General features: G+C 42.2%; 4 protein-coding genes, 1 non-coding gene and 1 pseudogene across 5 annotated transcripts; 4 read left to right on the forward strand and 2 right to left on the reverse strand.

Moving 5' to 3' along the window:
• Positions 1 to 33,401: 33,401 nt before the first annotated feature.
• On the reverse strand, positions 33,402 to 47,863 carry CHMP1B (charged multivesicular body protein 1B). The gene is made up of 8 exons (XM_087727197.1): positions 47,632 to 47,863; positions 42,354 to 42,451; positions 41,016 to 41,162; positions 39,182 to 39,250; positions 38,992 to 39,099; positions 37,665 to 37,708; positions 36,286 to 36,358; positions 33,402 to 34,036 (listed from the first exon to the last, which is right to left on the reverse strand). The coding sequence occupies exons 1-8, from the start codon at positions 47,645 to 47,647 to the stop codon at positions 33,992 to 33,994; spliced, it is 600 nt and encodes a 199-aa protein (XP_087583323.1). The 5' UTR covers positions 47,648 to 47,863; the 3' UTR covers positions 33,402 to 33,991.
• Positions 39,727 to 39,833, reverse strand: LOC148043155 (U6 spliceosomal RNA). Its single transcript, XR_015698417.1, has one exon. It is a non-coding gene; the product is annotated as a U6 spliceosomal RNA (small nuclear RNA).
• Positions 47,864 to 54,504: 6,641 nt separating the features above from the next.
• On the forward strand, positions 54,505 to 59,066 carry LOC148043156 (uncharacterized). The gene has a single exon (XM_087727255.1). The coding sequence runs from the start codon at positions 54,687 to 54,689 to the stop codon at positions 59,064 to 59,066; it is 4,380 nt and encodes a 1,459-aa protein (XP_087583381.1). The 5' UTR covers positions 54,505 to 54,686.
• A 7,390-nt stretch (positions 59,067 to 66,456) lies between these two features.
• Positions 66,457 to 71,115, forward strand: LOC148043157 (DNA excision repair protein ERCC-6-like pseudogene; annotated as a pseudogene).
• Positions 71,116 to 78,763: 7,648 nt separating this feature from the next.
• On the forward strand, positions 78,764 to 88,847 carry LOC148043158 (uncharacterized). Its single transcript, XM_087727100.1, has 4 exons — positions 78,764 to 78,813; positions 81,801 to 81,924; positions 82,066 to 87,071; positions 88,477 to 88,847. Exons 1-4 carry the CDS (start codon positions 78,764 to 78,766, stop codon positions 88,733 to 88,735), a joined length of 5,439 nt encoding a protein of 1,812 aa, XP_087583226.1. The 3' UTR covers positions 88,736 to 88,847.
• Positions 88,848 to 93,923: 5,076 nt separating this feature from the next.
• On the forward strand, positions 93,924 to 101,516 carry LOC148043159 (DNA excision repair protein ERCC-6-like). The gene is made up of 2 exons (XM_087727101.1): positions 93,924 to 93,973; positions 98,162 to 101,516. The coding sequence occupies exons 1-2, from the start codon at positions 93,924 to 93,926 to the stop codon at positions 101,514 to 101,516; spliced, it is 3,405 nt and encodes a 1,134-aa protein (XP_087583227.1).
• Positions 101,517 to 116,168: the final 14,652 nt, after the last annotated feature.

Consider the following 116,168-nt stretch of genomic DNA (forward strand, 5'->3'; position numbering starts at 1 on the left):
TAAGTAAAATCTGTCACTACCTCCATTCCTTCCCCATCTATTTGCCAGGAATTGAGAGGCCCAGATGCCATGATCTTAGTTAACCTAATGTTGAGTTTCAAGCCAACTTTTACACTCTCACACATGTGCAGCACACATGTACAGAAACACAAAATGATAGTGAGTGGGCTTGCCAGAATTGCAGTATTTACAGAGGTCCAAATGGATTCGTGACACTCCTCTTTTCTTTTACTAAAATATGATAGAAAACTTTTCTATCAGTCCTCTGTAGAGGGACTGAAAACAGCCATTGAGAAAACTGCCATAAATGTCCTTTGTCGTCCATTCGGCAAATCTTCCAAAGGCCTTTGGGTTGAATTGCTTTACCAGTCAGTTTCTGTTGTTCTTCCCCCCGTGTTTTGATTCCAATCTCGTCTTTAAGTGAGCCGTGATCTCCCGCAACAATTTCCTCGTCTGTTGAACCCAACAGCTGTGAGCACTTAGCAACTAATCAGTTCAATTTGATTCACCTGTATGAGTGATCTTTGACAGATCCATCTGCTTTCAGTCAAGTTTGGGCATAAAACAGACCTAAGGTCCAAAGTATTTCTTCATGTTCAGCGCGAGGCATAAATGGAGTTTCTCTCCAGTCTCCCCACTCCTGCAGGATGGAGAACGTTTGCACGACTTCAGGCTAATTCCTGCCATTTTTACTGTAAACATAAAAATTATGAAGTCAAGAATTTTAATCCTTCTTTCCTTTCCCTTCCTTCTTTTCTTCCTTCCTTACCTCCCTCCTTCCTGCCCTCCCTCCTTTCTTTTCCTTCCTTCCTTCCCCCTCCCTTTTTCTCTCCCTTTTCCCTCCCTCCTCCCTACTTTCCTTCCTTCCTTCTTTCCAATCCCCTCCCTTTTCTCTCACCTTTTCTCTCTCTCCCTCTTTCCCTTTCTCCCTTCCTTTCCACTCCCTCTTTCTTATCTCCCTTTCCCTCCCTCCCTTCCTTTCCTTCCTTCCAACCCCCTCCTTTTTCTGTCCATTTTTCCTCCCTTTCCTTCCTTCCCACCTCCTTCTTCTCTCTCTCTCCTTTTCTCCTTCTCTTCCTTTCTTCCCTTCCTTCCCACTTGCTCCTTTTATCTCCTTTCCCTCCCTCCCTCCCTCCCTTCCTTTCCTTCCTTCCTTCCCACCCCCTCATTTTTCTGTCCATTTTTCCTCCCTTTCCTTTCTTCCCACCTCCTTTTTCTCTCTTCCACCTTATCTCCTTCCCTTCCTTTCTTCCCTTCCTTCCCACCTGCTCCTTTTATCTCCTTTCCCTCCCTCCCTCCCTTCCTTTCCTTCCTTCCCACAGCCTGCTTTTTCTCTCCCTTTTTCTCTCCCTCCCTTCCTTTCCTTCCTTCCCACCCCCTCCTTCTTCTGTCTTTTTTTGCCTCCCTTTTCCTTCCTTCCTTCCTTCCTTCCTTCCTTTCTCCCACCTTCCCTCCCTCCCTCCCTTCTTTGGAAGCAGATCTGGGAAGTCCCAGATCTTTATTAACATTCCAAGCAAGAAGCTCTCTATAAATTTCCCCAACGGAGAACCGGTCTGGAGACAACAGAGAGGAAACTCTGGCCTCGCGGACGGTTCTGGGGATTCACCTCCCGAATTAAATTACTTGGAAATATTCCACCCACCTGCCCTCCCTCTCAGACCCCGTGAATAGAAGCCTTTGAACCCTGGCGATTCATTCTCTAATCGCAGGAAACCCTTTTGGGGCACCTGCTACTTTTTAGAAGAGAGTCGGAAAGTGCAGATGGGTTTGGCAGGTGAAGAGACCCCCAAAAAATCAAATAATAATTCTGAGTAATAACCCGCTTGAAATCCGAAAGGACCCTCTTCCACAGGATGAGAGCAAAAACCCCTCCTTCCAGCTTCCCTTCCAGTAATTGTAGCTGGTCAAACAACCTTAATGGCTTCTAATTTGACAGCCATATGCCAGCAATAGACACCTGTCCCCATGGCTGACTTTGCTGGGCCAACCTGAACAACAGGCACCTGAATGCATTTTTCTAAAACACTTTCCTAAGAGACCGAGTCAGTCTGGGCTTCATTAAGCCCCTTTGAATTCTCTTCCATTTTCTGTCTTTCTTTAAACTATCGGCTGCGGCAATTATACAAGGCTTTGTTTTATGGTACTCCATAGGCAAGGTCTATATATCTTGTTTTGATCCCTTTAGAATGAATCAAAAGACATCTTTATCGTACCCCTGTAAAAACAAAAACCCTTCAAGGACTCAATGCTGGTGCGCTATTTTATCCTTATGCTGGGTTGTTGGTTGTTGTTGTTTTTTGGGGGGGGGAGGCTATTTAATTTTTAAAATAACAGAATAAAATCTTCCGCCTACTGCAGATTTCGACTTACCATCCTCCACTTGATCCTGTCTGGCAGAGTTGGACTATAGAACCCCTCCTCCTCAGCCAGCATTGCCCTTAGAATTAATTTCCATAAAAAACTACCCAGTCCCTCCTTGTTGCAGAGGAGATGGGTGGCCTAACAATTGAATACATAAATAAAACATAAATAAGTAACATCATCGCTTTCCATTAATCTCCAGTCGTGTGTTTAACAATTTCCCCTTTTTGCCACATGAAAATTACACCTGACTTTGCTTCTAGCTGGAAACAGCTTCTGAATTTTGTGCTTGAGATGGAAAAAAATGTTTGTCGCTACATTGTGGTAGATGTTCAATGATATACCCAAGATTATTTTCACGTTATCTTTTGGTTATCTTCTGGGTAGAAAGCCACACCATGGTTTTCATGGACAGGTAGTCTCAACTTCCAACAGTTTGTTTAGGGACCATTCAAAGTTACAACAACACTCAAAAAGGTGACTCATGATGGTTTCCCACCTGGGGTGGGTTCCTGATGGCATTACTACAGGTTTAGTGCTCGAAAAAAAATTCAGGAACTGGGTATGTCTAGTTTAATGAAAAGAAGGACTATTGGAGACATGATAGCAGTGTTCCAATATCTCAGGGGCTGCCACAAAGAAGAGGGAGTCAAACTATTCTCCAAAGCACCTGAGGGTAGGACAAGAAGCAATGGGTGGAAACTAATCAAGGAAAGAAACAACTTAGAACTGAGGAGAAATTTCCTGACAGTGAGAACAATTGATCAGTGGAACAGCTTGCCTCCAGAAGTTGTGAATGCTCCAACACTGGAAGTCTTTAAGAAGAAGTTGGATAATCTTTTGTCTGAAAGACTATAGGGTTTGCTGCCTAGGCAGGGGGTTGGACTAGAAGACCTCCAAGGTCCTTTCCAACTCTATTCTATTCTAAACAAGGAGAGAAGCAACTTAGAACTAAGGAGAAATTTCCTGACAGTTAGAACAATTAGTCAGTGGAACAACTTGCCTCCAGAAGTTGTGAATGCTCCAACACTGGAAGTTTTTAAAAAGATGTTGGATAACCATTTGTCTGAAGTGGTGTAGGGTTTCCTCCTGGCAGAGGGTTGGACTAGAAGACCTCCAAGGTCTCTTCCATCTCTGATATTCTATTCTATTTCTTATTCTATTTCTTATTCTATTTTTTATTCTGTTTCTTATTCTATTTCTTATTCTATTTCTTATTCTATTTCTTATTCTATTCTATTCTATTCCAAACAAGGAGAGAAGCAACCTAGAACTAAGGAGAAATTTCCTGACAGTGAGAACAATTAATCAGTGGAACAACTTGCCTCCAGAAGTTGTGAATGATCCAACAATGGACATTCTTAATAAGATATTGGATAACCTTTTGTCTGAAGTGGTGTAGGGCAGTGATGGCTAACCATTTCCAGACCGAGTGCCCAAAACGCACACACAAATGTTTGCATGTGCGAACTCCAAAATGCAATCACCCACCCCCCATGTGGCAGAGACCCAAAGGCCAGCTGGCTGGTGGGAGGTGCATACATGCGATGGCTTGTGTGCCATCAGAGAGGGCACTGTAAGCCACCTCTGGCACGTATGCCATAGGTTCACCATCACAGGTATAGGGTCTCCTGCCTAAGCAAGGGGTTGAACTCCAAGGTCCCTTCCAACTCTGTTATTCTATATTCATAACATACTGTGTCCCTACTCCCAATCAATCAAACTAACTTTAGTGTGATGTTCTGCTTTACGTAAAAATGAGCTGGGGCCATGCTCGCCCAATACAGTTAAGATTGTTGCTGAATGTTCCAGATTTCACATAATATATTGAATCATAAGCTGGCCTGTGTTAGTTTAATACATAATGACATACCTCAAAAGAAAATAAAAATTTGCAATGCAGTGTAAGGTTGAAGTACGAGCAGAGAGACCCATTTAATGGTCTACCATCTACATACATACAGTACATATATGCATGCATACATATATATATATATATATATATATATATATACATACATACATATGTGCCTATGTACCCTGTTTCCCTGAAAATAAGACCTCCCTGGATAATAAGCCCAATTGAGTTAAAATAAGTCCTCCTCCAAAAATAAGCCCTCCCTGAAAATATTGCAGCACAGCAGCAGCCATGAGGTGACCACACTCACTGCCTCCTGTACTTCAAAAATAATAAGACCTCCCCCAAAATAAGACCAAGCACTTATCCTGGGGGTCAAAAGAAAATAAGACCCTGTCTTATTTTCAGGGAAACACGATAGATTCATACATATACAGTGGAATCTTTGTACTCAAGTCATCAAATTTGGTACTCAATGCATTCTGATGTGAAAAATTTTGTCCCGGTACTCATCATTTCTTCGGTACACAACTCACGAGCTGGAACTTGTTGGTGTCAGCTGCCCCTATATTATTTATGCCTTATGGGGAAAAAATTGTTTGGTACTCATAGTTTTTTGTGTAGGCAGACATTTATCTCTCTCAGGGCACAATGAGCATATATCTGTTGAACAAAACTCCGCATTGGTGACAGGAAGGGCATCTGGCCATTAAACACTCTGCTAGCTCCATTCAATTGCCCAGATTCCACCCCCCGCAAGAGATTATGGGGTCGTTAAGTGATGATGATGATTTGATGATGATGAGTCATAGTTTTTGGTACTCATCACACTTCCTAGAACCAATTAACAATGAGTACCGAAGGTGCCCCCGGAGCTTCGTATAATCCCCGACCTCCGGTCCTTCCGACGCGCCCTAAAAAGTTGGCTTTTCCAGAAAGCCAGCCTGGCCTGAAAAGAATAAAATAAATTATTGATCATTGTTAATTTTAATTTGATTTTTTTTTAAAAATGTTATTGTTAATTCTAATCGGGTTTGTTTGGGATATTCTATTTAATTTTTTTTTAACTTTTGTATTATGTGTTTCTTTTAATGTTGTATGCCGCCCTGAGCCCTTGGGAGAAGGGCGGCATATAAATCTAATAAACCAAACCAAACGAAACCACACACACACACACACACACACACACACACACACTTGTGAAGTTGTACAAAGTCAACTGCTAGAGTTTCATGGACCAAGTGAAACAAACAGTACGATGGCAACCAACCAGTATTGATCAAGTAAGACAGTCCTAATGGGTTCCTTTCCAGACTTATCGTTTCCCAAATACATTGGCTGTGGGCCCACAGAATTTCCAAATGCCACCGCTCAAAGTATTTGATCATCCGTAACAGTCACCTTTTATGCACTGTAACTTAGAAGCGTTTCTTTATACTGTAGGTAGAACAGATTTAATTGCATCTAAATCGAACGTTATGTTCCACGTTTTGGCAAGATTAGACTGGAAACCAATATCCCGTCGTGACTCCGGTTGCTTGACAGCCTAATTCTGTAGGTTACATTAGACGTGCAGGGCACAGCTGTGGCCAATAAGGAGCCTGTCTTTGTGATTCCTCTGTGATATGGATTCAAAATGAACTGGAAATGTTGACGCCATAAAAGACGGGCAGCATGCGAAAGAGATAACGCAAGCTGTCTTCTCCAAAGAGGGCGTCTTCTTCTCCAACCAATATGGCCTGCCATAACCCAGTTCAAATTATTTCTCTGTTCCAGGAATTGTTGTTTGTTAGTAAGAACAACCCATGTGTGTGTGTATGTGTGTGTTGTGCAGTGTAGTAGTTAAAATGGTGGATTTATTCTGGTTAAGTATCTCAGGATCTCCCTCCCTCCCTCTCCCTCTATCTTTCCTCTCTCCTTCCTTCCCTTCTTCATGCCCTCTCCCCCTCTCCCCCTCCCTCCCTGTCCTTTCTCTCTCCTTCCCTCCCTCCCCCCTCTCTCCATCCTTCTTTCTCTCCTTCCCTCCCTCCCCCCTCTCTCTCCACCCTTCTCTCTCTCTCCTTCCCTCCCTCCCCCCTCTCTCTCCCCCTTCTCTCTCTCTCCTTCCCTCCCTCCCCCCTCTCTCCATCCTTCTCTCTCTCTCCTTCCCTCCCTCCCCCCTCTCTCCATCCTTCTCTCTTTCTCCTTCCCTCCCTCCCCCACTCTCTCTCCATTCTTCTCTCTCTCTCCTTCCCTCCCTTCCTTCTTCCCACGTAAATAAATGCCTTGGGTGAAACCCCAAAACAACTAGAGCATCATGGGCATTGACAAAGCCACCATCAGTCAATTGCAAAAAGGCAGCTTGACTCCTGTGACGATACCCCTAAAATCATCGAATATCCACATCTGCCTATCCCAGGTCTTTGGGAAGGACTCAATAGATGGATCAAAACTATCAAATCCAATCAAAACATCTGCTGATTTTGTGACAACCATTCATAATAATATGCTGGACTAGTAGATAGCCCATGGTTTATAAATGTAAACAAAGAGGACTTCATTCTGTAATTAAGTTGGACTGGAAGAAGAAAAAGAAGAAGGAGAAGAAGAAGAGGAGGAGGGGGGAGGTGGCAAAGGAGGAGGAAGAGGAGAAGGAGGAGGAGGAAGAGAAGAAGAAGAAGAAGAAGAAGAAGAAGAGAAGAAGAAGAAGAAGAAGAAGAAGAAGAAGAAGAAGAAGAAGAAGAAGAGGAGGAGGAGGAGGAGGAGGAGGAGGTGGAGGAGGTAAAGGAGGAGGAAGAAGAGGTGGTGGAAAAGGAAGAGGTGGAGAAGGAGGAAGAGAAGAAGAGGAAGAGGAAAAAGAGGAAGAAGAATGAAAGAAGTGTTTTTTTTTCCATTTTGATCTTCCCAGCCAGCCTTGAAGAGAAAAGTGGGACCTCTTGGTTCCTCTTTTTCTGTAGTTCCTTCCAATCCTGGTCCGCCTTCCACCCTACCCCAGTTTTACAAGGGAGGAAGGAAATCCCAAGGGTGTGTTGATAAGCAGCATATTAATTCATTGGTCATGCCGTCGAAATTTTTTTACTGCATCAAGAGAAGGAAAAACCGTCTCTGCCTTTGTTAAATCATCTCAACTCAACATTCCATTAGCTTGTTTGCACCAGTCAATCAAGGGAGCTAAATCAAGTTATTTAAGGTTGTTAATTCTTCCAGGGTTGGGGGCCCCCTTCTTTTCCCTCAGCAGGTCCACCTGACATGTATTTTCCTTGAAACAGGATACATCTTCCTCAACAGACAGATGCCAATCAACGGAGCCTTGTGAGGAAAAATCACAATAGCACGCAGAGGACTTGCTGACATGTGTGTGCAGATTGCTCTTCAAGATGTTTGAAAGCCTCCAGGGAGAATGGGGGGGGGGGGAGAAGGAGAGATGGAGAGAGAGAGAGAGAGGGAGGGGAGGGAGAGAGAGAAGAAATGAGGAAGAATGGCAGAAGCTCATGTTTGCTCAGTTGATTTGAAGCACTGCCTGGAGACATGGAGGACGGTGGCGATGTGTTTGTTTTAGGTTTTTTACAGCAGTTTTCCTCCATAATCCAGAGCATTTCTGGTGAAGCTGGGTTGATATTTCTCAGAAGAGATGGAGGCAGAGGGAGAAGGGAATGCGCCATTCTCAAAAAAATGATTTCCCCCCTCCCATGCCTTTTTAGTCCTGTAGTAAAAGAATCAATTTGAAAGAAAGAGCTAAGCATTCACCATTTTTCATTTGTGGAAGCCAAGATTTTCTCCATCTTGTCCTAAATGAGTTGCAGGATAGCAACTGGCCTTAGAGAGAGTAAAGCAGGCAATATACTGCACAATATCCTTTATATCAAATCAAATGCAAATATATATTGGAATATATATGTTGCCACCATTTGTGGTTGTTGTATCTTGTGCTTTGGTGTTCTGATGTTTTCAAGAAAATAACCAGAGGAATAGCTTGACTTCAGAAGTTGTGGAGGTTTTTAAGAAGAGACTGGACAGTTACTTGCCTGAAATGGTACAGGGTCTCCTGCTTGAACAGGGGGCTGGACTAGAAGACCTCCAAGGTCCCTTCCAATTTTGTTATTCTGTTACTTGAGGAGCTGTCATGGAGAAGAGAGGTCAACCTGTACTCCAAAGCATATGAAAAACGGTTGCAGGAACTGGGTACATCTAGTTTAATGAAAAGAAGGACCAGGGGAGACATGATAGCAGTCTTCCGATATTTCAGGGGCTGCCACAAAGAAGAGGGAGTCAAGCTATTCTCCAAAGCACCAGAAGGCAAGGCAAGACAAGAAGCAATTGATGAAAACTATTGGACAATGGATGGACATTGGCAATTATAATCAAGACACAGGAATATTGGTTTTTTGTTTGTGTGTGTGTGTGTGTTACATTTAAAAGCAAATGTACTGTATACTATAAATAATGGAGCTGATATTAGAAACAGTGTCATCATAGAACATCAAATATACTATATTGCAATATCCTAAATAATCAGTGTAAAGTAACCTATTCTTTGACATATCTATTCCTTTTCTGATTTTCCTTTAAGTCATGCATGATTTATTAATTAAGACATTATGGCACAATGGGTTAGTTTTTTCTTAAATTAGTATAATCTACTAAAATCTCTTGTATTTGGCATCCAGGATGAAGGATGCAGCATTTTCATTAAGAGTAATTTTTTATTTTTTTAAAAAAAACTTATGTTTTTATCTACACACATCAACATTTGTATGAGACACTTAAAAATCTGGAAGGCTCAAAATGACCAATCTCATTTTTATTCAATATAAAAGGTGTTGACTAAACAACAACCAGCTCCTAAATGTCCCTGCCATCTGCTTCTATTATTGTACCATCTGACGTTAAAATAAGACCCATCTGCAATAATAGGAATTCCACCTGGACAGTTAAAAGCCACATTGGAGGGCATAAAGAATTGCTGCAGGGCCCAGCACAAAGTGGAGAAAAAAACTTGCAGAAAGAACTTTGAAAACAGCTGCTGGAAAAGGATTTTGGAACTTGTGGACAGAAAAGCTAGGGGAAAATTAGGACGTGTTTTTTTTTCTGGCTGTTCAGTTTTTAATGAAGTGCCATCCATAGTAAAATGCATTTCCTCTTTTTGTTAGAGGAGCTGATTAAGGATTTCCATTCTCTTTTGCAGGGAATAGGTTTTATGTTCCGGGCGGGGGGGGGGGGGCAGGGGGGAATTGGTCATCATTGTGATTGATTTGAGAATAAAATGGATTATTTACAAAGAAATGCCCAGAAATACAAGGTAAGATACAAGTGAAAGAAATCCAAGGAAAAGAGTTGGTCTTTTGTTTTTTGCAAGGTAGAAAAGTAGAAATGGTGAGCAGCCTGCCTGGGTGATGATTGAAGGTATTTACCAACACAGAAAATGTTGGAACTACATTTAACTAACCAAGCTGAATAAATGGGTGGATGCAGCTATAATAACCTGGTGCTTGGAACTAGTTTAATGGTGTAGCTTTCTCTGGTATCCTAGTTCTGACCATCAATGATTCTCCTAGTGAAAACTGTTTGCACAGAGAAGACTGATACACTAGTATACAACAAAGAGATAGATAGATAGATAGATAGATAGATAGATAGATAGATAGATAGATAGATAGATAGATAGACAGACAGACAGACAGATAGATAAATAAGATAGATAGATAGACAGATAGATAAATAAGATAGATAGATAGACAGATAGATAAATAAAGAGATAGATAGATAGATGATAGATAGATAGATAGATAGATAGATAGATAGATAGATAGATAGATAGATAGATAGACAGACAGACAGACAGACAGACAGACAGACAGACAGACATAGATAGATAGAGGAAGAGATAGATAGATGAGATAGCTAGATGATAGATAGATAGATAGATAGATAGATAGATAGATAGATAGATAGATAGATGAGATAGCTAGATGATAGATAGATAGATAGATAGATAGATAGATAGATAGATAGATGGATGGATGGATGGATGGATGGATGGATGGATGGATGGATGGATGGATGGATGGATGGATGGATGGATGGATGGATGGATGGATGGATGGATGGATGGATGGATAAGATAGATGATAGATAGATAGATAGATAGATAGATAGATAGATAGATAGATAGATAGATAGGAGGGAAGAATAGAGACAGAAGAATTAAAAAGAGAGATTACAGAGAGAGAAATTAGAGAGAGTGATTAGAGATGAGAAAGAGAGAGATTAGAGAGAGATTAGAAAGAAAGAAAGAAAGAAAGAAAGAAAGAAAGAAAGAGGCAGATAGATTAGAGATATATTAGAGATGAGAGGGAGGGAGAGAGATGAGACCCAGAGACTAAGAAAGCTGTGTGCATACAAATGCCAGGCCATGGTGGGTTTTATTGGCTGTTCCAGATTTCAAGGTTTATATACTACTCCTAAACACTGTCAACAAGGGGCTAATCCACGATAAAACCCCAGGAGAGAAACAGATAAGCAAGCTAATGCTTGTAGACGCCGCCAAAAACGCTAATACAATCCTGGGTAGTATAATCAAGATCACGTGAAGTATTAGTCCTGCTTTACAAAACCTTAGAAAGACCACACCTGGAATACCGCAACCAATTTTGGTCACCATGCTACAAAAAAGAGGTTGAAACTTTGGAAAAAGTTAGCAATAGCAATAGCAGTTAGACTTATATACCGCTTCATAGGGCTTTCAGCCCTCCCTAAGCGGTTTACAGAGTCAGCATATTGCCCCCAACAACAATTCGGGTCCTCATTTTACCCACCTCGGAAGGATGGAAGGCTGAGTCAACCCTGAGCGGGTGAGATTTGAACAGCCGAACTGCAGAACTGCAGTCAGCTGAAGTAGCCTGCAGTGCTGCATTTAACCACTGCGCCATCTTGGTTCAAAGAAGAACAACTAAGATGATCAAAGAGATGGAGATGAAAACATATGAAGAACGGATGCAGATTTTGGGTCTGGCTAGTCCAAAGAAAAGAAGAATTGGGAGTGATATGATAGCAGTATCCCAGTATTTGAAGGGCTGCCACAAAGAAGAGGGGGTCAAATTGTTCTCCAAAGCACCGGAGGGCAGGACAAGAAAAATGGGTGAAAACTAATCAAAGAGAGAAGCAACTTGGAATAAGGAGAAACTTCCTAACAGTGAGGACAACTAACCAGTGGAACAGCCTGCCTCCAGAAATTGTGGGTGCTCCATCACTGGATGTTTTTAAGAAGAGACTGGCAGTTACTTGTTTGAGATTGTATAGGTTCTCCTGCTTGAGCAGGGGGCTGGACTAGAAGACCTCCAAGGTCCCTTCCAGCTCTATTCTATTCTATCCAGATCTGCATGCTCAATCTCAAATTATGACTGAAATTTAGCAGTGCATCACTGACTTAAGGTAGAACAATTTCCTGCTGGCTTATGGCAGAAAAAGAGAGGAAAAAATGGGATATTATATTTCTGTCAAGCTTAATACACACTTTGTTCTGTACATATAACTTTTTTTAAAAAAAATAAAAACGTCAAGCCTTTTTCAAAGAATTCCATGCTCTCTTTTTTTAAAGTGAATTCTAATATTGTGTCCGCATTGTGTGTCTCACAGCCTTCAGCTAAATCATCATCATCATCATTGTCATCACCATGATCTCCACACCACTACCTTTTTTTAAAGAAAAGGATTGATTCAAATCTACAAAGTGTTGCAGCCTGCCAGCAGAGTCGGACAATGAGGAGGTTGGGGAGGAACATGGGCCAGTCCTGGAGGCTGGGAAAGGCTTGGACAAGGCTTTTGCATTAGAGGCAGAGAGGGGGCCAAGGCCGTCTGGCAGTTCGGAGCTAGACAGCAGTGAGGCAGAGGAACAGCTGGAGCCTCTTCCCAGTGTGCACATGCACAGAGCTGCCAGAAGAAAAGAAGAATTCAGAAATCAGGGTCAACTTGGGAGTAAAGCCACAGGTAGACGGTGAATGGCCCCTCCCATAGGAAATAAAAGAGAAGTGAAAGGGGAGTGGACTTTTGCAGGAAACAGTTTGTTTGTTTGTTTGTTCATTCATTTCCGGAGTGTGAAGATCTGTCCGTGAATCTCAGAGACTCCGTGCCAAGTCTTTCTTTGCACAGCACTGCATTTGGAAAATATTTCCATGGGGGCTTTCCAAGATAGATAAGGTCTGTGGCCATAACTATTCCTTTGAAAGACTGTTTACCAGGCCTTTGCTGAATTTGAATGAGAGGAATTCACCATTTGTTTAACAAAAGGGATTTTGTCGGGACCAGGACTCTGCTTCCTGCTTTTTGGAGAAGCCTAGGTCAGAATACAAAGGCAGCAAGGAAAAAAAATGCCTCCTTGTGCGCTGGTCGTGGAGATGCTGAATAAACCGATGGCGTTTGTTGCTCTTCAAGATGGTATTGACATTTAAAGCAAGAGCTTTGTGGATGGGCTTCCCACCTGCCTACTTCAAATTTAACTAGAGAATGTGTGTGATTGTGTCTCTGCTTTTTCTAGTGCTGCCCATTTGGAGGTCACTGACCCTCAGGAAAGAAAGAAACACAACGAAACACAACCACAAGGGACGAAGCACAATTTGTCTGCCTGTTGCTCCAGAAACTGACATACGCAATACATACATACATACATACATACATACATACATACATACATACATACATACATACATACATACATAGGTGTGTATGTATATGTATATACAGTATACATATACTGTACATATGTGTGTGTGCGTGCATGCACATGCATGCATACATACATATATTCCCAGAAGGACATGCAAAACAAGATGCCTGTTTTCCTAATTATAATAGCACCCGGTATCTTATTATGTTTACTTTTTGGTTTTATAAAAAATGAAAATAACCCCATAGATTATAAGCCAGAAACGTTTTTCTTAGGCATACTACCCAAAAAATATGATAAAGGGAATGTGTGTGTGTGTGTATGTATGTGTATATATATATATATATATATATATATATATATATATATATATATATATATATATATATATATATATATATATATATATATATATATATATATATATATATATATGGGTTTTTTTTTATTTGTGCTGATAAATAAATAAAGGGAGACTAGTATAGATCTATTTCAAGCTATTTAGCTCTCATCATGAAATAGATCTATACTAGTCTCCCTTTATTTATTTATCAGCACAAATTTAAAAAAAACACAAATATAACAAAGGCAACAGTAAAAAGGGTTTCTGTTGTGATGGACTCTTGTGACGAGCCGATTGACAGATGATGGAAGCAGTTAGCTTCCTCCCATAATTGGGGCTTACCAGGGGTTGTAAAATATATATATATATATATATATATATATATATATATATATATATATATATATATATATATATATATATATATATATATATATACATACATACATACATACATACATACATACATACATACATACACACACACACACACACACACACACACACACACACACACGCTGTATTTTTGCTGGTAAATAAATAAAGGGAGACTATATAGATCTATTTCAAGGTATTTAGCTCTCATCAGCTAGCCATACCCTTACTTAATATTACATGTATTGGGTTTGCACAGTACTGGAAAAATGAGGAAACACCTATAGAAGGAGATGTAATTTTTCTTTAAAAAAATAAATTATGCAGAAATTGACAGATTGACACTCAAAGTAAAAGAAAAAGAAGATAGAGAGTATTTTCAAATATGGGACCTGTTCTATAAATGGTTGGATAGTAGAGGTAGAAATTAGGAGTGAGAAAAGTATTATTATATATTAATAAAATGATCCAGACCATATGTGTTCACAAAACACTTATGTATGTATTTATTCAGTGGTGAAATTCAATTTTTTTTTACTACTGGTTCTGTGGGTGTTGCTTGGTGGGCGTGGCAAGGGAAGGATACTGCAAAATCTCCATTCCCACCCCATTCTGGGGCCAGCTAGAGGTTGTATTTGCCGGTTCTCTGAATTACTCAAAGGTTCCGTTATTATTCTCCAGAACTTGTCAGAACCTGCTGAATTTCACCCCTGTATGTAATATGAAAATATATATATAAACTGTTAAAAAAAAACAAATGAAAATAAGAGGCTATTTTACTCTGGTAGAAAGTAAAGCTCTGTGTTGACTTGTTATGACTTTACTGGTGAATAACAGGACGGAAGAGGTTGCTCATAAAAGAGAGCAAGAAGGTGAGCTGGCATATGTACAGGGGGTCCTCGACTTACAACAGTTCATTTAGCAACCGTTTGAAGTGACAATATCACTGAAAAAAGTGGCTTATGTCCAGTGGTGAAATCCTCTGAAGTCTGCTACCAGTTCGGTGAGTCTGCTACTTAGTTCGTGCAGCACTAAAAAAGGAATAGAACAGTGAGAGGGGGGAAATCCACTGCACCATGTGACTTAGATTAGCTAAAAAGCAGGAAATCTGACGATTCTAGTGAATATAAATCACGCGTCACAGCTGATTGGCAGCCAGCTGATCGTCAAAAGTACCAGTTCAGCCGAACCGGTAGCATTTCACCCGTGTTTATGACTCATAATCTTTGCAGCATCCCCATGGTCACATGGTTTACAGTCTGATGCTTGGCAACTGGTTCGTATTTATGAGGTTGCAGTGTCCCGGAGGAGGGGGGGGGTTATCCCCTTTTGCGACCTTCTGACAAGCAAACACAATGTGGGAAACCAGATTCACTTAACAACTGTGTTGCTAATTGAACAACCGCAGTGATTCCCTTAACAACTGTGGCAAAAAAAGCTTTTAAATGGGGCAAAAGTTACCTAACAAATTTCTCATGTAGCAACAAAAATTCCAAGCTCCATTGTGGTTGTACATCAAGGACTATCTGCATTTTGTAAAAAGGGGAAAAAAATCTGTTGTCTGATGCGTTTTTGTAAGTCATCTATCCTCATCTGCAGTTTTGACTCTACCACATGCTACTTTAAAGGTAAAGGTTCCCCTCGCAAATATGTGCTAGTCATTCCCAACTCTAGGGGGCGATGCTCATCTCCGTTTCTAAGCCGAAGAGCCAGTGCTGTCCGAAGATGTTTCCATGGTCATGTGGCCAGTATGACTAAACATAAAAGGCGCATGCTGTTCCGTTCCCACCAAAGGTGGTTCCTATTTTTCTACTTGCATTTTTACGTGCTTTCGAACTGCTAGGTTAGCAGAAGCTGGGACATATAACGGGAGCTCACTCTGTTACCCGGCGCTAGGGATTTGAACCACTGAACTGCAGATCTTTCTGACTGACAAGCTCAGCGCCTTAGCCACTGAGCCACCACGTCCCTGCATGCTACTTTGGAGAACTTCAAACTCCACTCTGAGCCTGCAACCTGACTCTCTTTTTAACAGGCCCTTCCTCTCTGCCTCCTCTCCTCTGCTCCCTAGATTAGATGTCAGGAAGGGAGCCTTCTGGCATGCCCCATCCATTGCTTACACATGTTGGTCAACCCCTTACTTAACCTTTGGGACCACTAATTTGCTAGTCAATTGTCAACAGACCTTACATGGACGTTGTTTGCTGTGATAAGCCTCCGCTTCAATGTGGATCCCATTTAAGACCCCGTGCTTGCTTCCACGGACAGAGAGAGATGCACTTTTCTCCAGCTGCAATTCTGTGCGATGTTGCCCTCTGAGCCAGACAAGGTTTCTGTCCTTCCTAATGGCCCTAGGAGCAAATCTGCAGGGGCAAACTGCTCTTCCCACAATTGTAACCTATCTTAAAGGAATTGGAGTGAAAAGAAACAAGGCTGTTATAGATCTCTCCAAGAATGGGGGAATGGGACAGCTTGCCACAGCCATCTGGCCATGGACAACTCACCATGGACAACTCACTGCAGGTCAACTGACTGTGGCCAACTTGTCATAGGCAACTCACTGTGGCCAACTCACTACAGCCAACTCACCACAGCCAACTCACCCTGGCCAACTTGTCACAGCCAACTTGCCACAGCCAACTCACCACAGCCAACTCACCCTGGCCAACTTGCCACAGCCAACTCACTACAGACAACCACAGCCAACTCACCACAGACAATTCACCCTGGCCAACTTGCCACAGCCAACTCACCACAGCCAACCACAGCCAACTCACCTTGGCCAACTTGCCACAGCCAACTCACTACAGACAACCACAGACAACTCACCACAGACAATTCACCCTGGCCAACTTGTCACAGCCAACTCACCACAGCCAACCACAGCCAACTCACCCTGCCAACTTGCCACAGCCAATTTGTAGCCCTTTGCCCATTGTGGGGATCGAGGTGACCTTCCCTTTCTGTGCGTAGATTAGTCTTGCTGAATCCCTGCAGTTGTTAAGTGAATCCAGATTCCTCCGTTGACTTTGACAGAAGCCAGCTGAGAAAGTTCCAAATGATGATCACATTATCCCCGGGATGCTGTATCCATCATAAATATATGCTGGTTTGTCAGGTGCCTGAATTTTGATCATGTGACAGTGGGGATGTCACAACAGTCATAAATGTGGAAACAGGTCACAAGTCACTTGTTTTAATCATGTTGTAATTTTGAACTGTTGCTAAAACAATGGTTGCAAGTAGATGATTACCTATATATCTAGAACAGAGGTCTTCAAACTTGGCAACTTTAAGACTTGTGGACTTCAACTCCCAGAATTCTCTATGCTGGCTGGAGAATTCTGGGAGTTGAAGTCCACAAGTCTTAAAGTTGCCAAGTTTGGGGACTCCTTATCTAGGAGGACTTCCTTTGATAATTTTGAGACCAATTTTCTCCAATGAAGTGTCTTCCCTCATCCTTCCTCTTTCCACCATTGAATCAATCCCTACAGCCAATCCAAAAGTAAAATTGGGAGTATAAAGAAGCTGAAGTCCCACAAATGCTTGTCCCCTCCACCCCATAAAAAAGGAGCAGTGTAAAAAAGAAATGGTGGATTCCAGATGGACTGAAGAATGTGTCTTGCAATTTTGGGATGAGTCATTTGCAAAGCCAAGTTTAATTAAACCTTCAAAAACAGCAGCATAAATCTCAACTGTGTGCAAAGGAAGTGAACTGTAGAAGAAGCTGTCAGCAACTCCCTACGATTTGACAGCATCCTATAAATGCATTCCACATTCTGACCTCAGCCTGTCAATCAGCTCTTCTGGAGCAGCTGTATATCCCCATGCAGCAATCATCTGTTTTGCAGACCTCGGTGGTTGAAGATCCTGTATATCTTCTCACACCCATGCAGAACCATCTCTCCTTATTCTGGAAATAAGTGAGACAGTTGAGCTTCCTCCAGAGGTTCAGAATCCTTCAGAAGATTCAAATAGCCCTGCCATGTAGATTTTTTGACTTGAAAGAGATTCGTTAGAATGTTGAATAAGTAGGACTGCCCTTTCAGAAAGAAAGGAAGGAAGGAAAGAAGGAAGGAAAGAAGGAAGGGAAAAAAGAAGAAGGTGGTGGTGGTGGTGGAGGAGAATAAGAGGAGAAGGAGAAGAGGAGGAGGAGGAAGAGAAGATGAAGATGAAGTAGTAGTAGTAGTAGTAGTAGTAGTAGTAGTAGTAGTAGTAGTAGTTGTTGTTGTTGTTGTTCAAAGCTTAGATTTTTATGGGATCTTGTTCCTTGCTCCATCACTCAAGAACTTTAAGAAGAGATTGAACAGTCATTTCAACAGATTAACTGAATTGGAAGCTACCTTGTAGATCATCTAGTCCAACCCCCACCCAAGCAAGAGACCCTACACCATTTCTGACAGATGGTAGTCCAGTCTTTTCTTGAAAGCCTCCAGTGATGAAGCTCCCACCTCATTTGTCCGGAATGTTATAAGACACGGCTGGGTGATGAACATGCTGACTTAGGAATTCTGGAAGGTGAAGTTCACATATCATAAAAGGCCCCCAGTTCCCCAACCCTGGTAGAAGGTCTCCTGCTCAAGCCTGGGGTTGGACTAGAAGATCTCCAAGGTCTCTTCCAACTCCAGTATTCCATGTTCTAAGTGCATGTTTAGCTTTCACCCGGGAAGACTGATGCATTTATTCATGGAAGGGAACCAATCCATATATATCAGTTTGCTGACAAAGGAACCTTATAGCTACAATGGCATTCTGGTGGTCAGCCTCATGTCTCATCTTGGCTACCAGGCAGGGGAAGAAGACTGTTACCAACATGGACTTGCCACCAAGAAGATGCAGCAGTAACTGTGGAAGAAAAAGTTAGCACAGGTTGTCCTTGGCTTACAACCATTCATTTAGCAACTGCTCAAAATTATAGGGGCAGTGAAAAAAGTGACTTATGACCAGTGGTAAGACAGCAAGGAGGAAGGAGACCTCTGGGAAATAGATGGCAAGGTTTAGTCCAGGCAGAGGCCAGGAATCAACAACTGACTTTGAAAGCACTAAGACATCAGAAGAAAAGTATGTGTGCACATGGACAAGCGTCCATCAAATCTTTGGATTGAATAAATGATTTGAATCATCCAATCTGCATTTTGCAAATTAAAATTAGACTTTGGCTGATTCACATACTATTAAGAATGATTTGAGCTCAGTTACACTTAGTGAATGATACAAAACCTTGGGAAGGAAGATCCCTTGATGTTCCACCTCTTCAGGCCAATTATCATGCATGCTTCATTCTCAAAAGGATTCAGAGACATGAAAGAAATTCCACATGGATTTATTATGTGGAAACCCCTCCAGTGGACCATTTTTAACAGGGAGGGAGGGAAGAAGGAAGGAAAGAAAGGAAGAAAGAAAGAAAGAAAGAAAGAAAGAGAAAGAGAGAGAGAGAAAGGAAAGAAAGGAAGGAAGAAAGGAAGGAAGGAGCGAAAGGGACAGAAAGAAGGTAAGGAGGGAGAGAGGGAGAAAAGAGGAAGGGAGGAAGGAAGGAAAGGAAGGAGAGAGGGGGGATGGAAAGAAGATAAGGAGTGAGAGATGGAGAAAAGAGGAAGGGAGGAAAGAAGGGATGGAAGGAAGGTAAGGAAGGAGAGATGGAGAAAAGAGGAAGGTAAGGAGGGAGAGATGGAGAAAAGAGAAGGGTGGGAGGGTAGAAGGAAGGAAAGAAAGAAAGGAAGGAAGGAGAGAGGGATGGAGGGATGGAAGGAAGGTAAGAGAGAGAGAGGGAGAAAAGAGGAAGGAAGGGAGAAAAAGGGAGGGAGGGAAGGCTGGAGAGGGGAAGGGAGGGAGAGAAGAGAGATGGAGGGAGGGAGGGAGGAAACACAGTATTCAGAGTCTACTTCTACTTTAATTAATTTATCTCAAAGCAAAGCAACGAAAACACTCCAAAAGCAACTAAGAATGGAATAGAAAAAAAGAGAAGGTTCTTTTTCGAAGAAAGTAACCCTTTGAGACTTAATTTCACCTTAATATTCAGCTTCCCTTGGCCACCACTGGTTTATCATTCAAACACTCCCGCTAACTAGTAGTACCATGAATTACAAACAATTTATTACCCTCGTTACTTGGGGCGCTTAAAACTTTCTCAAGGCATTAGAGCTTCACCTAACCCTCAAGAGGCCCTGCATTACCTGCCTTTGACATAAAAAGGAGCAGATGTTACAGTTTAATACTTGGACACGGAGCTTCTACTTTCCCCGTCTCTTCTTTTAATATACAGCCCCAGCATTAATCAGCCCCTTTGTAAGGGGCTCGCATGAACAGGGGGCCCCGGAATGGATCTCAGGTGACCTGCCATTCTAGCGTTTCAGCTCTTCTAGAGTTCCTGTTTTCCTTTCATGCTCGCAGGGCAGAGGTCAACGGTGGAAGGAGTTGCGTCCTTTTCTCCTCCTTATCTCCCATTTGCTGCTGTCATTCCAGTTCGAGCCCCTACCGAGCCACAGGATGTATCCATGACTCCCCCCACCTCCAGAGCCCTATATGCTAATTGATTTAGGAGAACCCATTCATCAGTTTTAGAGATCACCCACTAGGTTTGCTGTTCACTGTCAAAGGTAATTCAATTAAAACTCCCCAAGTGTGACTAACTGGCCCATGGTTAAATATATTTAGCAGCTGTACCCAAACATCCCATCTCCCTCCCCTGGTCTCCGTGTGTCAGCCTGTCAGCCTTCCCATAATATACGAGCGCACTGGGTAACACACCTGACCGATAGCTGCCACAGCTTTTGCGACATTGAATAGAATAGAATAACAAAGTTGGAAGGGACACTGGAGGCCTTCTAATCCAACCCCCTGCATAGGCAGGAAACCCTACACCACTTCAGACAAGTGGTTATCCAACATCATCTTTAAAATTTCGAGTGTTGGAGAATTCACAACTTCTGGAGGCAAGTTGTTCCACTGATTAATTGTTCTGTCAGGAAATTTCTCCTTAGTTCTAAATTGTTTCTCTCCTTGATTAGTTTCCACCCATTGCTTCTTGTTCTACCCTCAGGTGCCTTGGAGAATAGCTTGACTCCCTGTTCTTTGGGGCAGCCTCTGAGATACTGGGACACTGCTATCATGTCTCCCCTAGTCCTTCTTTTCATTAAACTAGACATTCCCAGTTCCTGCAACCGTTCTTCATATGTTTTAGTCTTCAGTCCCCTAATCTTCTTTGTTGCTCTTCTCTGCACTCTTTCTAGAGTCTCCACATCTTTTCTACATCGTGGCGACCCAAAGTGGATGCAGTATTCCAAGTGTGGCCTTCCCAAGGCATTATAAAGTGGTATTAAAACTTCACGTGATCTTGATTCAGTGGTTCTCAACCTTCCCAATGCTGTGACCCTTTAATACAGTTCCTCATGTTGTGGTGATCTCCAATCATAAAATTGGTGCCTCGGTTCCTAAGACCATCGAAAATATGTGTTTTCTTAGGTGACCCTTGTGAAAGTGTCGTTCAACCTCCAAAGGGGTCCCGACCCACAGGTTGAGAACCGCTGTCTTGATTCTCTCCCTCTGTTTATGCAGCCTAGAACTGTGTTGGCTTTTTGGCAGCTGCTGCATAGGGCTGGCTCATATTTAAATGACTGTCCACTAGGATTCCAAGATCCTGAAATAAAAGGCAAACGCCGAACTCCTAGCTTTAGAACTTCAATCTTTCTCTCTATCAATTTTTTTTACAAAAAATTATCCCAAGGTGGCAGGGGAACAAAGGAAGGCAATGCGAAGACACATTGAAAGGCTCCTTCTTCTCTAGGGTCAAGAAGACAAAGATTGCGGCTAGGGTCCTTTCGGACCATAACCCAGTTTGGATGGAGTTGGGAAGGGTAGTGCAGGCAAGAAGGTCTTGGAGATTGAATGAAAACTTATTTAGATATGAAAAGTATATTAATGATTGTAAAAAATTACTATCTGAATATTTTGTTTCGAATATGAATAAGGGTACATCTATGGAATTTGTATGGGATGCAAGCTAAGTGTATATGAGAGGAGTCTTGATGAATATAAATAAAACACATAGAAATAAGCAAGGGTTAAAATGAACAGAACTGGAAGAGGAAATTAAGAGAAAAGAGCTGGAGTTAACAATGAACCCAGACGATATAAAGGTTAAGGAAGGGAGGTGTGGTTTTCTCGATGCTACATATTATCATATATGGTGGACCTGCCAAAAGGTTAAGCAGAAATGATTTAAACTGTTAAAAGTTAGTTCAGTAAGAAGAAGCTAAGGTCAATGTAGAATGTCATTAATTTCTTTATCTCTTTTTTCTCAATAGATTTTAGACTGTTAGTTAAAAAACCATACCGTGTACGGGTTCTGGGAAGTCGGGGGGGGGAGGAGGAGGGGGGTTGGGGGGGTGGAGGGAGGGAGGGGCACACACAAAAAAAATTGTACTTCAATGTCTTAATGATTGACAAATGACGAAATATTTGTGTTTTTTTTTTAAAGAAATAAAAATAAATATTTGAAAGGCTCCTTCAAGTTCCTGGATATCAACACTGCTTCCCGGGAAATCCTGGCACAAGGCCGATCGACATGGCCCATGCTGATCCACCAAGGCTGCCAGACATCTGAGGACAGAAGGACGACTGTAGCACAAGAGAAGCAAGCACTCCGCAAAGCCAGAGCTGCAAATTCTGCAACAGTGGTGCCCACACACATCTGCACGACATGTGGCAGGACATTTTGTGCCTGTATAGGCCTTACCAGCCACCTACAAACACATTGTGGACAGCCCCACAACCTGTTAGATGTCCAGGTCCTCTTTGAACATGATGGACGAACTGCCACAGCTTTTGCAACACTGAAATAAAAGTCAGGCACCAAACTCCTGGTTCCTTCAATCTTTCTTTCTATCAAGTTTTTTAAAAAAAAATTATGCAGAAGATTAAAATTCAAACAGCAACAAAATATAATGGCGGGCAAACAAACTAGGTAAGAACTTTTTTTTTTTTTTAAAGTGAATTAAAAAGAACCAAAAGAGAAAAAACACATATTATTTCCCCTGGTTGAACATTGACAAACCTATTGCTAACAATAACAACTTCCCTCCTTGCAAAGCAAATCCAAAGGAAGGAAGGAATTTCAAAAATTTATAAGCTTCGACATCTATTTGCAACCCAGTTGACCTGTCACACATTACTTATTATCAGTGATGGTGAAACTTTTCGGCACTGAATGCTCAAATGGGAATGTGCGTGCATGTGCGCCCGAGCACTGGAAAGCGGAAGACCAGCTGGCAGGCGCACACATGCCTGTTTTTTTGGCCATTTTTCGGATCATTTTTCAAGCCATTTTTCAGGCCAAAAATGCCCCCAAATAGCCTGGAAAAACAGCCCAAAAATAGCCCCAAAATGACCTGTTTATTGGCCTTTTTTTGGTCCATTTTCAGGCTATTTTCCGGCACTCCAGCACCCGTGAAGACCAGCTGGCCAGCATGCATGTGCGGCCAGAAACCAGAATAGCAGCTGGTGACAGCATACATGCCCACAGAGCAGCTCTGCATGCCACCTCTGGCACCCGTGCCATAGGTTCACCACCATGGACTTAAATGAAAGAAAAAATAGCTAACAGGTTAAACAAGAGCAAAATTAAAGTTCATGGCACTCTGTTAACTATTATTGTATATAATAGTTATTTGCAGAAAGTCTATGTGGTTTCTTATTTTTCTAAAACATCAGAGGGTCCGAAAGCCTTGGGATGTGCTTCAGTAGAATGGCCGAATGGGATGGTAGTTATAGAACCTTTCATATTATGAGTGTCTTTTCTTTTCTTAATGTTTTGGAAATACGCCTTTGCACCAGTGAAAGTCATAGAAAAAGTGGGGAATGACATGTTTCCCCTCTGACCTTATCTCGTCATCAGTAAATGTGACAATTCAGTGGTTTTAGGTAAAGGTAAAGATTCCCCTTGCACATATGTGCTAATCGTTCCCGACTCTAGGGGGCAGTGCTCATCTCCGTCTCAAAGCTGAAAAGCCAGTGCTGTCCGAAGACGTCTCCGTGGTCATGTGGCCGGCATGACTAAACGCCAAAGGTGCACAGAACGCTGTTACCTTCCCACCAAAGGGGGTTCCTATTTTTCTACTTGCACTTTTACATCCTTTCGAACTGCTAGGTTGGCAGAAGCTGGGACATCATGGGAGCTCACTCCATTACACGGTGCTAGGGATTCGAACCACCGAACTGCCAACCTTTCTGACCAACAGGCTCAGTGTCTTAGCCACTGAGCCACTGCGCCACTGCATCCCTTTCAGTGGTTTTATTCCTGAATAAATTGTGAAGAATATCAGAAGTTCCTTCTTTACATCTTTTCTTCCTTTTGTTTTTCTTTAACTCCTTCCTCTTTTCTTGCACTCTTTGCTTTTTCTTTGATGTCTTTTTTCTTCTTTACTTTATATTAGTTTGTATTATTTTCTACCTTCTTGCTGATAAGTTTTCATAAAAGCGGACATATCATCAAAACAGATTCGTGGTCGAAAATCTTCAGGAAGTCAGTGAGATAAAGAAAGAACTTATCTTGGGAAATTCTGTGCGCTCCTTTTAAGTTGCAGCCTTTAGCCTCTAAATCAGAGGAAATTTGCAATACCTTGATAATCAGAGGCTGATATGGAGGCTTAGCTTAATCGGCCCTTTTGCCTTCCTCCTCTTCTTCCTTGTCGTTGCCTCTTAATCTTATGAGGTAGCATTGATATTCCAGGTGGCTTGATATTGTGTGTCTGTGTGTGTGTCTGTGTGTGTGTATCTATGCATCTACTGCTACACAACTGAACTTTTCAACAATTCTTCCTTCAATCACAATCATCTGGAGAAGAAACAAGAGTTCGTCTCTTTTTATGCCTTTTTTAAAACAGAAAAACAATATCCTACGTGTCAGGTTATTCAAGAAAGAGAGTCACTGAACTGGTTTGGGGTCTCTCCTAGCCCCCCGCCCCCCCGTCCTGTCCAGTCCTGCCTCCCCCCCCCCCCCCGTTTCTGCCAGATCACATTCATTCGTTACAGTATTCCTCTATAGACTGGAACTAATTTACAACGCTCCCTGCAGGAAAACCTGCACTTGCTAAGAGCTTCAAATCACACGGCAAGGATTTTAAAATAATTATTAAGACTGGAAACTGACTGCTATGGGGAAGCAGAGATTCATTGGATCTGCGGTTTCAGGTTTAGAGCTGAGTGGCACTTGGCCAATTGTAGCTTATTGAATAGGTCATGGTTAAAGACAGCAAGGGGGGGGGGGTTAGAACCCCAAATCTGTATCACTCCAAATCATAGCTGGATTAATTTAGAGTTGGTTGGATCAGCAGCAAGTGTCTGACCACACAATAATAATAATAATAATAATAATAATAATAATAATAATAATAATAATAATAATAATAATATACCAGGACTTAAAAATCAAAATTCAACGACTATGGCACAAACCAGCAGTGGTAATTCCAGTGGTAATTGGCACACTGGGTGCTATTCCAAAAGCACTGGAATTACATTTAAAACAGTTAAAAATTGACAAAATCACCATCAGTCAAATGCAAAAAGCCGCACTGCTTGGATCTGCACGCATATTACGAAAATACGTTACGACGTCCTAGGCCCCTGGGTGAGGCCCGACTAGTAACCAATGCCAAATCCGGCGAAACAACTGGCCGCTGTGATACAATTGTATAATAATAATAATAATAAGAACATCTATTAATCGAAGTAAAGAACAAAAATCTACTGAAGGCCCAACAGACAAAACAAGAATACAGAAAAGATGTGATAAAATCAAGAATGGAGAGTTGGCAGAACAAAGCACTGCATGGTCAATTTCTGGAAAAAATAAAAGATAAAGTGGACAGGGAACAAACTTGGTTATGGTTAAAAACAGGTACATTAAAGAAAGAAACAGAGTCACTAATCCTGGCTGCGCAAGAACAAGCTATCCGCACAAATGCCAGTAAGGCCAAAATCGAAAAATCCTCTGATGATGCCAAATGCAGACTTTGCAAAGAAGCTGACGAAACTGTTGATCACATACTCAGCTGCTGTAAAAAAATCGCGCAGACTGATTATAAATTGCGGCACAATTCAGTAGCACAAATGATCCATTGGAATTTGTGCAAAAATTATAATATTAAAACAGCAACAAACTGGTGGGAACATCAGCCTGAAAAAGTCACCAAAAATCAGATGGTCAAGATCTTGTGGGATTTCCGTATACAAACCGACAAAATACTGGCGCATAATACACCAGACATCACACTGGTTGAGAAAAATAAGGTCACAATCATAGACATCGCAATACCAGGTGATAGCAGGGTCGCCAAGAAGGAACATGAAAAAATCGCAAGATACCAGGACTTAAAAATCGAAATTCAACGACTATGGCACAAACCAGCAGTGGTAATTCCAGTGGTAATTGGCACACTGGGTGCTATTCCAAAAGCTCTGGAATTACATTTAAAACAGTTAAAAATTGATAAAATCACCATCAGTCAAATGCAAAAAGCCGCACTGCTTGGATCTGCACGCATATTACGAAAATACGTTACGACGTTCTAGGCCCCTGGGTGGGGCCCGACTAGTAACCAATGCCAAATCCGGCGAAACAACTGGCCGCTGTGATACAATTGTATAATAATTGTTATTTTTATTGTTGTTGTTGTTGTTGAAGATAAACAGCAAGAAAAAATCATAAAATACCAGGACTTACAAATTGAGGTTGAGCGACAGTGGAAAAAGAAATCATGTGTCGTCTCAATTGTAATTGGAGCCCTTGGAGCAATACCTAAAGGGCTACCTCGCTATTTGGAAATTCTAAATTTTTCCTGACTTGAACATTCTGACTCTACAAAAAAACCACCCTACTTGCAACAACTTATATCCTCCTACCAACCAGCCCCAAAGGTTGTGAATCTCACCAAAGATTAACATAATAATAATAATAATAATAATAATAATAATAATAATAATAATAATAATGGTTAATGCAGTGTTTTCAGCAATTGAATCAGCATCCATCTTGGAAACGAACCAGTTAATGTACAGCGCAGCTGTAATAGTCACTAATGAACTAGGCATTAAAATCAAAGTACCTAGTCACACAACAGAAAACGCATCAAAGCCAAAATGGAAAATCCGATTAGAACAAAAAGTCAAAAAATTAAGGGCAGATGCTAGTAACTTAAAGAACATGCATGAGCAACGGCTTAAAAACAACAAAACCATAGATCGGCTAATCAGAAGATATAGATTAGATACAAGAAACATCAATGAAGCTGTAGAGATTGTAAAACAGCAGATAACAGCAACAGCTAGAAAAATTGAAAGATATGAGGCACGAATCATCCAATATAAACAAAATCAGCAATTTCGATAAGACCAACGGCGTTTTTATCAGTCTTAATGTGAATGGTGACACCAAAAGTGAAAAACCAGAAAAGCAGGCCACAGTTGAATTCTGGAAAGAATTGTGGGAAAATGCAAAGGACTACAATAAGGAAGCAAAGTGGATACATGACTTTGAGAAAAGCATTGGCAACAAACAAATGCAAGTATTAGAAATAACAACTGAGATGGTAAAAAATCCAGTAAAAAAGGTAAAGAATTGGACATCACCTGGAAAGGACCAATTACATGGTTTCTGGCTCAAATATCTGACCAGTTTACATGCAATATTGGCCAGGCAACTGAATGAAATTTTACAAAAGGGCCAAATTGATGAATGGTTGACAACTGGAAAAACATACTTGATTCAGAAAGATGCAACTAAAGGAACAACACCTGAAAACTACAGACCAATAACATGCTTGCCAACAACCTTCAAATTACTCACAGGCATTATTGCAGATAACATGATGGATTATTTGGAAACAAACAACATCTTGCCAGTAGAGCAAAAAGGCAACAAAAGAAGGAGCAGGGGCACAAAAGATCAGCTCCTAATTGATAAAATGATATTAGAAAATTGTAAGAACAGAAAAACGAACTTGAATATGGTCTGGATTGATTACAAAAAGGCATTTGACTCACTGCCACATAGTTGGATCATAAAATGCTTAGAAACAACTGGCATTAGCAAAAATATTACATCCTTTACTGAAAAGGCGATGAAACAATGGAGAACTGAGTTGGCAGTAGGGAATGAGATCTACGGAATGGTTAATATCAAGCGAGGAATTTTCCAGGGTGATTCACTTTCACCTCTTCTCTTCATCATCCCAATGATCCCACTATCAGTAATCTTAAAAAAAATGAAATTAGGCTACCAAACAGCCAAAGAAGCTGAAAAAATTTCGCATTTACTATATATGGATGATTTGAAACTCTATGGAAAGTCAGAAATAGAAATCCAATCATTGACAAACACAGTCTGAGTATTCAGCACCGATATTTCAATGCAGTTTGGCATGGAAAAATGCATCACTGTATCCATAAAAAGACGCAAAATTACTGCATGTGAGGGAATTGAAATGCCCAATGGCCAACTAATTAAATGCAATGAAAATGAAGCCTACAAATATTTAGGCATTCTGCAGTTGGATAACATCAAGCATGGAGAAGTAAAAACTATTGTCAGGCGAGAGTACACCAACAGAATTAGGAAAATTTTGAAATCTAAATTGAATGGTGGAAATACAATCAAGGCCATAAATACCTGGGCAATACCAGTTATAAGATACACAGCTGGTATAGTTAACTGGACACAAGCTGATTTGGACATTTTGGACCGAAAAACCAGGAAACTAGTGACAATGCACTACAGTTTACATCCACGTGGTGATACTGATAGACTGTACCTGCCACGAAATTCAGGTGGCAGAGGATTATTACAAGTGAAGCAAACAGTTGAAGAAGAAAAACATGCACTGGCTGATTATTTAAAAGAAAGTCAAGAACATCTATTAATTGAAGTAAAGAACAAAAAACTACTGAAGGCCCAACAGACGAAACAAGAATACAGAAAACATGTACAATCAAGAATGGAGAGTTGGCAGAACAAAGCACTGCATGGCCAATTTCTGGAAAAAATAAAAGATAAAGTGGACAGTGAACAAACTTGGTTATGGTTAACAACAGGTACATTAAAGAAAGAAACAGAGTCACTAATCCTGGCTGCGCAAGAACAAGCTATCCGCACAAATGCCATTAAGGCCAAAATCGAAAAATCCGCTGATGATGCCAAATGCAGACTTTGCAAAGAAGCTGATGAAACTGTTGATCACATACTCAGCTGCTGTAAAAAAATCGCGCAGACTGATTATAAATTGCGGCACAATTCAGTAGCACAAATGATCCATTGGAATTTGTGCAAAAATTATAATATTAAAACAGCAACAAACTGGTGGGAACATCAGCCTGAAAAAGTCACTGAAAATCAGATGGTCAAGATCTTGTGGGATTTCCATATACAAACCGACAAAATACTGGCGCATAATACACCAGACATCACACTGGTTGAGAAAAATAAGGTCACAATCATAGACATCGCAATACCAGGTGATAGCAGGGTCGCCGAGAAGGAACATGAAAAAATCGCAAGATACCAGGACTTAAAAATCGAAATTCAACGACTATGGCACAAACCAGCAGTGGTAATTCCAGTGGTAATTGGCACACTGGGTGCTATTCCAAAAGCACTGGAATTACATTTAAAACAGTTAAAAATTGACAAAATCACCATCAGTCAAATGCAAAAAGCCGCACTGCTTGGATCTGCACGCATATTACGAAAATACGTTACGACGTCCTAGACCCCTGGGTGGGGCCCGACTAGTAACCAATGCCAAATCCGGCGAAACAACTGGCCCCTGTGATACAATTGTATAATAATAATAATAATAATAATAATAATAATAATAATAATAATAATAATAATGTACTTGGTTGATACCTAGGATGCTGGCAGCAAACCGTATCAACCATTAGCACCAGTCAATGGTATTTGTGACGCATTTTTGAATGTTCAGTTGGCTGAGTTTCTTGTTTAATGAATAAAGCATAACAACAACAACTTGCAAATTGAAGTTGAGCGACTGTGGAAAAAGAAACCGTGTGTTGTCTCAATTGTAATTGGAGCCCTTGGCGCTACTTCACTATTTGGAAATTCTAAATCAGACTTGAACATTTTAATTCTACAAAAAAACGCCCTACTTGGAACAGCTTATATCCTCCAATGTTACCTTAACAGTTCTTAGATCCTTGTTTAGGACTCGAGCTGTTGAGCTACCAACCAGCCCCAAAGGTTGTGAATCTCACCAAAGATTAACCAGTAATAATAATCATCATCATCCCGCCATATTGGGACTAAACATGATGTCTTAGCAAGTCTCAACTTTCATAATATGCCTATACAGTATATCCATTAGATTTCTGTATTTTCTTATTTGTCTGTAAAAACAAATTCAGCCACCAGAGGTCAGTGTGTCCTATCAAATCAGTACTTTCCTTTGTGCCTGTAATCCCCAGGTGAGCCACCAGAAGGCAATAATACCAAGGATTCAATATATTGCCTATTTTAAATGTGGAGCTTGCAATACCTAAGGGATCCACCAGTGACAAAATGAGGGAAGTCAGTCATTGTATAGGCCATACTGCCCCCTCATGGCTGAGTTTGATAGCACACCCTCAATGGCTATATATAAAAAATAAACAAATAGTAAAAAACAGTAACACTCCAATGATGTAAGATGTAATTCCATGTCACATCACATCACCTAAAGATTATCAAATACTGTATCATACCAGCTCTCCCCAATTAAAAAGAGTTTTATAAAAGTAACGGGACGTCAGATATTCCAACTACAAGGTTCACAGGTAATCATGGGCTTAAAATGAATACGAATCAAGGGGTATATAACGAATATGAAAATATTCAGATGGATTTCCATGAGATTCCAAGATGGTTTTAGATAGTCTTTAAGATTCTTTCAAGGGATACTGTAGATGAAAACACGCCACAATTAAACCTTAAAATGTGGAAGTTTCTAAATTCTAGATACTGTAGATAAAACCAGAACGCTTAAACCTTCAAATCTAAAGATTTTGTTTCTAAATTCCAGATCTTGGGAATTAAAATTAAAAAAGTACCATCATTTCTGTGCTGCTTACAAGCTTCATGATCAGAATTAAGATCGGGATTCTATAAGGGGTTTAAGTTTGAAACACACATTGCACACATTATTTTAGTGGGTTATTAAAACAATTTTACTTTTAAAATGACAAAGTGGGAGACAAAGCAAGCTGAAAGTAAAATGGGAACATCTAAGAGGCATGGATTTTAATTCGTAGGATGATTTTTATTAAGAAATAGAAACTGCTAAGGGTATTTGGAACATTGAGTGAAATGTACTGGTCCTCAGAATAAGGTGTTATACTCCCCTCTACTGGTTTCACTGAGAAAAAAAAATCAAATTTATCAAGAGGAAAATGATTCTGAATCTCTTTTTAAGATCACACTCAAAGGCAGTAAGAAACAGAACACACAAAGAAAATATGAAAACAGGAATTATCAACAAAAGTTCTGTTCCATAGGAACAGAAAATGATTTACTTCTCTATCCAATGCTAAGCCTCTCTGGATAAATAGAGGCCAGTTGTTATGGAAATATCCTGAGAAAATTGGAAGGATAAAATATAATAAAATACCTACATGTGCTACTAACGTTTTTCTCTTGAAAACTGTCAAACTGTTAGTTGAACTTTTTCCTTAAATCTAATTTGTAGTCATATCTATGTTCATAATCTTATTTAGTAGATTATGTAACTTAACTGCAATCTCATCTATTTTAAAAAAATATATTTAAAAATGTAACGCCTAATAAAGGCACACTAAATAATAAGTACTTTAAACATAAATGCTTCTCCATTCTTTCATATAAACTGGCAACCAAACACTAGTAGTTGTTTCTGACTTTCCTTCACATAAAACAAAACCTCACAAAATAAACAAGTTTCAAAGAGTTTTGCAAGATGTTAGGATCGTTTTCAATTCAAAGAATTTTTTGCTTGGAATTTGGATCATCTTTAATTCTTTTGTAAAAAAAACATTAAAACAGAATCGTGCATCCAGACTTATGAAACTATAACTTCCCGCTACACTGCTAAGAAATCTGAAATCATAAGTCCACTAGGATTTATGCAAACAAAGAACAAATGAAACTATTTCAGAAAATTGGAACTATTTGCCCTTTTAATTCCTGGCAAATAGATGGGGAAGAAATGGAGGTAGTGACAGATTTTATTTTCCTGGGCTCCAAGGTCAGACTGCAGACAAGAAATTAAAAGACGTTTGCTCCTGGGGAGGAAAGCTATGGCAAATCTAGACAGCATACTAAAAAGCAGAGACATCCCCCTGCCAACAAAAGTATGCATAGTCAAGGCTATGGTTTTCCCAGTTGCAATGGGAATTTATCTATCTATCTATCTATCTATCTATCTATCTATCTATCTATCTATCTATCTATCTATCTTCCTATCTATCTTCTACTTAAGATACATTGATAATTTCATTTATTCCGCATGAAATGGAGCTTAGTAATGTAGCATGAGGCTATATATTCTGCACTATTGGGACTGTCGGTGAGTCAACAGGTCAGTAAGAGCCGCTGTAGGACAGAGATGACAGTTGCTCTTTAAAAATTATGATTTAAATCAAGTTAATTTAAATTAAGCCTTTTTACCAGAACAACTAGACACAAGGAGAGTTTTCTCCCGAATGCCATCACTTTGTTTAATAATTAATTCCCACAACACTGTCAATAATTTACCAAGAATGTATTATTGTTATTCTTCTCTTCCTTCCTAGTATCTATCTCTCCCCATTTATGACTATAACCATGTTGCTTGTATCTTTCAATTTATATTGTTTTGTTTACTAGTACGATTTGATAGCTTATTAGTAATCTTGACTATCACTAAGTGTTGTATCTTTTTATTCTTGATGAATGCATTTTTATTCTCTTTATGTACACTGAGAGCTTATGCACCAAAGACAAATTCTTTGTGTGTCCAATCACAATTGGCTAATAAAGAATTCAATTCAATTGTAGTGATTGAAATCATGATTGAAATCAACTTGATTTAAATCCACGCGTTATTTGTGAAAATAATAAAGGTGATATGCAAATAAATAAATAAATACATTTGGAAGATCACCCGGAAAGCCCATGTCTCTAGGCTAGATTGGAAAACTGGAAGAACATCCCTGAAGAAAGTGAGGATAAACTTATCTCCACTGCTTAGAAAAGTTAAGTAAAAGTTTCCCTGAAAATAAGATTTCCCCAAATAATAAGCCCAATTGGGCTTTTGAGTGCATGCACTAAAATAAGCCCTCCCCCCCCCCAAATATTGCAACATAGCAGCAGCCATGAGGTGACCACGCTCGCCTCCTCCTGCACCTCAAAAATAATAAGACCTCCCAAAAAATAAGGCCAAGCGCTTATTTTGGGGGTCAAAAGAAAATAAGACCCTGTCTTATTTTCAGGAAACATTTATTCGGCCAATGAACAGCAACACGAAAATGGCATAGATTAAAAAAAAATCATCAGGAATAGGGTTTGAGTTAAAGACATCTTTATCTTACCATTTGTTTTAAGCATAGACACAAAGACAGAATGTGTGTTCATTTTCCTTTCTGACATAATTCAGTCGATTGCTCCACTCATTCCTTCACAGCAGGAAGCAATCAGATCCAACAATACCACAATCTTAAAATGACGTTTCAGACCTTTGATGTTTTGGATAGCTTTCTTTACAATATCAAGGTATTACTCTCTATGGGAGTGTCATGTATATTTTTAAGGAAATCTAAGCAAACGCGTTGAAAATATATATTTTATTCCTTTGGTACTGAACTGTTGATATCAATATAAGTTTCAGGTTATAAGGACAGCATAAATATTGCTTGATTTTTAGGTGTCATGACAAGTAACTGGCTTTGGAAAGATTCTCCAGTGATGTAATTACTGGGGGACACACACATATATTTTATCCTATTGATAGTTAATGTGACACCATGTCAATCATACACACCATCTTAGGGATTTAATTGCAAAAATCATCCATAATTTAAAAACTTGTTATATAACTTAAAATTATTCCAAGCTGTTCTTTCTGTTTGATTACTTGCAGCGACATCTGATAAAACTGACATTTTAATCAGTGAAGAGATTTGCAAAAATATAACCTTCAGCTTCCAAAATACAGACCTAGAAAATGCACTCATGGCACAACACTACTGAGTTAGATGCATTTTGGAAAGCACAGCAAAAGGGGGGAAAAAGAGAGACAGGTGGTCACTAATGTGTTATTTGAACATCTCGACAGAAATCCAGCTCAGGCCACGAAATATGTACAGAGAATGCAGCTGGAAAGCATATGTACAATGCTGCAGATGTGACTCTCCTTCACACTTGATCGCGGAGACGTGCCAGTCTTTGTGAGAGTTCATCCTTCGGAATAGAGAGAGTTATGAATATATGATCGAGATACAAAACACATTAAAAGAGTAACAACTGAAGGGGTGGAGATCATATACAAGGAAAGTCAAGATAGGTTTGTGCCAGATAAATGGGCTTGTTACTTTTAAAAAAAAAGCTTCTGAAGTTTTCTAAGAATTATAAAAAGTAAAGATTCCCCTGGCACATATGTGCTAGTCGTTTCTGACTCTAGAGGGCGGTGCTCCTCTCCGTTTCAAAGCCGAAGAGCCAGCGCTATCCGAATACATCTCCATGGTCATGTGGCAGCCATGACTAAACACCAAAAGTGCATGGAACACTGTTCCCTTCCCACCAAAGGTGGTTCCTATTTTTCTACTTGCATTCTTTACATGCTTTTGAACTGCTAGGTTAGCAGAAGCTGGGACAAGTAACGGGCACTCACTCCATTACGCGGTGGTGGGGACTCGAACCACCGAACTGCTAACCTTTCTGATCGACAAGCTCAGCGTCTTAGCCACTGAGCCACTTCTGACTACACAGAACTACATATAACTAAGAACTATACAGAAGCTCAAAATGAGCAGCCTCTGGACCTTGTAAATAAATTAAGCAGATAAACAAGGCCATGCATAGGAAGTGATGCAGAAGTAATGAGGCAAGGACAGAAAATTGTTTAAGACATTAAAAGTTGCAGATTATTTTTATTATTATTATATTAAGTAATCTAGCACCAAACGATAAGAGTAAGCCATATTGGACATTAGCAAGCTATATATAAAAGTTTAAATATTAAATCAGTATCCCAGCCAATCTCCTATGGCAGTGTTTCCCAACTTCAGCAACCACCACTTGTGGACCAGAATCCCCCAGTCAGCATGCCCTATAGCAGGGGTGTCAAGCAGGGGCCAAATGCATCACGTGCAGGCCACGCCCACCCCAGCTCCTTGAAGGGGAAAAATGTCACAGAACATCATGTGACGGCAATGTCAGGAGTGGGCTGCTGGGGGTTCGCAGTGATTAAAGAGAACCTCTAGCTAAGATTCTGTGCAGTTTGGAGAACCCCAAAATCCCACTCCTGGCTAGCCCTGCCCACCCTGCCCCACTCCTCCCAGGAGTCCCCCCGTGACCCGTTTTGGATGCAGGTAAGGGCAGGGCGTGCATGGAGGTTCAGGGAGGGCGAAAAACAGGCCTACTGGAAGTTCGGGAAGGCTGGAAACGGGCGCGTTTAGAGCCTTCCCAAACTTCCAGAAGGCCCATTTTTTGCCCTCTCTGAGCCTCTGTGCGCGCCCATTGGAAACAGACCTGTTTCCAGCGGTTCCACCACAAAACCGCGGACGACAAAATCGCGGTCGACGAAAGCGCGTATGTGACGTCATCACAGCGCGACGAAAAGAGCCAAGGTGGCGCAGTGGTTAAATGCAGCACTGCAGGCTACTGCTAGATCAGCAGGTCAGCGGTTCAAATCTCACCGGCTCAGGGTTGACTCAGCCTTCCATCCTTCCGAGGTGGGTAAAATGAGGACCCAGATTGTTGGGGGCAATATGCTGACTCTCTGTAAACCGCTTAGAGAGGCCTGAAAGGCCTATGAAGCGGTATATAAGTCTACTGCTATTGCTATTGCTATTGCTAAAAAAAGATCGAAAAATGTAAAAATAAAGCGAAAACCTTACCCTAACCCCCCCAAACCTAACCCTAAACCTAATCCTAAACCTAACCCTTAACCTAACCCTAAACCTAACCCTTAACCTAAGGAAAAACCTAACGCTAACCCTTAACCTAACGCTAAACGTAACGCTAACGCTCTAAACCTAACCCTTAACCTAACCCTAACCCTTAACCTAACGCTTACCTTTATGTGAATCGGCTTGCTGTAATTTAATTTTTATTTCAATTTTTCGATCTTTTTCGTCGCGTTGTGATGACGTCACATACGCGATTTCGTCGACCGTGCTTTTGTGGAACGCGGTTTTGACGGGTCACGGTTTCCAGCCTCTAGAGGGACTCTGGAGCCTGGGGAGGCAGTTTTTCCCCTCCTGGAGCCTTGAGGAAAGCCTCCAGAGCCTGGGGAGGGCAAAAACGCCCCCCCCCTTTGCAGTGGAGCAGGAGGCCAACTAGGCCACGCCTGCCATAGCTATGCCCACGCCCACCCAGCAACCAGGCAGAGAACACCTTGCTAAAATGTTTGAAGCCAAGGTGAGTTTGACCCCTGGGCACTACAGTATAATGGGAGAAGAGAACAAGCCAGGACAGGCAATATTTACCTGTTCTGTTGAAGCAACACTTGTGCCAACAGAGCCTGTTTGTCCCTGAGGTAGCTCCATATTCAGATCAAGCCTAAAATTCAAAGGGAGAAAAATACAATCAAGAAAATTAAACATTGGCAGGCAGAGATGGCATTCCCTATTCCAGGAACAAACCCCAAGCATCTCACTTAAATTTAAAAATAAGAGTATCCCCGAGTCAAAAGTTAGACATTACACCGCACAAGCCACAGTCAACCCTGTAATGGGTAGGATATACAAACCTCTACACCTGAATTACCACAGGCCAGGGTTTGAGATAAGCATAGTTTGGGAGAGGGGGTAGAATTCCTTCTTGATGTTTATAGAATGTGGGTGTGATTCCAATCTTGTTGTTAACTCATAATCAGAAAAAATGTCAATGTTTGCTCTGAGAACAGTTACAATTCTTCCGCTTCAGGATTAACAGTAGGTTATAACCTAGTTCAGTTTTCCTCAAATTGCTGTTTTCTAGAATGGGTTGAACATCAGCGCCTTTAATTCTCCAGCCAGCAAAAGCTTGGCCCATGGATGGAACCAGATTATAGGCAACAAGTTACCGTATTTTTCAGAGTATAAGAGGCACCTCCTCCCCCCCAAAAGAGCATGGAAATGTTGGTGCATCTTATACACTGAATACAGCCATTTTTGGCCTCCCAAAGCCCTGGCACCTGCATCCCATTTTTGCAAAAAACAGCCCATTGTTCGCAGAAATGGAGGTATTTTTGCCTTCCCCCAGCCCCCAGCAGCACTCTGCAGCCTTCAGCAGGGCTGGGGGAAGACAAAAATGCCTCCGTTTTTGCAAAAAAACAGCCTGCTTTCCACAAAAAGGGGGCATTTTTGCCTTACCCCAGCCCTGCTGAAGCCTGCAGAGTGCTCCTGGGGGCCAGGGGGGAAAAAAATTTTTTTCTTACTAACCTCTTTGAAATCTTGGTGCGTCTTATACACCGATGCGTTTTATAGTCCAAAAAATACGGTAGATCATGCTATGCAGGGGTGGGTTGCTGCTGGCGTTACTGCTGCTTTGCGTACATGCACAATTGCTTGTAAAATTTTCTGTGCATGCGCAGAACATTGAAAGACATAAAACCATGCCAGCAATGCCAGTGGCAATCGGGGAACCAGTTTGGAGGCGTGGACAGCCTGGGTCACTGTCGGTTCTGCGACCCATGCCAACAAACCACTACTGGTTCACCTGAATCAGTGCAAACCAGTAGCAACCCACCTCTGATGCTATGCCTGTCCATTTTCTCAATCCTGTGGGACTCTACTGAGCTGGAGAAAACCAGGAATTCCTTGCTCCCCCAAATGTATTTTTTCATGCACTGCAGTGATTTTGACTTTCGGATATTCACACTTACCCAGCTTCATCAGCCATTTCTTGAAGGAGCATATCTACTTGGTTCTAAAAAAAAAGCAGACGTTATATAAAAGACTGAGTTACACTTAAAAGGGCAGCAACACAACACAGATAATTAGCAGAGATTTTGTACTGAAAGAGTTCTTGGCCATGAGAGGGAACTTGTAATAGTGTGGGATGGACTTTCAGAGCATTGCAGTGGTTATACTCTTTGTTTTTTAATAGACGGTTTTAGGATGACAGTACTTTTTTTGATTTTTGTGTTGCTCCTTCAGTGCCTGGAAGAACATACTCAATCCTTCACAGCGGACAATGAAATGTGAAAACTTGTCCTTTTTTGCTTCCATTTTTCAATCCTAAAGATGGTAAAGATTCCCCTCGCACATGTTTGCTAGTCGTTCCCGACTCTAGGGGGCGGTGCTCATCTCTGTTTCAAAGCCGAAGAGCCAATGCCAAAGGCGCACACAATGCTGTTACCTTCCCACCAAAGGTGGTTCCTATTGCACTTTTTATGTGTTTTCAAACTGCTAGGTTGGCAGAAACTGGGACAAGTAACGGGAGCTCACTCCATTACGCGGCGCTAGGGATTTAAACTGCTGAACTGCCGCCTTTTCTGATCAACAAGCTCAGCATCTTAGCCACTAAGCCACCGTGCCCCTATTTTTCATTCCTAATTAACACTATTAAGATAAAGAAATGGCTTTCAACATTTTTCTGCAGACTTAAAAAAAAAAGTATCACCTACATAGATTTTACAGGGCCCACCAGTACTCGTAAGAAACTGGCTTTACATGTATTTTTTAAAAAAATAAAAAATATGACAGTCTCTCAACTGAAGACATTGTAAAACTTAGTCAGTTGTCAAAGAAAGAGGAGGCCCATCATGAAGAGGCAAACTTTCCTTTGAACATTTATCTCACCAGGGCCAAGATACTGTAGTCAACAGAGGTAGAGCAATGTTTTTCAACCTCAAGAACTTTAAGTTTCTTCTTCTTGTGCCATATCTGTCATCGGATGTGGGCGATCATGTTGGCAAACTTTAAGATGGGTGGACTTCAACTCCCAGCATTCCCCAGACAGCCAGGTAGCCAATGGAACAATAAAAAAGTCAATCAACCCATGGAACAGAAGTTGCCTTCGGGAGTCGCTGGAATCTTTCAAGAAGAGACTGGACTGCCGTCTGTCAGAAATGGTGTAGGATCTTCTGCTTAGATGACCTACAAGGTCCCTTCCAAATATTTTAATTTGTTAAAGTTTTGATGTTGAGAAACATCAATAGAGACTACTGCAAGTTGGAAGCAAACCTCTCTGCTTGAATGGATACCTACTTGTGGAGTTGTCAGTGTGGTAGTACTGCTCATGGTGTCTTCCATCTGTGCTGTCTGGACATCTAAGGTTTCAAACTGCTGTTCAAATTTATCCATCAGGGCAGAAATCTGTAGGTAAACAGACGGTTTAAGTAGAAGAGATCAAAAGAGCAGCAGGAAACATTTAAAAAGCAAAATGTATCCTTTTTACCTTTTCTAAGTTCATACTTTTCAACGTGGCATCCATTGATTTAACTACTCCAGCCATAGATTTAGTTACCTAGAAGAGAAAGTGTTTGATAATTATATCAAGAGAGTTTTCCCATTACCCCCACTCCCCACCCCTTAATTTCCTTAGCTCCTATTTCGTAACACTGCACCTGATAGAAGCAGCTAGAGAATGTATTTTTATAATGCCTATGATTATGATTTACCACTTATTGCTTGAATGTACACTGAGAGCTTCTGCACCGGAGACAAATTCCTTGTGAGTCCAATTGCACTTGGCTAATAAATAATTCTATTCCCATTCCCATCCCGTTCCAAGCTAGAGATCATGTGTCGTGCCGATGAAGACTTTGGAGTGTTATTTTATTATTATATCTGTAGAATTGCTGGTATGGTATTTAAGGTGAAAAATAACCAAATCTCTGCCATTCATGACTACTTTGCAAATTACATTTTTTTTTACGCTTTGATTTGTTTATTTTAACATCTTTCCACACTGCATAACATCTTAAGAAGAATTATAATGTCAAAAATATGGAATGCTTCACGAATTTGCGTGTCATCCTTGCGCAGGGGCCATGCTAATCTTCTCTGTATCGTTCCAATTTTAGTATATGTGCTGCCGAAGCGAGCACTTTGCAAATTACTTTTTAAGGACTACTGGAAAAAGTTATTTTTAGGCTGCATTTTGGTAAGGCGAATAAGTGAAATTTTACTAGTGTTTTTTTTCCTGCCTCCATGCTACTTATATAATGTGGCACAGATAAGGGTTAGTTTAATATCACATTATACTATAGTATCTTTTATTTAGATTAGCATTAGTGTATCACATGAATACAGGCATAGTTGCTGAGACATCATAGTTTATTGTTAACTTAAATAAGTGTATCCAGCCAAAGCACCTTCTTCAATCACAAGCAAGATACTCAATGTTAATATCGTCTCGACAGAAGAGAATATTCGTAGCTCATGGTTGAAATACGAGATTCTTGGTGCTCTCTGAGCTTGGTGGCCTTCTTACAGACATTTCATTATTCCACTGGGTAACATCATCAGTGCATTGATGACGTTACTAGTTTGGTGATGAAACGCTTGCAAGAAATCCATCAAGCTCAGAGAGCACCAAGGACCTCACTAATATTGCCTGTTTGAATAGGATCCAATGTGCTGCACAAATGTAGAGACTGGAGTTCATAGGTCAGACTGCTGTCTGGCTTATTCAATAAACAATAATTAAGCAAAGTGAGTCATCACAACATGTGAGTATAGTCCCAGATTCTTCAGCATTTCATGTGGAGAACTTTCTCACTGCCTTCTGGAATTGTCATGGATTGAATTTACGGCAACGAATCATGGTGCTCCCCAGGAGACTGTGAGTTCTAGTCCCACCTTAGATGTGAATGCCAACTGGGACTTTGGGCCAATCACCAGGAGACTATAAGTTCTAGTCCCACCTTAAGCATGAAAGCCAGCTGGGTGATTTTGGGCCAATTGCCAGGAGACTGTGAGTTCTAGTCCCAATTTAGGCCTGAAAGCCAGCTGGTGACTTTGGTTCAATCACCAGGAGACTGTGAATTCAAGTCCTGACTTAGGCCTGAAAACCAGCTGAGTGGCTTTGGGCCAATTGCCAGGAGACAATGAGTTCTAGTCCCACCTTAGGCATGAATGCCAACTGGGAGACTTTGGGCCAGTTCCTCTCTCTCAGCTTAACTCACCTCACAGGGTTGTTAATATGGGGGAAATAGCAGGAAGGATTTATCATGAGGAGTTGTTGTTATTATAAGGAAGAGTAAAAAATATACAAACTGCTTGCTTACTTTGCCCATTGTGACGGCCGTCTGCACTCTCGCTGCCACCGCATCTACTCGGGCGCTCATGCGCAGGAAGTTGATTGATTGGTTCTTCTGCCGGATGGCATTTTCTGCATGGATTCTTGCCACTTCCATGTTGCCCTTCTGAACTGCCTTCAAAATAGAACAAAGGAACACAATTATTCCTCTCTGTTATGGAAAGAACAAAAGAAACCCTAGTGGTTGATAGTCCCATTCCTAGGTGCATAGAAACATGAAAGTTGATGATGGTATCCCTGGTGTCTGTTTAAGCGCTTTTTTTTCTCTCAAATGCACCCGCAACAGATCAACACTTTGAATAATTGGACCCAAGAAAAGCCGATCTCTAAGAAGCTTTGCAAATGATGGCAGATGCATAGCAGGAAGCCAATTAGGACAACCATTATATACATTAATATACATTTTCGGAGGTGTTCTAAATGAACTGATATTGCCATCTTGTGTTAATGAGTTTATCTGCTGTATTATTTCATAACTGATGATTTGAATGTTTTTATATTGTAAACGGACCTGTGTTGTTGGATATGAGATGGACAGCAAATAAAATCAATAATCTATATATACAAAAATGGCTGTGTGTATGTGTGTGTGTTCCAGCATAATTTTGGGATGAGAAATTTCAACCTACACGGATGACTTACTCTCTGCAAACAAATACTGTGTGGGGTAAGACACCCTTAACATCTCTCGTGGTGTATGTTCTGTTACGATACCGCCTGTTGTGCCTTAAAATGGCTTCTACGGTACTGCTGTAAAATGGCTCCTATTATACAGCGCAGTGGAGTCGCCACAGTAACCGCTTCACAGTACTCCACAAGGGGGCTCCCTCTGGCAAAGTGGGAAATCCAACATTAGAAATTACGTTTGGTCTAGATATTTCCCCCCTATAAATAAATATCCGGGAAACGCCGGGTTATCAGCACTAGTAAATAATAAAATAAATTTTAAGAGGAATGAGCTGGTATTGCCATGGGTATCTGGAACCTGAAAAATGTTAGTAGGCTGCTGACTAGATTATTCTCAAATGAATTGTATTATCCCAGCCAATACCTTAATGAGAACATGAATACTGTCAAGTCCAAGTCAGAACTAATGTTAAAAGAAACAATCTGTACAAGTTTTGGAGGCAGAAATTCTGTACATTAGTCTCTGAAAACAAATTACTTTTACTCTTTGATGTGAGTATAGGTAGACAGAAAAAATAATCACAAATACTTAACAGCAATTTTTATATATAATTTTAATGTCATTGTGATAATTTCTCATTTTCTACATAAAAGTAGCCATATTATTTACTGTACTTACCTTCTTAATTTTGACTTTTTCAATCTTTTCTTCTTTATCACACTTTTTTGAATTTCTGTTAAGCTCCTTGGCAGCAAATTTCAAATTGAAAAGATGCTCTGGATTTCAAGTTAAGAAATGTACTGAAATAAGAACATGTCATGCACCTAGCAACCTGAAAAGGGGCTCCCTGAAATCGAAATATTTTAAATTAAAAAATTTAATATTCAGAGGGAGAGAATATGCAGATATATACTCCCTCTGAATATAGACATCGGCATCAGGATTTAAAATTTAAATGCTCAATTTTTATAAACATCAAGAATCCATGGAGGAAACAATCAATTTTTTTAAAAATCTAGTTATTATAAGGGAAGCTATAAAATGAAAATACTCCCTAATTTTCTTTAAATATAGGTCAATTAAAGCCTTTAATGCATACCTCCATTAGGAGGCTATTTTAATTCCAACTTGTGATTAGATATTACTGGCAAAGAGAAATGTAGTATCTTCTCAATGCATAATAATAATTGAAATTCCCTTTACTGGAATATTATACATACATTACATATAATCAAAAAAGCACATCCTCATCAGATTTTCAGAGCTCAGTTTACCAAGAACATAATTATTTTCAACTATTAGAATCATTAAACTAAAACAATTCTCTACTGATAGGAACTATTGCCGGTATACAGAAAACTTGTGTTTCTTTCAGCCACCAAACCAAACATCCAAATAACCAGTTCAAACTCTTATAAAGACCATAAAACTCAGCATTCATAATGGTACAGATATCAGATATGGGCTGCAAACATTCATTCAACCACTAGGTGATAGAAATTAGGTACAGACTATGTTAAAGGTAAAGATTCCCCTCACACATATGTGCAAGTTGTTCCCAATTTCTAGGGGTTGATGCTCATCTCCGTTTCAAAGCCAAAGAGCCAGCGCTGTCCAAAGATGTCTCCATGGTCATGTAGCCGACATGACTAAACGCCGAAGGCGCATGGAATGCTGTTACCTTCCCACCAAAGGTGGTTCCTATTTTTTGTACTTGCATTTTTTACATGCTTTCAAACTGCTAGGTTGGCAGAAGCTGGGACAAGTAATGGGAGCTCACTCCGTTAAGCTGTGCTAAGGATTCAAACCGCTGAACTGCCAACCTTTCTGATCGACAAGCTCAGCATTTTAGCCACTAAGCCACCGCGTCCCATATACACACTATGTTAACTTGTTGTTTACCAGCTATTAATTGTCTGATTTCCACAGCACATATCTAGTAGCTGTCATTAAAGATGGTTCGGACGACATATCCTTATGTCCTGACCTAAAGGAAATATGATAAAACAAAGACTAAATGACTAGGATTCACATTTCCAACACCTATCATCAAGTGATTTATCTAAGTCAGCTGTCAAGATGTGGCAACCAGGGCTTATAGTCCATGCACTTCATAGCCAACTAGATGAACAGAAGTAGGATTTAGAATGAAGACAGCAGAGAAAACAAAATTTATATTCTTTTCTTGGCTTTCTTTAATATACAACTAAAGTCCACCCTCCCCCACAAAAAAACCCAGAAAAACTATATCAGCCGATAGAAACCAGACGCATCCAAGCATGACACTGTGATGTGTCATATCAGACAAAAACACACACACAAAAAGTCTAACCAGCTGGTCTGGAAGCTCAGCCACAAAAACACATATTTAGCGCTTCATCAGAGAAACCTTAGAACGGGCATATGTTCTCGTCAATCACAGCCATAACAAATCTGTAAATGGCAACTCTGAAAACTGCAAAAGAAAGATGTGGGTGTGCGTGTTTCCATTCGAACAGATTTATTGGAATATTCCATTTCCTGAACTAGTCCATTGTGACAGGCACATGAGAGTGAGCCGATGCCTAGAAGCCAGGAAAGTTATTTACTGTATTTTTCAGAGTATAAGACGCACCTTTTTCCCTGAAAAAGAGGCTGAAAGTCTGGGTGTGTCTTATACACTGAATACAGCATTTTTGGTCTCCTGAAACTCCGCCCCCTTCACCAAAATGGCCGTGCATAGCCTTTTGGAGGCTTATAAAGTGTTCCTGGGGGCTGGGGAGGGAAAAATGAGGGGAAAATAGGCCTTTTTTGCCCCCCACCCCCAGGAGGACTCTATAGCCCTCCTAAAGGCTATGCATGCCTTTTTTTTTATAAAAAACTGGCCGCTTTTTGCTCATTTTTGCCCCCCACCCCCAGCCCCCAAGAGAACTCTACACACCTCCTAAAGGGTATTCATGCCCCCTTTTTGACAAAAAAACAGCCCATTTTTGCAAAAAAGGCCCATTTTTGGGAGGTCTGCAGAGTGCAAAAACTTTTTTTTTTAATTTGCCTCTTCAAAATCTTGGTGCGTCTTATACTCCGAAAAATACAGTAGTTCTTAGTACTTTATACCTGGTTATTTCTGCTATGTATAGTGGAGGACGGGGACTTGGTGTGCTATTGTCCATGGAGTGAAAGACTCAGACATAACGTAGCAATTGAACAACAACCACCTCTTCTTACACTTGCTTCACACACAGAATTCTATACAAAATACCAATTTGGGGCTCTCCTAACTAGGCTGTCTATGTTGATATATTTTAATCACTTTTATTGTTTTTGCATTACATAGGCTCCCGAGTCCCCCACAGAGGGAAGCTCTAAACCAATTGAAATAAATAATGCAATGAATGTCCATTATCCAGATACAGGTAGTCCTTGACTTACCACAGTTCATTTAATGACCACTCAAAGTAACATCAGTGAAAACAGTGATTCGTGACCGTTCCTCACACTTACAACTGTTGTAGCGTCCCCACAGTCACGGGATTTACATTCGGACGCTTGGCAACTGACTCACATTTATGACGGTTGCAGTTGTCCAGGAGTCACGCAATCGTTTTTTGTGACCTTCTGAGAAGCAAAGTCAACGGAGAAACCAGATTCACTTAACAGCCACGGTATTAATTTAATAGCTGCACAGGTTCACTTAACAAATGTGGAAAAAGAAGCCGTAAAATGGGGCAAAACTCACGACCCATTTCTAACTTAGCAACGACATAAATTTTGGGGCTCAATTGTGGTCGTAAATTGAGGACTACCTGTATGCTAATGTCAGAAAAATACCATAGCAACAACCACCTCTGCTTACACTTGTACACTTACATACACAGAATTCTATAGAAAATTCCAGTCTCCAGTTTGGCATTCTCCTATATCTATGTTGACATATGGTTTTATTATATAATCTTTATTGTCACTGTACTTAAATACAATGAAATTGGTTTTAACCTCACTGGTGCAAAATTATAACAGAAACGAAAAAAAGAAAAAGAAAAAAAACTAGCATGTGCATGGAGTGATTGTGGTTGTATTTAAAAGTCTGACAGCCCAAGGATAGAAACTATCTTTAAACCTGTTATTTGCATTAGAAAAGCCCAAGTCGCTGAGAGAGCGAAGCTATAGCCAATTTAAATAAACAATGCAAATAATGGCCATTATCTAGATTCACTACTATTAGAATAACCCCAGAAAAGCTTTGAAGGGCCTCAGTAGAGGGGTTTGGCTCTGTCCAGTCTGAGCCTGGGGAGGGGTGCTTGAGCAGCCTCTGTCCCTCGGGGTCATCCACAGCTGCCCTATATTGCCTGGGCATGATGGTAGTTGTAGTCCATGCATTTCTGAAACTTGGCAGCAGGGGGATCCTGGGAGTTGCACAGGAGCCCCCCAGGGCTGTGCACTCTCCTCTTCTCTTCTATCTATCATCTATCATCTATCATCTATCATCTATCAATCTATCTATCATCTATCTGTCTGTCTGTCTGTCTGTCTATCTATCTATCTACCAATGACTGAATCTCAAACGATCCATCTGTTAAATTACTGAAGTTTACAGATGATACAAAAGTGATTGGTCTCATTCGAGACAACAATGAAATCGCATATAGACGGGAGGTTGAACAACTAGCTTCATGGTGCGACAGGAACAATCTGGAACTGAACACATTTAAAACCGTAGAAATTGTGGTCAACTTTAGGAGAACCCCTCCCATACTACCACCTCTTACAATATTAGAACAACACAGTATCAACAGTAGAGAACTTCAATTTTCTAGGTTCTATCATATCTCAAGAGCTAAAATGGCCACCTAACATCAAAAACACCATAAAAAAGCACAACAAAGAATGTTCTTTCTCCGCCAACTCAGGAAGCTCAAACTGCCCAAGGAGCTGTTGATACAGTTCCACAGCTGAATTATTGAGCCTGTCATCTGCACTTCCATAATTGTCTGCTTTGGCTCTGCAACCCAACAAGACAGACAGAGACTTCAGAGGAGAATCAGAAATGCAGAAAAACAATTACTACCAACCTGCCTTCCATTGAGGATCTGTACACTGCACGAGTCAAAAAGAGAAAATATCTACAGACCCCTCACATCCTGGATATAAATTGTTTCAACTCCCATTCTCAAAACGACACTACCAAAACAGTTTCCTCCCGAAAAACCATCCCTCTGCTAAACAAATAATTCCCATACCACAGTCACTATTCACCAAGTCTGCATTACTATTAGTATTAGTCTTCTCATCGTTCCTATCACCCATCTCCTCCCACTTATGACTGCAGGACTGTAACTTTGTTACTTGTATCCTTACAATTTATATGGATATTGATTGTTTCCTGATTGCTTACTTGTACATATGACTATCATTAAGTACCTTATGATTATTGATGAATGCATCCTGTCTTTTATGTACACTGAGAGCATCTGCAGCAAAGACAAATTCCTTGTGTGTCAAATCACACTTGGCCAATAAAGAATTCTATTCTATTTCGTTCTATTGAAGTTCACCTGTATTAAAAGTGCCAGTTTTCAAGTTTCGGAAACAGTGCTCTAATCCTTAAGGGCAGAAAAATGGGGATACCCCAACACTTTTGGGGAGCCAGAGAATATTCTTGGGAAGAGGTGGAGATTTGTCCCTTGGCATGAAAAAAGAAAGATAAAACAGGCCTCCATCAAGGAAGAAAACGCCCTCACCCCAACCCCACGGGCTACTCTCGTTGTCACTCCAATCCAGAAACACCAATAGGGAAAGGGTTCAAACGCTGAAGCTCCTCCCACAAGAATCACCCCTTCTCAAGAGCGCCTCCTGCAGTGAGGGTCCCCCACAAGCCACGCCCCCCGTTCCATCAATCTCGCCAGGAGGCGGGATTTTCTTGCCCCCACCACCAATCGAAGCCCTGCCGTGTTTTCACCACGGGCGTCACCCAGGATACTCTCCATGTTGGACATGGCGGCGCTTCAGGTGCGGGCCTGGATCGAACGACGGCGGAAAACAGAACGAGGTGGCTCGGTTTCGGCGACCTGTTGGACTCCTGGTCTTTCTCTCAGCGGCGGGCTTCCTGCTTCCGCCTCCGCCGGCGAGCTCCACTCCCCGCCTCTTCCGTCAACATCACGTCACGCGCAGCTTGACGAGCAGGAAAGAGGCGGAGAGAAAGTGGTGGTTGAAAGGGTGGACAGAGACGCATGCGCACAATAGTCTTTCGAAGGTGCGCAGAAGGCCGTCACGGCGCGAGGCTCCTGCTCCCACCCAATAGAATTTCATTTTCCTCGATGGCGTCACCGGGAAAGGAGGAGTCTGCAGGGCTTGGACGCTTCTTAACGGGGTGTAACCTAAACGTGTGACAGTTCCCATTCTCCCCTGCAAAATAGGACCAAGATGGGATAGATAGTATTTCTCTACTACAGGGAAAGAGCCTTGGACGAGCAAGGCAGGAAACTGATCCTTCCACATTTACAGGAATTCACACTATTATTCCTGATTAATGCCCATTTAAATAATATTGATTAATATTAATAAATATTAATGTTTATTAATTAATTTTTCTTAGTTAATAGTCCCTTGTATTCTTATCCATTTCATGTATTCATAATCATGTTTATACTTATATCTGTTACCTAATTCATCCTTGACGAATTAAATTAATTTACTCGCAGCGCGATCCTCCACCTGCTCCCGTCCCTCCGTCCGTCCCCCACCCCTTCGTTGGGATTTGGGGAGTTCGAGATCTGTATCTCTAACCCATTTGGAGAAAAGCAAGTGAAAGAAAACGAGCCCACCTCACCACTAACCCTCAGATTGATCTGCAGAGTCCTGGAACTGATCGTACACCGGTGTCTTCTCAGCTTTAAACTGGGCCGAATTTAACGCCCAGGATTGCCCAGAATTCTGGGAGCGGAAGCCCATCTAATCTTAAAGTTGCTGAGATTGGGAAGCGCTGATGCAGACCCTGCATCGGTAGAGACCGTTCTTCGTGTCTTGAACTCGACTGGACACAATTACATTTAAAACAGAGTTCCCTTATTATTATATTAATTTATGGAGATTAACTCACGCTGCTCATGCAGAACGAATTATCTTTTTTCTTCGGCCACGCCCAGAGGCGGTCGTGTTTGGAATGACCTGAATGGCTTAGCCGCCTCCAGCTTATTTGCATGCCTCTCGGTGATAGGTTGGGTAGGCCGGTGTATTAGCGCGCAGAATTCAAATTGAACGCTTCAGGAAGCTTTATAGAGTTTTATGCACGTTCGGGCGAAATCATGGCGGACCTTGCAGATTTGGACCCGGAGCAAATAGAAAAGTACCGCAGGTATTTCCGAAGGGGTTCATGTACGGGGAAGGGGCGCCTCCGGATTTGCTCCTGGCAAGCCATTTCTTTTTGGGTGGGCTTGGCTGGAGTGGTAGGGATTCCGCATTCCTATATTCATCTTCCCTTATTTTTCCCGCTACAGGGGTCGCCCCAAAGATGCTTTTCTTTTAAAATGGTAGAGTTTATTATTTTTTTCCTTTGAAAACGAAAAGCACCTTTGGGACATGATACGGATGACGGAGTATCTCAAGAAATATGAAAGGGGTCCTTTATCAATGGGAGCTGGCTGAGGGGTTGACCAATGGTTCCCAACGTGAGCAATTTTATTTTTAACGGGGGGGGGGTTGAACCTTGTTTATACCAAGTTCATGGCCTTTTACACTGCTTCCGTCTGAGTAGAGTTCACTTTTTGAGTAAAGTAAGGATTGTGGGGGGGGGGGATCAGGATTTTAGAGATGCTTAGGTGGGGCAATGGCCAAAAAAAAAAGTTGGGAATCCCTTGGTTAGGCAAAGCCAGGGACCAGCAGGAGAATTATTTGGGGGAAAGAATGAGAATGTCAGTCCTGCCTCAGCTCCTGGCTTTTAAGTAAGAACGATCCTTGACTCCAGTTGGTGAGAAAAGTATCCTTTACTAAAGATTAAACAGAATACAATAAAGCAAAGCCAGAAGTGGTGTTTGCATGTCAAAATTCCAAGTAGAGCTTTTCCCAGCTTTAAGGCTTCCCCATTGTTGTCCCCCACCCCACTCCTTTGTCCAATCGGTTTTGAATAAGTTGTTTTGGAAACTGCAGCTGCATTCTTTGCCTTCTTCCTATTGGCCAGTTCTTCTCTGCAGCCACGCTCTCTTAGCTTTTGCTTTCCCTGATCTCTTAGCTTTCGCTTCCCCTCCATAGGCGCTCCCTCTCCTATCCTTCTCAACTGCAACTGTGTGAGATGGGTTGGGCTGAAAGAAAGGGATTGTCCCAAAGTCACACCATACGGTTTTCATGTCTAAGGCGGTCTCCTAGTTTCTAGGCCACTGTGCCTTAAGTACTGACTGCCTTACTGTTTGATGAACGAACCCAACTGCAACTTATTCTGCAAGATCTGGCTAAGCAAAGCACAACTTAGAAAAGTGATGTGGACTTCAACTCCCAGAATTCCACATCCAATTCTGGACACCCCTCACTTAGAACAGGTTGGGAATTTAGCCACAATATGGACAAAGTCTGTTGGCTAATAATGTCAGTGAAGGATCATGACTGCATCTATTGCTTTAAAAAAAACCCACCTAGAGTGAGAAAGAGGCTACATTTTGAACTGTATCCTCAATCATTTGAAAGTAAGTTTTGTTTGAAAGCTTTTGCTGAAGGTAGAGAATGTTTTTGCCAAGCTGCCTTCTTGAGGCTGTGGAACAGTTTGTAACCAATGTTCCCTCTAATTTTTTTTCAGTGTGAGCGGAAAAGTATAGTGTTTGAGCGGCACCGAAATCAGTATTATTTGAAACTCAAAGTTATGTTTATTCAAGGTACCCGCTTAATTAAAAGTGTTATATAATATCAGTATCACTTAACAGCGGTCCTGCTTAGCAACCAAAATGTTGGCTCAGAAACTCTGGCATTGAAGCGTGCAAGTCTTAAAGCTGTCAAGTTACAAGACCCTCGCACCCCTAACCCTTTAGGAAAAAAAACCCAGGGGTCTTCAAACCTGACAGCTTTAAGCCTTGTGGACTTCAACTCCCAGAATTCCTCCTCCAGTCATGTTGCAGCAACGTCATCTGCGTGGATCTGCTCCATCTTTGGTTTTTTCACAGGAGGCAGGGCTGCTGCTGAAGATGCCAACGAGCCCCCACCGCCACTAGAATATGCATTTGTTTAGCATGACATAGAATAGTCTTTCAACCAGAAGTATGGAATAAAAGAGAGACTGATAAATATTAAAAAAAATAAAACCAAAAAGCAGCTATTTATTTGAGTTCTAGATAAACATTTAGTTCAGAAGAGATTAGAATAGAATAGAGAAAGAATAGAATATAAAGAATACAATAGAAATAGAATTGGAAGGGACCTTGGAGGTCTTCTAGTCCAACCCCCTGCCTAGGCAGGAAACCCTACACTACTTAAGACAAACGGTTATCCAAAATCTTCTTTAAAACTTCCAGTGTTGGAGCATTCCCAACTTCTGGAGGCAAGTTGGTCCATTGGTTAATTGTTCTCACTGTCAGGAAATTTATCCTTAGTTCTAGGTTGCTTCTCTCCTTGATTAGTTTCCATCCATTGCTTCTTGTCCAGCCTTCAGGTGCCTTGGAGAATAGTTTGACTCCCTCTTCTTTGGAGCAACCCTGGGCCCTGAGATATTGGAAGACTGCTATCATGTCTCCCCTAGTCCTTCTTTTCATCAAACTGGACATACCCAGTTCCTACAACCGTTCTTTATATGTCAATATCATTTAGACAAAGTTGATCCCCTTATTCTCCACTCCAGAACCTTGGAGTTTGAAGTTCTTTGGTTCTCTTCTCCCACCCTCTGTGTTCCCACGAGGGGATTAGCATCATAGCTCAACTGCCCCCCTCCCACCCATAAAGACCAGGAGAGCATCGCTGTGCATAGCCAAATGCTACCATAGCAACTATGGCGTTGTCTGATGTCTTTCTTGCACGCTAAGATGGACTGACGGGGTGAAGCATAGCTTGCATTGTCCCTAGTGCGGATTCTTTTCCCAGCCTTGGTCACTTTACGAGGGGTGGACTTCAGTTCCCAGAATTCTTCAGCCAGGGAAATTCTGGGAGCTGAAGTCCTCCGTCCCTCCCTTATTCCTGTTTCCTTTTCCTTCATTATATTCAACTGTTTCAATATTAAGTGTAATTCTTCCTTCCTAACATTTTTCCATTTTTTTCCTTATATTCTTTTCCATTTCAACATTGTCTTTGTTCCTTCCATTCTTTCTTCCTTCTTTCAATCCTTCCAATATTTTTTCCTTCATTCCCTTGTCTGTTTCAATATTAAGTACATTTCTTCCTTTCTTCCTATACTTTTTTCCATTTTCTTCCTTATATTCTTTTCCATTTCAACATTGTCTTCCTTTTTTCCTTCCTTCCTTCCTATACATCTTTCCATTTTCTTCCTTATATTATCTTTTCTGTTTCAACAGTCTTTGTTTCTTTCTTTCTTTCTTCCTTCCTTCCTTCCCTTCCTATACTTCTTCTTTCATTCATTATATTTTCTTTTCCATTTCAATATTAAGTGTAATTCTTTGTTCCTCCTTCCTTCTTTCAATCCTTCCAATACTTTTTCCTTCATTCTCTTTTCCTTCAATATTAAGTGCAATTCCTTCCTTCCTTCCTTCCTAAGTTATTTCCATTTTCTTCCTTATATAATATTTTCTGTTTCAACATAAAGTGCCTTCCTTCCTTCCCTCCCTCCCTCCCATCCCTTTCTTTATGTTTTCTTCATGCTTTCTTTTCTTTTTCCTCTGCTCTTTTTAAATCCCCCCCCCTTCTTCTCCTCCTCTACATTTAGGTTGGATTAGTTTGTACAACGGTCATCAAACTTCTGAAGTAAAAATAAATAAATAAATCATATTTAAGAAGAAGAAGAAAAAGGAAGACGTTTTTAGTTAAGTCAAACGTTTTACTAAAAGTTTCATCTTTTAAGATTTGTCCAACACATCCAATTGTAACCTTAACAGTAAAGAATATCACCCCAGCTGCTAAAGGTTCAACCTGTCTGAGAACCATTGAAAAGACAACAGTGCAAAATCCAAAAGACACAACTTCCTCACCGCCATTGCTTTGGTACCAAATCTTTGAGGAAGGGGGTCCAGAAAGGAGGAGGAGGAGGAGGAGGGGGAGGAGGAGGGAACCAAAGAGAGCTTTTACCGAGTCTGCGCCCCACAGCCAGCACCGTCCTTGCGCCTCAAGCCGCGTTTCTTCCTGCAAAGCCCTTCTGGCGTCAAGCGGAACTCTCGGGTTGCCCGAAGGGCTTTGCAGGAAGAAACGCGGCTTGAGGCGCAAGGACGGTGCTGGCTGTGGGGCGCAGACTCGGTAAAAGCTCTCTTTGGTTCCCTCCTCCTCCCCCTCCTTCCATAGTCTGTGTGACGCTGCCGCCAGGCTGAGAGCTGCCGCTGAAACAAGTTTGGGGAGGTCCTTTGCAGGCAGCCAGTTCTAGCCGCCTGCAAAGGACTTCCCCACGTTTGCTTTGAAAGAAACCTCTGCACGGGAGTTAGAAACCTCTGCGCGGGGGTTTCTTGCCATGTGCGCGGCCGCGCGGCCGCGCACCTTAGAGGGAACAGTGTCTCGGGTTGCCCGAAGGGCTTTGCAGGAAGAAACGCGGCTTGAGGCGCAAGGACGGTGCTGGCTGTGGGGCGCAGACTCGGTAAAAGCTCTCTTTGGTTCCCTCCTCCTCCCCCTCCTTCCACAGTCTGTGTGACGCTGCCGCCAGGCTGAGAGCTGCCGCTGAAACAAGTTTGGGGAGGTCCTTTGCAGGCAGCCAGTTCTAGCCGCCTGCAAAGGACTTCCCCACGTTTGCTTTGAAAGAAACCTCTGCGCGGGAGTTAGAAACCTCTGCGCGGGGGTTTCTTGCCATGTGCGCGGCCGCGCGGCCGCGCACCTTAGAGGGAACAGTGTTTGTAACCAGCCTTTGATGTTCAGGAGGAGGAAGGATAATATGTAATATAAAAGGAGACTGTGTGGACTTTTCAGATTTGCAGGCTTCCATGGCTTTAATCTAGGTAGCCCTCTATTTATGACCACAGTTAAGCCCAACATTTCTGTTGCTAAAAGAGACACTTGTTAAGTGAATTTTGCTCCATTTTAGGACCTTTCTTGCCCCATATATTAACTGAATCACTGCAGTTGTGAAGTTAGTAGCATGGTTGTTAAGTGAATCTGGTTTCCCCCAAATTAACTTTGCTGGTCAGAAGATTGCAAAAGGGGATTTAAAAAGCACTGGGCCTCTTCAGATCAAGCATTTATTTTAAAAAGCTTCATTTTATTGTCTAAAACAATAATAAAGCAGACTTTAAAAAATAAGTCTAATAATTTGAAATTTCTATAGGCATTTATAGTTATTGACTTACCTCCTTGCAGCAAACAGCCTGATTAACATAAGAAAAAATAATCTGCCTCTACCTCACAGGGCATTGTGCAGCAAACAGCAAGTCTCACTTTCAATTTCAGCAGGGGCCTCCCGATCATCAGTTGTTTCAGGCTGCAGGGATTGCCATAACCAATGCAGTATCCGCAAGCCCCATTTTCCCCGTTTGCTGCAAGGAGGTATATTGCTGGGAGGAAGAGGCCAAAGGGTGAGGGGCAGTGGTTGGGTGGGATTACATTCTGTATATAAGACGCACCGAAAGTTTCACCCTCTTTTAGGGCTTAAAAAGGTGCATCTTATACTCTAAAAGATTGCAAAGGCAGAAAACACTAAAATTTTCTTCCGTTTCTTTTTTTAGTTTTCTACCCTTGAGTGTTTTTTTAATTGTTGTTTCTGACTTCAGAACTGTTTCTTGATATTACAGATATGTGTCTCAGGCCAAACAGGAGGCCCGAAGTGGGAACCTGGAAGCATCTCTCCAATTGTTCCAACAGGCTCTTGAAATCCATTTCAGTGAAAACCTGACTGCCAAGATTAAAAAGTTGGAGGATGCCCTGGCTGTGGAGGAGGACGACGATGGCTTTGTGGATGTGTGTCAGAGCGGATTCATGCTGTATGGAGAAGTTCACGATAAGCTTTTTGACTATCAGAGGGAAGGGGTTGCTTTTTTGTACAAGTTGTATCGAGACAGAAGGAAGGGCGGCATCCTGGCAGATGACATGGGACTCGGCAAGACCATTCAAGTCATCACGTTCCTCTCCGGGATGTTTGACGCAGAACTCATCCATTCCGTATTGCTGATTCTCCCAGTCACCCTTCTTAACAACTGGATGAAAGAGTTTGCCAAGTGGACTCCAGGCCTGCGAGTGAAAGTTTTTCACGGAGCCAACAAAGCTGAACGTCAAAGATCTCTGGAGCGGATCCAGAGGAGAAAGGGTATCTTGCTCACAACCTACCAGATGCTCCTCAACAGCTGGCCACAACTTTCTAGCTTTGATGGGAAAGAGTTTGTTTGGGACTATATCATTCTGGATGAAGCCCATAAAATCAAAAGCCCATCTGCCAAAACGACAAAATCTCTACACGCCATTCCTTCCAAAAACCGCATCCTTCTCACAGGGACTCCGGTCCAAAACAATCTCAAAGAACTTTGGGCTCTTTTTGATTTTGCTTGTCAAGGCTCGCTTTTGGGTACCATGAAAACCTTCCGGATGGAATATGAGGGCCCTATCACGAGAGCCAGGGCAAAAGACGCCACTCCTGGAGAGAAAGCTCTGGGACGTAAGATCTCAGAAAACCTGATGTCCATCATTGAGCCATATTTTCTCAGGCGGACTAAAGATGAACTCCAGAAGAAGAAAAAGGCTGAGCTTCCAAACCATCTTCCTGAAAACCAAAGCAAAGATCTTGCTCCCGCCATGCCTTCTCTTCCACGAAAGAACGAGTTCATTGTATGGTTGTTCTTAGCACCCATACAAGAGGAAATATATAGAAATTTTATATCCTTGGATCATATCAAAGAGCTGTTGTTGTCTACCAGGTCCCCACTGGCTGAACTGACTATCCTGAAGAAGCTCTGTGATCACCCAAGGCTCTTGTCAAATCGAGCATGTAGTCAACTAGGGCTGGAAGGATCCCATTACAATGAAAATGAACTTGGTGAACTCCCAGACATGAAGAGGAGTATTGAGCATGTTTCTGTTGAGATGCTGATTCAGGAGTCTGGAAAGTTGAGCTTCCTTGTGGCACTGCTGGAAAGACTGCAAGACGAGGGACATAGAACTCTGGTGTTCTCCCTGTCACGAAAAATGTTGGACATTATAGAGCGTGTCTTAATTCACAGGGGCTTTAAGCTCATGCGCATTGATGGGACAGTGACCCATTTGGCAGAGCGAGAGAAGAGAATTGGCATGTTTCAGAAAGATGGAGACTACTCTGTCTTTTTGCTTACTACCCAAGTTGGTGGGGTTGGTTTAACCTTAACAGCTGCTAGCCGGGTGGTGATTTTTGATCCCAGCTGGAATCCAGCTACAGATGCCCAAGCTGTGGACCGAGTTTACAGGATTGGACAAAAAGAGAATGTCATAATTTACCGGCTGATTACCTGTGGGACAATTGAAGAGAAGATCTATAGAAGGCAAGTCTTCAAGGATTCCTTAATACGCCAAAGCACGGGAGATAAGAAAAATCCCTATCGCTATTTCACAATGCAAGAGCTAAAGGAGTTGTTTATATTGGAAGACACGCAAAGCTCGGCCACACAGCTACAATTGCAGTCCTTACATGCCACCCAAAGAAAAACAGACACTGAGTTGGATGAACACATTGCACACCTCTACGCGCTGCAGATATTTGGCATTTCTGACCATGATTTGATGTACACACGTGAGACAACACATGACGACGAAGCCGAAAACGAAGAAGCTAACAGGTACATTGAACACAGAGTCCAAAAAGCCCAAGAGTTGGTACAACTAGAATCTCAGTTGAATGACCAGCACATAAGAAATATCAGAAACAAGACTGAAGGAGCATGGCTGAGAGATACAGACTCAGCCACCCAGCCAAAAATGATGCCAACCAAGTCTTTACCAGGTGAGACTCTTGGGCCATCCACATCCGAAAGGACAAGCCCAACACTCCTGGAATCACCCACACCATCCACAAGGAAACCATCAGCTCCTCCTCCAAGTCCTGTGGTTGCCCCATCTGTATTTATTAGTCCTGTCGTCAGTGATGGAATTATTGATCTTGTAAGTGATGATGACAATGACTTTGTTAGTGATATGGTCAATTTGAGCTCTAAAATGACCAGTCTGGTTGTTGAAGACATGGATGATGAGCAAATGCTTCAGATTATTTCTAATATGGAAGATGGTTTGCCTTCAGAGGAGAAAGAACACCAATTTCCCAGCGTCGGATCATGTGACCTAAATCCTGGGACAGGTCTTGTGTCCCCTTTTCAGGCTCATTCAGTATCTATCAAGAAGGACAACAGTCCTGAATCGAGAGCAATCTCTGAAATGGCTGTTGTGGATGCAGATGATGAGCAAATGGTTTTCCATACCACCAATACGGATGTTCTGCATTCCAAAAACAAAGAATGTCAACCAACCAGACTGCAAGCAGATGACCAAAATAAGACTTATACCCCTGATGATGTCATGCTCCAAACTGGGACAGGAAGTGAGCTTAAAGATGTCCAGATGAAACTGCTGCAGGGTTTAATTGAGTATTCTTCTGATGATGGCATTCACCAAACTCAGGCTGATATGTCACGTAATGTTCCTCCAATCTCTCATGGAGATCCCTGTGAAATTAAGGAACTAGATGCTGTGGCACCACAGGAGACCATGGTTAGCAAAATGACTGAAAGCAGCACATTGCAGAACTCTGGCATGAGAGAAACTGCACAGTCCAAGTATCTTGATATTTCCTCTCACTATCAGCAGATGAGAAATATCAGAAAAACGACTGAAGAAACTTGGCTAAGAGATACAGACTCAGCCACCCAGCCAAAAATGATGCCAACCAAGTCTTCACCAATTGACCCTCTTGGGCCAACCACATCCGAAAGGACAAACCCAACACTCGTGGAATCACCCACACAATCCACAAGGAAACCACCTGCTCCTCCTCCAAGTCCTGTGGTTGCCCCACCTGTATTTATTAATCCTGTCGTCAGTGATGGACTTATTGATCTTGTAAGCGATGATGACAATGACTTTGTTAGTGATATGGTCAATTTGAGCTCTATAATGACCAGTCTGGTTGTTGAAGACATGTATGATGAGCAAATGCTTCAGATTATTTCTAATATGGAAGATGGTTTGCCTTCAGAGGAGAAAGAACACCAATTTCTCAACATCCGATCCTGTGATCTAAATCCAGGGACAGATCTGATGTCCCCTTTTCAGACTCATTCAGTATCTATCAAGGACTACAGCCCTGAATCGAGAGCAATCTCTGAGCTGGCTGCTGCTGATACAGATGATGAGCAAATGGTTTTCCATACCACCAATACAGATGTTTTGCATTCCAAAAACAAAGAATGTCAACCAACCAGACTGCAAGCCCATGACCAAAACAAGACTTATACTCCTGATGATGTCATGCTCGAAACTGAGACTGACATGTCACTTGATGTTCTTCCAATCTCTAATGGAGATGCCTGCGAAATTAAGGAACTAGATGCTGTGGCACCACAGGAGACCATGGTTAGCAAAATGACTGAAAGCAGCGCATTGCAGAACTCTGGCATGAGAGAAACTGCACAGTCCAAATATCTTGATATTTCCTCTGACTATCAGGTCAATTTCAACCTTGCCTTGGAGGATTCTGAGAATGGACCACAAACCTTCGCAGAAAAAGACATGTTATTAGAGGAGACAGCAAATGAAGGCTTCCAGCTGAAGTTGGATAGCTATTGTAGCTCTGCAAGTGAATCACTTGGAAGAGAACGTGGGAGTCTCAGAGGCCTCCAGACTAGCAATGCTGTAGAGAGCTCTGTGGTCATGGATGATTCCAACGGTCCATGTGATAGCAGTGACAGTTTTGGGCTGGGGAAAAAGAAGCGTTTGGCAATTATTGTTTCGGATGAGGAAGATGGTGAATTAATAGATGAACTGGATGAGGACAAGCCAGATGGAATTTGTATGTCAACACCAAAGGCCAACAATCCAATGGCTGCGATTTGTTTTTCTCCCAGGATCAAATTGAGTGGAAGAAGGTCAACAGCTTCTCGTCGATCCTTCTTCGATGTGGTCTTGGAAGAAATGGAGGATGCAGCTAGAGAAGCAGGAACTGCCAGCAATGTATCTAATGATGGATCTCTTCAGCATGAGTTTGAAGAAGAGGTAACCCAAAATTACATTGGGGAAGTATCAGAGGAATCGGAAGAGGAGCCATCTGGAGAAACACTGGATTCTGAGAGAGAATCTAGCCATTTCCGTGATACAGACTCTTCAAGAGGAGAATCTTTTCTCTGAAGTCGCAATATTGTAGGTGGATCTAAGGTTACTGTGCTTGAGTTGAATGTTTGCTCTGAAGACTTGTTACTACTGTGGGATTTTATTTTGGAGTGCCAGCTGCTGAAAATTAAATATGCAATTTTCTTAGGCCTGTCTTAGCAGACTCTTTTAGTTCTTGATTATGCTTTGATGCCTTTCATTTCAAAGTGAGTTCAATTTTTATCAATCACTTCCTCTTGGGTATGGCCAATGTGCTGGAATTTGGAGTCTCTGTTCTCCTTGAGGTAGCTAATATTTGATTGGGCTATATCGCTTGAGACTTTTATTGAAATGATGAAGCATGGGTCTCATCCATCCATCAATCAAGCAACTCCAATGATGGAGGACTGACATACCAGAGGTGGTTTGAATAACATCTAGCAATGAAAATTTGACTCATATGATCTGGTAGTAATGGCTTTCAGCACATAAGAAAAATGCTTAGACCAGTATTTTCCACTCTTGGCAACTTTTAAGATGGGTGGATTTTAAGTTTCAGAATTCTTCACCCATCTTGACTGGGGAATTCTGGGGTTTGAAGTCCATAACAGTTTCAAGTTGCCACCATTGAAAAAACACTGGCTTAGACATTGCCAAAAAAAGCCTAAAATGTGACTGTTTCTTTAATCAGATAATAGGAATAGCTTGAGCCTTTGAAAGTAATTTTCCTATTTTAAGTACCCCAATAGTACTCCCCCCCTCCCAGTTTTTATACAAATAGTAGTTGTTGACTTAAAAACAACTGAGCCCAAAATTTGATGGAGCAGCTCTGAGCAAGATACCGTGTTTTTCAGACTATAGGATGTACCAGTGCATAAGACAAGAAGATTTTGAAGAGGTAAATAAGAAAAAAAAGTTTTTATCTTCCCCAGCCTCAACAAGTACTTTGCAGGCTTCAGCACGGCTGGGGTAAGGCAAAAACTCCCATTTTTGTGAAAATGGAATGTTTTCCACAAAAATGGAATGTTGGGCGGGGTTTCAGGAGGCCAAAAATAGCTGTATTTGGTTTATAAGATGCACCAAAATTTCCACACTCTTGGGGGGGAGGTGCATCTTATACTCCGAAAAATATAGTAAAGTGAGTTTTCCCCTATTTTACAATTTTTCTTGGCACAGTTGTGTTAGTAAGCATGGTTAAGTGAACCTGACTTCCCCATTGACTTTCCTTGACAGAAGGTTGCAAAAGTAGATCACATGACATTGCAACTGGCATAAAATACCCGCCAGTTGCCATTGGTCTGAATTTAGATCACATGACCAACCCTATGGCTAGTGCTCTGTTGTAACTGAACATGGTCAGAAGTCACATTTTTCAGTTCCGTTCTAACTGGCCATCAAAGAAATGATTGTAAATGGAGACCCACCTATAAAACTTTTTCCCCTTGACTAGCAAAGTCAAAAATATGGCCTACTCCTCTTATTCAACGTAATTTATTTGGTTTTTCCCTAAAGATGGTTTCGGAGACTGTTGTGATTCGTCAATGTTGGTTTATGGTAGAATGTACAGGAAGCAGTCCATTATGGCTTGTTCAACAAAGTATACTTTAAAAAGGCCATGATTTAGCACCATACGTTAGAATACAATAGCAAGAGTTGGCAGAAACGTTGGAGGTCTTCAAGTCCAACCCCCTGCTTAGGCAGGAAACCCTACACCACTTCAAATGGATAGCCAACATCTTAAAAATTTCCAGTGTTGGAGCATTCGCAAATTGTTCCACTGATTGTTCTGTCAGGAAATTTCTCCTTGGTTTTAAGTTGCTTCTCCTTGATTAGTTCCCACCCATTGCTTCTTGTTCTGCCCACAGGTGCTTTGGAGAAGAGCTTGACTCCCTCTTCTTTGTGGCAGCCCCTGAGATATTAGAACACTGCTATCATGTCATCCCTAGTCCTTCTTTTCATTAAACTAAACATACCCAATTCCTGCAACCGTTCTGCATGTTTTAGCTCCAGTCCCCTAATCATCTTTGTTGCTCTTCTCTGCACTCTTTCTAGAGTCTGAACATTTTTGTTATATCGTGGCAGCCAAAACTTGATGCAGTATTCCAAGTGCGGCCTTACCAAGGCCTTATAAAGTGGTATTAACACTTCACCTGATTTTGATTCTATCCCTCTGTTTACGCAGCTAGAATTGATGTTGATTCAGTTTGTGTGAATAACAGCTTACTCTAACTCCACATGCAGTCTGGTCATTTTGTCTGTGTGAAAGCTGCACTGGAGTTTCTTTTTAGCTGGATGAGGACTTCTGTTCTTTAAGTGGGAAGCTGTCCACTAGTTACTCCCATTATAGGAGAATCAGATCTGAATCTTTATCTTCTTCATGCCTGATTCTGAGCCCATGGCCTTTGCTGATTTCATACATTGTCCTAAGCTTTAGTTTGCTTAACTATGACTTGCAGACTAAACCTCCTCCACACAACACTAAAACAATCCCTGCATTGTAAAAAGGTAATAGCTGGCTTCTATCTTAAACTGCTTTGTGGTTGTGTTGGAAAATGAGGCTGGGGAAATAGGTTTTCTGTGCTTGAGGATCAGCAGAAAAGAAAATTTACCTTGCTTCTTCCATGGGCTGTTTTGGTTAGAGGTAGAAACAGACAAAATGCAAAATAGGAGTTGGAAAGGACCTTAAAGGTAATGTTAAAGGTTCTCCTGACGTATATGTCCTAGTCATTCCCAAATCTAGGGGGCGGTGCTCATCTCCGTTTCAAAGCTGAAGAGCCAGCGATGTCCAAAGACTCTCCATGATCATGTGGCCAGCATGGCTAAATGCCAAAGGAAGGAAAACACCCTCACCCCACCCTACGGGCTACTCCCGTTGTCACTCCAATCCAGAAACACCAATAGGGAAAGCGATCAGCGTTGAAGCCCCTCCTACAGGAATCATCCCCTCTCCAGGGTGCCCCCTGCTGTGAAGGTCCCCCACTAGACACACGCCCCTTTCATCAATCTCTTAAGGAGGCGGGGTTTTCTTGCCCCCACCACCAATCGAAGCCCGGCCGTGTTTTCTTGACAGGCGTCAACCAGGATATATTCATATTGGATATGGCAGCGCTTCAGCGACGGCGGAAAACAGAGCGAGGCGGCTCGGTTTCGGCGACCTGTTGGGCTTCGGGTCTTTCTCTCAGCGGCGGGCTTCCTGATCCTGCCTCCGCCCAGCGACCTCCACTCCCCGCCTCGTCCGTCAACTTCATGTTACGCGGAGCTTGACGAGTCCAAAAAGAGGCGGGGAAAAAGGTGGTTGAGAGGATGAGCCGAGGCGCATGCGCACAATGGGAGCGCCGTCTTTGGAAGCCGCGGAGAAGGCCGTCATGGCGCGAGGCTCCTCCTCCCAGCCAATGTAGTTTCGCTTTCCTCGATGGCGTCACCGGGAAGGAAGGGGTCTGCCCCCTGTCGGGAAGAAGAAGCAACTGCACGGCTTGGACGCTTCTCAACCCGGTATAAACTAAACGGGCGAGAGTTCCCATCCTCCCCTGCCAAGTAGGACCAAGATGGGATATGTAGTATTTCCCTACTGCAGGGAAGGAGCCTTGGACGAACGAGGCAGGAAACTGGTCATTCCAGTTTCACAGGAATTCACATTCCTATCATTCTTGATTAATTTCCATTTAAATAATATTAATTAACTAATAATTAATAAATATTTCTCTGTATTCATTCCCTGTATTCATAATCATGTTTATACTCATATCTGTTACCTTATTCATCCTTGACGAATCAAATTAAATTAATCAGAGGAGGGGATTTTTAATGTTCGTTCTTGCAGAGGAGGCTGCAGGACATCGGACTTCAGCGCGATCCCCCACCTGCCCTCCCCCCCCCCCACTGGGGATTTGGGAGTTAGAGATCTGCATCTCTAACCCATTTGGAGGGAAACAAGTGAAAGAAAACGAGCCCACCTCACCACTAACCCCAAAATTGATCTGCAGAGTCCTGGACCGGATCGTACAGCGGAGTCTTCTCAAACCTTGGCAGCTTGAAGCTGGGGCGACTTTAACTCCCAGGGTTGCCCAGAATTCTGGGAGCGGAAGCCCACCTAATCTTAAAGTTGCTGACATTGAGAAGCGCTGATGCAGACCCTGAATCGAGAGGAGACCGTTCTGCGTGACTTGAGCTCGACCGGACACAATTAGATTTAAAACGGAGTCCCTGCCCCCCCCCTTTTTTTTTTAATTTATGGAGATTAATTCCACGTTGGTCATGCAGAACGAATTATCTTTTTTCCAACGAAGTCAGAGCATCTGGTTTAAAAGGGACATGAATTTTTCTTGGATGCCGTGCCTTATTGGGGGTGGGGGTGGGACACGGTTTGGTTGCCCCGATTTTCTGCAAATATAGATCGATAAGCAACCACCGTGCCCGAGCGCTCGTGTTTGAAATGACCTGATTGGCTAACCCGCATCCAAATTATTTGCATGCCTCTCGGTGAACAGGCGGGGTAGGTCGGTGAATTAGCGCGCAGAATTCAAATTGAACTCTTCAGGAAGCTTTATAGAGTTTTGTGAACGTTTGGGCGAAATCATGGCGGACCTTGCAGATTTGGGCCCGGAGCAAATAGAAAAGTACTGGAGGTATTTCCAAAGGGGTTCGTGTACGGGGAAGGGGCGCCTCCTGATTTGCTCCTGGCAAGCCATTTCTTTTTGGGTGGGCTTGGCAGGAGTGGTGGGGATTCCGCATTCCTATATTCATCTTCCCCTTTTTTTCCTGCTATAGGGGTCGCCCCAAAGGTGCTTTTCTTTTCTTTTTTTTAAAGTAGAGTTTCTTATTATTTTTCTCCTTTGAAAACGAAAAGCACCTTTGGGACAACCATGCTCTGGATAATTGAGAATCTCCATAAATGCCCTTTATCAATGAGAGCAGGCTAAGGGTTAGCCCGGTGGTTCCCAACATGGGGCAATCTTGATTTTTAATGGGGGCAAGTTGAATCTTGTTTACAGCAAGTTAATGATCTTTTACGCTTCCTCTGCTTGAAAGAAGAATTATAGGGGGGAGGGGGATCAGGATTTTACAGATGCTTAGGTGGGGCATGGCCAAAAAAAAGGTTGGGAACCGCTGGGTTAGGCAAAGCCAGGGGACAACAGGAGAATTATTTTGGGGAAAGAATGAGAATGTCAGTCCTGCCTCCGCTCCTGGCTTTTAAGTAAGAACGATCCTTGACTCCAGTAGGTGAGAAAAGTATTGTTTCTTAGAGGTTAAGCCCGGTGGTTCCCAACATGGGGCAATCTTGATTTTTAATGGGGGCAAGTTGAATCTTGTTTACAGCAAGCTTCCTCTGCTTGAAAGAAGAATTATAGGGGGGAGGGGAATCAGGATTTTAGAAATGCTTAGGTGAGGCATGGCCAAAAAAAAGGTTGGGGACCACTGGGTTAGGCAAAGCCAGGGGCCAGCAGGAGAATTATTTGGGGAAAAGAATGAGAATGTCAGTCCTGCCTCCGCTCCTGGCTTTTAAGTAAGAACGATCCTTGACTCCAGCTGGTGAGAAAAGTATCGATTACTAAAGGTTAAGCAGAATACAATAAAGCAAAGCCAGAACTGGAGTTTGCATGTCAAAATTCCAAGTAAAGTTTTCCCCAGCTTTAAGCTTTGTTGTCCCTCACCCCTTTGTCCAATAATTGTTTTGGAACCGGGAGCTGCATTCTTTGCTTTCTTCCTATCGCCCAGTTCTTCTCTGCACCCACGCTCTCTTAGCTTTCGCTTTCCCCGATCGCTTAGCTTTCGCTTTCCTCCCATAGGCGCTCCCCCTCCTATCTTCTCAACTGCTGAAAGAAAGTGATTGTCCCAAAGTCACACCATAGGGTTTTCATGTCTAAGGTGGTCTCCTGGTTCCTAGACCAGTGTGCCTTAACCACTGACTGTTTGATGAACCAAACCAACTCACTTATTCTGCAAGATCTGTCTAGAAGAGATGTGGACTTCAACTCTCAGAATTCCCCATCCAGTTGTGGGCACCCCTCACTTAGAACAGGATTGGAATGCAGCCATGACAGTCCTGTTGGCTAATATTGTCAGCGAAGGACCAGAACTGCATCTGTTTCTTTTTTTAAAAAAAACCACATAGAGCCAGAGGGAGGCTACATTTTGAACTGCTTCCTCAATCATTTGGAAGTAAGCTTTGTTTGAAAGCTTTTGCTGAAGGTAGAGAATATTTTTGCCAAGCTGCCTTCTTGAGGCTGTGGAACAGTTTGTAACCAGCCTTTGATGTTCAGGAGGAGGAAGCATAATATGTAATATAAAAGGAGACTGTGGACTTTTCAGATTTGCAGGATTCCATGGCTTTAATCCAGGTAGCCCTCCATTTATGACCACAATTAAGCCCAACATTTCTGTTGCTAAAAGAGACAGTTGTTAAGTGAATTTTGCTCCATTTTAGGACCTTTCTTGCCGCATATGTTAAGTGAATTGCTGCAGTTGTGAAGTTAGTAGCATGGTTGTTAAGTGAATCTGGTTTCCCCCAAATTGACTTTGCTGGTTAGAAGATTGCAAAAGGGGATTTAAAAATGGTCATAAGTCACTCTTTTCAGTGCGGTTGTAACTTTAAATGGTCACCAAAGGAACTGTTGTAAGTGAAGGACTAGCTTGTACTAGCCTAGAAATAAGCATTACTACTACCACCCATCTCCGAATCCAAGGCACTTACTGTATTTTTCGGAGTATAAGATGCTCTGAAGTATAAGACCCATCTAGCTTTTGGGGAGGAAAACAAGGGGAAAATATCTGCCTCTGCCTCCCAGTAATTTGCCTCCTTGCAACAAACAGCAAACAGTGCAGACGATATACACTGTGTTACGTTTCAGACTATACTTGTACAGATGCTGTTAAAATAGATATGGCTTTCTGGAAGTATAGTTATTCTCTGCTATTTAAAAGAAGACACAACAGCACTGGGCCTCTTCAGATGAAGCATTTATTTTAAAAAGCTTCTTCATTTTGTTAAGTTGTCTAGAACAATAACAAAGTAGTCTTTAAAAAATAACTCCGAAAAGTGCAATATGTTGCACAGGCAGAAAGCATTAAGATTTCTTCTGTGTTTTTTTTATTTTTCTGCCCTCGAGTGTTTTTTTTAATTGTTTGTGACTTCAGAACTGTCTCTTGATTTTATAGATATGTGTCTCAAGCAGAACTCGAGGCCAAAAGTGAAGAATCTCTCCAATTGCTTGAACATGCTCTTGAAATCCATTTCAGTGAAAAGCTGGACGCCAAGATTAAAAAGTTGAAGGACGCCCTGGTTCTGGAGGAGGAGGAGGAGGAGGAAATGGAGGAGGAGGAGGAGGAAAAGGAGGAGGAGGAGGAGGAGGAGGAGGAAAAGGAGGGGGAAGAGGAGGAGGAGGAAGTGAAGAAGGAGGAAATGGAGAAGGAAGAGGCGGAAGAAGAGAAGAAGGAGGATTGCTTTGTAAATGTGTGTCAGAGCGGACTCATGCTGAACAGAGAAATTTATGATAAGCTTTTTGACTATCAGAGGGAAGGGGTTGCTTTTTTGTACAAGTTGTATGCAGACAGAAGAAAGGGCGGCATCCTGGCAGATGACATGGGACTTGGGAAGACCATTCAAGTCATCACATTCCTCTCCGGGATGTTTGACGCAGAACTCATCCGTTCCGTGTTGCTGATTCTCCCAGTCAAGCTTATTAACAACTGGGAGAAAAAGTTTGAGAAGTGGACTCCAAGCCTGCGAGTGGAAGTTTTTTACGGAACCAACAAAGCTGAACGTAAGAAATCTCTGAAACTGATCCAGAGGAGAAAGGGTGTGTTGCTCACAACCTACCGGATGCTCCTCAACAGCAGTCAGTACCTTTCTAGCTTTGATGGGAAAGAGTTTGTTTGGGACTATATCATTCTAGATGAAGCCCATAAAATCAAAAGACCATCTGCCAAAACGACAAAATCATTGCGCGTCATTCGTTCCAAAAACCGCATCCTTCTCACAGGGACTCCGGTCCAAAACAATCTCAACGAACTTTGGGCTCTTTTTGATTTTGCTTGTCAAGGCTCGCTTTTGGGCACCAGGAAAACCTTTCAGATGGAATATGAGGGCCCTATCACGAGAGCCAGGGCAAAAGATGCCACTCCTGGAGAGAAAGCTCGGGGACGTGAAATCTCAGAAAACCTGATGTCCATCATTCAGCCATATTTTCTCAGGCGGACTAAAGATGAACTCCAGAAGAAGAAAAAGGCTGAGCTTCCAAATCATCTTCTTGAAAACCAAAGCAAAGATCTTGCTCCCGCCATGCCTTCTCTTCCACGAAAGAACGAGTTCATTGTATGGTTGTTCTTAGCACCCATACAAGAGGAAATATATAGAGATTTTATATCCTTGGATCGTATCAAGAAGCTGTTGTTGTCTCCCAAGTTCCCAGTGGGTGAATTGTTTATCCTGAAGACGCTCTGTGATCACCCAAGGCTCTTGACAAATCAAACACGTAGTCAACTAGGGCTGGAAGCTTCCTATTACAGCGAACAAGAAGATGGTGAAAATGAACTTGGTGAGCTCCCGGACATGGAGAGGAGTATTGAGCATGTTTCTGTTGAGATGCTGATTCAGGAGTCTGGAAAGTTGAGCTTCCTTGTGGCGCTGCTGGAAAGACTGCAAGACGAGGGACATAGAACTCTGGTGTTCTCCCAATCGCAAAAAATGTCGGACATTATAGAGCGTGTCTTAACTCACAGGGGCTTTAAGCTCATGCGCATTGATAGGACAGTGACCAAGTTGGCAGAGCAAGAGAAGAGAATTGGCATATTTCAGAAAGATGGAGACTACTCTGTGCTTTTGCTTACTACTCGAGATGGTGGGCTTGGTTTAACCTTAACAGCTGCTAGCCGGGTGGTGATTTTTGATCCCAGCTGGAATCCAGCTACAGATGCCCAAGCTGTGGACCGAGTTTACAGGATTGGACAAAAGCAGAATGTCGTAATCTACCGGCTGGTTACCTGCGGGACAATTGAAGAGAAGATCTATAGAAGGCTAGTCTTCAAGGAAGAGCTACAGTCTTCCAATATGTTCATACTGGATGACACACGAAGCTCGGCCACACAGCTACAATTGCAGTCCTTACATCCCACCCAAAGAAAAACAGACACCGAGTTGGATGAACACATTGCACACCTCTACGCGCTAGAGATATTTGGCATTTCTGACCATGATTTGATGTACACACATGAGACAGCACATGATGACGAAGCCGAAAACGAAGAAGCTAACAGGTACATTGAACCCAGAGTCCAAAAAGCTCAAGAATTGGTACAACTAGAATCTCAGTTGAATCACCAGCACATAAGAAATATCAGAAGTATGACTGAAGGAGCATGGCTGAGAGATACAGATTCAGCCATCCAACCAAAAATGACACCATCCGAATCTTCACCAGGTGAGACTCTTGGGCCATCCACATCCGAAAGGACAAGCCCAACACTCGTGGAATCACCCACACCATCCGCAAAGAAACCATCAACTCCTCCTCCAAATCCTTTGGTTGCCCCATCTGTATTTATTAGTCCTTTCCTCAGTAATGAAGATATTGATCTTGTAACCGATGATGACAATGTCTTTTTTAGTGATATGGTCAAATTGAGCTTTAACATTTTTGGGCATCTTAAGCAAATGCTTCAGATTATTTCTAATATGGAAGATGGTTTGCCTTCAGAGGAGAAAGAACACCAATTTCTCAGCTTCCGATCATGTGACCTAAATCCTGGGACAGGTCTTATGTCCCCTTTTCAGGCTCATTCAGTATCTATCAAGGACTACAGTCCTGAATCAAGAGCAATCTCTGAACGGGCTGCTGTGGATACAGATGATGAGCAAATGGTTCTCCGTACCACCAATACAGATGTTCTGTATTCCAAAAACAAAGAATGTCAAACAACCAGACTGCAAGCAGATGACCAAAACAAGACTTATACTCCTGATGCCTTGGAGGATTCTGAGAATGGACCACCAACCTCCGCAAAAAAAGACATGTCATTAGAGGAGACAGCAAATGAAGGCTTCCAGCTGAGGTTGGATAGCTACTGTAGCTCTGCAAGTGAATCACTTGGAAGAGTACGTGGGAGTCTCAGAGGCCTCCAGACTAGCAATGGTGCAGAGCGCTCTGTGGTCATGGATGATTCCAATGGTCCATGTGATAGTAGAGACAGTTTTGGGCTGGGGAAAAAGAAGCGTTTTGCAATTATTGTTTCGGATGAGGAAGATGGTGAATTAACAGATGAACTGGATGAGAACAAGCCATACGGAATTTGTATGTCAACACCAAAGGCCAACAATCCAATGGCTGCGATTTGTGTTTCTCCCAGGATCAGATTGAGTGGAAGAAGGTCAACAGCTTCTCGTCGATCCTTCGATGTGGCCTTGGAAAAAAAGGATGATGCTGCAGCTGGAGAAGCAGGAACTGCCAGCAATGTATCTAATAAGTCATTAGATGCCCAATGTAATGTCATGTGATCTACTTTTGCAACCTTCTGTCAAGAAAAGTCAATGGGGAAGCCAGATTCCCCATTGTAGCCAAAGGAGAAGCTGTCCCCTTTTCAGACTCATTCAGTATCTATCTTCATACTTAACCCTTTTAAATGTTACATTTACATAATATATTACATACGTATATTACTTTTTCTTTTGATCTATACATCCTTGTTCTTTTCCATTCCAATTTTTATTCCTCAGATCCAACCATAAGTAAATTCTATTCCAAATCTCCTAGTATTCTGTCTCCTTTATTTTTTAGTTCCAGTGTTAGTCTATCACATTCTGCACAGTCTAATATTTTCTTTATTATTTCCCCTTCTAGAGGTATGTTCTCACTCTTCCATTGTTGGGCATAAACTATTCTCGCTGCTGTTGTGCTATGTAATGTTAAATATGTTAACCCTTTACTTTGACCTCCTTTTATAATTCCTAATAAGAATAGTTCCAGTTTAAATTCCAATTTCTCTCTGGTCATTTCTTCCAACCAAATTTGAATCCTTCGCCTGTAGTCTTTTGCCTTTCTACATGTCCACCACATGTGGTAATAGGTGCCTGGTAGTTGGTCACATTTCCAGCAATTAGGTGATAATTTTTTATATATTTTGGCTAGCCTAACTGGTGGTAAGTACCACCTATAAAACATTTTATATAGGTTTTCTTTATATGATGTGGCCAGAGTTAATTTCCTATTACTTTCCCACAATTTTTCCCCACTTTTTCAATTCGATATTACACCCAAAATTCCTTGGCCAATCTATCATTGTCATCCATGAATACTCTTCATTGTAGTAAGGTAGAATAACAACCTTGAAAGGCTTTCTCTCTGTCCCATTTTCTCTCTGTCCCATTTTCTAGTAAAATCAAGGCAGGGTTATTTTATATTCCTCACTTTTCCTTCTTTCTTGGGACCGCATAAAAACCTTTCTACATGCCCTCCAGTCTTCATAGCTAGTTCCTTCTTATGACCAAGGTCAACTGTACTTTGACAGCAAATAAAGGCTTTCAGCTGAGGTTGGATAGCTACTGTAGCTCTGCAAGTGAATCACTTGGAAGAGAACGTGGGAGTTTCAGAGGCCTCCAGACTAGCAATTGTGCAGAGCGCTCTGTGGTCATGGATGATTCCAATGGTCCATGTGATAGTAGAGACAGTTTTGGGCTGGGGGAATGGTGTCCTGATTCGGATGAGAAAGATGGTGAATTAACAGATGAACTGGATGAGGACAAGCCAGATGGAATTTGTATGTCAACACCAAAGGCCAACAATCCAATGGCTGCAATTTGTTTTTCTCCCAGGATCAAATTGAGTGAAAAAAGGTCAACAGCTTCTCGTCGATCCTTCTTCGATGTGGTCTTGGAAGAAATGGAGGATGCAGTTGGAGAAGCAGGAACTGCCACCAATGTATCTAATGATAGGTCTCTTCAGCATGAGTTTGAAGAAGAGGTAACCCAAAATTACATTGGGGAAGTATCAGAGGAACCGGAAGAGGAGCCATTTGGAGAAACACTGGATTCTGAGAGAGAATCTAGCCATTTCCATGATACAGACTCTTCAGGAGGAGAATCTTTTCTCTGAAATCTCAATATTGTGGGGGGAATCTAAGGTTACTGTGCTTGAGTTGAATGTTTACTCTGAAGACTTGTTCCTACCATTGGATTTTGTTTTCGAGTGCCAGCTGCTGAAAATTAAATATGCAATTTTTTTTGGCCTGTCTTAGCAGACTCTTTTAGTTCTTTATTATGCTTTGCTGCCTTTCATTTCAAAGTGAGTTCAATTTTTATCAATCACTTCCTCTTGGGTATGGCCAATGTGCTCGAATTTGGAGTCTCTGTTCCCCTTGAGGTGTTGTAGAAAAAAACAGGACACGCAAGCCAGCTCTTCAGGGAAGGAATAGTTTATTGCGCAGGTGCAGAGACAAAGGCCTGAACCCCAATGACATCAGGAAATTCCTTTTTATTGTCCTTAGCTTTTAGCTAAGCCACCTGCTAGATTTTGGATACACCCCCAACATGTGCCCTTGAATTACAGTAAAATTATGTCTACAGTAAGTAATAATACATAGTCAGCTAACAGCCAACACAGCATACATTTGAGGAAGTAAATTGTGTCCTTTCAGACAGTTTTTACAGTCAAGCCAGCAGATATATTAAAATAGAGACTTTTGCTACAGCAGCTTTTATGTGCAGATTCCCTAAAAGCAAATGTTTGCAATTTCTATATATGAACAGCTAAAGCTTAATATCATGAGACCCTAGTTTCGTTCAGGCTTGAGGCCTACTCTGATTCAGCCTGCTCTCTCAGAGGTAGCTAATATTTGATTGGGCTATATCACTTGAGACTTTTATTGAAATGATGAGGCATGGGTCTCACCCATCCATCAATCAAGCAACTCCAATGATGGAGGACTGACATACCAGAGGTGGCTTGAATAACATCTAGCAGTGAAAATTTGACTCATATGATCCGGTAGTAATGGCTTTTAGTACATAAGAAAAATCCTTAGACCAGTGTTTTCAAATCTTGGCAACTTTAAGATCCGTGGATTTCAAGTTTCAGAATTCTTCACCCATCTTGACTAGGGAATTCTGGGGTTTGAAGTCCATAACAGTTTCAAGTTGCCACCATTGAAAAAATACTGGCTTAGACATTGCCAAAAAAAGCCTAAAATGTGACTGTTTCTTTAATCAGATAATAGGAATAGCTTGAGCCCTTGAAAGTAATTTTCCTATTTTAAGTACCCCAATAGTGCTCCCCCCCTCCCCGGTTTTTTTTACAAATGGTAGTTGTTGACTTAAAAACAACTGAGCCCAAAATTTGATGGAGCAGCTCTGAGCAAGATACCGTGTTTTTCAGACTATAAGACATACCAGTGTATAAGACACACCAAGATTTCGAAGAGATAAGTAAGAAAAAAAAGTTTTTATCCTCCCCAGCCCCAAGAAATACTCTGCAGGCTTCAGCAGGGATGGTATAAGGCAAAAACTCTCCCATTTTTGTGAAAATGGACTGTTTTCCACAAAAATGGAATGCGGGGTGGGGTTTCGGGGGGCCAAAAATAGCTGTATTTGGTTTATAAGATGCATCAAAATTTCCACACTCTTTTTTTGGGGGGGAGAAGTGCATCTTATATTCCAAAAAATACAGTAGTTAAGTGAGTTTTCCCCCATTTTATAATCTTTTTTGGCACAGTTGTTTTAGTAAGCATGGTTAAGTGAACCTAACTTCCCCATTGACTTTCCTTGACAGAAGGTTGCAAAAGTAGATCACATGACATTGCAACTGGCATAAAATACCCGCCAGTTGCCATTGGTCTGAATTTAGATCACATGACCAACCCAATGGCTAGTGCTCTGTTGTAACTGAACATGGTCAGAAGTCACATTTTTCAGTTCCGTTCTAACTGGCCATCAAAGAAATGATTGTAAATGGAGACCCACCTATAAAACTTTTTCCCCTTGACTAGCAAAGTCAAAAATATGGCCTACTCCTCTTATTCAACGTAATTTATTTGGTTTTTCCCTAAAGATGGTTTCAGAGACTGTTGTGATTCGTCAATGTTGGTTTATGGTAGAATGTACAGGAAGCAGTCCATTATGGCTTGTTCAACAAAGTATACTTTAAAAAGGCCATGATTTAGCACGTTAGAATAGAATAGCAGAGTTGGAAGAGACGTTGGAGGTCTTCTAGTCCAACCCCCTGTTTAGGCAGGAAACACTACACCACTTCAAATGGATAGCCAACATCTTCTTAAAAATTTCCAGTGTTGGAGCATTCACAAGTTGTGGAGGCAAGTTGTTCCACTGATTGTTCTGTCAGGAAATTTCTCCTTGGTTTTAAGTTGCTTCTCCTTGATAGTTCCCACCCATTGCTTCTTGTTCTGCCCACAGGTGCTTTGAAGAATAGCTTGATTCCCTCTTCTTTGTGGCAACCCCTGAGATATTAGAACACTGCTATCATGTCATCCCTAGTCCTTCTTTTCATTAAACTAAACATACCCAGTTCCAGCAACCGTTCTGCATATGTTTTAGCTCCAGTCCCCTAATCATCTTTGTAGTTCTCCTCGCATTCTTTCTAGAGTCTGAACATTTTTGTTATATCGTGGCGGCCAAAACTTGATGCAGTATTCCAAGTGCGGCCTTACCAAGGCCTTATAAAGTGGTATTAACACTTCACCTGATCTTGATTCTATCCCTCTGTTTATGCAGCCTAGAATTGATGTTGATTCAGTTTGTGTGAATAACAGCTATCTCTAACTCCACATGCAGTCTGGTCATTTTGTCTGTGTGAAAGCTGCACTGGAGTTTCTTTTTAGCTGGATGAGGACTTCTGTTCTTTAAGTGGGAAGCTGTCCACTAGTTACTCCCATTACAGGAGAATCAGACCTGAATCTTTATCTTCTTCATGCCTGATTCTGAGCCAATGGCCTTTGCTGGTTTCGTACATTGTCCTAAGCTTTAGTTTGCTTAAATATGACTTACAGACTAAGCCTCCTCCTGGCTGGGTTCACACAACACTAAAACAATCCCTGCATTGTAAAAAGGTAATAGCTGGCTTCTACCTTAACCTGCTTTGTGGTTGTGTTGGAAAATGAGGCTGGGGAAATAGGTTTTCTGAGCTGGAAGATCAGCAGAAAATTTACCTTGCTTCTTCCATGGGCTGTTTTGGTTAGAGGTAGAAACAGACAAAATGCAAAATAGGAGTCGGAAGTTAAAGGTAATGGTTAAAGGTAATGTTAAAGGTATTCCTCACATATATGTGCTAGTCATTCCTGACTCTAGGGGACAGTGCTCATCTCCGTTTCAAAGCCGAAGAACCAGATGTCCAAAGACTCTCCATGATTGTAACTGTTTTGACAGAGTATGTTGCTGGAATGGAAGATAAGCTAGAGCTTCTGGAGGAAGCCAACACGAACTTGACATCCAAAATTGAAGTGGTGCAACAAAAAGCTGAAAATGCAGAAAAACAAATTGTTATGATGAACTATAAACAGATGGAGCTTGCATTAAGAGTCGGGACTGCGTGAAAACGAACAGGAGAACTTGAAACAGATTTTCTCAGAGGCTTTCAGTCGTCTGGTGGGAAGACCGGGAATCAATTTTGACTGGCAGATCGAAAAAATTTACCGCCTTAACTCTTGGGCGGCAAAACAGCGACATCTTCCTCGAGACGTAATTATATATTTTACTACAAGAGAGTCTAGAAACGCGATACTACAAGAGTCTTATAATACCAGGCTACAAATTGGCGGACAGGACTTGATTGTCTTCAAAGAGATACCACCCCAAATGTTAAGAGCCAGGAGAGATTATGCTTTTCTAGTGAAAGAACTCAGAAACCGTCAGATACAGTACAGATGGGATGTGCCATTTGGTATTATAATTACATTCGAGGAGCAAAAACATCGTCTCAACTCTGTATGGGAAGCCCGAGATTTCTATCATAAGACCCTGAAGGTGGGACACCCTGAATCATCTGGACCTGGAGAAAGACAACGAGAAGGACAAGATAAACAACAAATTACACAACCACAAGACAGAAAGTACCATTTTCCCCTTCTGGAGGGGCAAGGGACCAGAGAACAAGGACCTAGCCGTACGACTACCAGACAAATGGGAAAACAAGGGAGACTGCAACAACCTCAACAATCTTCGGCCATTGATTAAGGAGATATGTCCGAATTCTTTACAAAAGATAAAGAAAATATCTTGCTATTTCAAACAGCTTAAGAACGATATAATTTGTTTGTAAGAAAATCATATTAATCTAACTGATCCAAAATATCCGCTCAATCTCGAACTTGGTTAATATTTTGTGACTTCTGCCATGCAAAAGAAAAACGGCATAGTTGTATACTGAAGAAAAGACATTAAGGCTGAGCGAACTGAAGCAGACGCCTTTGGAAGATATATCGCATTAGATCTAAAAAGTCTTGATGGATAACTTTGAATTTTATACAAATCACTAATGATTTATTTTCTAGGGTGAAGAAGATAAAGATTGCGGCGAGGGTTCTTTTGGATCATAACTCAGCTTGGACGGAATAGGGAAGGGTAGTGCAGGCAGAATGTCTTGGAGGTCGAAAGGGAGTCTATTTTGATATGAAAAGTATATTAATGATTGTAAAAATTGCTATCTGAAAACTTTGTTCGGAATATGAATAAGGATATATTCAGGGAATTTGTAGAAGATGTAAGTAAAGCATATATGAGAGGAGTACCAGAAGGTCTTGGAGGTCGATTGGGAGTTTATTTTGATATGAAAAGTATATTAATGATGCAAAAATTGCTATCTGAATACTATGTTCGGAATATGAGTAAGGGTAGATTCAGGAAATTTGTAGAAGATGTAAGTAAAGCATATATGAGAGGAGTATTGATGAATATATAAAAACAAAAAAATATATACATATAGACACAAACAAGGGCAAAAACGAAAAGAGTTGGGAGAGGAAAGCAACAGGAAAATTTGAAATGTATTTAAATTGTGTTATAGAGGAAGGAGGCACAAAGGGGACAAAATTAAGGGTGTGGAAACAGATAGATATTTAGATAAAGAGATAAGGCCCCTAGCTGGAGAAGAGTACAGGATAAGTTGAATCAGTAAATAACCTTTGGGGAAATCTTGCAGGTAATCAATCAATTAACAATGCAAATTGCTTAAGTTTGTGTAATGGTAAGAAGCTGAGTTCAATGTATTTTTTTTCTTTTTTTTCTCTTTTTCCTAACTTACTTGGTTGTAATACATTTAAGACTGTTTGATAAAAGCTATACCGTGTACGGGCTCTGGGAAGTTGGGAGGGGGGAAGGGAGGGGGGGGTCATGGGGGGGAGGGGGGAAATATAGTTTGTGCCAGTTTTTAAAACAACATGATAGCACTTGTATACTGTTGCTTTTTCTTTAATTTTAGTATAAAAATAAGAAGCTGAATATACCGATGGACAGTAGAAATACACCGAAGTGAGGAGCAGAGGGAAAGAAGAGGGAGGGGCAGAGAGGGAGGGAGAGAGGATTGGAAGGAGGGTGAGATGGAAGGGAGGGGGAGAAAGGAGTGTTAGAGGGAGAGGGGAAGTAGGAGAGGGAAATGTATGGAGGGGAGTAAGGAAAGTTGGAGGGGGGAGAAAGAAAGGGTGTATGGAGGGTTGAAGCGCTATATTGGTTTTGTATTTTGGGGAATACAAGGAAGGTTGTTTATTGCTCAATGTTATATGGCCCCAATCATGCACAGTATATATGTGACTGTATGAAATGAAAATGAAATAAAACAATTTGAAGGACAAAGACTCTCCATGATCATATGGCCAGCATGGCTAAATGCCAAAGAAAGGGAGGAAAACACCCTCACCCCACCCTATGGGCTACTCTCGTTGTCACTCGAATCCAGAAACACCAATAGGGAAAGCGATCAGCGCTGAAGCCCCTCCCACAGGAATCATCCCCTCTCCAGGGCACCCCCTGCTGTGAGGGACCCCCACTAGACACACACTCCTTTCATCAATCTCTTCAGGAGGCGGGGTTTTCTTGCCCCCACCACCAATCGAAGCCCGGCCGTGTTTTCCTGACGGGCGTCACCCAGGATACTCTCCATATTGGACGTGGCAGCGCTTCAGCTGCGGGCCTGGGTCGAACGACGGCGGAAAACAGAGCGAGGCGGCTCGGTTGCGGCGACCTGTTGGGCTTCGGGTCTTTCTCTCAGCGGCGGGCTTCCTGATCCTGCCTCCGCCCAGCGAGCTCCATTCCCCGCCTCGTCCGTCAACATCATGTCAAGCAGAGCTTGACGAGTCCAAAAAGATGCGGGGAAGAAGGTGGTTGAGAGGGTGAACCGAGGCGCATGCGCACAATGGGAGCGCCTTTGGAAGCCGCGGAGAAGGCCGTCATGGCGCGAGGCTCCTCCTCCCAGCCAATGTAGTTTCGCTTTCCTCGATGGCGTCCCCGGGAAGGAAGGGGTCTGCCCCCTGTCGGGAAGAAGAAGCAACTGCACGGCTTGGACGCTTCTCAACCCGGTATAAACTAGACGGGCGAGAGTTCCCATCCTCCCCTGCCAAGTAGGACCAAGATGGGATATGTAGTATTTCCCTACTGCAGGGAAGGAGTCTTGGACGAGCGAGGCAGGAAACTGGTCATTCCAGATTCACAGGAATTCACACTCCTATCATTCCTGATTAATTGCCATTTAAATAATATTAATTAACTAATAATTAATAAATATTCCCTTGTATTCTTATTCATTCCATGTATTCATAATCATGTTTATACTCATATCTGTTACCTTATTCATCCTTGACGAATCAAATTAAATTAATCAGAGGAGGGGATTTTTAATGTTCGTTCTTGCAGAGGAGGCTGCGGGACATCGGACTTCAGCGCGATCCCCCACCTGCCCCCATCCCCTCACTGGGGATTTGGGAGTTAGAGATCTGCATCTCTAACCCATTTGGAGGGAAACAAGTGAAAGAAAACGAGCCCACCTCACCACTAACCCCCAGATTGATCTGCAGAGTCCTGGACCGGATCGTACAGCGGAGTCTTCTCAAACCTTGGCAGCTTGAAGCTGGGGCGACTTTAACTCCCAGGGTTGCCCAGAATTCTGGGAGCGGAAGCCCACCTAATCTTAAAGTTGCTGAGATTGAGAAGCGCTGATGCAGACCCTGAATCGGTAGAGACCGTTCTGCGTGACTTGAGCTCGACCGGACACAATTAGGTTTAAAACGGAGTCCCCCCACCCCAATTTTTTTAATTTATGGAGATTAATTCCATGTTGCTCATGCAAAACGAATTATCTTTTTTCCAACGAAGTCAGAGCATCTGGTTTAAAAAGGACATGGATTTTTCTTGGTGACGTGCCTTATGGGGGGGGGGGCGGGGACACGGTTTGGTTTCCCCGATTTTTCTGCAAATATAAATCGATAGCAACCACCGTGCCTATTTGTGTCAATCGAGCATCCCGTACCGGTGAATGAATGAATGAATGAATGAATGAATGAATGAATGAATGAATGAATGAATGAATGAATGAATGAATGAATGAATGAAGGGAGCTCGGGGACTACGTTTTTTTCTTCGGCCCCGCCCCGAGCGCTTGTGTTTGAAATGATCTGATTTGCTAACCCGCATCCAAATTATGTGCATACCTCTCGGTAACAGGCGGGGCAGGTCGGTGAATTAGCGCGCAGAATTCAAATTGAACGCTTCAGGAAGCTTTATAGAGTTTTGTGAACGTTTGGGCGAAATTATGGCGGACCTTGCAGATTTGGACCCGGAGCAAATAGAAAAGTACTGCAGGTATTTCCAAAGGGGTTCGTGTACGGGGAAGGTGCGCCTCCTGATTTGCTCCTGGCAAGCCATTTCTTTTTGGGTGGGCTTGGCAGGAGTGGTGGGGATTCCGCATTCCTATATTCATCTTCCCCCTTTTTTTCCTGCTACAGGGGTCGCCCCAAAGGTGCTTTTCTTTTCTTTTTTTTTAAAGTAGAGTTTCTTATTATTTTTCTCCTTTGAAAACGAAAAGCACCTTTGGGACAACCATGCTCTGGATAATTAAGAATCTCCATAAATGCCCTTTATCAATGAGAGCAGGCTAAGGGTTAGCCCAGTGGTTCCCAACATGGGGCAATCTTGATTTTTAATGGGTGCAAGTTGAATCTTTAATGATCTTTTAGGCTTCCTCTGCTTGAAAGAAGAATTATAGGGGGGAGGGGGATCAGGATTTTAGAGATGCTTAGGTGGGGCATGGCCAAAAAAAAGGTTGGGAACCACTGGGTTAGGCAAAGCCAGGGGACAGCAGGAGAATTATTTTGGGGAAAGAATGAGAATGTCAGTCCTGCCTCCGCTCCTGGCTTTTAAGTAAGAACGATCCTTGACTCCAGTAGGTGAGAAAAGTATTGTTTCTTAAAGGTTAAGCCCGGTGGTTCCCAACATGGGGCAATCTTGATTTTTAATGGGGGCAAGTTGAATCTTGTTTACAGCAAGCTTCCTCTGCTTGAAATAAGAATTATATGAAGGGGGGGGGTCAGGATTTTAGAGATGCTTAGGTGGGGCATGGCCAAAAAAAAAGGTTGGGAACCACTGGGTTAGGCAAAGCCAGGGGACAGCAAGAGAATTATTTGGGGGAAAGAATGAGAATGTCAGTCCTGCCTCCACTCCTGGCTTTTAAGTAAGAACGATCCTTGACTCCAGTAGGTGAGAAAAGTATTGTTTCTTAAAGGTTAAGCCCGGTGGTTCCCAACATGGGGCAATCTTGATTTTTAATGGGGGCAAGTTGAATCTTGTTTAGGTGAGAAAAGTATTGTTTATTAAAGGTTAAGCAGAATAAAATAAAGCAAAGCCAGAACTGGCGTTTGCATGTCAAAATTCCAAGTAAAGCTTTTCCTAGCATTAAGGCTTGTAGTCCCTCACCCCTTTGTCCAATCGGTTTTGAATAATTGTTTTGGAACCGGGAGCTGCATTCTTTGCCTTCTTTCTAACGGCCAGTTCTTCTCTGCACCCACGCTCTCTTAGCTTTCGCTTTCCCCTATCGCTTAGCTTTCCCTTTCCTCCCATAGGCGCTCCCCTATCTCCTATCTTCTCAACTGCTGGAAGAAAGTGATTGTCCCAAAGTCACACCATAGGGTTTTCATGTCTAAGGCGGTCTCCTGGTTTCTAGAGCAGTGTGCCTGAACCACTGACTGTTTGATGAACCAAACCAACTCACTTATTCTCCAAGATCTAAGAAGAGATGTGGACTTCAACTCTCAGAATTCCCCATCCAGTTCTGGCCACCCCTCACTTAGAACAGGATTGGAATGCAGCCATGATAGTCCTGTTGGCTAATATTGTCAGCGAAGGACTAGAACTGCATCTGTTTCTTTTTTTAAAAAAACAACACATAGAGCCAGAGGGAGGCTACATTTTGAACTGCTTCCTCAATCATTTGGAAGTAAGCTTTGCGTGAAAGCTTTTGCTGAAGGTAGAGAATATTTTTGCCAAGCTGCCTTCTTGATGCTGTGGAACAGTTTATAACCAGCCTTTGATGTTCAGGAGGAGGAAGCATAATATGTAATATAAAAGGAGACTGTGTGGACTTTTCAGATTTGCAGGCTTCCATGGCTTTAATCCAGGTAGCCCTCCATTTATGACCACAATTAAGCCCAACATTTCTGTTGCTAAAAGAGACAGTTGTTAAGTGAATTTTGCTCCATTTTAGGACCTTTCTTGCCGCATATGTTAAGTGAATCGCTGCAGTTGTGAAGTTAGTAGCATGGTTGTTAAGTGAATCTGGTTTCCCCCAAATTGACTTTGCTGGTCAGAAGATTGCAAAAGGGGATTTAAAAACGGTCATCAGTCACTCTTTTCAGTGCGGTTGTAACTTTAAATGGTGACTAAATGAACTGTTGTAAGTGAAGGACTAGCTTGTACTAGCCTAGAAATAAGCATTACTACTACCACCCATCTCCGAATCCAAGGCACTTACTGTATTTTTCGGAGTATGAGATGCTCCGAAGTATAAGACGCACCTAGCTTTTGGGGAGGAAAACAAGGGGAAAATATCTGCCTCTGCCTCCCAGTAATTTGCCTCCTTGCAACAAACAGCAAACAGTGAAGACGATATACACTGTGTTACGTTTCAGACTATATTTGTACAGATGTTGTTAAAATAGATATGGCTTTCTGGAAGTATAGTTATTCTCTGCTATTTAAAAGAAGACACAATAGCACTGGGCCTCTTCAGATCAAGCATTTATTTTAAAAAGCTTCTTCATTTTGTTAAGTTGTCTAGAACAATAACAAAGTAGTCTTTAAAAAATAACTCTAATAATTTGAACATTCTATAGCATTTATAGTTATTGACTTACCTCGTTGAAGCAAACAGCCTGATTAGCACAAGAAAAAAAATCTGCCTCCCAGCAATTTGCCTCCTGCAGGAAACAACAAGTTTCACTTTCGATTTCAGCAGGGGCCTCCCAATCATCAGCTGTTTCAGGCTGCAGGGATTGCTATAGTCTATTGAAGCCTCCGCACGCCCCGTTTTCCCCATTTGCTGCAAGGAGGTAAATTGCTGGGAGGCAGAGGCCAAAGGGTGGAGCTGGGTGGGTGGGGCTATATTCGGTATGTAAGAGGCACAGAAATGTTCACCCTGTTTTAGTGGGGAAAAAGGTGTGTCTTATACTCCGAAAAATGCAATGTGTTGAACAGGCAGAAAGCATTAAAATTTCTTCTGTGTTTTTTTTATTTTTCTGCCCTCGAGTGTTTTTTTTAATTGTTTGTGACTTCAGAACTGTCTCTTGATTTTATAGATATGTGTCTCAAGCAAAACTGGAGGCCAAAAGTGAAGCATCTCTCCAATTGCTCGAACAGGCTCTTGAAATCCATTTCAGTGAAAAGCTGGCCGCCAAGATTAAAAAGTTGAAGGACGCCCTGGTTCTGGAGGAGGAGGAGGAGGAGGAGGAGGAGGAGGAGGAGGAGGAGGAGGAGGAGGAGGAGGAGGAAAAGGAGGGGGAAGAGGAAGAGGAGGAGGAAGTGGAGAAGGAGGAAGTGGAGAAGGAGGAAGTGGAGAAGGAGGAGGCGGAAGAAGAGGAGGAGAAGAAGGAGGATTGCTTTGTAAATGTGTGTCAGAGCGGACTCATGCTGAACAGAGAAATTCACAATAAGCTTTATGACTATCAGAGGAAAGGGGTTGCTTTTTTGTACAAGTTGTATGCAGACAGAAGAAAGGGCGGCATCCTGGCAGATGACATGGGACTCGGGAAGACCATTCAAGTCATCACATTCCTCTCCGGGATGTTTGACGCAGAACTCATCCGTTCCGTGTTGCTGATTCTCCCAGTCAAGCTTATTAACAACTGGGTGAAAGAGTTTGCCAAGTGGACTCCAGGCCTGCAAGTGAAAGTTTTTTACGGAGTCAACAAAGTTAAACGTAAGAGATCTCTGGAACTGATCCAGAGGAGAAAGGGTGTCTTGCTCACAACCTACCGGATGCTCCTCAACAGCAGACAGTACCTTTCTAGCTTTCGTAGGAAAGAGTTTGTTTGGGACTATATCATTCTGGATGAAGCCGATAAAATCAAAAGACCATCTGCCAAAACGACAAAATCATTGCGCGTCATTCGTTCCAAAAACCGCATCCTTCTCACAGGGACTCCGGTCCAAAACAATCTCAACGAACTTTGGGCTCTTTTTGATTTTGCTTGTCAAGGCTCGCTTTTGGGCACCAGGAAAACCTTCCGGATGGAATATGAGGGCCCTATCACGAGAGCCAGGGCAAAAGACGCCACTCCTGGAGAGAAAGCTCTGGGACGTAAAATCTCAGAAAACCTGATGTCCATCATTCAGCCATATTTTCTCAGGCGGACTAAAGATGAACTCCAGAAGAAGAAAAAGGCTGAGCTTCCAAATCATCTTCCTGAAAACCAAAGCAATGATGTTGCTCCCGCCATGCCTTCTCTTCCACGAAAGAACGAGTTCATTGTATGGTTGTTCTTAGCACCCATACAAGAGGAAATATATAGAAATTTTATATCCTTGGATCATATCAAGAAGCTGTTGTTGTCTCCCAAGTTCCCAGTGGGTGAATATGTTATCCTGAAGAAGCTCTGTGATCACCCAAGGCTCTTGACAAATCAAACACGTAGTCAACTAGGGCTGGAAGCTTCCTATTACAGCGAACAAGAAGATGGTGAAAATGAACTTGGTGAGCTCCCGGACATGGAGAGGAGTATTGAGCATGTTTCTGTTGAGATGCTGATTCAGGAGTCTGGAAAGTTGAGCTTCCTTGTGGCGCTGCTGGAAAGACTGCAAGACGAGGGACATAGAACTCTGGTTTTCTCCCAATGGCGAAAAATGTCAGACATTATAGAGCGCGTCTTAACTCACAGGGGCTTTAAGCTCATGCGCATTGATGGGACAGTGCCCCAGTTGGCAGAGCGAGAGAAGAGAATTGGCATGTTTCAGAAAGATGGAGACTACTCTGTCCTTTTGCTTACTACTCGAGTTGCTGGGCTTGGTTTAACCTTAACAGCTGCTAGCCGGGTGGTGATTTTTGATCCCAGCTTGAAGCCAGCTACAGATGCCCAAGCTGTGAACCAAGTTTACAGGATTGGACAAAAGCAGAATGTCGTAATCTACCGGCTGGTTACCTGCGGGACAATTGAAGAGAAGATCTATAGAAGGCTAGTCTTCAAGGAAGAGCTACAGTCTTCCAATATGTTCATACTGGATGACACACGAAGCTCGGCCACACAGCTACAATTGCAGTCCTTACATCCCACCCAAAGAAAAACAGACACCGAGTTGAATGAACATATTGCACACCTCTACACGCTGGATATATTTGGCATTTCTGACCATGATTTGATGTACACACACGAGACAGCACATGTTGACGAAGCCGAAAACGAAGAAGCCCACAGGTACATTGAACACAGAGTCCAAAAAGCCCAAGAGTTGGTACAACTAGAATCTCAGTTGAATGACCAGCACATACAAAATATCAGAAACACGACTGAAGGAGCATGGCTGAGAGATACAGACTCAGCCACCCAGCCAAAAATGACGCCAACCAAATCTTCACCAGGTGAGACTCTTGGGCCATCCACATCCGAAAGGACAAGCCCAACACTCATGGAATCACCCACACAATCCACGGAGAAACAACCTGCTCCTCTTCCATGTCCTGTGGTTGCCCCACCTGTATTTATTAGTCCTGTCGTCAGTGATGGAGTTATTGATCTTGTAAGCGATGATGACAATGACTTTGTTAGTGATATGGTCAATTTGAGCTCTATAATGACCAGTCTGGTTGTTGAAGACATGTATGATGAGCAAATGCTTCAGATTATTTCTAATATGGAAGATGGTTTGCCTTCAGAGGAGAAAGAACACCAATTTCCCAGCGTCGGATCATGTGACCTAAATCCTGGGACAGGTCTTGTGTCCCCTTTTCAGACTCATTCAGTATCTATCAAGGAGGACAACAGTCCTGAATCGAGAGCAATCTCTGAAATGGCTGTTGTGGATGCAGATGATGAGCAAATGGTTTTCCATACCACCAATACGGATGTTCTGCATTCCAAAAACAAAGAATGTCAACCAACCAGACTGCAAGCAGATGACCAAAATAAGACTTATACCCCTGATGATGTCATGCTCCAAACTGGGACAGGAAGTGAGCTTAAAGATGTCCAGATGAAACTGCTGCAAGATTTAATTGAGTATTCTTCTGATGATGGGATTCACCAAACTCAGGCTGATATGTCACTTAATGTTCCTCCAATCTCTCATGGAGATCCCTGTGAAATTAAGGAACTAGATGCTGTGGCACCACAGGAGACCATGGTTAGCAAAATGACTGAAAGCAGCACATTGCAGAACTCTGGCATGAGAGAAACTGCACAGTCCAAGTATCTTGATATTTCCTCTCACTATCAGCAGATGAGAAATATCAGAAACACGACTGAAGGAACTTGGCTAAGAGATACAGACTCAGCCACCCAGCCAAAAATGATGCCAACCAAGTCTTCACCAATTGACTCTCTTGGGCCATCCACATCTGAAAGGACAAACCCAACACTCGTGGAATCACCCACACAATCCACAAGGAAACCACCTGCTCCTCCTCCATGTCCTGTGGTTGCCCCACCTGTATTTATTAATCCTGTCGTCAGTGATGGAGTTTTTGATCTTGTAAGCGATGATGACAATGACTTTGTTAGTGATATGGTCAATTTGAGCTCTATAATGACCAGTCTGGTTGTTGAAGACATGTATGATGAGCAAATGCTTCAGATTATTTCTAATATGGAAGATGGTTTGCCTTTAGAGGAGACGGAACACCAATTTCTCAACGTCCGATCCTGTGATCTAAATCCAGGGACAGATCTGATGTCCCCTTTTCAGACTCATTCAGTATCTATCAAGGACTACAGCCCTGAATCGAGAGCAATCTCTGAGCTGGCTGCTGCTGATACAGATGATGAGCAAATGGTTTTCCATACCACCAATACAGATGTTTTGCATTCCAAAAACAAAGAATGTCAACCAACCAGACTGCAAGCAGATGACCAAAACAAGACCTATACTCCGGATGATGTCATGCTCCAAACTGAGACTGACATGTCACTTGATGTTCTTCCAATCTCTCATGGAGATCCCTGTGAAATTAAGGAACTAGATGCTGTGGCACCACAGGAGACCATGGTTAGCAAAATGACTGAAAGCAGCACATTGCAGAACTCTGGCATGAGAGAAACTGCACAGTCCAAGTATCTTGATATTTCCTCTCACTATCAGCAGATGAGAAATATCAGAAACACGACTGAAGGAACTTGGCTAAGAGATACAGACTCAGCCACCCAGCCAAAAATGATGCCAACCAAGTCTTCACCAATTGACTCTCTTGGGCCATCCACATCCGAAAGGACAAGCCCAACACTCGTGGAATCACCCACACAATCCACAAGGAAACCACCTGCTCCTCCTCCAAGTCCTGTGGTTGCCACACCTGTATTTATTAATCCTGTCATCAGTGATGGAGTTTTTGATCTTGTAAGCGATGATGACAATGACTTTGTTAGTGATATGGTCAATTTGAGCTCTATAATGACCAGTCTGGTTGTTGAAGACATGTATGATGAGCAAATGCTTCAGATTATTTCTAATATGGAAGATGGTTTGCCTTCAGAGGAGAAGGAACACCAATTTCTCAACATCCGATCCTGTGATCTAAATCCAGGGACAGATCTGATGTCCCCTTTTCAGACTCATTCAGTATCTATCAAGGACTACAGCCCTGAATCGAGAGCAATCTCTGAGCTGGCTTCTGCTGATACAGATGATGACCAAATAGTTTTCCATACCACCAATACAGATGTTTTGCATTCCAAAAACAAAGAATGTCAACCAACCAGACTGCAAGCAGATGACCAAAACAAGACTTATACTCCGGATGATGTCATGCTCCAAACTGGGACTGACATGTCACTTGATGTTCTTCCAATCTCTCATGGAGATCCCTGCGAAAGTAAGGAACTAGATGCTGTGGCACCACAGGAGACCATGGTTAGCAAAATGACTGAAAGCAGCGCATTGCAGAACTCTGGCATGAGAGAAACTGTACAGTCCAAGTATCTTGATATTTCCTCTGACTATCAGGTCAATTTCAACCTTGCCTTGGAGGATTCTGAGAATGGACCACAAACCTTCGCAGAAAAAAACATGTCATTAGAGGAGACAGCAAATGAAGGCTTCCAGCTGAAGTTGGATAGCTATTGTAGCTCTGCAACTGAATCACTTGGAAGAGAACGTGGGAGTCTCAGAGGCCTCCAGACTAGCAATGCTGTAGAGAGCTCTGTGGTCATGGATGATTCCAACGCTCCATGTGATAGTAGAGACAGTTTTGGGCTGGGGAAAAAGAAGCGTTTTTCAATTATTGTTTCGGATGAGGAAGATGGTGAATTAACAGATGAACTGGATGAGAACAAGCCATACGGAATTTGTATGTCAACACCAAAGGCCAACAATCCAATGGCTGCGATTTGTGTTTCTCCCAGGATCAGATTGAGTGGAAGAAGGTCAACAGCTTCTCGTCCATCCTTCGATGTGGCCTTGGAAAAAAAGGATGATGCTGCAGCTGGAGAAGCAGGAACTGCCAGCAATGTATCTAATAAGTCATTAGATGCCCAATGTAATGTCATGTGATCTACTTTTGCAACCTTCTGTCAAGAAAAGTCAATGGGGAAGCCAGATTCCCCATTGTAGCCAAAGGAGAAGCTGTCCCCTTTTCAGATTCATTCAGTATCTATCTTCATACTTAACCCTTTTAAATGTTACATTTACATAATATATTACATACGTATATTACTTTTTCTTTTGATCTATACATCCTTGTTCTTTTCCATTCCAATTTTTATTCCTCAGATCCAACCATAAGTAAATCCTATTCCAAATCTCCTAGTATTCTGTCTCCTTTATTTTTCAGTTCCAGCGTTAGTCTATCACATTCTACACAGTCTAATATTTTCTTTATTATTTCCCTTTCTAGAGGTATGTTCTCACTCTTCCATTGTTGGGCATAAACTATTCTCGCTGCTGTTGTGCTATGTAATGTTAAATATGTTAACCCTTTACTTTCACCTCCGTTTATAATTCCTAATAAGAATAGTTCCAGTTTAAATTCCAATTTCTCTCTGGTCATTTTTTCCAACCAAATTTGAATCCTTCGCCTGTAGTCTTTTGCCTTTCTACATGTCCACCACATGTGGTAATAGGTGCCTGGTAGTTGGTCACATTTCTGGTGTGGTAAGTACCACCTATAAAACATTTTATATAGGTTTTCTTTATACGATGTGGCCAGAGTTAATTTCCTCTTACTTTCCCACAACTTCTCCCCACTTTTTCAATTCGATATTACACCCAAAATTCCTTGGCCAATCTATCATTGTCATCCATGAATACTCTTCAGTAAGGTAGAATAACAACCTTGAAAGTCCATTCAGCTTTCTCTCTGTCCCATTTTCTAGTAAAATCAAGGCAGGGTTATTTTATATTCCTCACTTTTCCTTCTTTCTTGGGACTGCATAAAAACCTTTCTACATGCCCTCCAGTCTTCATAGCTGGTTCCTTCTTATGACCAAGGTCAACTGTACTTTGACAGCAAATGAAGGCTTTCAGCTGAGGTTGGATAGCTACTGGTAGCTCTGCAACTGAATCACTTGGAAGAGAACGTGGGAGTCTCAGTGGCCTCCAGACTAGCAATGGTGCAGAGCGCTCTGTGGTCATGGATGATTCCAATGCTCCATGTGATAGCAGAGACAGTTTTGGGCTGGGGAAATGGTGTCCTGATTCAGATGAGAAAGATGGTGAATTAACAGATGAACTGAATGAGGACAAGCCGGACGGAATTTGTATGTCAACACCAAAAGCCAACAATCCAATGGCTGCGATTTATTTTTCTCCCAGGATCAAATTGAGTGGAAGGTCAACAGCTTCTCGTCGATCCTTCTTCAATGTGGTCTTGGAAGAAATGGAAGATGCAGTTGGAGAAGCAGGAACTGCCACCAATGTATCTAATGATAGGTCTCTTCAGCATGAGTTTGAAGAAGAGGTAACCCAAAATTACATTATGGAAGTATCAGAGGAACCGGAAGAGGAGCCATTTGGAGAAACACTGGATTCTGAGAGAGAATCTAGCCATTTCCGTGATACAGACTCTTCAAGAGGAGAATCTTTTCTCTGAAATCTCAATATTGTGGGGGGAATCTAAGGTTACTATGCTTGAGTTGAATGTTTACTCTGAAGACTTGTTCCTACCATTGGATTTTGTTTTCGAGTGCCAGCTGCTGAAAATTAAATATCCATTTTTTTTTTGGCCTGTCTTAGCAGACTCTTTTAGTTCTTTATTATGCTTTGCTCCCCGTGGCACCTGGAGAATGTTCGGAGGTGGTCCCCTGCAGGGTCCAAGGGATCAGGCTGCCTTCAGCGAAACATCACCTCACTTAGTGTCCCAGCAAAGGAGTCGCCAAAAACTGTTGTAGAAAAAAACAGGACACGCAAGCCAGCTTTTCAGGGAAGGAATAGTTTATTGCGCAGGTCCAGAGACAAAGGCCTGAACCACGAATAACATCAGGAAATTCCTTTTTATAGTCCTTAGCTTTTAGCTAAGCCACCTGCTAGATTTTGGATACACCCCCAACATGTGCCCTTGAATTACAGTAAAATTATGTCTACAGGAAGTAATAATACATAGTCAGCTAACAGCCAACACAGCATACATTTGAGGAAGTAAATTGTGTCCTTTCAGACAGTTTTTACAGTCAAACCAGCAGATATATTAAAATAGAGACTTTTGCTACAGCAGCTTTTATGTACAGATTCCCTAAAAGCGAATGTTTGCAATTTCTATATATGAACAGCTAAAGCTTAATATCACGAGACCCTAGTTTGGTTCAGGCTTGAGGCCTACTCTGATTCAGCCTGCTCTCTCAGAGGTAGCTAATATTTGATTGGGTTATATCGCTTGAGACTTTTATTGAAATGATGAAGCATGGGTCTCACCCATCCATCAATCAAGCAACTCCAGTGATGGAGGACTGACATACCAGAGGTGGCTTGAATAACATCTAGCAATGAAAATTTGACTCATATGATCCGGTAGTAATGGCTTTTAGTACATAAGAAAAATGCTTAGACCAGTGTTCAAATCTTGGCAACTTTAAGATCCGTGGATTTTAAGTTTCAGAATTCTTCACCCATCTTGACTAGGGAATTCTGGGGTTTGAAGTCCATAACAGTTTCAAGTTGCCACCATTGAAAAAACACTAGCTTAGACATTGCCAAAAAAAGCCTAAAATGTGACTGTTTCTTTAATCAGATAATAGGAATAGCTTGAGCCCTTGAAAGTAATTTTCCTATTTTAAGTACCCCAATAGTGCTCCCCCCCCTCCCTGGTTTTTTTTACAAATGGTAGTTGTTGACTTAAAAACAACTGAGCCCAAAATTTGATGGAGCAGCTCTGAGCAAGATACCGTGTTTTTCAGACTATAAGACATACCAGTGTATAAGACACACCAAGATTTCGAAGAGGTAAATAAGAAAGTTAAGTTTTTATCCTCCCCAGCCCCAAGAAGTACTCTGCAGGCTTCAGCAGGGATGGTGTAAGGCAAAAACTCTCCCATTTTTGTGAAAATGGGCTGTTTTTCACAAAAATGGAATGCGGGGCGGGGTTTCGGGAAGTCAAAAATGGCTGTATTTGGTTTATAAGATGCACCAAAATTTCCACACTCTTTTTTTGGGGGGGGGAGTGCATCTTATATTCCAAAAAATACAGTAGTTAAGTGAGTTTTCCCCCATTTTATAATCTTTTTTGGCACAGTTGTGTTAGTAAGCATGGTTAAGTGAACCTGACTTCCCCATTGACTTTCCTTGACAGAAGGTTGCAAAAGTAGATCACATGACATTGCAACTGGCATAAAATACCCGCCAGTTTCCATTGGTCCGAATTTAGATCACATGACCAACCCTATGGCTAGTGCTGTGTTGTAACTGAACATGGTCAGAAGTCACATTTTTCAGTTCCGTTCTAACTGGTCATTAAAGAAACGATTGTAAATGGAGGCCCACCTATAAAACTTTTTCCCCTTGACTAGCAAAGTCAAAAATATGGCCTACTCCTCTTATTCAACGTAATTTATTTGGTTTTTCTGTTCTGGAGACTATTGTGATTCGTCAATGTTAGTTTATGGTAGAATGTACAGGAAGCAGTCCATTATGGCTTGTTCAACAAAGTATACTTTAAAAAGGCCATGATTTAGCACGATACGTTAGAATACAATAGCAAGAGTTGGCAGAAACGTTGGAGGTCTTCTAGTCCAACCCCCTGCTTAGGCAGGAAACACTGCACCACTTCAAATGGATAGCCAACATCTTCTTAAAAATTTCCAGTGTTGGAGCATTCACAAGTTGTGGAGGCAAGTTGTTCCACTGATTGTTCTGTCAGGAAATTTCTCCTTGGTTTTAAGTTGCTTCTCCTTGATTAGTTCCCACCCATTGCTGCTTATTCTACCCCCCAGGTGCTTTGGAGAATAGCTTGATTCCCTCTTCTTTGTGGCAACCCCTGAGATATCGGAACACTGCTATCATGTCATCCCTAGTTCTTCTTTTCATTAAACTAATCATACCCAGTTCCTGCAACCGTTCTGCATGTTTTAGCTCCAGTCCCCTAATCATCTTTGTTGCTCTCCTTGCACTCTTTCTAGAGTCTGAACATTTTTGTTATATCGCGGTGGCCAAAACTTGATGCAGTATTCCAAGTGCGGCCTTACCAAGGCCTTATAAAGTGGTATTAACACTTCACCTGATCTTGATTCTATCCCTCTGTTTATGCAGCCTAGAATTGATGTTGATTCAGTTTGTGTGAATAACAGCTACCTCTAACTCCACATGCAGTCTGGTCATTTTGTCTGTGTGAAAGCTTTACTGGAGTTTCTTTTTAGCTGGATGAGGACTTCTGTTCTTTAAGTGGGAAGCTGTCCACTAGTTACTCCCATTATAGGATAATCAGACCTGAATCTTTATCTTCTTTATTCCTGATTCTGAGCCAATGGCCTTTGCTGGTTTCATACATTGTCCTAAGCTTTAGTTTGTTTAACTATGACTTGCAGACTAAGCCTCCTCCTGGCTGGGTTCACACAACACAAAACAATCCCTGCATTGTAAAAAGGTAATAACTGGCTTCTACCTTAACCTGCTTTGTGGTTGTGTTGGAAAATGAGGCTGGGGAAATAGGTTTTCTGAGCTGGAAGATCAGCAGAAAATTTACCTTGCTTCTTCCATGGGCTGTTTTGGTTAGAGGTAGAAACAGACAAAATGCAAAATAGGAGTCGGAAGTTAAAGGTAATGGTTAAAGGTAATGTTAAACGTATTCCTCACATATATGTGCTAGTCATTCCCGACTCTCATTCCCGACTCTAGGGGACAGTGCTCATCTCCGTTTCAAAGCCGAAGAGCCAGATGTCCAAAGACTCTCCATGATCATATGGCCAGCATGGCTAAATGCCAAAGAAAGGGAGGAAAACACCCTCACCCCACCCTATGGGCTACTCCCGTTGTCACTCGAATCCAGAAGCACCAATAGGGAAAGCGATCAGCGCTGAAGCCCCTCCCAAAGGAATCATCCCCTCTCCAGGGCGCCCCCTGCTGTGAGGGACCCCTACTAGACACACACCCCTTTCATCAATCTCTTCAGGAGGCGGGGTTTTCTTGCCCCCACCACCAATCGAAGCCCAGCCGTGTTTTCTTGACGGGCGTCACCCAGGATACTCTCCATATTGGACATGGCAGCGCTTCAGCTGCGGGCCTGGGTCGAACGACGGCGGAAAACAGAGCGAGGCGGCTCGGTTGCGGCGACCTGTTGGGCTTCTGGTCTTTCTTTCACCGGCGGGCTTCCTGATCCTGCCTCCGCCCAGCGAGCTCCATTCCCCGCCTCGTCCGTCAACATCATGTCAAGCGGAGCTTGACGAGTCCAAAAAGAGGCGGGGAAGAAGGTGGTTGAGAGGGTGAACCGAGGCGCATGCGCACAATGGGAGCGCCGTCTTTGGAAGCCGCGGAGAAAGCCGTCATGGCGCGAGGCTCCTCCTCCCAGCCAATGTAGTTTCGCTTTCCTCGATGGCGTCACCGGGAAGGAAGGGGTCTGCCCCCTGTCGGGAAGAAGAAGCAACTGCACGCCTTGGACGCTTCTCAACCCTGTATAAACTAGACGGGCGAGAGTTCCCATCCTCCCCTGCCAAGTAGGACCAAGATGGGATATGTAGTATTTCCCTACTGCAGGGAAGGAGCCTTGGACGAGCGAGGCAGGAAACTGGTCATTCCAGTTTCACAGGAATTCACACTCCTATCATTCCTGATTAATTGCCATTTAAATAATATTAATTAACTAATAATTAATAAAGATTCCCTTGTATTCTTATTCATTCCATGTATTCATAATCATGTTTATACTCATATCTGTTACCTAATTCATCCTTGACGAATCAAATTAAATTAATCAGAGGAGGGGATTTTTAATGTTCGTTCTTGCAGAGGAGGCTGCAGGACATCGGACTTCAGCGCGATCCCCCACCTGCCCTCCTCCCCTCACTGGGGATTTGGGAGTTAGAGATCTGCATCTCTAACCCATTTGGAGGGAAACAAGTGAAAGAAAACGAGCCCACCTCACCACTAACCCCCAGATTGATCTGCAGAGTCCTGGACCGGATCGTACAGCGGAGTCTTCTCAAACCTTGGCAGCTTGAAGCTGGGGCGACTTTAACTCCCAGGGTTGCCCAGAATTCTGGGAGCGGAAGCCCACCTAATCTTAAAGTTGCTGAGATTGAGAAGCATTGATGCAGACCCTGAATCGGTAGAGACCGTTCTGCGTGACTTGAGCTCGACTGGACACAATTAGGTTTAAAACGGAGTCCCTGCCCCCCCCCTTTTTAATTTATGGAGATTAATTCCACGTTGCTCATGCAGAACGAATTATCTTTTTTCCAACGAAATCAGAGCATCTGGTTTAAAAGGGACATGAATTTTTCTTGGATGCCGTGCCTTATTGGGGGGGGGAGAACGGGGACGGGGACACGGTTTGGTTGCCCCGATTTTTCTGCAAATATAAATCGATAGCAACCACCGTGCCTATTTGTGTCAATCGAGCATCCGTACCGGTGAATGAATGAATGAATGAATAAAGGGAGCTCGGGGACTCCGCTTTTTTTCTTCGGCCCTGCCCCGAGCGCTTGTGTTTGAAATGATCTGATTTGCTAACCCGCATCCAAATTATGTGCATACCTCTCGGTGACAGGCGGGGTAGGTCGGTGAATTAGCGCGCAGAATTCAAATTGAACTCTTCAGGAAGCTTTATAGAGTTTTGTGCACGTTTGGGCGAAATCATGACGGACCTTGCAGATTTGGACCCGGAGCAAATAGAAAAGTACCGGAGGTATTTCCAAAGGGGTTCGTGTACGGGGAAGGGGCGCCTCCTGGTTTGCTCCTGGCAAGCCATTTCTTTTTGGGTGGGCTTGGCAGGAGTGGTGGGGATTCCACATTCCTATATTCATCTTCCCCCTTTTTTTTCCTGCTACAGGGGTCACCCCAAAGGTGCTTTTCTTTTCTTTCTTTCTTTTTTTTTCAAGATTAATCTTTTATTACAATTTCATTTTCCTTTATACAATCACTTAAATACTGTGCAGTTAAAAAAAGAAACAATAAACAACTCATAACACTTCTATCCTACATACACCCTTCCTTCTACCCCTCCAACTTTCATTTCTCCCTTCCAACAATCCCCTCTTCTACTTCCCCTCCCCCTCAGCCATTCCTTTCTCCCCTTCCCACCATCTCACTCTCCTTACATTCCCTTCTCACTCCCTCTTAATTCCCCCCTCTTCTTTCCCTCTACACCTCGCTTTGGTGTATTTCTAGTATTCATTGGTCTATTTGTTTTGTACTAAAACAAAAGAAAAATAAAAAGAGAAGAAAGAAGAAAAGAAAAAAAAGAAAAAAAGCAACAGTATCCAAGTGCATTCATTGTTCTGAAAATTGAGTCTATATTTCCACCCTCCCCCCCCACCCCCTGAACCCCCCTCCCTGACCCCCTTCCGACTTCCCAGATCCCATTCCCGGCATCGTTCTTTATCAAGCAAAGTCTGGAGTATATTGAAACCAAATAGATTAGAAGTTACAAAATAATAATTAAAAAAAAAAAAGAACAAAAAAGAAAAGAATAATAAAAAGGAAAAAGGGGGGGGAAACCCTCCCCCCAAGAAAGAGAAATCAATAAACTCTCTAACATTAAACTCAGCTTCTCATTATTTTTAAAATCTTAAACAATGTCTTTACCCGCTTCCGCATATAAATTTTATACCTCCCATCCTGCCTTTACCCGTGTCCACATATATATTTTATCCTCATCCATTGCTCCTCTCATATTTACTCCACCCTCGTGTAGACTCTCCAGATAATCTTTCTTAACCTTGTATTCAAATAACAATTTATACAAAAATCAGCTTACATTCTGGATCAAGGTAATCTAATTGAACTTTCACTACCCTTCCATCTACCCCACGCCACCCGACTCCATTCATCCCAAACCACAATCCAAGAAAACTACGATCTCCGCTCTCCTCGCCCCAAAGAATAGATCATGCGCAGTTTAAATTAAGATTCAAACAAGTCTTATATAAATCCCATACAATATATGTCCAAATTCAGCACCACTTCTTTCAGTCTCAATATCTCTTCATCGGTATACAGTTTTGTCATTTTATACCAGACAGGAGTCCTGAAATTTTATTCAGATTAAAAATTTAAGAAGTATTTTAAAGGCATAGCTGGATCTTTATTCTTTACTCTTCTGCCCTTCCGGAAGGGGAAAGCAACACCCTCCGCCTTGTAGCCACGTGTCCCGCTGCTTATCTTCTCCTTGTCTTTCTCCAAGTCCGGGTGAATCAGGAAGTCCCGCCTTCAGAGTTTTGTAGTAAAAATCTCGGGCTTCGCAAACAGAATTGAGACGATATTTTTGGTTCTCAAGTGTGACTGTGATACCAGATGGCACTTCCCATTTATATTGTATCTGAGAATCTCTGAGTTTTTCAGTTAAGAAAGTGTAGTCTCTCCTTGCTCTTAATATTTGAGATGGTATTTCTTTAAAAACAATCAAGTCCTGTCCATCGATTCGCAGCCTGTTATTGTAGAACTTCTGTATTATCGCATTTCTGGATTCTCTTGTGGTGAAATATATAATTATGTCCCTCGGAAGCTGTCGTTGTTTTGCTACACACGAGTTCTGGCGATAAATATTTTGAATCTGCCAATCAAAGTTAAATCCCGGACTTCCCACCGAACGTCTGAAAGCCTCAAAAAAGGTCTGTTTCAAATTCTCCTGTTCCTTTTCACGCAATCCTCTGACTCTTATTGCAAACGCAGTCTTATTGTAATTTATCATAACGAGTTGTTTTTGAGCATTTTCAACTTCCTGTTGTAACGTTTGAATTTTAGATGTCAAATTAGAATTAGCTTTTTCCAAAAGTTCCAATTTGTCCTCCATTTCAGAAACATAGTCTGTCATAACAGTCATAACTCCGATCATATCTTCCCTTGTTTGAGCAATCTTGGCATCCAGTTTATCATATAAGTCCGATAAAAGTTGTTTAATTTCCTGTCTGAACTCTTCAAGGGTTTCAAAAAGAAATTCTTGCGTTAAGAGATCTCCAGTAGAGGGCGTGGGAGGCAAGGGCAGCGATTTTGTAACAATATGTTGAGATGTAATCGGTTTTGAATAATTGTTTTGGAAACGGGAGCTGCATTCTTTGCTTTCTTCCTATCGCCCAGTTCTTCTCTGCACCCACCCTCTCTTAGCTTTCCCTTTCCCCGATCTCTTAGCTTTCGCTTTCCTCCCATAGGCGCTCCCCCTCCTATCTTCTCAACTGCTGAAAGAAAATGATTGTCCCAAAGTCACACTATAGGGTTTTCATGTCTAAGGCGGTCTCCTGGTTTCTAGACCAGTGTGCCTTAACCACTGACTGTTTGATGAACCAAACCAATTCACTTATTCTCCAAGATCTGTCTAAGAAGAGATGTGGACTTCAACTCTCAGAATTCCCCATCCAGTTCTGGCCGCCCCTCACTTAGAAAAGGATTGGAATGCAGCCATGACAGTCCTGTTGGCTAATATTGTCAGCGAAGGAAAACAATTGCCTCTGTTTCTTTTTTTAAAAAAACCACATAGAGCCAGAGGGAGGCTACATTTTGAACTGCATCCTCAATCATTTGGAAGTAAGCTTTGTTTGAAAGTTTTTGCTGAAGGTAAAGAATATTTTTGCCAAGCTGCCTTCTTGATGCTGTGGAACAGTTTGTAACCAGCCTTTGATGTTCAGGAGGAGGAAGCATAATATGTAATATAAAAGGAGACTGTGGACTTTTCACGTTTGCAGGCTTCCATGGCTTTAATCCAGGTAGCCCTCCATTTATGACCACAATTAAGCCCAACATTTCTGTTGCTAAAAGAGAAAGTTGTTAAGTGAATTTTGCTCCATTTTAGGACCTTTCTTGCCGCATATGTTAAGTGAATCGCTGCAGTTGTGAAGTTAGTAGCATGGTTGTTAAGTGAATCTGGTTTCCCCCAAATTGACTTTGCTGGTCAGAAGATTGCAAAAGTGGATTTAAAAACGGTCATCAGTCACTCTTTTCAGTGCGGTTGTAACTTTAAATGGTCACCAAAGGAACTGTTGTAAGTGAAGGACTAGCTTGTACTAGCCTAGAAATAAGCATTACTACTACCACCCATCTCCGAATCCAAGGCACTTACTGTATTTTTCGGAGTATAAGATGCTCCGAAGTATAAGACGCACCTAGCTTTTAGGGAGGAAAACAAGGGGAAAATATCTGCCTCTGCCTCCCAGTAATTTGCCCCCTTGCAACAAACAGCAAACAGTGCAGACGATATACACTGTGTTACGTTTCAGACTATACTTGTACAGATGCTGTTAAAATATATATGGCTTTCTCAAAATATAGTTATTCTCTGCTATTTAACAGAAGATACAATAGCACTGGGCCTCTTCAGATCAAGCATTTATTTTAAAAAGCTTCTTCATTTCATTGTCTAGAACAATAATAAAGCAGACTTTAAGTCTAATAATTTGAACTCTCTATACACATTTATAATTATTGACTTACCTCCTTGCAGCAAACAGCCTGATTAGCACAAGAAAAAATAATCTGCCTCTACCTCACAGGGCATTGTGCAGCAAACAGCAAGTCTTACTTTCAATTTCAGCAGGGGCCTCCCGATCATCAGCTGTTTCAGGCTGCACAGATTCCCATAACCAATGCAGCATCCGCAAGCCCCATTTTCCCCGTTTGCTGCAAGGAGGTATATTGCTGGGAGGAAGAGGTCAAAGGGTGAGGGGCAGTGGTTGGGTGGGATTACATTCTGTATATAAGACGTACCGAAAGTTTCACCCTCTTTTAGGGCTTAAAAAGATGCATCTTATACTCTAAAAAATATGATATGTTGCAAAGGCAGAAAACACTAAAATTTTCTTCCGTTTCTTTTTTTTAGTTTTCTACCCTTGAGTGTTTTTTTAATTGTTGTTTCTGACTTCAGAACTGTTTCTTGATATTACAGATATGTGTCTCAGGCCAAAAAGGAAGCCCAAAGTGGGAACCTGAAAGGATCTCTCCAATTGCTCCAACAGGCTCTTGAAATCCATTTCAGTGAAAACCTGACTGCCAAGATTAAAAATTTGGAGGATGCCCTGGCTGTGGAGGAGGAGGACGATGGCTTTGTGGATGTGTGTCAGAGCGGATTCATGCTGTATGGAGAAATTCACGATAAGCTTTTTGACTATCAGAGGCAAGGCATTGCTTTTTTGTACAAGTTGTATCAAGACAGAAGGAAGGGCGGCATCCTGGCAGATGACATGGGACTCGGGAAGACCATTCAAGTCATCACGTTCCTCTCCGGGATGTTTGACGCAGAACTCATCCATTCCGTATTGCTGATTCTCCCAGTCACCCTTCTTAACAACTGGGTGAAAGAGTTTGCCAAGTGGACTCCAGGCCTGCGAGTGAAAGTTTTTCACGGAACCAACAAAGCTGAACGTCAAAGATCTCTGGAGCGGATCCAGAGGAGAAAGGGTATCTTGCTCACAACCTACCAGATGCTCCTCAACAGCTGGCCACAGCTTTCTAGCTTTGATGGGAAAGAGTTTGTTTGGGACTATATCATTCTAGATGAAGCCCATAAAATCAAAAACCCATCTGCCAAAACGACAAAATCTCTGCGCGTCATTCCTTCCAAAAACCGCATCCTTCTCACAGGGACTCCGGTCCAAAACAATCTCAAAGAACTTTGGACTCTTTTTGATTTTGCTTGTCAAGGCTCTCTTTTGGGTACCATGAAAACCTTCCAGATGGAATATGAGGGCCCTATCACGAGAGCCAGGGCAAAAGACGCCACTCCTGGAGAGAAAGCTCTGGGATGTAAAATCTCAGAAAACCTGATGTCCATCATTCAGCCATATTTTCTCAGGCGGACGAAAGATGAGCTCCAGAAGAAGAAAAAGGCCGAGCTTCCAAACCATCTTCCTGATAACCAAAGCAAAGATCTTGCTCCCGCCATGCCTTCTCTTCCACGAAAGAACGAGTTCATTGTATGGTTGTTCTTAGCACCCATACAAGAGGAAATATATAGAAATTTTATATCCTTGGATCATATCAAAGAGCTGTTGTTGTCTACCAGGTCCCCACTGGCTGAACTTAATATCCTGAAAAAGCTCTGTGATCACCCAAGGCTCTTATCAAATCAAGCATGTAGTCAACTAGGGCTGGAAGGATCCCATTACAATGAAAATGAACTTGGTGAACTCCCAGACATGAAGAGGAGTATTGAGCATGTTTCTATTGAAATGCTGATTCAGGAGTCTGGAAAGTTGAGCTTCCTTGTGGCGCTGCTGGAAAGACTGCAAGACGAGGGACATAGAACTCTGGTGTTCTCCCTATCGCGAAAAATGTTGGACATTATAGAGCGTGTCTTAATTCACAGGGGCTTTAAGCTCATGCGCATTGATGGGACAATGACCCAGTTGGCAGAGCGAGAGAAGAGAATTGGCATATTTCAGAAAGATGGAGACTACTCTGTCTTTTTGCTTACTACCCAAGTTGGTGGGGTTGGTTTAACCTTAACAGCTGCTAGCCGGGTGGTGATTTTTGATCCCAGCTGGAATCCAGCTACAGATGCCCAAGCTGTGGACCGAGTTTACAGGATTGGACAAAAAGAGAATGTCATAATTTACCGACTGATTATGTGTGGGACAATTGAAGAGAAGATCTATAGAAGGCAAGTCTTCAAGGATTCCTTAATACGCCAAAGCACGGGAGATAAGAAAAATCCCTATCGCTATTTCACAATGCAAGAGCTAAAGGAGTTGTTTATATTGGAAGACACGCAAAGCTCGGCCACACAGCTACAATTGCAGTCCTTACATGCCACCCAAAGAAAAACAGACACTGAGTTGGATGAACACATTGCACACCTCTACGCGCTGCAGATATTTGGCATTTCTGACCATGATTTGATGTACACACACGAGACAGCACATGATGACGAAGCCGAAAACGAAGAAGCCCACAGGTACATTGAACACAGAGTCCAAAAAGCCCAAGAGTTGGTACAACTAGAATCTCAGTTGAATGACCAGCACATAGGAAATATCAGAAACACGACTGAAGGAGCATGGCTGAGAGATACAGACTCAGCCACCCAGCCAAAAATGATGCCAACCAAGTCTTCACCAGGTGAGACTCTTGGGCCATCCACATCCGAAAGGACAAGCCCAACACTCCTGGAATCACCCACACAATCCACGGAGAAACAACCTGCTCCTCTTCCATGTCCTGTGGTTGCCCCACCTGTATTTATTAGTCCTGTCGTCAGTGATGGAGTTATTGATCTTGTAAGCGATGATGATAGTGACTTTGTTAGTGATATGGTCAATTTGAGCTCTAAAATGACCAATCTGATTGTTGAAGACATGGATGATGAGCAAATGCTTCAGATTATTTCTAATATGGAAGATGTTTTGCATTCCAAAAACAAAGAATGTCAACCAACCAGACTGCAAGCAGATGACCAAAACAAGACCTATACTCCGGATGATGTCATGCTCCAAACTGAGACTGACATGTCACTTGATGTTCTTCCAATCTCTCATGGAGATCCCTGTGAAATTAAGGAACTAAATGCTGTGGCACCACAGGAGACCATGGTTAGCAAAATGACTGAAAGCAGCGCATTGCAGAACTCTGGCATGAAAGAAACTGTACAGTCCAAGTATCTTGATATTTCCTCTGACTATCAGGTCAATTTCAACCTTGCCTTGGAGGATTCTGAGAATGGACCACAAACCTCCGCAGAAAAAGACATGTCATTAGAGGAGACAGCAAATGAAGGCTTCCAGCTGAGGTTGGATAGCTCTGTGGTCATGGACGATTCCAACGGTCCATGTGATAGCAGCGACAGTTTTGGGCTGGGGAAAAAGAAGCGTTTGGCAATTATTGTTTCGGATGAGGAAGATGGTGAATTAACAGATGAACTGGATGAGGACAAGCCACACGGAATTTGTATGTCAACACCAAAGGCCAACAATCCAATGGCTGCAATTTGTTTTTCTCTCAGGATCAAATTGAGTGGAAAAAGGTCAACAGCTTCTCGTCGATCCTTCTTCGATGTGGTCTTGGAAGAAATGGAGGATGCAGTTGGAGAAGCAGGAACTGCCACCAATGTATCTAATGATAGGTCTCTTCAGCATGAGTTTGAAGAAGAGGTAACCCAAAATTACATTGGGGAAGTATCAGAGGAACTGGAAGAGGAGCCATCTGGAGAAACACTGGATTCTGAGAGAGAATCTAGCCATTTCTGTGATACAGACTCTTCAAGAGGAGAATCTTTTCTCTGGTCTCAATATTGTAGGTGGAACTAGGGTTACTGTGCTTGAGTTGAATGTTTACTCTAAAGACTTGTTCCTACCATTGGATTTTGTTTTGGAGTGGCAGCTGCTGAAAATTAAATATGCAATTTTTTTAGGCATGTCTTAGCAGACTCTTTTAGTTCTTGATTATGCTTTGCTGCCTTTAATTTCAAAGTGAGTTCAATTTTTATCAATTACTTCCTCTTGGGTATGGCCAACGTGTTGGAATTTGGAGTCTCTGTTTCCCTTGAGGTAGCTAATATTTGATTGGGCTATATCGCTTGAGACTTTAATTGAAATGATGAGGCATGGGTCTCATCCATCCATCAATCAAGCAACTCCAATGATGGAGGACTGACATACCAGAGAAGGTTTGAATAACATCTAGCAATGAAAATTTGACTCAGATGGACGGCTTCCTGGGCGGAGCTTACTGATGGTGGCAGCTTAAAATAGCTGCTCCCTAATTCCTGGTCACTTATCTGTTTAGATGATCATCTACCTGACGTCTAACAGGTTTCTTATCCTTCTGGCAAGAAGGGAAGAAGATATAGTTTTGCTGGTAAATGCCCTTCAATTTTTGCAGCTTTTGTGTCTGCAGAGAGAGGGGGGCCAGCCCAAGGCAGAATGGCGTCCGTGCTGGGAACTTCAAACTGCCTTCCGCAGTACAAAGTAAGATCTCTCCCACTCAGTTCACAGTTTTGATTTATTTGATTTTAATGCAAGCTGAATCTGTTTACGATGACATTAATTGTTTACCAAGATCCTAGCTTCTTTTTTTTTTTACAAGATCTTCTTCTGAAAATCTATTTACTTAGAGGCTTTAAAAATGGCGCCGAGCTGGCTGGATTCTCCTGTAACAATGATTATTTTCTTAATCTCCTTGTTAAACGCTACAGACCTTTAAAACTTCAAAGGAGACAGGAGTGATTTATCACCCTGCCTCACAATCGGCCAGCAGAAACTTTTTAATTAGTTTCATTTTTACAAGACTTCCTTTCTCTCATTAATTTTGCTTGTCTGGAATTTAAATGGTGATGAATCTGCTGAACTGTCTTTGTCAGCTTCTGCTTTGCTATTGCTTCAGCTGCCATGAAACGGGGAGGGAGGGCATGGGTTTTGGGAGGGGTTATTTAATGCGCTGGTAGAAGTTTCTGGAGTTCACCGACTGATCTGACTACGCATGCATGGGTGTTTCCCGCCAGGACTAATGGCACCGACATTCCAGCTTCGTGATGCCTTTTGAAGTTATCTTGCACCTGACACTTGGAAGACTTATGATTGGACTGGGTCTATGATGCCAAGGGGTGGGGAATGGGCTATTCTATATATCAATTGCTTTCGCGCCTAATTAACCAGACTTTGCTACGCTTTGCCTTTTAACCATTCTTAATTAGTAAAAGTACATTTGATTTCTACACATGGAGTCTCGGGGTCTTTCTTTCTTAATTAATTAATGGAGAGGAGCTGACAGTTAGCGAAGTCTCAACAACACCTTTCCAGGAGACTACAATCTACCGTGGAAGGTGCAAAACTACAAGGAGACAAAACAGAGAAAATGTCTTCGCCAGCCAGCGATGGAGAAAAGGACAAAGAACCCACTGATATCTTGTTTCCTGAAGAATTGGCTCAGCTGGAGATATCGAGCCCTGCTAGTCCCCCCCGTTGGTCCTTGTCGGTGGGACAAATAGAGGATGGTGCAAACTGGGATGCAGCCGTTACCAGAAGGAGACACCAGGAAAGGCCGTTTGAGGCGGGAGCCGAACGAAGGCCCCAGGAAAGAGATCAACCTGATTACTTGGAACAGAGGTACTCTGGGCAAAGATTCGGGGAGGGTGAAGAGGCCGAGAGGGGGTGGGAGCAAGAAAACCCACGGGCAGCTTCACCCCCCCCAGCCAGGGGTGATGCCAGACCAGGGGCCCCACCCCCCAGAAGACGCAGAATGGCTAAAGTCCCCCCCTTAACTGTAAAGTATGATGGAAATCCTAAGAAGCTGGGGTCTTTCATCATGCAAGTTTATAACTTCATGGAAATTTATGGGCCCGATTTTGAATCAGATGCCATGCGAGTACGCATGATTTTGCTTGCTTTGGAAGACGAGGCTGCTGACTGGTGGTTAGGGTTGCACCAGACCAATTCCCCCCCCTGAGGAATTTTAATGTGTTCAAGAGACGATTTGATGACCCCCTGACTGAGAAACGGGGCAAACTGAAATTTATGACCCTCGCGCAGGAGGACAGGCCAGTGTCCCAGTACATTCAGGAGTTTCAACACCTATGTAATTACATGAGGGGATGGAGTGAAGAAGCCCTTTTGGACAAATTTGCTTTGGGCTTGGATGAAGATATTTATCAACAATGTGTTAATCGCCACCTATAAAGCAGTCCGTCATGATTTTAAAGTTGCTGAGATTGAGAAGCATTGATGCAGACCCTGAATCGGTAGAGACCGTTCTGCGTGACTTGAGCTCGACTGGACACAATTAGGTTTAAAACGGAGTCCCTGCCCCCCCCCTTTTTTTTAATTTATGGAGATTAATTCCACGTTGCTCATGCAGAACGAATTATCTTTTTTCCAACGAAATCAGAGCATCTGGTTTAAAAGGGACATGAATTTTTCTTGGATGCCGTGCCTTATTGGGGGGGGGGAGAACGGGGACGGGGACACGGTTTGGTTGCCCCAATTTTTCTGCAAATATAAATCGATAGCAACCACCGTGCCTATTTGTGTCAATCGAGCATCCGTACCGGTGAATGAATGAATGAATGAATAAAGGGAGCTCGGGGACTCCGCTTTTTTTCTTCGGCCCTGCCCCGAGCGCTTGTGTTTGAAATGATCTGATTTGCTAACCCGCATCCAAATTATGTGCATACCTCTCGGTGACAGGCGGGGTAGGTCGGTGAATTAGCGCGCAGAATTCAAATTGAACTCTTCAGGAAGCTTTATAGAGTTTTGTGCACGTTCAAGAGACGATTTGATGACCCCCTGACTGAGAAACAGGGCAAACTGAAATTTATGACCCTCGCGCAGGAGGACAGGCCAGTGTCCCAGTACATTCAGGAGTTTCAACACCTATGTAATTACATGAGGGGATGGAGTGAAGAAGCCCTTTTGGACAAATTTGCTTTGGGCTTGGATGAAGATATTTATCAACAATGTGTTAATCGCCACCTTCCCAAACGCTTAACAGTTTGGTTTGAAAACGCAGCTGATATTGAACTGGATTTAATGAGACTCCGATGTGCAAAGGAGGAGAGGCAGAAGCAAAGGGAGAAAGCTGAGAAATCTTCCCCTCCAAGCCGCAAAACCCCTTTCGGAGTGAGAGGCGAAGGGAGGGGAGGCTCCTCTGGAAAATCCAGACCGTTTACCTGCTTTCGTTGTGGAAAAGTAGGCCATCGCGCGCCAGAATGCCGCGCCAAGCTACCCACGACCGCCCCAACCCCTTCCAAGCAGGAGGGGAAATCCAGCAAGACCTCAGACAAGAAGAGAAAAGAAGCCGCGTTCGCTGTAGATTCCACCCCCCCCCCCCGCAATTCAGCCAAGCATTGGAGGGAGAAGTGGACGTCTCCACCAGCTCCTCTGATGACTCCGATGATGACGCCTCGCCTCGCTGGGTGAGTTCAAACAAAGGCCCTATGCTAATCCCCATAGAATTGAGAGTTCCGCCTGATGGGGGGTCAGAAAGCCTTCCCGCCCTACTCGATTCAGGCTGTTCCCGCTCAATGATCAATCCTGCTATGGTGGAGAAACTGGGCCTCAGGTTGAGAACTTAAAAAACCCCTATTGTCTTTTGCCAGATAGATGGGTCCATCGCAGGAGGGGGACCCGCCCATTTCTTTACTGAGCCCCTAGAGATGAAAATGGGATCCCACATCGAGCTAATCTCTTTTATTGTGGCTCCTGGGATGGACAGGCTGCTCATTTTGGGCCTCCCTTGGCTTCGAAAATGGAACCTTCGCATAAATTGGAGGGAGGGTTGGTTACGCATTCGCACGGACGCACCTCCAGAAGGGGAGGGCATTTCTTCAGACCCTGTTAGCTGCAGTTCTGATTTGGCCGCCAGAGGGCAGGAGAGGATTGAAGGAGAGGAAAAAATTCTGAAGGTGTATTGGGACCTGAGGGGAGTTTTCAGTGAGAAATCTTCCAACAAACTTCCGCCCCACAGGCCTACTGATTGCTCAATCGACATTTTACCCGGGGTGAAGTTGCCAAAACCCCAGATTTATTCCATGTCACCTAGGGAAATGGAAGAGATGAGAAAGTTCATCGATAAAAATTTGGAGCGGGGTTTCATTGAGCCTGCCCGCCCTAAAGTCGCTGCTCCTGTGCTGTTCCGTGAGAAGAAAGATGGTTCTCTGAGACTGTGTGTGAATTTTAAGAACCTTAACGCCATCTCGGCCCAAAATTTATACCCGCTGCCGTTGATGAAGGACATGTTGGCCCAATTGGGGAAGGGCCGCATTTTCACTAAACTGGACCTCAGGGAAGCGTACTATAGGGTCCGTATAAAGGAAGGAGATGAATGGAAAACTGCTTTCAACTGTCCTCTTGGTTGCTTCCAGTTCCGGGTCATGCCTTTTGGCCTGCAGGGGACGCCTGCAGTTTTCATGCAATTAATTAATGAGATCTTGCATGACCACCTTTACAAAGGCGTTATCGTATATTTGGACGATATCCTTATCTATTCTCACACTTATGACCAACACGTTGCTCTAGCGCGCACTGTTTTGAAAAAACTCAAGGCTGCTGAACTTTATGCCAAGTTGTCCAAGTGTGAGTTTCACCAGGCTAAAATTGACTACCTCAGTTATCGCATATCTCCCGCCGGCATTGAAATGGACCCTGGGAAAGTGAAGGCGGTCACTGAGTGGGAAGCGCCCCGAACGCGCAGACAGTTGCAAAAATTTTGGGGTTTTGCTAACTTCTACCGTCAATTCATCCCTTCTTTTGCCAAAATTGCGCTTCCTATCACCAATTTGCTGAAGTCCAAGGGTGGGGCTAAACCTAAGCCTAGCAAGCCATTGGATTGGACCATGGAATGCCAAGCTGCTTTCGAAAAACTAAAACGCCGTTTTGCTGCGGAACCGGTCCTGAAGCATCCCGACATAGACAAGCCTTTCGTCGTCCAAGCTGATGCCAGGGATGTTGCCGTTGGAGCCGTCTTGCTACAAGCCAACGACCAGGGTAACTTGCAACCATGCGCTTACACCTCACGCAAACTCACGGACACTGAGAGGTGTTGGGCTGTTTGGGAGAAGGAGGCGTTTGCGGTGCGATGGGCCCTGACCACATGGCTCCATTTTCTGGAAGGCGCTAAGCACCCTTTTGAGGTGTGGACTGATCACAAGAATTTGGAGGCATTGAGGACCCCGCGCCGTCTGTCCCCTAAACAGATGCGGTGGGCCCAACATTTCAACTGTTTCAATTTCACGCTCAAGTACATCCCTGGGGGGAAAAATTTCATGGCGGATGCTTTGTCCAGACTCCCTCAATACAACTGCTCAAAACTGAGCATTGTTCAACCTGTTGTTCCCACTTCCAGCCTGGCGGCTCCGGTGGTCACTTGCCAGCAAGCACGCTCGAAGGTGGAGATGCCTCAAGATTTTCTCTCTGACCTCAAACGCGCCCTTCCCCAGGACGACTGGTTCCAGAAGCATCAGGATGAGTGTACGATGAGGGATGATCTACCGTGGATTGGAGCAAAGCTTTATGTCCCCGCCTCTCTTCGTCTCGTCGTCCTTCAATGAGCTCACGATTCCAAACTGGCGGGTCACTTTGGTTTCGTAAAAACTTTGCATCTGGTAAAGAGGTAATTCTGGTGGCCCTCTTTGAAAAAGGACATTGAACTTTATGTTGCCAGTTGTCCGGTTTGTGCGGCTGCCAAAAGGCCACCTGGAAAACCGCAAGGACTGCTCCAGTCTGTGGCACGGAAAGAAATTTCGATGGACTTCATTGTCGAGCTTCCTGAGAGCCAGGGGCACACCGTCATTTGGGTCGTTACAGACTTATTTTCCAAACAAGTTCATTTTATACATTGCCACAAGATTCCTTCTGCTAAGGCTCTCGCTAAACTCTTCATTTCCCACGTTTACCAGTTGCACGGAGTGCCTGATCGTATCATTTCTGATAGGGGTGTCCAATTCACCTCTACCTTCTGGAAGGAATTTCTTAAGCGCATTGGCTCCGCCCAGGGCCTTAGCTCCGCCCACCATCCTCAGACTAACGGGGCCTGTGAAAGGACTAATTCTGTTCTAGAACAGTATTTACGTTGCTTCATCAATTATCAGCAAGATGATTGGGTGGACTTGTTGCCGCACGCTGAGGTGGCCTACAACAATTCTGTTCATTCCAGCACTGGTTTTACCCCTTTCCGGGTTGTTTTTGGTCAGGACTTTGTTCCTATTCCTGAGCTGCCTTGTGACCAACCGCAAGTTTCTTCCGTCGTTCACTGGAGCGAGCACCTCAGCCGTGTTTGGCCTTTGACTCTTGCTACGTTGGATGCTGCTCATCGCGCTCATAAGAAACAAGCTGATAAGAAACGTTTGCAACCTTATCAGTACAAGGAGAGTGACCTGGTCTACTTGTCCACGAAGTTCCTTCAGACCACGCAAAAATCCAAAAAATTGGGACCTAAGTATGTTGGTCCTTTCCCCATCCTCAAGATCATCAATCCTGTTTCCGTTCGTTTGCAACTACCTAAGCATCTCAACCGTGTTCACCCCGTGTTCCACGTTAACCTCATTAAACCTGTTCGTGTTTCAACTTTACGCCCGCCTGATAATCCTCCACCTGCTCCTTTGTTGATTGATGGTGAACAGCACTTTGAAGTCCGTGAAATTCTGGACTCCCGCAGGCGGCGTAATCGCATCCAGTACTTAGTGGCTTGGAAGCATTTTCCCCTCTCCCATACAGAATGGGTTGATAAGTCCCATGTTCGTGCTCCCCGTCTGCTTCGGAAATTTTATGCTGCTTATCCTGACAAGCCTTAATTTTCTCTCCCCCCCCCCCATTTCTCTTCTGTGTTTTGTTGTTCGTCTGTCTGTTTGTATTTTTTTTCATTTTCCAGGCCTGAACGCCTTTTTCCGGGGGACGGCCGGATGTCAGCTTCTGCTTTGCTATCGCTTCAGCTGCCATGAAACGGGGAGGGAGGGCATGGGTTTTGGGAGGGGTTATTTAATGCGCTGGTGGAAGTTTCTGGAGTTCACCGACTGATCCGACTACGCATGCGTGGGTGTTTCCCGCCAGGACTAACGGCACCCACATTCCAGCTTCGTGATGCCTTTTGAAGTTATCTTGCACCTGACACTTGGAAGACTTATGATTGGACTGGGTCTATGATGCCAAGGGATGGGGAATGGGCTATTCTATATATCAATTGCTTTCGCGCCTAATTAACCAGACTTCGCTACGCTTTGCCTTTTAACCATTCTTAATTAGTAAAAGTACATTTGATTTCTACACATGGAGTCTCGTGGTCTTTCTTTCCTAATTAATTAATGGAGAGGAGCTGACAGTCTTGTTAAAATGCTTATTTTCTGAAATCCTTGATAAAGCCTTGCCAAGCCTCAAATTTCAAAACAAAGGGAGAAATTCAGCATCTCTTCCTATAGCTGCACAGTCAGCCAGTAGAGTTTTATTAACTGCTTGAAGATAAAACTTGGAACGGCCTCAAAACCAAATCCTAATTTGAAACCGCCGCCCTCTACTCCCAGGGGCACATCCCCAGTGCCTGGCACAAGGTCGCAGCCTCCGCTCCCTACACCCCCTGCTGGAGACTTGTTAACGAAAGAATTCTTCTTGAGGGAATTAAGTGAGGCTCTCAACGCTCAGACAATTAAAATGGAAGATAAACTTAGAGATCTTAAAGAGGAGATAAAACAGGAGATAAAACAGGAGGGAAAAGAAGAAATAAAAGAAATAAAAGGGGAAATAAAAGAACTTAAACAGGAGTTGTATGATAAAATCGATGCCAGGGTTGTTAAAATAAAAGATGAAATGCTGGGACTTGTTACTGTATTGACAGAACATGTTTCCGGAATTGAAGATAGTCTAGAGGATCTTAATGAGGCTAATACCAACTTGACATCGAAAACAGAGGTGGTGCAACAAAAAGTTGAAAATGCTGAAAAAGAAATTATTATGATACAGTATAGACAAATGGAACTGGCATTAAGAGTAAGGGGGCTACGTGAAGAGAAAGAGGAGAACCTGAAACAGATTCTATCAGAAGCCTTTGACCGTCTGGTGGGAAGACCGGGGACTAAGCTCGACTGGCAGATCGACAAAGTTTATCACGTTAACTCCTGGGTGGCAAAGCAGAAACAGCTTCCTCGAGACATCGTTATATACTTCACTACAAGAGAGCTCAGAAACACGATACTACAAGAGTCTTATAACACTAAGCTCCAAATTGGCGGTCAAGACCTGATTGTTTTGAAAGAGATACCAGCTTGTTAAGAGCCAGGAGAGACTACGCTTTTTTAGTCGAAGAACTCAGAAACCGTCAGATACAGTATAGATGGGATGCACCATTTGGTATTATACTTACATTTGATAGGCAAAGATATCGCCTCAACTCCGTATGGAAAGCCAAAGATTTTTACTATAATATTTTGAAGGCTGGACATCCTGCATCATCTGGACCTGGAGAAAGACCACAAGAAGGACAGGACAGACAGCAAACTACACAACTATCAGATAAGATGGAGCATCTCTCTCTCCTAGAAGCGCAAGGTGTTATGGAACACAGACCTAGCCGTATGATTACTAGACGAATGGAGAAACAAGCTAAAAGGCAATCACCGGCCATTGATCAAGGAGCTACAGCAACAAATCTGGAAGCAGTGGGAGGAGCTAGGCCTAAGGTTAAACAGGCCATGCAGGAAGCTCTAAAAAAGCTTCAGCCAACCAAAGATGACAACTAAGATCTTAACATGGAATGTCAATGGATTGAATTCTCCACAGAAGAGAAAGAAAATACTTCACTATCTTAAACAGTTTAAGAATGACATAATTTGTTTGCAAGAAACTCATATCAAATCAACTGATCAAAAATATCTGATTAACTCAAAACTTGGTCAACATTTTGTAGCTTCTGCTATGGAAAAAAATGGTATAGTTGTATACTTAAGAAAAGACATGAAAGCTGAATTAATTGAAGCAGATCCCTTCGGAAGATATATCGCATTAGATCTAATCCTAGAAGGGAAAAAGACATTACTTTGGGGAATTTATGCTCCTAATCAACAGCAAGACGGATTCTATAGAAATCTTCATGCCAAATTAGTACAGTGGGACTATAGGTCCTGTATACTATTGGGTGATTAGAATGGTGTGATAGACACTAAAAGAGATAAGAAGACTTCTCGCCCAAATACTAAGATGCGAGCAAAGCTACCCAAACCTTTTTTTGACATGATGGACGACTTTGAATTAAGAGATATTTGGTGAGAAAGAAACACAGAGGAATATGATTTCACTTTCTTTTCTGATAGACATCAATCCCTTTCAAGGATTGATTTTATACTAATCACTAATGATTTGCTTTCTAGGGTCAAGAAGACAAAGATTGCGGCTAGGGTCCTTTCGGATCATAACCAGTTTGGATGGAATTGGGAAGGGTAGTGCAGGCAAGAAGGTCTTGGAGATTGAATGAAAACTTATTTAGATATGAAAAGTATATTAATGATTGTAAAAAATTGTTATCTGAATATTTTGTTTTGAATATGAATAAGGGTACATCTATGGAATTCGTATGGGATGCAAGCAAAGCGTATATGAGAGGAGTGCTGATGAATATAAATAAAACACATAGATATAAACAAGGGTTAAAACGAACAGAATTGGAAGAGAAAATTAAGAGAAAAGAGTTGGAGTTAACAATGAATCCAGGCGATACAAAGGTTAAGGAAGCTATCACCATATTAAAATCTCAATTTGACATGTTGATCTCTGACCGGGTAGCCACTAATTTATTATATGCAAAACACAATACTTTTTGTAACGCAAACAAACCTGGCAGATGATTAGCTTATCAGACTAGGAAAAAAAGGAAAACTCGAAATGTATCTAAACTGATTTACAGAGGGAAAGAGGTGTTTCAACAGGAAGAGATTCAAAAGGCATTTCGGGAATTTTTTACAGAATTGTATAAAGGGGATAAAATTAATGGTTTAGATATAGACAAATATTTAGATAAAGAGAAAATACCCTCAGTTAGAGAAGAGCACAGGCAAAAATTGAATCAACCAATAACCTCAGGGGAAATTTTGCAGGTAATTAAGCAATTAAAGTTAGGGAAAGCACCAGGTACAGATGGTTTGACAGCGGTTTACTATAAAAATTTACAGTTAGAAATGGTAGAGCCTCTTAGAGAATTATTTAATAAGATTCAAACGGAAGGTAAACTGCCTCCATCTTGGAAGACAGCGTTTATATCTTTGATACCCAAAGAAGATCAAGATGCTACCCAACCAAAAAATTATAGACCTATCTCATTACTTAATGTAGATTGTAAAATTTTTACTAAAATACTAGCAAATAGGTTAATACTGGTTATTCAACAATTGATACACACCGACCAAACAGGTTTTATACATGGGAGACAGATGAAAAGTAATGTCAGATTAATTATTAATGCATTAGAATATTTGGGAAAGAACAACCAAATCCCTGCTGCGTTCATATTTTTGGATGCTGAGAAGGCCTTTGATCGATTTAACTGGCAATTTCTGTTGAAGATATTGCAAAAAATGCAGATAAGAGATAATTTTTTACAGTCAATTAAAGCAATATACCAACAGCAAACAGCACAAATCATAGTCAGTGGAAGTTTAACAGACTCTTTACAAATTGGAAAAGGTACAAGACCAGGCTGTCCTTTGTCCCCATTATTGTTTATTATAACTTTGGAAGTATTGTTGAATAAAATACAGGGCTTGGATGGTCTAAAAGGGATCAAGATTAGGCAGCAAGAATACAGAGTGCGCGCTTTTGCGGATGATTTGGTCATAATATTGGAACAACCGCAGGAATCCAGTATGGTTTTAATGAATACGATTAATCAATATGGTCAAGTGTCTGGTTTTAAAATAAATTTAGGAAAAACAAAAATATTAGCTATAAATATGAATACTAAACAAAAGGAAGAACTAGGAGTGATGCTAGGATGTGAGGTAGTTAAAAAAGTCAAATATCTTGGAGTTAATATCTTAACTTCAAATGGGAAACTATATAAGCATAATTATGAACCACTTTGGCATAGTATACAGACAGAGATGAAAAAATGGGAGAAATGGCACTTATCTTTGTTGGGTAGGATAGCGGCAGTGAAAATGAACATCTTACCAAAATTTTTATTTCTCTTCCAAATGTTACCTATACTTAAAAAAGATGTGAATCTTTTAGAATGGCAGAAGGGTTTCAACAAATTTGTATGGGCAGGAAAGAAGCCGAGGGTAAAGATGAAAATAATGCAAGATGTACGCGAGAGAGGAGGCTTGAAACTACCTAACTTAAAACTATATTATGATGCAGTGGCACTATCTGTAATTAGTGATTGGACTCATTTAACTAATGATAGAATATTGAATATTGAGGGACACGATCTGGTATATGGTTGGCATGCTTACCTGTTATTCAACAAAAAATTGGACAAGAATTTTAAAAGTCATATTTTAAGAAATGCTTTACTGCAGGTCTGGAAAAAATACCAATATAAATTAAATGACAAGATACCCATGTGGGCAATTCCTAGACACGCAATTGAAAATATGAATGTAGCACAAAAACAGGATAGAATTACCTACAGACAGCTTCTTATCTTGGAAAGGCGGGGGGGTACTACAACTAAAATCTTTAGAGATATTAAAAGAGGAGAAGATAGTTCAAACATGGTTCCAGTATGGGCAATTAGAGGCTAGGTGGAAAATAGATCCAAAAATTGGTTTTATTCAAGTTGAGGATAATCTGTTGAAACAAATAAGAGATCAAAGCTTAATGCATATAAAGAGGATATATAATGTATTAATACAGATGGATTCGGAAACAGAATTAGTTAAAGATTGTATGATAAAGTGGGCTCAAAACATTGAAGAACCAATAATGCTGGATACATGGGTAAGAAATGTGAAATTTACACAAGCTCAAAACCTGAGAGAAAATTTTTATAAGATGTTCTATAGATGGCATTTAGATCCTAAAAAGCTGGCTTCTATGTATCCGAATTTACAGCCTAAATGTTGGAGATGTGGCTCTCTCGATGCTACATATTTTCATATATGGTGGACCTGCCAAAAGGTTAAGGCATTTTGGATAAAAATATGGTGGATTATGCAAAATATCTTTAAAAGAAGGATAAAGTTTACTCCTCAGTTATTTTTACTAGGTATAAGTATTGACTTTACAGTGGTAGAGACTAACTTGATTCTGCACCTAATAACGGCAGCAAGAATTGAAAGTTACAAACTTAGCCGAGATGGCTAAAATATCGGCATATCTTAAAGATCACTCAAATGAGAGATATAAACGATACTGGAAAAAATGGATTGACTATATACAAAATAAATACGGGACCAAGAAATTCCAGTTAGCCTATGCTTAAGATCAGAAATGATTTAAATTGTTTAAAGTTAGCTTAGCAAGAAGAAGCTAAGATCAACGTAGAGATGCTATTAATTTCTTTATTTCTTTTTTCTCAATAGATTTTAGACTGTGTTTGTTAAAAATCCATACCGTGTACAGGTCTGGGAAGTCGGGGGGGGGGAGGAGGAGGGGGGTTGGGGGGAGGGTGGAGGGAGGGAGGGGTATACATTAGGCTAGACAAGAATTTGGTGGTAAACTAGAACTATTTTGACACACACAAAAATTGTACTCCGATGTCTCACTGATTGAGGAATGATGAAATGTTTGTTTTAAAAGAAAATAAAACTTTTGAAAAGATAAAAAAAAAGAAAAAGAAAATTTGACTCAGATGATCCGGTAGTAATGGCTTTTAGCACATAAGAAAAATGCTTAGACCAGTGTTTTCAAATCTTGGCAACTTTAAGATCCGTGGATTTTAAGTTTCAGAATTCTTCACCCATCTTGACTGGGAAATTCTGGGCTTTGAAGCCCATAACAGTTTCAAGTTGCCACCATTGAAAAAACACTGGCTTAGACATTGCCAAAAAAAGCCTAAAATGTGACTGTTTCTTTAATCAGATAATAGGAATAGCTTGAGCCCTTGAAAGTAATTTTCCTATAGTTGTTGACTTAAAAATAACTGAGCCCAAAATTTGCTGGAGCAGCTCTGAGCAAGATACCGTGTTTTTCAGACTATAAGACATACCAGTGTATAAGACATACCAAGATTTCAAAGAGGTAAATAAGAAAAAAAAGTTTTTATCCTCCCCAGCCCCAAGAAGTACTCTGCAGGCTTCAGTGGGGCTGGTGTAAGGCAAAAACTCTCCCATTTTTGTGAAAATGGACTGTTTTTCATAAAAATGGAATGCGGGGCAGGATTTCAGGAGGCCAAAAATAGCTGTATTTGGTTTATAAGACGCACCAAAATTTCAGTACTCTTTTAGGGGGGGAAAGGTGCATCTTATACTCCGAAAAATACAGTAGTTAAATGAGTTTTCCCCCATTTTACAATCTTTTTTGACACAATTGTTGTGTTAGTAAGCATGGTTAAGTGAACCTGACTTCCCCATTGACTTTCCTTGACAGAAGGTTGCAAAAGTAGATCACATGACATTGCAACCGGCATAAAATACCCGCCAGTTGCCATTGGTCCGAATTTAGATCACATGACCAACCCTATGGCTAGTGCTCTGTTGTAACTGAACATGGTCAGAAATCACATTTTTCAGTTCCGTTCTAACTGCTCATTAAAGAAATGATTGTAAATGGAGGCCCACCTATAAAACTTTTTCCCCTTGACTAGCAAAGTCAAAAATATGGCCTACTCCTCTTATTCAATGTAATTTATTTGGTTTTTCCTTAAAGATTGTTTTGGAGACTATTGTGATTCGTCAATGTTGGTTTATGGTAGAATGTACAAGAAGCAGTCCATTACGGCTTGTTCAGCAAAGTATACTCTAAAAAGGCCATGATTTAGCACGATACGTTAGAATAGAATAGCAGAGTTGGAAGAGACGTTGGAGGTCTTCTAGTCCAACCCACTGTTCCCTCTAAGGTGCGCAGCTGCGCGGCCGCGCACGTGGCAAGAAAACCCCGCGCAGTGATTTCTGTCAAAGCAAACATGGGGAAGTCCTTTGCAGGCAGCTAGAACTGGCCGCCCTCAAAGGACCTCCCCAGACTTGTTTTGATGAGCACGGAGCGACTGACAGTAGTTTGTGCCAGCTGCAGCCGCTCAAACTAGCATCACTCGCCCCTGTGTTCAGCAAAGCAAGCCCAGGGAGGTCCTTTGTGGGCGGCCAATCCTAGCCCCTTGCGCCTGGTGCTGTGGCTGAAGTAACCCCCCAAAGCCCCTGCCACCACTGGAATATCTGCTGCCTCCTCCTCCTCCTCCAACAGCACTGCCGGATTTGCTGCCGGACGCCGCGGCTGAGGTGAAGCCGCCAAAGCTCCCGTCAGCACCCCCGCCCATGGCAATGGTGCCTCCCCCTCCACGCGGAGCACCTGAGCTGGACCCCACGTTATCCCTCCCCCTTCCTCCTCTGC

This window comes from Thamnophis sirtalis, unplaced genomic scaffold, assembly GCF_051295495.1.
Source record: "Thamnophis sirtalis isolate CommonGarterSnake01/CBP01778 unplaced genomic scaffold, rThaSir2_p1.2 scaffold_13, whole genome shotgun sequence".
NCBI classification, from domain to species: Eukaryota; Metazoa; Chordata; class Lepidosauria; order Squamata; family Natricidae; genus Thamnophis; species Thamnophis sirtalis.

Bases quoted from the DNA above. Each gene is read 5' to 3' on its own strand.
- CHMP1B (XM_087727197.1), bottom strand. The intron at 39,251-41,015 runs GTAAGCAAGCAG...TTTCTCTTCTAG, and splicing joins CGGCCGTCACAATGGGCAAA to GTAACTAAATCTATGGCTGG. The intron at 37,709-38,991 runs GTAGGTATCCAT...CTTTTTTTTTAG, and splicing joins CCACACTGACAACTCCACAA to AACCAAGTAGATATGCTCCT.
- LOC148043156 (XM_087727255.1), top strand. From the start codon at position 54,687: ATGCTGTATGGAGAAGTTCACGATAAGCTTTTTGACTATCAGAGGGAA.
- LOC148043158 (XM_087727100.1), top strand. From the start codon at position 78,764: ATGGCGGACCTTGCAGATTTGGACCCGGAGCAAATAGAAAAGTACTGC. The intron at 78,814-81,800 runs GTATTTCCAAAG...TTGATTTTATAG, and splicing joins CAAATAGAAAAGTACTGCAG to ATATGTGTCTCAAGCAAAAC. The intron at 87,072-88,476 runs GTCAACAGCTTC...ATTGAGTGGAAG, and splicing joins ATCAGATTGAGTGGAAGAAG to GTCAACAGCTTCTCGTCGAT.
- LOC148043159 (XM_087727101.1), top strand. From the start codon at position 93,924: ATGACGGACCTTGCAGATTTGGACCCGGAGCAAATAGAAAAGTACCGG. The intron at 93,974-98,161 runs GTATTTCCAAAG...TTGATATTACAG, and splicing joins CAAATAGAAAAGTACCGGAG to ATATGTGTCTCAGGCCAAAA.